This window comes from Ceratotherium simum, chromosome 7 (genome assembly GCF_057802395.1).
Source record: "Ceratotherium simum simum isolate JZ-2026a chromosome 7, ASM5780239v1, whole genome shotgun sequence".
NCBI lineage: Eukaryota > Metazoa > Chordata > Mammalia > Perissodactyla > Rhinocerotidae > Ceratotherium > Ceratotherium simum.
This window is the reverse complement of record NC_141906.1, coordinates 75,908,772-76,039,014: the sequence shown is the minus strand read 5'-3', so window position 1 is coordinate 76,039,014 and position 130,243 is coordinate 75,908,772. Positions and strand designations below refer to the sequence as shown.

The following is a 130,243-nucleotide window of genomic DNA, read 5'->3' as shown; positions in this document are numbered from 1 at the left end:
AATAGATGAGTTAGGAAAAGGGACAGGAGCAGTGTGGAATGCCTGGGTCTGGCTGCTTTGAGGAGCAGGCTGCCTCACTCCGAGGCTCTGGACCTTGGCAGAGCAGTGCCAGACGACACTCCCCACAGTGGACTGCCTGGCCTAGGCCCTGGGTGCCAAGGTCGGCTTTGGAGTATTACCTACTAGCCAGCTGGGCTTGGGCCCTGTAGTTGTCCTCCTTGACTCTGAATTTCAAATCTCTCCTCTCTCTTTGCCGGCCCCCATAGCTATTGAAGAGGAAGAACTGCAGGCCTGGAAAGGAGATGAGCTCTGGAAGGGCCGGGTTAGAGAGGGAGCTGGGGCACGTGGGTGCAGTGGGCTGGATCCAGCAGGGAGCATGGAGGTGGAGGGGCACAGAATAGAAGCCAAGGCGGGCAGAGGAGGAGATGGTTAGACAAAAGAGAAGATAAAAGATCGAGCAGTAGGAAGCATTTGGGGTCTAATGCAGACACTTCTTGGGACAGATGGAGGGAGATTTGGAGAGAGTTGGTCCTTGTAAGCAGAGAGAAAAGCCAAGCACGTGACAAGCTATTTGCCAATACTTGTGGCTTCCCCTCCTTGGAGTGGGCACTTTCTGAACATAACATCCCAGCTCAAGCCCACAGAGGGACTCCATGATAAGGCGGGGGTGGAAAGTAGGAGGCCTGTGCCTCTGGTAGAGCTGATCTGAGGGCTTCTTAGGTCAGGATTTTACCCATTTGAGTGGAGGGGGTGGGGGTACCAGGAAATTCAGTTTTCTGTGCAAATATTTCAGGTTTTGCTGTAATAGTATTTTTAGCAACTTGGTTGGCAGAGGAGGAGCCTGGGTACATTTTTAAAGGGGCCTCTGCCAGACTGGAGGCCTCCTCCCACCCTCACCCCACATGTCATAAAGGCAAGGGGCAGAAAGCATACAGCTCAAAGGGTGCATTCAAATGTAAAAATCGGGTTTGCTGGGCATTAGGTGACCATTAAGTCGTCTTCACCAATAGTCGTTATCCATCAGCAGCAGCATCATTATCATTAGCGGCATTATCAAGGAGAGTCAATATTTCTTGAACTTCTGCTGTGTGCAGGGTGCTGCTAGGGACACAATATAGAAGCTTAATATAATATACTCGGTAAGACAGGGGAGGGAATGAGCACTTCTGAATGAGTACTGTGTGCCATGTGTTGTGCTAGCCACGTTATATATGTGATTTCATTTAATTCTTACAACAATCCTGTGAGTTATGCATTATGTTCCTATTTTACGGATGAGGAAGTGAAGGCTTCTAGGGGTTGAAGAACTTACCCAAGGTTTCACCATCGTTAAATGGAAAAATCCAGATTAAAACTCAGAGCAGAATAATAACATTACCCTAAATCTCAATAGTGCTTTATAAACTGCTTCCACAGCCATGATTTAATTTGGTGCCCTTGAGAACTGAGTGAGAAAACATTAGTATTTTTAACCCCTTTTTCTGAGGAGGAAATGAGGCCTAGAGAAGTTAAATGTCTTGTGACTTGTCTGGTGTTAGATCTCTAGTGAATTGCAGAACTTAGGCTGAAATGCAAGAGTTCCAACTTTGAGTTCGGTGTGTTTTCACCTCTAAACAGTTCTGTATGACTCCCAGCACTCGCACTGGGTTAGAAAGAATGGGTTACAGTGAGTGGTTAACAAATCAGACATATTCTCTTCTCTCTTGGATCTTATCGTCTGGTGATAAAAATGCATGTGTATGTGTGTGCAAGTATATACATATGTATATAGCTATGCATATGTACGTATAGATATAGATGTATATATATGTCTATATATGTATGTTTGAGATATATTTATATCTCCTAAAGTAATAACTGATAGATGCCAAATGAATGATGCAGACAGTAAGTGTTATGGGACTTGAGATGTGGGAGAAATGATTGAGAATTTGGATGATCCAAGAAGGCTTCCTGGGTGAGGATGGTTTGGAGGAAGAATAGGACTCAGAGGAGTAAAGGGGGCTGGGAATGGGCAGAAGGACATCTCAGGCGGGAGCAAATGTTGTGAGCCATGCACTGCATCTAGTGTCACTGTTAGCTCATGCTGCCGCAGTCCAGAAAGGCTCTGAGGACAGCAATCTCAATCTCCTTCCCCTCACACAGGATTTTATGTCTAAAGCTCAGGGCCCTGACTTCATCTATGGTGACATATTGGAGCCCACCAGGACCTCTAGGTACACCTCAAATGTGTGTTCCTGCCTGCTCTGCAGCCCTGCTATTTCTTGGAGTTCTAACACACACCCACCCTTTGTTCCTACTGATGTGCCAGGTGTCTGCTTCCTCCACCTCCACGCCCTTTTTCTCTGGGTCTCAGTGTAGTTCAAAGACCCAGATGTGGTTTGCTGCTTGTTCCTATATTGCCCAAACATCTACTTGTTTTGTATAACTCCACTTCCCTCTCCTCAGTTTGCTTCTCCACATTTCCTTATGAAAAAAAAAGCTAGTGATGGCTAAGCAATGTGTGTACCTGCTGGGCCTACACACCCTGCCTGTAAACACCGGACCAACACCATTCGTTTTTATAACAAGGTAACAACCATGTTGATAACATTTTAATAGCAAACTCTAGCACAAACCTAATAACCACCTCAATTTTGGTCCTGTTTTAAATCATTTTTATAAAAAGACTTACATGAGGTATAATTCTTACCTTATTCCTTAGTCCATTTAAAGATCCTTTCTCCTTTTGTGGTTCAACTGGACAGTCAGATAAAAGAAATTCCTGGCTCTACCAGTAATGTGTGTCAAGTGAGATTCCGGCCATTCTCTGTGTCATTGTCTACCTCAGGGCAGGAGGGGGAAACTCTTATCCAGGAGATAGAGACCCTCTCAAAATCATCCCGAATGAGTGTCTCTTGGAGTGTGTGTGTGTGTTCATGCCAGCCTCACACTTCTCCCTGCTGACACTCTCTAATCTGAGAGTGTAGAGTGGTTTTGATCTGGGTCCACTGGCTATGGCTGTCATTCATTTGACACCTAGCAATTATTGCCTTGTATTAATACTTTTTTTTACCTTTTGTTTTATTTTAGAAAAATTTAAACACATGCAAAAGTAAATGAAATAGTATATAATGAACTCCACTGTACCTATCACCCATAGTCAATAATTCTCGGCTCATCACCAAATTTATTTACTCTATATTCTTTATGACTCCCCCATCATCATTTCATTCATAAATATTTAAGTATGTGTCCCTGAAATATAAGGACTCTTTAATACTTATTTTTAAAGCGTATGTTCATTAAAGCACCATGAGGAAAGAGATTCGAGCTGTTTTCTTCACCACTGTAGCCTTAGCACAATGTCTGGGACATAGTGGATCCTCAATAAATATGTTTGAATGATTGAATGAATAAGGGGGTGAATGAATAATATTGTCAAGAGGAAGCAAGGGGTAAAGAAAAGTGCATATTTCTGTGGTCAGATATGATTTAATTTGCAGTGGGCCATGATTCTGTTAGAGACCCAAGTATGTCTTCAGCAAGAACTTAAAATGAGGGCATTAAAGAAGGAGGCAACTCCTCATCTCTCTAAGATTCAGTTTTCCATTCTGAGGAACTGAGATATATAGACACAGGTTTCTGGGCACAGAACATTACAGGGCCTGAGAGCCTGGGGAGGAGCCAGGCCTGTAAACCAGTTTATCTAGTTTAATGTTTCTGTCTATTTCTGTTTTGTTATTTCCTTCCTTTAGCTTGGTTAAGCATTTCAGCTCTGTCTTAGCTATGCAAGGGGGCACTTATGGAAGAGTTATACACTCAGTCTTAGACCAGAGAGCCCAAGGTGGAACAGCCAACTTGGTGGCAGCAGTCATTAGTGAGGCATCTTAAGAGGAAGCTGGCTTTCAAGGGATCAGAGTTGGGCTTTGTGGTCTTGCTGCTCTGTTCCATTTGGAGATTTTCTTTGCATTGATAACTTTGGAGATTTTTATTTTTATTTAAAAAAATGGGGAGCCAGCCCTGATGGCCAAGTGGTTAAAATTCAGTGTGCTCAGCTTCGGCAGCCCATGTTTGGTTCCTGAGCATGGAACCACACCACTTGTCTGTCAGTAGCCATGCTGTGGCAGTGGCTCACATAGAAGAACTAGAAGGACTTACAACTAGAATATACAACTATGTACTGGGGCTTTGGGGAGGAAAAAAAAGGAAGATTGGCAACAGATGTTAGCTCAGGGCGACTCCCAGCAAAAAAAAAAGGTGGGAAGTTTCTTTCATTGGGTGGTCTGACATGGTTCTGACCCGATTCCAATTTCTGATGTGGTGGTCTGACCCAATTCCCTTGAGTAAGTTTATATGTTAATGACTTCTGCCTACCAGGCCAAACCAGTGGTCTGTTGGGTGGGTGAAGACCAACCTGCCACTGCCATTTACAAGGAATTAAGGGCCTACTGGCTGTCACTTTCTTTAAACCAATACAGATCATCCATCTGGCTGGAGACAGTGTTACCAACAGTCATCTTCTACTGAATTTTCATATGCGCTTGTGTGAGGACAGTAAGTGTTGGTGTGGAAAGGTCTCTTACCCTTAGACTTCAAAAGGAAGGAGACATTGACTGTATTATCCTAGAGGATTGTTGTCCAATATGACCGACATATAGGTGAACAGATATTAGAAATTAGCCATTGTAAGAGCCTATGTGGCAGGCCATCTGCAAGAGAAAGCTGTCTTAAGGGTACCACCAAACATGAAAGACATGTATGTCATACACCCCTAAGATTGGATCAAGACACAGGAATTTGGTCATTTGTTCAAATATCTTTCCCTATGTAAAAATGAGAGCAGTTCTTCCCAGATTAACACTGGCGCTAACCTTGGGAAGTGATGTTTATTTTGACTTTTTTTTCTTTTTGGTCAGCCTGAAGCACTGCAAAGTAAAGGATTATGAATACAAGCTTTTGTTATTCAGTAGTTTGGGTGGAACATTTTAAGTTGAATGAAGTAAGTACTGATAGTTATTTGGGTTGATATACTTCTGTTATTTTTGCTTTGCCTGCTGTGGGGTTGCATGTTGGAGTGGGGTGAGGCTGGGGAGTCCTGGAACATGAGCTGTTTTGGGATTAGGTTGTTGGTGGAAATGTTCCTGCTGCTTGGAGAGAAGGCATGCTAGGTAAAAGCACTCTGTCCTTTTGACCCTGAAGGCTTCAGGTATTTAAATAGTCTTTCTACAGGTGTTTGGTGTTCTCATACCCTAGAATACAGTCAAAGATCTGTACATTAGACACAATTCTATGTAGTAGATGTTCCTCAGAAGTGAAAGAGTATAAAGTTTGGTCCTTAAAGAAGAGAGAGCGTTTTCTGTTCCGGGAATGGCGGAGCTATGCTACATTATTATTTGCTAAACATATGTCAGATCATAACAAAGGAAAGTTCCACATCTGGGATACTCTGTGAGGAGGTATAGATCTTAATAAAACCATCATGGCAGACACTATTGATTGCCTAGCCAGTATCCATGCATTTCCCCTTCTTGCTTGTTACCAGAACTGCAATTTTGTGAAGGCAGTCATGGGTCTGGACCTGACAATGCCTGTTTCGGTCTAAGCCTGTTTCCACTTTCCCAGCTTTCATGACAGCTAGGGCTGGTCAGAAGACCCAGATGTGGCCAATGAGATATAAGCAAATTTCTGCTGAGAAATTTTCTGGGAAAGCTTTTGCTTTCCAGATAGGAGGGGGCAGATGTGGTTGGCACCACCTGGATCCCTTCTTTCTGCCTTGAATACAGACCTGAAGTCTAGAGCTGTATCAGCTATCTTTTGACCATGGAGCAACAAGTCAAATGCTAAAATCATGAGGAAAACAACTCCTATATATTTAACCCATTATCATTCAGGCTTTCTGTAAGACTCACACGAATGAATCCCTAAGATGCCAGAAAGTGCGAGAGATAGTCAAGTGCATCAAATCAATGTCCCTATCATTTCGACAAGATGGTGACTGCATGTGCAAGTTATTTCCAGGGATTCTTTGATGACAGACCCAGAAAATTCTGAGTTGGAACAGCTAGTAACTCAGACATGAGTTATATGATCTGGTGCAGCTTGACTCCCGAATTGGTTGTCCTAGATTGGCTCTGCTTAATTGAGGGAAACATTGTAGGATTCTAAGTGACCATTTATAGTTCCTGTAGTCACGCTCAAACCCTTTGTTCCTGGTCTCTCTTAGCATTTCTATCACATCAACCTTTCCCAGTTGTCCCATGTCTGGTGTGTGGGCTTGCTGTAATTAGAATTACTGGCGATTAAGGAAAATTCCTTTAAGGCAGAGACAAGAACCTAGAGATACTTGAGAACTGAATGGATTTGGGCATTTTATCTCTAGCCCTATGGCTGATTTATATTGGTTTTGAAAAAGCTATAGGTGGTAGACCCTTAATTTCTTATAAATGGCAGTGGCAGCGTGGTCCTCATCCACCCCACAGGCCACCGGTTTAGCTTGGTAGGAAAAAGTCATTAACATATAAACTTATTCAAGGGAATTAGGATCAACCATATCAGACCACCCAATGGAAAAACTTCCCACCCCTTTTAATAAAAATAAAACCCTCCAAAGTTAGGACTGGAAGGAGACAGATTCAAGGCAGAGCAGCTAATGATCCAGAATCTCTTGTTGTACAGCCTTTAGAGCTCTTGCAGGGTATGGCTCCCTTCCCTCACCATTCCTACAGGTGGTACATCTGGTCCTCACGCAGCTGCCTGTCTAGTTGTGCTGGTAGTCTGAAGGGTTAATTAGACATCCTTAGGACAAAGATTCTCTGCCTGTTCTTTGGCTAAAGTAGGCTTGTCTCCTTTAAAATGGGCATTGCTTTTAACCACTACATGGGAATGGCTTGTACCTATAAGCAGAAACCTCTGGGACACTGGAGGGCACTGATTATTATACATTATTATTATTGTAAACCAGTACATATATACAAGGACTTTTGAATTAACCTTAAATTAAAGTAGAGATTTTCTAAGTCTGGAAGGTCTCCAACCATTTTCCTGGGAGCACTCTCTGTGCCAAATATTTATTATGCATCTCTGTTGTGTGCCATCTGCTTTATACCAAGGGCATCGCATGCTGAATTGATCAGGACTCTCCTGGTTGTGAGGCATAGAAACCCAATTTACAGTAGCATAAATATCAATTCACTGCAGGAGCAGAGGTGGAGCTTCAGGAACAACCAGATCCAGGAATACAAAATTTTATCAAGACTCTCTTCTTCCCTTTTTGTCTCTTATCTCTACTTCCATCTGCATAATGCTGCCATCTCCATAATACTGGAACTATGGCTGCAGGCAACTCTGAAATTAAACCATTATAGCCTTGGAACCAAAGAGGAAATATCCTTCTTCAATCCCAACTTCATTAATAATAATGCAAAAATTCCCGGGAGAGGTCTCTGATAAACCAGACTGAGGCCGCAGGCCCATCCCTGCACCAATCCCTGTGTCTGGGAGGATGAAGGATTATAATTGACCCAGCCTGTGGCACAACCATGTGACCAGCTGGATTAAATGTTTGGCAGTGCACTCCAGAACCATTTGGTTAGAGTAGGGGAAGAGCAGTTCCACAAAAGAAAGGGGGTTGTTCCACACCAGGATGACTGAGTGATGTGTGTCCATCTCAGTACCTTATGTCACGTAATGCTCACAATAGTCCAATGAAGCAAATACTGTTATCCACGTTTTGCAGGCAAGGAACATGTGAGGAGACCAAGAAGTTAAGTAACTTGAACAAGGTCACAAGGCTGGTGGGCAGCAGAGCTGGGATTCCACTCAAATCTGTTTAACTCCAAAGCTACTCCATTATCTGGCCACCTCTCCTGCTTAGATGACTTTCTCCTCAATCTATGTATCATAGAGTCATGAAGCCATTAAGACAAAATTACTCTATGTTTGCACATTAGGTAACTACCTTCTAGCCTCTGCTCCCATCCAGGAAAGGCCATGTTGGTATTGAGGGCCCTTGTCAGGCTTTTGCTTCCGTCTGGAGTTACTAGCTTAAACAAAATCAAAGATTTATTGGGTCCAGCCACTTAACTGGATGGGCATGGCTAGACCCAGGGGCTTAAAGTGGTGTTGTCAGGTGTCTGTTTCCCTTTCCATCTTTCAGCAGTGCTTCCTCAGAGTCTCTCTGTGTTAGATTTACCCTCAGTTTGGTGAGAAGGCTGTGGACAGGCCCAAAACTACAAAAGAAAAAAGATCATCTCTCTCTCTATGTATCCATATACCAAATTTTGTGAAAGGGTTCTGCGCAGCCCTTCTTGAGTATGTGCCCATGTTACTGACAAACACTCCAGCAGCATGGATCGGGCCAGTTCTAGGACGGGATGCTGGAAGTCATAAACAGGTCCACATCAATACCTAACAAGGTGGAATCACGGAGAGTAAAGAGTTGTGGTCAGTCCCCTCCTTCTCTATATTTCCCTAGCACTTCGTGTGAACTTTGTTAGCAGTTACCACACTGGCTAGTTATAGTTTACATCTTGTCTTCCCCACTAGGCTGTGAACGCCTGTAGAACCAGGATTTGGTCTTTCCTTTTGACATCTCAGCATCTAGCATCCTGCCTGACATACAGTAGGAACTCAGTAAATATTTACCAAATGAATGAATATAATAGAGTGCTATGGTTTGCAATGCTATGGTGAAGAAAACAAGCAATTTCCAGAGGTCTGGCATGCACCACAATAATAAAGCTACCACTTAGATGCCATTGTATAATTACAAAGTAAATGATAACTACTTTGCCCCAAAATTTTATATATGCATCTCGTTCAAACCTAAACACAATGAAAATGTCTGTACCACTTCTTATAAGCCTTGCGCTTAGCTCGGTGTACAGGAGGGTGAGGGAGGTTACAGAAGTAGAGGGTGCGATCTGTAAGGAGAGTTTGGTCTTGTGGAGAGGGGAGATAACTAACACAATTAGAAAACCTCTCCAAGATAGTATGTCATAAATTCTTCCATTCAAATTGGTGCTCAGGTGCTCCCCGGTGAAGGTCCGGGGTCTGTTCAGGTTCTAAGGAGGAACTTGGAGATATATTAAGAACAGGGTTAGAAGAGTGACAAGGAGATGTGCTAAAAAACATGACACGTGTGGAAAGGTTAAAAGAACTGGAATGACTCAGGTTGGAGAAGAGAAGGCCGAGAGGAAACTGAATCATTTTCTTTTAGACAAAGAAGGGCTCTCTTGCTGGGGGATGGTGACCAGCTGTCCTCCTTTGCCTCTGCATGCAGAGCAAGGGGAAATGGGCTTAGACCGAAGGCAGGGCTAAGATTAGAGAGAAGGAAGAACTTGGCAGTGAGGGATGTTGTATAACCTACTTTTCAAGACACTTGGGGACTGAAGAGACTCCCACACTCCTGGTCCAGGCCCAGTGGACGTGTATTTGGGGATGGTCTGGTAGGCTGGCTGGGAACGGAGGAGGGGGTCCTGTGGGCCTTGTGTACGTAGCCTGATCTTTATCCGTGTCCTCAATTTCCCGTTGGAAGTTAAGTTCCCAAATTTTGGAGCTGGCAAGGCAGCACCTCCCCTACCCACCACGCATTGCACCAGTGTTCTGGGCTGGGTAATAATGCCTGTCATTTCCTCTCCCGGGGGAGTGGGGCTGCAACCGCCCTGACAGCCCCGAGGGATTGAAGGCAACTAAAAATAGTGCATTAAATATAATCTGTTGAGGGGCACATTTGCATTGCTTTTCTTTCCCCCTACCTGTCTCTGCATGCTGCCGGACAGGCCAGGCCTGGGTCTAGCTCTGGGCACTGGGAAGCAGGTTCTGGGCTCCAGCTGCTCTCATTTTGTTGCAGAAGGGTTCTCTAGACAAGAGATCTGAGGGAGCAAATCCATAAAGTACAATCAAGGGTCCTCAGGGGTGTCCCCTGCCACGCCTGCTCACTTCCCATTGGGTCCTCCTGGTCCTTCACGGCCTTAAAGTACAGGGAGAGAAGCTGGAAGTGGGGGAGGCAGTGTTGAAAAAGAGAGCCAGCTCGGGCTTTGTTCTCCCATCAGCCACTTCCGTCTGCTACACAATCTCTCTGAGGTTAAATATTAATTAAGAGCAGAATGACAGTGAAAGCTGAGCAGTGTCACTTTCTGTCCCAACACAAATGCTAATTTCCTTCCTGGTATAAAGTGACTTTGGAGTGGGATTGGCAGCCCAAAGAGAAGAGCTGGGGAGGGGGAAGGAGAGATGGGCGGCCCTGCTTCAGAACCATTAAGAGGAATGAGGCAAGCAAGGTATTGGTGCTGGAATTCCAGAGGGAAGAAGAGGGCTTGTCAGGTTACAGAGGATGTGGTCACAACAGAAGCCTAGGCTCTCCTCACTTTAACAATAGTCATCTAAGAAGTTGGGGTGGAGCTGGCTCTCCCATCTCTAAGGCAGGGTTCTTAACCTGGGCTCCATGCATTGGTTTCAGGGCTCATGAAACCCTGGAAACTGTTTGAAAAACTGTGCTTGTGCACATAAACAGCCTTTTGGAGAGTTGTGAACTTCCACCAGAGCCGGTGTGATGTTCCACAGTGTCATCCTCAGCATGTGGTACCCATCTTTGAAGTCACCTCATGGTTCAAGATGGCTGCTAGAGCCGTAGCTGAACATCTATCTTCTAGGCAGGAAGCAGGAGAAGGGTGGGGTGGGAGGGGGGGCCAAAAATCTCTACTCCAGTTTTCAGTCCCCCTATTAATGAGCTATCTCAGAAATCCACTTCCATCTTCCTGTCCACACCCACTTGCAAGAGTGGCTGAGAAATGCGGTCTTTCAGCTGATGACGTTGCAGCTCCGTATAAAAATCAGTGTTTCTGTTCATAAGAAAAAGGAGAGCAGGGTAGACAGCTAGGAATTTCTGCTGAAGTCTCTCTCACTAAAGTTCAAGAATCTTGGATTTGTTGGGGAGGGAGATGTTACCATCTCTCCAGGGTTTCCATGCCCACTGCCCAGACAAAGCTGACTGAAGAAAAAGGCCGAGCATCCAAGTCCTTGCTTTGTTTCAGAGTCCCATCAGCCACTCCTGAGTTCACACTTCAGAGGCTGGTCCTCCCAAATGAGGTTGCAGGTTTAGCCTCTGACAAGGGCGGTTATATGAAAGGAGGCTAAATAAATGCATGCTTGTTCCACTGAGGAATGTGGCCCTACAGGGGGCTTTGTGGTATATGTCTAGGAATGGTTTTGTTTTGTCTCTTATAATTATCTTCTTCCTGGCAGCACTTTGCTCCCCACAGCCTGGAGAAGGTGGCTGAGGAGAGGAAAGACATTTTTACTTGTTACGGAAAGATGCAAATGGGAACGGGTCTGGGGTGTGGGCGTCAGAGAGGTGCACTGGGCCAGTGTTAAGGACCTGGATGGTGTATTCGATTTAATCCATTTCTCTTAGGTCTTTGTGCCTTTGCACCGGCTGTACCATATGACTGCAGTGGCCATCCCATGGGGGACTTTTAATCCCTCTTGAGAAGTCAGCTCCGTGAAACTGTTCCTGATTTCTCTTGCTCACACTCCACCCTACCCCCCGCCCTGTCTCAGGAAACATCTTGTAATTCTGAACATACCTTTGTTACAACATCATCACACTGTTTCAGACTGTTTACTTGTCTTGTCTTCCTCCACTGGGCTTGGAGCTCCCTAATGATAGAGAATGTTTCATGATTACCTATGGTATACAACTCTGGGAGGGCTCAATACATGTTTGATGGAGATGAAAAAAAATTTTAAGTGTTAATGAGCATCTTCTGTGAGCAAAATATTCTAGAGGTAAGAAGGGGATTAAAAATTAAAAATTGCGTAGACACTGGCTTCTAGGAGTTCATAGTCTAGTGGGGGAGATGGAAAAATAGATTGCTTATCTGAAACAAAGGTAATGGTGAAAAGGTGCAGGCATTTTTAGAACAGGGGAGGGAGAGATTAATAGAACTGAGGGGGATCTGGGAAAATAACACTGATTTGTATGAGGCTTTGAAAGAAAAGTCAAGCCCCCATCTTTAGGGCAGTGACTGAGAGAGAAGGGGCAAGGAGAAAGGAGAAAACACGAGGTGTCTTTGCAGATCAGGTGTTTTGGCTGGGGTGGAGAATCCCTGTGGGAATCTAGAAATGTTTGTATTTGTTTGTTTGTTTTTAGTATGGGGAAACTGGTGCTCTAGGTGTGTTAGGTTGAGTACAAGGCCTCACCTTTTTCTGGAAGAAGACTGTGTTGTTTTGTTCCTGCATGGCTTGAAGGTGCTTGTGAGGGTGTCAGGAGTGGGAGATGGTGCTTCTCAGGGAAGAGGAGGCAAGAGGCCTGGGTGGGGCTGGGGTCTGGGATGGGTGCTACCTTGCTCTGAGTGTTTTGGAGGCTTTTGGGAAGGAGTCCCACACTAGGTCCTCCCCACACCCTTCCCTTTTCTGTCTTTCTTAAAATACCCTGTGTTCCTGCAGCAGTGCGGCTGCTAATCTAAAATAAAAACAGCAGGAAATGCAAATGGTCAGGTTCTCCTAGCAACAGGAGCCAACCCACGCAGGGCGTGTGGAGCAGAGCAAAACTGTCCTGAGGCTGAGATGCAGGTGGCTGGGGTGAGGAACAAGTCTCCTCTTACAGCTTTGACCCTCTAACTTCAGAGAGGGACTGTCTGGTGGGCAGCCACCTGCCGTACAGAAGAAACCCTCCATGAACGTGGCTGGGGCAAAGGATTGTGTGTTGGGGAGAAGGTGCATGGGTAGGGGAGACAGCAGCAGGCCTAGTTGAAGACATCTCCTGACAGCAGTGGTCATAATGGTGCCTTTCAGAACCTGACAGGCGTCTAACCGGGTGCGTGAATCGGAAGGGCCTGGATTTGTGTGCGTGTTTCATGTGTCCATTTGAACACATGGAGACTCGTCATTCCTAATGTTATGAAACAAACAGAAGTATAAGACGGCCTCCAAGGTAAGGGGATCAAAATCAGGAAAATGCAAAGACTCTTAGAGATGCCTGGTTTAATTCCCCTCTGTTACAAGTGAAGAAACTGAGGTACAGAGAGGTAAGTGACTTTCCCAGGACACAGATATAATTAGTGGCAGAGGTGGAATTAGACAATAGGCATCCAGGCCGAGACTCATTCCATTTTAAGTCGAAGCTGCTGTTGGCCCTCTTCCGCACACAACTAGACAATTAGAAGCCATGATAACCTTACTGGGCCCCTGGTGGGGGAGGGGGTGACACAATCATCTTAGGCACATCAAATAAGTCTAAAGTCATTTGAAAGACAAATAGGGGCTACAACCCCTGTAAAGTGCCATGGAAAAGTGAGCACCTGAAGATCAGAGGCTGGAGGTTAGAAACAAAAGGATGTCACTCAGAGTGCCACACAGCTCTTGGTTGTTGCTATGCATTCTGTGGGGGTCTCTCAGTGGGAGAGGGAAGGAAGAGCATCACCCTGCCAAGGTTACACAGGATGAAACTGGAAAAAGTAGGGGTGACTTGCTCAAGGGGACAGATCCAAGTGTGGTAGGACTTGGAACAGAACCCTGGAATCCTGGCTCCCAGAGAAGTCCAAGTGCCCTGAAAAGTGTGGTTTCCTATTACATAAGCAACTCTTTTATTACTCACACTCTGGCTTCCTCCTGCAAGTCTCCTACAGCATCTCCCCAAGAAAACAAGGTGGAAGAAAAGGGTTCTTAGTTCTAGCCAAGTCTTGACGACTAGAGTACCTGGTCAATTGTGAGGATTCCAGGGTAGGTAGCAGGGTGGATAAGAGCAACAAGCCATGTTGGGGGAAACAGATGGTGTACTCAGAGCTTGATTTCAGAACCACCAACTTAGAAATGATCTATATATCTGAATGCTTCACTTCCCCATGGCCCTGTGGCACCCCATGGCCAAAGCCTTGGAAAGGTGCCCTCAGTCCTCACCTTCCCAAGCTGCCCCACCTGTCTGGGCCAAAGCATGAACTGAAGCAGTCAGTGGATGAATAGAAGGAAGAACGTGGGCTTTGGTTTCAGCAGCCTGGGCTCAAATTCTAGCTTAGTCGTTAACTGTATGACCTTAAGTAACTTACTTAGCTTCTGAGAATTGGATTCTTTGTCTATAAAACGAGAGCAATTCAGTCTATCTCATAGAGTCTCATATCTCATAGATGTATGTAAAGTGCTAGCACAGCCAGACATACAGTAGGCACTCAACAGATATTGGTTTCTGCACTTCTTACTTGTGGTTGCAGCTGCTCAGGGACCAGGTGGGAGTTTCAACTGCCATTGCCAAGGCAGGGAATGCTATTTTCCAGGTAGCCCAAGAGGGAGCTCAGAATGTAATTCTCCCACACATGAAAATTATTTGGCCTTTATTATTGATTAAATAGGTTTTTATGGATTTATCTGGGAGCATAACCTCTATGTCTGCTTTTCACCATTGTGTCCCCAGCACCTGGTATAGTATGCAGTCAGTAAACAATTGTGAGTGAATGAACAAATGTGTTGTTTATGTGAGAAAAGGAATTTTAAATTAAAGATAACCAGCTTACAAAAGAATATTTGAAACATAAGGAGTTCATAAGTTTGGTCTGCTTACAGAATCTCTTTGAAGCCAGGTCCAGAGAAGACAGGTTGGGATCCAGGGTGGGTCCCTGATCTGCTGCTGGGCCTACCAAGCCATGACCTGAAGCCCAGCTCTGGACAGCTTCCTGGTTCAGACAAGACATCAAGCTACAGTAACTCATATAAATGGGTTTTGAGGGGGAGAGTCTTCCCAGGATATCTCTGAGGGGCTGTTGGGGCAGTAGAGTGGATAGTCAGCCTTGGCCTTGGCAACTCCAGCCTCTATCCCACTCTTCCAGATCATAAGGGGAATATTCAACTTAGGTATTCTTCCAGGAGTGCTATGTTCTTCCCTGTTAGTTGTAAATATCTGCCACGCCCCCCCATCTCAGTCTCTCTGTCTCAATCTCTCTCTGTCTCTGTCTCTCTCCTCTCTCTCTCTTTCTCTCTCATAAACACACACACACACACATATATGAAGTTGGATATTGATTCTACCATTTTAACTCCAAATTCTCTTTTTCAAATGTGGATAGTTCTGGCTTACTCATTGCTCTCTTATTGCTGAAGTTGTCATAAAGGTCAATTTCCCATCGCTGAGATAGTAGCTCCCTGTGTCTCTTGGGGGCTCAGCAGGGATGATGACCACCCCATCAGACCTCGGGGAAATCACAGAGGCTGTTATAGCTGTGGGCTGGGCATGTGAGGTCCCGAGGGGATTATAGCCCGCTCCTCCTGAGAAGAGTGCCCTTGCTTATCTGCAATCTTCTTGAGACCCAAACTCATTGAAGTGTCCAGATCCTGTTCTTTTTGCTTCCTACACCAAACACATTATAGATCAGAAGAGGAATCAGCATTCCAGAATCCCTAAGTGAGAGACAAAGTATTTGGTCTTAGCTCTTCCCTTTCTAAAATAAGGGTCTTCGCGCCCTGAAATCAGGCTGCCTGATATCACTATCCATGAAACTGGTGGTGAGTAAGAAAATCGTATTTCTCTTCATGGGTGGGAAATCAGGTCATTCTCTCCAAAGGTAAAGAATACTCCCCCGGGCTGTGGAGAGCAGGTTCTTGTTTCTACCCAGAAAAACTACAGAGGAACACTGTGGCTGTCTACTACTGAGTATCAGGGGGAAAAGCAGAGATATTTTTAACATATGGAATATCAGTGAACAGAATGCTAAGGAACTAGAAAACTTATTCCAATAAATACGAAGCATATGCTCCGCCTAAAGCAAACCAAGCTTTTGCTATATACAAATTTCATGAAGGAAAAAAATGTCGGAAACTGCAGAAATATCTGGCCGTAAGTGGGCTACAACCACTTGCTGCAGGAGACCTGGAAGGCCGTGCAGATGGCGTGGGAAAAGGGACTGGGTGGGCCAGGGGTGCGTGGGGTCCTTGGCTGTCTTGTCTTGCAGCTCTGGGGATTGTCCCAAGCCCTCTGGAGTCCTGGGAGCACAGGCTCCAGATGGACATTCCCACACACACAACCTCAGTTTGTAATGTCAGGGTGTGCGTCAGCAACAAGCAGAACATCGTCTCCAGCTTCACTACCCTGGATCCTCAAACATGAAAACGCCTGTCTCAATGGCAGAGATTCCTGCGAAAAATGGCACTTTGGGTTTTATGCGACAGGTTCTTCCTTTTGCAACCAGAAAAGGCAATTTGTATTCATCTCATTAGTGAGGTTCTAGTAATTGGGGATATTAATTTTATTGCTAAACCTGACAAATATTTTACTCTCTCCTGTAGTGGGTAATTGCATCCCCAACAGCCTCTCCTTTTGTGCTGCCAGATGGAAAGGATGTGTGTTTGCCATTTTCATTAATACAATTAGTACCGTAACATCGTGCCTGCCCCCTCCCTGGTGCATATTCCCTAGATGTGGAAGGGGAAGGAGAGACAAGGCGGGAGGCCTGCCTAGGGGGCCTAGGTCCCAGTGGGCTGTGGGAAGGGCTGGCCGGAGAGCTGCCCGGAGCAGAGAGCCAGTGAGCACAGTGGAGGGAGGTAAGGCGCTGCCAAGAGTTAAACCACGACAATAAAACCACCACCGCTAACAACTGTGTGGTTGAGGAGAAACAAATCATTATGCTGCCTAAAACTCCCCCTGCATCATCTCGGCCCCAGAACAGCTCTCCGCACAAAGGGCACCGCCGCACGAGTGGGCGCCTGCAGCCTGACGGCTGACACGCTGCAGCCACTCCCGCCCCCGGCTGTCCCCACGCCTCGGCTCTCTTATCCTCAAGTGCTGTGGCACCACTGCGAGGTGCTGGAAGCCTGTCAGGGAAGAGGGCTGGCTGCACTTTCAGCAGGAAGGTACTATTTGAAAGCCTGTTCCTTTCCCTCGGAGTAGGAGCAAAAGTAATGCTCAGGCTGCCTGGGCCTCCATGTTGCACTCTGAATCACTCCCTTCTCCATTCCGGTTCCGAAGGCTGCTAACTTGGCCAAGTATTTACTACGCTCTTGGCCCCGCCTCCTCAGCCATCACAGGACTCGGACTGGCAGACGGTTGCTCCCGATACAATTTCTCTCCTGGAGAGATGGGGGCGGGGACAGACGCAGTGTGGGGCAAGGACTTCAGCCTGCCTCTCCAGATTCCTTTCTGCTGGTCTCACAAATGAGACCCCTGATTCACTGGTGGTTCGCTGGCCTCCCCTGGCTACCGCCTTTTCCCCGCTGTCAGGGAGATGGGTGCATGGTGCCACTTATTTCCAACCTTGCCAAAACCAGAAGGAAGGCAAAACTCGACAGGACACCCTTTCCTACTCTTGTACTTCCTCTGGCCTCTGAGTGCTAATTTGGGGACCGTTAGGGAAGAGCCTCAGAGAGAAACCACCTCTAGGACAGCCATAGTCTGCTCCTAGGAAGGAGTCTGCCCGTCAAGGGACTGTGATTGTTATAGAATGGAAAACAGGGGCCAGCTCCGTGGCTTAGCGGTGAAGTTCCCCGCTTGGATCCGCTGCTGGCGGCCCTGGTTCGCTTCTGGGCGCGCACCGACGCACCTCTTGTCCCGCCATGCTGAGGCGGCGTCCCACATACAGCAACTAGAAGGATGTGCAACTATGACATACAACTATCTACTGGGGCTTTGGGGAGAAAAAGGGGAAAACAAAGGAGGAGGATTGGCAATAGATGTTAGGTCAGGGCGGGTCTTCCTCAGCAAAAAGAGGAGAATTGGCATGGATGTTAGCTCAGGGCTGATCTTCCTCACAAAAAAAAAAAAAAAAGAATGGAAAACAATTTTAAAAAATCACCCTTGGTTATATCAGATAAGAGTGGCTGTAGCCACTACACTGCAGATTTATCCAGGGATATTATGTTCTTTTTCCCCATTTTGGGTCACCTGATATCATCTTAGCCAGAGATGGCGCTGGTGGCAAAGACTTAACTTTAAAACACTTAGACTATTTCATTGGGGTCTGGAAGAACTTGGGTAGAAGCAAGCCCACGATCCCTAATCCTGGTTGTGTTGCCAGAGGACAGGACACTCTGACTTCATGTGACCTCTCTAATTTAAGAATGATACTTCTTCCTGAGACTGGGGTTTTTGAAACAAAGCTAAATGGAAATACATGAGCCTTTTAGCTGTTTTCCCCGACTAGATTCCTTTCCAACATATGATTCCAACCTCTTCTTCCCCCAAGAAGCTTTCCTTGATCATAGCTGTGCAAAATAATCCTCTTGGAGAATGCACTACCTGACCCATTCACTCACTATTGATCAGTGTGTTGTATACAATTAAAAGTGGCAGGATAGATTGCTCAGCACCCTGTTGCAAAGTCTTTGCTTGTTTAGACGTCACTCAAAACCAATAGCCTTGTTATGAGTAAGAGCAACATATTCATCTGTGGTATGGTTGCTTCTAAAATCCAAAGAGTCTTGCCAAACATTGTGCTTCTTTTTTGTGGGTAGATGCAACCAATTGTCTTTTACTTTAAAGAGTATATCTCAACATGAACTAGACCACTAGATCCTTGAGAACTTCATTGATGTGGCAAGCCCTTGAGCGTTTCTATCATGGTACCAATGTAATGGACCAGTATGACGTTCTATAGGATATCAAGACAATCAAGGTTTCTCCAGACTATGTTATGGCAAAAAGCAGGAGCATTAACAGTATACTGTTGTCCCTGGCACATGAAGTCAAACTGCTTCTGAGTATCTTTGGTGATAGGAATGGGGAGTGGAGTTACCACATCCAGAATCAGCTGCAAATGGCACCACTGATTAAGTGTGTGATAATCTACAGTCCGTCTCCAAGACCATTTGGCTTTTGCAAGAGCCAGGAAGGAACTTAAATGGGGATGTGGTTGGAATCACACCTCTGCCTCTTTCAACTCTTTAATGGTAGCACTGACTCTGTAATTCCTCCAGGATGGTTGGTTTGCTTTTGGGTTACTAATGTGGCAGGGGGGAGTGCGTTAGGGTAGGGCAGTTCTAGGGCCTTCTACTTGGCCCTCCCTTCTGGCCATAATAGACCTCACTCTGTGGGTCAGGGAACCAATACGAAGATTCATCCAGTTACTATGTATGTCTATTCAGTTAGTATGTATGTCTAAATATGCCTTCTGAGACTGGGAACCATGAAAGAGATCCACGGTCCCACTGGACTTAGAGGAAAACTCCATCTTTTGCCTGACTTTCATAAGCACACTCTGACTAGTGAACCACGGTGGCATTCAGGTTTTAGAATTAGGGTCAGTTCAATTCATTTCTTTTCTTTTCTTTGTGAGGAAGACCAGCCCTGAGCTAACATCCGATGCCAATCCTCCTCTTTTTTTTTGCGGAGGAAGACTGGCCCTGGGCTAACATCCGTGCCCATCTTCCTCTACTTTATATGGGATGCCGCCACAGCATGGCTTAACAAGCGGTGCATCGGTGCACGCCCAGGATCCGAACCCGGGCCACCGCAGCGGAGTGCACACACTTCGCTGCTTGCGCCACCGGGCCGGCCCCTCAATTCATTTCTTAATGCCTTGAAGAACAGAGCATCCTCTGGGACCTTGTGAGGGAATATGGCTAGGGGGTGGTTGAGCAGGTTGCATATAATGGATGCATTTTAGCATTCTCATGTTCTTTAGCATTTAGTCTTCTTCCTCTATCTATAGTATGCCAAGGAAGTTCTGGCATTTCGAGCTTACTGGCTGTAGCTTACTGTTGAGACTGGCCAACCTAGTTGACTGTTAATGCCACTTCTTAAGTGCTCAAACCATGACATTAAATCCTGATTCCCAATTGTGCACCCATTTCAAAAAATTTAGCTAATTGAGTCTTATGTTATGTTCTTCTTGGTCTAATAACCTTAGAATCCACTTAAATACATGCTTCCCAGACTCCTGTTGATACAAGTTAATGAATTCCTGCAGCTCTTTTGGCATATAGTCTATCTTCTCTAGGCCCAGGTCTTATACTTTACAATCTGAACTATGCTGTCATAGTTCCAAGACGTGGAAGCAATGAGGGTAGCGGAGGTGGGTCCTAAGGAAAATCGAATTTCCTTGGTGCAGTCACTGAAAGGTTTTTATTCAATGGAAGCAGGGCTGCAGGATATTCAGGGAAGTTTAGGAGGATTTGAGCATTTAAATTCTCAGTCTCATCCATGTCTGCACAAATGTCTCCATCCCATATCTTGGGGTCCCACTTCTTTCCCATCAGTACCCTCAGCTTATTCTAAGAGACTGAAACTGAAGGATTTGAGTGCTTAATTGAATTTGCAACTCTGCAACCATTAAAATCATTTTCTAGACTGTGTCCTCATCCATATCAGTCCAGAGACTACAGGGGAAGGAGTCCTTTGGTGCTACCATAGAGACTTTCGGATTTTCTACCTGGTTCCGTGTTGGGTATTCAAAGTTTTTAATATGTCCTTTTGCCTGTTTATTCTCTTTGGAGCCATCAGAAGGAACCAGCTGATTCTACAATCTTTATAATCTCCACTGTCACCATGGTGACCAAGTACCACAGTCACTTTATTGCTATTGCCCTCCACCTGAACTTAATTCCCTGCCACCACCAATGATAAGTTGAGTCACTGTGATGCCACTGAACATTGAGGATTACCAGTATCCCATTTTCTCCTGGTAAGGAGGTTAGTTGTGTGCTTCTTAAATATGAGAGCAATAGAATATCAGAATCTCATTTTGAGGGACTGTTTTCTTGGGCTCTTTCTGGTATCTATTCTTACATCAGTCTAGATCCTGGAGCAGCACATGGCACACTCAAATAATGTAATTGAGGTGGATTTAATAAAGGGACTATTTATAAAGGTGAAGGCAGGGCTGGTAGATTGAATAATTGAGTACAATTCTTCATTCCTGTCTTGATCCATACACTTTCGTGTCCTCATTATGGGTGGAGTGTACTTCCTTGCCTCACATCTTTCGGCTTGGTTATATGACTTTTTGGCCAATGGCATGTGGGTAGAAGTGAGAGCATGTCAGTTCCAAGCTTAGGCCTAAGAGGAATCATATGTTTTTGTTTGCTTTTATGAGCCTCTTATGAGCCACTGTGAGAGAAAATACCTACTGGTCCAAGGAGGATGAGAGACATGTGGAACAGAGTTGCTCCAACTACCCCATAGACCTACAATGAGAAGCATAGCTGCTCTAGCTACCAAAGCATGAAGTAAAGATGTCCAACTGAGCCCAGCCTAAATCAGCCAAGTTCTAGCTGACCTGCAGATCTATGAGAAAAAACGGTTGTTTTAAGACATTGGACTTTGGAGTGGTGGATATGCAGCATTAGCATAGCAATAGCTAGCTGATACACTAGAATAAATAAAAACCAATAAGAGATGGGGCAGAACCTCAGAGATGTTGTTGGTAGGCTTAAAGGATCAAGGAGAGGAAGAAGTTACCAGAATCTGGAGAGAGTAACTATACAAGAGGATTTTTGACAAGAGCTGTGGCCTTTGGTAGAGCAATGTAGACAAGCCATAGAAACTAAGGAGGGAGGCAAGGGGATTAATATCATCCCCTTGCTCTCCTTCCACCCTCTGACTTTCTGCTGGTGTCTCTTATTATCAAACCTAGAAAGCAAGGGAGCCCATTGATGCAGGCCATTTAAAAGATTTTCCTATTGCACAAAACAGGATGAAGGTCTGGAAGGGAACATGGAAAATATCCAACACACTTTGCACGTCTGAAAATGTCTTTGTTTTACTCTCATGCTTGTATGATAGTTTGGTAGAGTATAGAATTCTAGGTTTGAAATAATTTCCTTCACAAGTTTGAAGAAATTTCTACTGTAGTGTAGCTATTGAGAGGTTTGAAATTCTTCTGATCTCTTACCCTGTATGTGTGACCTATTGTTCCTCTCTCTCTCAAAATTAGTAGAATCTTCTTATTGTCCTCAAATATTCACAGATTTTCTCCATGTGCCTTGCAGTGGATTTACTTTCATCTGTTGTTCTAGACACTCATAGGGTCCTTTCAATCTGGAAACCTATGTCTTCAGTTCTGGAAATGTTTCCAGAATTATTTCATTGATAATTTACCCTGTTCTGTTTTCCTGCTCTCTTTCTCTCCCTAAATTTCGAATTTTCTCTCTCTTATTTTCCATCTTTTGTCTTTTTACCTTTCTTTCTGGGAGATTTCCTTAACTTTTTGCTTCAATCCTTCTATTGAGTTTTATTTTAATAGCATTTTAAAATTGAGATATGCCTCACATAACATACAATTCAGTGATTTTTGGTATATTCACTATGTTTTGCCATTATCACCACTATCAACTTCCAGAACATTTACAACATCCCGAAAAGAAACCCTGTACTTATTAGCAGTTACTCCCAATTCTCTCCTACTCTCATCCCCTGGAAATCACTAATCTATTTTCTGTCTCTATGGATTTACCTGTCTTGGACATTTCATATAAGTGAAATCATACAAAGTGTGGTCTATTGTGTCTGGCTTCTTTCACTTAACATAGTGTTTTTAAGGTTCATCCATATTCTAGCAACTAAATACTTCATTCCTTTTTATGGCAGAATAATATTCCACTGTATGGGTATACCACATCCCGGTTATTCATTAAGAAGTTGATGAACATTTGGGTTGTTTCTACTTCTTGACTACTATGAATAATGGTGCTATGAACATTCATGTACAAGTTTTTGCGTAAACAGGTGTTTTCAGTTCTCTTGGGTATATAGCTAAAAGTGGAATTGCTGGGTCATATGGCAATTCTATGTTTAACTTTTTGAGGAACTGCCAAACTCAATTGAGTTTTAAAGTTCTGCTACCAAGTTTGATATTTCTAAGAGCTATGTTTTTTTCCATTTTCTGAATCTTTCTCCTTTTAAGAAACTGAATATAACATCTCTTCTCTGAGGATATCAATGATACTTTTCTTTTAAGATTTCTTCCCCCTGCACAGTCTGTCTCAGAAACTTAATTTAATTTAATTTGAAAAATCTCTATTTTCTATGTTAGAGGCTTTGCCCAAATGTCTATGTCTCATAATCCCTGGCTAATCAAGAGTAATTCTATTCAAGAATGAGGAATGAGGAAACCGATTAGACCATGCTCTTTATCATGTGGGTGGTCTTGTTGTCTTGTTGACCTTGAGTTTCAAAGTGATTTGATGGGCTATTTGTTGAGAATCCCTAATGTCAGTTAGTTAGGCAAGGTTCTTCAGAGAAGGACCTTCCAATTTCTCATCTAGAAGGCTAGGATCTTTCTACTCATGCTCTGGGGGATGATTGGGAAAGAGGACTGGAAGTCTCTGGACTCATGTTTCGGGATGCACATGGTCACTTCATGCTGTCCTCACATGGGCCTGGCATCTCTCAGGCTAGAGGCTGTTCTATTCCCTCTGGACTGTAAGCCTCCAGAATTCTGCTAAGATAGGGGTGGTGGGCAGGTTCCCGGCGGCGTGGAGTGGGAACAGGAGTCTAAGGATCCAACTGCTTCTCAAACAGCTTTCTACCCAGTTTTCTTTTGTTTAGCCTTCCCACTTTTGCCCTAGTTCCAGTGCTAACTGATACTGCCTATTCCTGTGCCTCTTGTGAATTTTGTGGTGCAAATTGTGTTGATTCTCAGCCTTCCTCATTTTGGGCCTGGGATTTGGCTCTCTCAATTCTGCTGAATGTGTTTTCCAGCTTCCAAAATTTGTTGATGTTGTCTCATTTCCTGTTGCACTAACCATGTTTTAGTTTTAAAAATTCACGTGCTGTTGTTTTAATGGAGTTTCTGGAGGATAAAGAATTAGATGCATGTGTCCAGTTGTCTATCTTAATCCAGAAGTCTCCAATTCACCCTTCTAAGTAAAAGAAGTCTATTTTGATTCCCATCTGAATTAGTCACTGTCTAATTACGGGACAGAAACCATTATAGTTTTTTTAATAGGTAGAATTTAATATAAAGAATTATTGATCAGATATAAAGAACTGTTACATGGTGACTGAAAAAGACAAAAGAGAAAACCCAGCTATTGTGGAGATAGAAATTGCAGGCAGCAGCTACCACTCCTAGGCCAGGAGGAACAAAGAGAAGAAGCTGGAATTACTAAAACTTAGAAACTTAGTGAAAGGGCCTCACAGAGCTGAAACTCAGACCTCTGAGGAGGAACACTGCATGGCTGGGGCTGGCATCTCTGAGGGGCCATGATGAGGCTGGCTTTAAGTGTTGGAAAGCTGCATTCAATTGCTCCTGGCCTTAACTGCAGCTCTGGGGTGAGGAAGAAGCAGTGTTGAGTGACACTGACAAGCATAAGAAGCCCACAGGAAAAACAGAAAGGAGCATGTGCCATCCTCCTTGTCCAGCCTTGAAGTCCCTCCCTAATGGCCTTGTTGTCAGAGCCAAAAAGAGATACAGCCAGCAAAGCAAAAGAGTGATGTGCAGAGCCCAATCCCGGCATCATAAAGTTAACTAGAATGTGGGCTTGAAGCTGAGGGACAATAGCTTAATAACTGATATAGGCTACCCTTTCTGCTACTCGGATTCATATGCACCCTAGTAAGCATATTTGAATTTCTGTACAACAACAAAATCAGCTCTATGTTTCCACCTTCTTACAAAATTGTTCTCACTCTCTCCCCAAAACGAGGAGACACAAAGTCCAAATAGCAATCGTATCCATATGTGGGACATAGTCTTACTATCTCTGAGCTATATTAATTACTGATTAAATTCAGTTGTAGGCTGAATCTGAATATTCTGTTTCTAAACGCTATCTTTTGATCCTAATTTTGCTCCTTAGTTTCCCTCAATTGGTTCAGTATTTGGGTTGGGAAGAGAGGGGTATTATATGTTGACCTTCTTAAACACTAACAGGTATGCTTATCATCAGCAAGTTTATTAGCTTATGTGCCAATTTATATTCATTCCTAAGAGCAGTATAAATGAGTTCCAGTTGTTCAACATCTTCTACTTAGTATTGTCGGACTTTTAAATTTTGCCAATCTACGAATGAGAAATTGTATCTCACCATTGTTTAATTTACGTTTCCCTGATTGGGGAGGTTGAACATCTTTTTTCCATGTTTATTGGACTTGGGTTTCCTCCTCTGCTCATATTTTTTGCCCATTTTTCTAATTTTTTTCTTAATGATTTTCAAGAATTCATAATTTTTTTTTGTAAAACATATACATAGGAATAAAAGATGCTATAAAAATTATTCATGTTTCTACCACCCAGCTTCATTAAATTGTCTTGTTATCCTTCACTATCTTATTTGCTTCAGATAAAAAAAATAAATAAAACACATATATCCTTGAGATCCTTTTGGCCCTCTTCTCCAATCCTATTCTCTTCCATTCCTCCCTCAATAATCACTATCATGAATTTAGTGTTTGCCATTCCTATGCAAGGTTTTTATACTGAGTAGGTGTTATATTCTGGATACTAATCCTTTGCTAATTTTATGCATTTTGAGTTGCGAATATCTCCTCTCACTCTGTGCTGTGTTTTTCACTTTGCTTATGGTGTTTTTTGATATATGAAAGTTTTAAATTTTAACGTGATCCTGTTTATCAAATGTTTCTTTTATGGTTTGTGCTTTTTGTGTTATATTTTAAAAATCCTTTTTCTATCTTTTCTGTACTCTTTTTGTGAATGTATGTCTTATCTCCTTGATCAATGGCTATGTTCTCTTGAGGGAAGCATCATGTTTTATACGCTTCTTTCATCCTCTGCAACGTTAATTCTAGCAACTCCTAACTGTTAGGTCAAAAAGACCTAATTGGTGGACAGCAGCTCATTGTCTTTCTCTGCATATCTGGCTCTGGCTGCTGCTTCCTTCAGTCACTATCTTATTTCCTTTCCTCTCTTTCCCTTTTTCTTCTTATCTAAATTTCTCCTTTTCATTCTTTTACCCAGGACTCGTGAGTTTAGAAGAATATCAGTTACAACTGAATACTATCAAAAATAAAGGGGATTAATTGGCTCACACAAGTGGAGAGTCCTCAGACTTCAGCTGTGATTCAGTAGGTCATTGATGTGATCACTAAAGGAACAGATACCGTGTCTTTGTGTCTTTTTGCCCCTCTTCCTACTGGGTCAGCTTTACTCTAAAGCTTGTTCTTCTTTGCAGCTACATGATATTTTTATGCCTAATTCAGGGTTTCTCAACCTTGACACTAGTGACATTTGGCCTGGATAATTCTTTTTTCTTTTTTTTTGTAAGGAAGATCAGCCCGGAGCTAACATCTATGCCAATCTTCCTCTTTTTGCTGAGGAAGACCGGCCCTGAGCTAACATCTATTGCCAATACTCCTTTTTTTCCCCCCTTTTTCTCCCCAAAGCCCCAGTAGATAGTTGTATGTTATAGTTGCACATCCTGCTAGTTGCTGTTTGTGGGACGCCGCCTCAGCATGGCCGGACGCGCAGTGCGGTGGTACCTGCCTGGGATCCGAACCCGGGCCGCCAGTAGCAGAGCGCGCGCACCCAACCACCAAGCCACGGGGCCAGCCCCTGGCCTGGATAATTCTTTATTGGGGGGAAGGGTGTCCTGAGCATTGCAGGATGTTAAGAAGCATCCCTGGCCTCTATCCATTAGATACCAATAGCACTCCTTCACCCTGCCCTGAGTTGTGACAACCCAAAATGTCTGTAGACATTGCCAGATGTCTCCTAGGAAATGAACTCACCCTTGGCTGAGAGCTTCTATCCTAATTAGATGGGCCTAAGTCACATGTCTGGTCCTGAAACAATGATAGCCTGCTGAGGTATAGAAGGCTCATATATATATATGAGCCAATCTGGACTCATCTTTAGAGCTGGTTCAACTTTTGGTCTCTGTTGATGAACAATAGAAACCAAAAAGAAAAGCTAGGTACTAGTAGAAAGGGGGAAGGTGGAAGTGATACTGGATAGTCGAGATAGCCACTCCCAGAAAAATTTGATATGAGGCCCAAAGTGGCAGCAAAGTGACCATTGCCACTCTTCTCCCATTTTAATATCCAATCAATCAATCCTAAGCCCTCACCATTGGCTCTTCCATTCTAATGGAAAGAGAGAGAGAGAGAGAGAGGGAGAGGCAGAAGTATCTCTGGTGTCTTTCCTTAGAAGGGCACTAATCCCATCATAAAGACCCCCACCCTCAATACCTCATCTAAACCTAATTATCTCCGAAAGGCCCTACCTCCAAATACCATCACATTGGGGGTAAGTGCTTCATATGAATTTTGGAGGAGACACAGTTCCATATGTAATATTACTATTTGGAATTTTGATAATTATAATTCATTTAGAGAAGAAATAGAAATTTGTATTTTTCTGTTACAGATTAGCCCCTGATCAGCTGGTATGCCCATCACTGAATCTTTATACAGATGACATCAGAGGAAGCAAAGTTTTTTTTTATTTTACTGAGGTCATAATAGTTTATAACATTGTGTAATTTCAGTTGTACATTATTATTTGTCAGTCACCATATATATGTGCCCCTTTACCCCTTATGCCCACCCCTAACCCCCTTCCCATCTGGTAACCTCTAATCTGTTCTCTTTATCCATGTGCTTATCTTCCACATATGAGTGAAATCATATCGTATTTGTCCTTCTCTGTCTGGCTTATTTCACTTAACATAATACCTTCTAGGTCCATCCATGTTGTTGCAAATGGAATTATTTTTGTCTTTTTTTTATGGCTGAGTAGTATTCCATTGTATATATATACCACATCTTCTTTATCCATTCATCAGTTGTTGGGCACTTGGGTTGCTTCCACGTCTTGGCTATTGTGAATAATGCTGCAATGAACATAGGGGTGCATAAGTCTCTTTGAATTGTTGATTTCAAGTTCTTTGGATAAATACCCGGTAGTGGAATAGCTGGGTCATATGGTATTTCTATTTTTAACTTTTTGAGAAATCTCCATACTGTTTTCCTAGTGGTTGCACCAGTTTGCATTCCCACTAGCAGTGAATGAGAGTTCCCTTTTCTCCACAGCCTTTCCAACATTTGTTGTTTTTTGTCTTGGTAATTATAGCCATTCTAACAGGTGTAAGGTGATATCTCCTTGTAGTTTTGATTTGCATTTCCCTAACGATTAGTGATGTTGAAGATGTTCTCATGTGCCTGTTGCCCATCTGTATATCTTCCTTGAAAATGCCTATTCACATCCTCTGCCCATTTTTTGATTGGCTTGTTTGTTTTTTTGTTGTTGAGTTGTATGAGTCCTTTACATATCTTGGAGATTAACCCCTTGTCAGACAAATGATTTGCAAATATTTTCTCCCAGTTGGTGAGTTCTCTTTTTGTTTTGTTCCTGGTTTCCTTTGCCTTGCAGAAGCTCTTTAGTTTGATGTAGTGCCATTTGTTTATTTTTTTCTTTTGTTTCCCTTGCCCGAGTAGACATGGTATTCAAAAAGATCCTTCTAAGACCGATGTCAAAGAGCATACTGCCTATATTTTCTTCTAGGAGTTTTATGGTTTCACGTCTCACCTTCAAATCTTTAATCCATTTTGAGTTTATCTTTGTGTATGATGAAAGACAATGGTCTACTTTCAGCGAAGAGTTTTTAAATGTGCAGGTGTGTCACAGATTTTCAACTTACCCATCATAGGTCAGGTTCCCTGGCAATGGTTTTTGAGACAGGGTTTGAATAGAGGTGGTTTATTGGAGAGTGCATTCAGGAAAAACACCTGTAAGGATGGTAGGGAAGCAAGACTGGACAGAGGATGAAGTTGAACTGTGATGAAGCTGCAACAGAGGTCAGCCAATCCCAAGGCTGAGAGCTGCAATGGCCATGCAGACTTGTTTCAATTTGAGGCAAGGGGCATTACCACTGCCCCTTGACTAGTTATTACATGTAAGCTGCCTCCAGGGAGGGTACAACCTAGGATGAAGCAGCTCCCTAATGCTGAGGGCAATTAGAAAAGAAGCAGCTTTCAGGCCAGTGGGGGGTGGGGACAGATCTGGGCAGCATGCCACAGCTTTCACTACATTACCCAAGCAACCTAAAAGCAAGTGCCTCTAAACTCGTTATTGGAATAGCACTGCAGTGTTCATGTTTCCCTACCAATTGCTTGTTAAGTCTCCAAGCAAGCATATTTTCTATTGTTTCAAAGATTTCAAAAACAAATTTTCCTGATAGTTTCCAAAATCGGTTTAATGCCTGGTTTATCAAACAGTGCCCTACTTCTTAGCAATTTCAATGGAATAAGATGCCGTGGTTCTTGGTCAGAAGCCTCTGAGACAGGTGTCTTCAGGAATAGAATGATGGCAGACTTTCACCTCTTCTCCATTATATCTGATCCCTTTCGGATAGTGTTTGTACACTTTCTGTGGTGATCTCGTGCTCTTGGAATCTTGACAATCCTTTGTCATGGTGTTTGGTAATGAGTGTGGTGGCTCTTGAGATTTTAGTTACAACAACATCATCACCCAGCAGACTTTTATTTTTTGCTTTACACAACAGAGACTGCTTACTCCCAAGCACATTTCTTTCACAAAAATAACTTCACATTCTGAAGTATTGTATTTTGCATGTGCAGTCTCTTCTGAGAGCCTCGCAGGCATAATTGTCAATCCAGTAGCTATATTTGTAAAAATCGCTTCAGATTGGAAATGAGTTTATCAATTTTATAAATTGATACAAATGGCTCATCATTATATGTTCATTACAGACGTATGGGAGAGGGAAAATAGGACTAAAAATGAAGAGACAAAAATCCTAGTCCTATGTCTGTAATATGCTCTTTAGAAATATCCTCAAGCCAAGAGAGCTTCAGCTAGGAAATTAGTACCTGGCTCCTGTATAGCCTCCCCTTCCTCCCGTAAAACAAAAACATGGATACAATTTCGCAGGAGAAAACCCACCATTTGAAGAAAATATGGTACCCGCTGAAATGTTTCCAAATGTTAGAAAATTCAAGTTGTTTTGAGAGAAACTACTGGGCTAATTTTATTGAGAAATTAGGGAAGTCACAGTTTAGTTTGCATTAGAACAACAACAAAAGGGAATATCATATGTTTAGAGGCAGAATAGCAACAACAATTCAGGTTATTATCCTGGGCTCATGTCTCACTTACAGAGACACTGTCTGAGCTCCACATCATAGTGCAACAGAGAGCAGGTCCCTCCAGATTATGTTGGACTTACATTTATTAAAGAGGCTGATTGATGATCTTGACAGAAGACTCCAGAATTTTCTATAGGTACAGTGTTTATAAGAATGTTTTATGAAAAATTCATGTTCACAGACTCTCACACTTAGCCTCCCACAGAGCAAAATTTTGCATATATTTTAAAAACAGTTTAAGTTCTTTTCCTCTCACATGATTTTTCATCTTCTCCTAGACTCCATAGCTCTTTCTTTTGGGAGAGTCCCCTGTTTGCATTGCACAACTCCAAGGAACACCATTAACATTGCAGTTTATGTGGCAGGCTATTCAAACATTTCCATGTTTGTTAACCCCTCATTTGCTGTTTTAAGTTTTTCCTTTCATTCTTGCTACTTCCCTAGCCTTTGGTTTTGACAAATAATTTAATAAACAGTGCAGTGTAGTGAGAAGCCATGTGGTGATGAAAGTATTGTGGTGGGTATTTGTTGGTTTCCTGCCAAGCATCCACTATTTCTACCTCCTGACAACATTACTCTATTTTCTATAAGGCACTTCAAACTTCCATGAATTTCAGCCAGGTTTTTTGGGCAGAGCTGATCTACTCCAGGAGTGGGTTCTGATGGTGATAGGTATAAGTCAATTCGCATATTCTTTTCCCTTGGCTTCAATGACTCATTCAGGGATGGATGTATAACACAATCAAAGCTAATTTGATGGAGGAAGATATTTATTAGGGCTCCTCTCACTTCTGTATGTGCCACTAGAGATGATTCACTCTTTCCTGCTGCCTGTAATAAAGGCACTAGGCAGTGAACAAAATAGCAAATCTCTATCCTCATGGAACATACATTCTAGTAGAGGAAGAGGGCAGTAAACAAGATATATTAGATGGAGTTCAGAACCAAAGAGAAAAATAAAAAGATAAGGGAGAGGGGTTAGAGAGGTAGCAAGAGGTAAAATCTGCATAGAACTTTGTAGACCGTTATGAAGACTTTAGCTTTTACTCTGAGTGAAATGAGAAGCCATTGGGGGTTTTAAACGTGATATGACATGATATGGCCAAACTATAATAGGACACTTTGGCTGCTGTGTTGAAAGAGGAAAAGGGCAGAAGCAGGGAGACTATCTATGACAGTTATGAGGCTTTAGTGTATTTAAATATTGGTTCCAATTCTTCACTCCTCTTAATAGAATGAAATCTAGAGAGAGAGAGAGGGAGGCATATCTTGCAAGAAATTGTGGGTGAAGCTTTTGGCACACCCAGGAGTTGACTGGAGTCAAACACATAGAAAACTCACAAAGTTTTTGAGAAAAGTTTGTTGGCAAATCACTACCAACAACCAAAAGAGACTGAAGATGTACAAGATGTAAACAGACATTTGGGCTCTCAATTTTCTACAGGCAGGAATCAGGTTGAGACACCTACTTATCCACCAAAAAGGGCATATTTTCCAATGCCCTTTCCAAGTGGCTAAGGAAGATGATGGAAAAAGAATGATTTCCTAGAGTGTAGAACCAAGAGCTGTGGAAAATAGACTGGAGAATCATTCTTAGGGAGCAGAACCAGTGCCTAATCATGGAACATTATTGTCCCTCCCCAAATAGAGGAACCTGACAACCTTTGCTCAATGGGATTTCATAATTGTTATGGACCAGTGACTGCTACTTACTTCCATTAATCCCCTTTTTGAATGAGAGTCTTTATTTTCATGGTTATAGTATCCCTGTCCATCATTTGTTGTATGTTGGGTATGATATCAAGCAAGGGGCTTGCTCTGCTTGCTGCAATATGAGCCAACTAATCACAATGAGTTAGAGATTGAGAAATGAAGTTTAATTAGATTAGCTGGCAAATTGGAAGACAGGTGAGTAATGTCTCAAAAACCCATCTTCAAAGATTACAGAATCTTGAGGCAGTTATATAGGGAAAATGGGCAGTAAGGAGGGGGTCTAGCGATGTTAGTCTCCAGGCACGATGGGCTCTAGGTATCACATTGTTCCATTCTTCTGTCAGCTGTGATGAATACCTTGTAGGTGTGTTTCCCGCCTGTGGTCAGCCTGTTCCTGGAGAGAAACTCATAGGAAAAAGTTTTTAATTTCTCAAGCTACTGGGGAGTACATACATAAGCGGAGGCCATAAATCAGGAGAGCATGTGAATTCTTTGGAGTATGTGCAGGGCAGCGAGTAGTCACACAGAGGAGGGGCTGGGGCCATTTAGTATAACAAGACGGCCTCACTTATGCTCACTTACAGGTATATGATAAGAAGATACTTGCTCTTTTCATTCATAGGTCTCTACATCAAGAAGAGCCATATCTGGACCTGATGTAGATCCTGGATTTTAAGGATTTGATGGATCTTTTAGGGGTCTTGGGATAGAAGTGAGTGTATTTTACACATGAAAAAAAGATGTGAGTAATTATAACCAAGAAAGTAGACTGTGGTAGATTGAATTATTCGTTCTTCACAATTCTTCACTACCCTGTAGTAGTATTATGCATATATGAGGCCTTTGCGCTGGTTGCATGGTGAGCAGTGTATTTCCTTACCTCTTGCCTTTGGGCTTGGTCAAATGACTTTATTTGGTCAATGAGATGTCAGTGGAAGCGATATGAGCAAAAGCTTGAAATATTCTTCCATGCTGGCTTTTCCCACTTGTGCTTCTGTGACCACTATGAGAAGAGCATGCCTTGGGTAGCATTTTCAGCATGGGCTCTGAATAGGACACATGAAGCAGAGGCACTACAGTTGACCCTTGGGCTCACAGCCTGAAGCAGACTTTCCCCAGCCAACCTCCAAATTCTCAGCTTAGAGCAGATCTGAACCTAATCTCAAGCCTGGAGTCCAGCCTAGCTCAGCTAAAGTGCTACTGATCCACAGACCCGTGAGAAACAGAAATTGTTTTAAATCACTGACTTTGGGATGGATTGTGCAGCATTAATGTGGCATAGACTGACCAATACAGAGGTAATTGCAATAATTCATGAGAGAGATGATGGGAACTAGGACCAGGGTGGTAACAACAGAAGTGGTCAGATTCTCAGTATATTTTGTAAATAGAGCCCACAGGTTTTGCTGATAGATTGCAAATGGGGTGTGAAAGAAAGAGAGGAGTTGAGGATGAATTCTAGGTTTTTGGCTTAAGCAAACAGAAGAATAGAAGGGTCATTTTCTGGAATGGGAAAAACTGAGGAAATTGAAGATTTGAGGGGTAATATCAGGAGCTTGTATCAGGAGCAATAACATGTTATTGGACATGTTAAGATTGAGTTGCCTATAGACATCCAAATAGGGATATTAAGTAGGCAATTGAATATACAAGTTTGGAATCAGAGTGGAGAAAGGTCCGTTGTGTACATGTATACATCTGGCAGTAATCAGTATGTAGATGGCTTCTAAAGCCATGAGACTGGATGAGATCAACAAGTAAATGTGATCACTTGAAAAGAGGTGCAAGGACTGAGCCTGGGGGCACTTTAGCATTTAGTGGTTGGGGAGTTGAAGAGTTACCAGCAAAGAAGATTGAGAAGGAGCAGCCAGAGAGATGAAGAAAACCAGACAACTGCTAATAAAGTGTTATTTATATGTATTGTTATACCACATCCATTCCTCCATACCTTCTTTTCTTCCTCTTCCTCATTCACCAAAAATATCACCACCACTAGATTTGTGTGTTTGTGTGTATGTGGGTGTGTATGCTGATTATATGGAAAGCACAGGGTTAATCACTTTACATGTACAACAGAATTATTGAAAAAGTTAATTGTTTTTTTTTTTTCTTTCCTGCTATATACTCACTAGGGAAAAATCTCTTTTGCTCTTCTGATCTTCTTTCCAGAACAGGGAAGCTAAGTCTTTGCATTAATTCTGGGTCCCCTTGATAATCCCCCAAGCAGAATGGCTTTGTTTGAGGAGAGAAGGGACTGGAGGCTGGTGCTTTGGATGGAATAGGGGAACAAGCAGCTGGAATCCTGGAAGAGAGCTGATTATTTTTTTCTCTCTCTAAGCCTGTGAAAGGGGGGGTTGAGAATGGGAGGAAGGGGTCCAGTGGATATTAGAGACTTGTGTTTAGCTGGTATCAGCTCTCTAGTGGCAGTAAGACCTTGGAAGGGGGATGGCTGCCTGGAGGTGAGTGGAGATTATAGAATAAATGCCACGACCTTGAAATCATTGGCACAAGTCATCTGTATTTGAGTGGAGAAGATCACTTGGGTGAAATTCCATTGTAGAGCCTGATAAAGGCTCAGTGACAGGGAAGGGCAAGGGGCCACCTGAAATAAAACTGCTTTGCAGAAAGAGAATGTCTGAGCTTAAGACAAGGATCTAAGTGTTTGCAGGAGAGCACTTGTTATGCATAACATACGGCTGGTTTTAGAAGCTCCTCAAGACTGAGCCACCCAGACATGTTATTGAGCTTTGGGGAACAATGGCTGTGTGGGGAACTGAGAGGTGTAACCCTAGAACCAAAGCATGGGGCATCCCCTGTGCTGCAGACAGAAATCTGAATCATCCAGGATATTACTTCAGTCTGCTGGACTACGCTACATTATCGTAGCAGAAGGCAACAGCATTAATTAAATGATGTCTCTACTTTCTCTACATTTGGTTTTGGGAAGGGAACGGCATCTTTTGGTCTAAGACATGAACCCCCAGTTTCTTGGATAATCAAGGGTAGGGAGGCCTCAAAAAGGAGAGATTGAACTTTCTAAAAATAAGGGACTGAGGGCTTGAATTGTTCATTGAAAAAATAAAAGATATAAGGCCTCTGAGTTTGTGAAACAGGTATTATCATTTATACATTAAAGAAACTTGAGAAGTTTTAGCTGAAGAAGAGAATATTTATGATGTTATGATAGCTTTTGTTTTTTTTCAAATATAATGTATTAGTCTTATTCTGTGTGGCTCTGGAAAGCAAGACAATTAAAAAAAAACTGTTGGCTGCATGAGAACAGATATTTACGTAAGAACAGATATTTACTACTAAATCCCAGCACATGAATTGTGCTCAATACATTTTTCAATAAATGATTGAATGCATGCATGACAAATGAAAATCAATGGGTGAAACTGACAGGGAGGCAGATTTTTGACTCAGCTTATCCTTCTAATAATTTGAGTTATCTAAATTTGAGAATGCAAAATTTAATGGACTACCCTTGAAAGGCAGTGAAATTCTCTATCACTAGGCATGAAACAGGAGTTAAAGGACCATTTTCAGGGATGTGATAAGATTTATTCATTAGATAATTGTTAGACCACATAACCTCTGAGATCTCGGAAAACTCAAGATACTCCAGTGCTATAACTCTAAATCCAAGGGTCTCTATACATAGACTTGGGAGAAGTATAAATAAAATTCATGATCTCAGAGAAATCTTCAAGAGGCATGTGTTCAATGGCATGTTTATTAAACAAATGCTCACGACAGATTTTCACAACAGCAACAAATGTTATTTCACTCCCTCAAATCTCACTTACTAAGAAAAAAACGACAATGACAAGGTTGATGGATTTGAATTATTTTTTCATGTTTCTTGGGGGTAAAACCAGTCTCCTCAGTTGTTTTCCTCACTTTCATTTTCTTGATCATCATCGGGTTTCATTTTCTTCACCTCTTCTCTGGCTAAGTGTCCCCGGAAGGCTGCCTGGATTTTGAGAGCAGCATTCTCCTCTTTTTCCTTATCTTCTTCAGAAGATTCCTTCATGGAAAAGAGAAAAGTAAGAGACTTCTTGATGCCATAAAAGTAAGTGCATAAATTTAATCAATTTAGGGATGCAACAATCGAGATCTGTTGCTTCCTGAGGGAATTTTATATATTGTCATGTTGTATGTGTACCAAATGATGAATGCCAAAATAGCAGGCATTTTGTTTTGTCACTCTTTAATATGTCTCTGCAATAAAAGGTCATTGCCAACTTTTACCCCCCAAAAGAGCTCCTATTTAACAGTTTCCTATTTAACAGTAACGTTTTGGGGGGGAAAACATAGTAAAAATTTCAAGAATAGTAAATGTGCTGTTTCAAAATAATCATGATTACATAAAATGGATTAAAGTGTTAACTTCTTAATTTCTCAATGATTAGCTAATCAAAACCATACTCCTAAAGTAGAGTACCAAAGAGAAATCCATGCAGTATGATAATGTCAGTTTTAACACGGTTGGTTGAACTTTTGCATTCTTTTTTTTTTTTAACTTAGATATAATTTAGACAGTGAAATGCACAGATCTTCAGTGTATAATTCAATACATATATAGCTTTTAATATATCTTTTTAAATTATAAAAGTGATACATACACATTTAAAAACTTAAATATCACTGGTAGTGAAGTTTTCTCCCACTTCCCAAATCCTACTCCCAAGAGGTAACCATTATTATGGGTTGAGTATATATAGCCTTCCAAAATTTTTCCATATACAAAGTATTCATATGGGTATATATATGCCTTTTTATTTTAAAAATGAAATCACGGTAATCACAATGTTCTGCAACTACTTTTTCTGTGTAACAATATATCTTGGTTACCTTCTTCTATGTTATTATTCAGTATATAACTATGCCCATTATTATTATTTTTTTTTTATAACACCATTGCATTTCATTGTACTGATGTACTTTATTTACTGAGTCTCCTATTGATGGACCTTTGGGTTGTTCACCCCCGTCCCCTATAAACAGTGAGGCAAATCTAGCTCTTAAAACTTTTAAATGCAAACAGAATGGTATAAAATCCTCTGAGAAGAGAACAGTTTGGTGGTTACCAGGGGGAAGGGAGTTGGGGCGTGGACACAAGGGGTGAAGGGGCGCATTTATAAGGTGAGTGACAAATAACGTACAACTGGAATCTCACAATGTTATAAACTATTATGACATCAATAAAAAAAAATCCTCTGAGATGTTGCTCCAATATGGGCAAATGAATTACGCGGAAGTTGGAAATCAATGAGATCTCAACTCGAACTCATGAAAACCTATGTAAGGGCATCTATTAAAGATGTAAGAAAATGACACTCCCTTTCCCTGACCTCCCATTGCACCTTAGGCCAACGTTAGGCTGATTGAGTTGTATTGATATAATTCTGGAATAATTTGTAAAGGTTATAGGGATAAGTTATGCCCCACTGGGTAGGAATTAAGGTATTCCTTGAGGAGGATGTCCATTTTGGGTGTCAATTATTGGGTAACTAACTGGGACATTAAGACATGAAAAGGAACTCAGAAGTTTGGCCTTGAACGTTGTAGAGAGTGAGTTCTTTCTCACTAGGCTTGGTCCTCTTGAGTCTGGACTATGAAGAATATAAACAGTGATATGCTGGTAAATGTTTAAAAACTGGCTTTCCAGAAAAAAAAAAAGGCCTGATTTTTAGTATTTGCTATGGTCTTAATACTTTTATTCTGGCTCATTTCAAGCTACCAAAGTGCCATTACTGAATATGGGGTTGTGCAGAGATGTGCACAATCGTCTCGAGATCTGGCTCTAACACACCACTAAATATAGGTGTCTTTGAGGGTGGACTCTTCCCAAGTCTTTTTGCTTAGATGTAGACTGTCAGGCAGGAAGTCATTTTTGTAGAGGGAAATGCAGGGAAGGTGAGTAAGACACACATGTAAAGCCATTTTATTTGGTTGTATGTAATTCCCTGTGAACTTCCTTTTGTTATCCTTGAAACTTTGCCACTGTGTGGTGGTGACAGCATCAATTAGTGAAAAATTCCCAAAGTGGAAGGTGAATCTGAAGGATCAAGACTGGGGCTGTGAACTCTGTCTGTTCTTCCCCTTGGGGAGATTTTTCCATCCATTGACAATATTGGAAAATAAGATTTTATTTTTAATGGGAAGAATGAGTTTTCCTTTATTTATTTATTTATTTTTTTGTGAGGAAGATTGGCCCTGAGCTAACATCTCCAATCCTCCTCTTTTTTGCTGAGGAAGACTGGCCCTGGGCTAATATCCACGCCCACCTTCCTCCACTTTATATGGCACGCCACCACAGCATGGCCTGACAAGCCGTGTGTCGGTGTGCGCCCGGGGTTCCCAACCCGCGAACCCTGGGCGGCTGCAGTGCAGCGCGCGCACTTAACCGCTTGCGCCACTGGGCCGGCCCCTGAGTTTTCCTTTATAAGAGGCATTGCTAAAAATGATCCACCAGTTAGTTCATCACTGATGCTAGTTATCTAGAAAGCAAAATCATAATTTTAGCAATATGGATAACAGACTAGATTCACATTTGGAGGACAATTTTAAATTGAGTGATATCATTCTTTGTAGGAATCCAATAGTACATGGAAACTATAACTTACTAAGGCTGTGACTGGAGTCTCCTCTTTCACAGATGTCTGAGACTTTTCTTTGTCAGGCTCACATTTCTCAGGTGGTTCTTGCTCCTGGAGAGAGGGGAGAGGGCCAAATAGGCAATGTTTCCAAAATAGTAAAATCTTGGATCAAACTGCTTAAAGGTAACTAAATACTACTTTAAGTTATTGAGAAGTAGTGGGAATTAAATAATACTGATTTTTTAACAAGGAAAATAGATTGGAAAAAGAAGAAATAAATGAAAACTCTCAAGGAAATATGCATAAACAAATATTAAAGAGCAAAGAATTGATAAAAAATGATCTTTTGCTTTTGGAATGTGTGTGACATTGTTTGATATTAAAAACAAACCATTGTCCTATAGTAAAAGTTGATAAGGTGCTGTAAAGAATCCTGGAAAAAGTATAAAAAAGAGGTGCCAATAGCTTCTAAAATAGGAACAAAATAAATGCCATTGTATTCTATAGTATGATGTCAAGTTGATTTTTTAATGAAGTTTGTAGATTAAAAACTAAGTCCAACTTACTTCAAGTTTTGCTGTGGGGAACAATTTAAATAGAAAAAGGGAAACTAGCTCTGCCCATTTTGACATGGTTATTGAAATCTTCCTCCAAAACAGAGGCATTGCTAATTCACAACCTATGGAAAGAGCTTCTTTAATCCATAAAACAGAAATTTAAGGACATATAAGCTAATCAAATAAAGCCTTCAGAATTCAAAAGAAAAGAAAAAAATCCTGAAATTGCTATGTGACACAAGGATTTAAAAATATTCAACATTATTCTCTTGATTTCAATAAAACATGAACACAGAGAATGCAGTTAAATGGAAATAAACAGAACACCCTCATATCTGGCAGATATAAATGGATGGAACTTCACTTTTGAACTTATGGAATAAGTGACAGATATTTTCCCAGGAAATTCCCCAAATCTGTTGTGGAACACCAGCAAAACTTGAACATTGTTAATTCCTTTTAATTCTAATATCTGCTGGTGCTTTGTGGCTAATGTGTTATCTCAGTTGTTTAGAGTAGTGTTTCTCAGACTTTAATGTACCTAGGCATTACTTTGAGGATCTTGTTAAAATCCAACTTCTGATTTGTAGACCTAGGGTAGGGCCTGCGACTGAATTTCCACCAAGCTTCCAGTTGATGCCAATGATGCTAGATCCCACATAGCCTTTCCCAGTGTTCCTCATCTGGACCACAGAGCACAGAATGTTCTGAGTGACTATTTTCTCAACTCTCCCAAGGATGGTACATAACTAGAATCATTCTAGATACAAAGGAGAGACATTGATTTCTTACATGCAACGGGTGCGTTCAGCTTAGGGTTTAATTATTTTGAGGAACCTTGGTTGAGAAAGGCTAATTCTGAGAATGCTGCTAAAAAGAAGATAGGTTCAGTCTCTAAACAGATTAGTTTTACAGAGAAAACTCTATACAATTACCATCTTGAATTCTTTTTTTTTTTTAAAGATTTTTATTTATTTTATTTTTTTCCCCCCAAAGCCCCAGTAGATAGTTGTATGTCATAGCTGCACATCCTTGTAGTTGCTGTATGTGGGACGCGGCCTCAGCATGGCCGGAGAAGTGGTGCGTCGGTGCGCGCCCGGGATACGAACCCGGGCCACCAGCAGCGGAGCGCGCGCACTTAACCACTAAGCCACGGGCCGGCCCACCATCTTGAATTCTAATCAGTCTTTTGTGAGATGTCAATGATAATGAATAATTGGACGAATAGTATTTGATTTTATGAAATATCCTTCATTAATTCAACAAATATTATTGAGTATCTGCTATTGCTAAGCACTGTGATACTCAATAAAATTTGAAGAACAAATGAGAGTAATTATTCTATAACTTTCAAGTACATTCTTCCCGTTGATCGTCTTTAAATTTAAGCTAAGTATCTGTACATGATTCAGATACGTTATGATTCTGGAGAGATCCCAATAATCTGTGTTTTGGTGACAGGAAGAAGAAATAACCAAATCTAATAGCTTCACAGGACCATACCTGGAATACATGGTTGTTATAGAAGCGGTCATCTACTTTACTCCCCCATTCTGCTGGATCAAAGTTGGTTTCTAAATAATAAAAATATAATAATTGCAGAGTCATTTTGAATTCATTAAAGTAAATCTAAAATAGTAACACAAAACAAGTTTTCTTTTTCAAATCACAGGTTCTGTACCGCCAGTTGAAAATGTTATTGATGTTGTACGTAGCCTAGTGCTGCAGAGATAACTGATGTTCAACAAACAGATGATGACAAATTAAACACTAGATGAGCCCTTGAGGATATTTAGAAAGGCAGTAAAAAAATATAATTGCTGCCTTCATAGAATTTATAATAAAATGGGAGAGAGAGAAACAAATGCCAATACTTAAATATAAGTATAGAAACTTATAAACATGTATTAGTAAACACAGGAAAACGTACAAAAATAAATGCTAAATAGTAAGGAAGTTTGGAAAGCAGAAGGAAGGGAGAGGTTTTTTAAAAATGAGGCTTATTATACAGTCGTTGACATAGACAGGAAGAAGCATTTAAACAGAATTTTTCTTTAACTTTTCATTATGAAGAATTTCAAACTTAGAAAGTAGAGAGAATAATATAACAAATTTCCGTGTGCACATTACTCAGATTCAACAGTTATAAACTTATGATTTATCTTATTTTAGCTCTAGTTCCACTCACTTTCCTTCCTTTACTTCTGACTATTTTCAAGACAATCCCAGGCATCCTATTATTTTATCTATAAATATTTATTTCAGTATTCATCACTAAGATATAAAGCCACAATATCATTATCACACCTAAAAACACTAACAATAATTGCTTAGTATAATCAACTATCTAAATTTCCCCCACTGTCTAATATAGTATTTATTTATTTTTTTACTCTTGGTCTGTTTAAATCAGGACCTAAATAATGGGCATACACAGCCTTTTGTTATGTTTCTCTGCCTTTGAATTTCCTGTAGACTGCTACTTAGATCTATAGGTTTGATCTGATTCAGGTTTGATTTTTTTTTTGGCAAGAACACATTAAAGGTAGTGCAGTGTATTTCTGTCAGGAGATACATAATATCCGGTTGTCTCTCTTTTTATAATTTTTATGGGCCGATTGATGATGATTGTTTAGTTTCTTTAGGGGTTGCAAAATGGCAATGTTCTAATTTGATCATTACTTCTTCATTTCTGGAGTACTCAATAAAGAAAAACTTTCCCTCATCAACTATTTGGTTACCCTGAAATACAGTTCTTACAGAAAAGACATGTTAAAGGTTTGATCTTTCCCATTATTTACCAATTTTCAAAATAACCATTTGGTTCCTTAGCGTCCTCTCAAGTTCTTTTTGTGCTGAGGAAGATTTGCCCTTAGCTAACATCTGTTGCCAGTCTTTATTTTGTATGTGAGCCGCTGTCACAGCATGGCCACTGATACACGAGTGGTGTAGGTCTGCGCCTGGGAACCAAACCTGGGCCACTGAAGCGGAGTGCGCCGAACTTAACCACTAAGCCACTGGGGCTAGCCCTGTTTTTGTTTTTTTTTTAAATCATTTTGAACTCATGAGTATTTAACAAATTGGATGCATTTCAATTCATGGCATTTATTATTCTTACTGATGCTCTAATTGTCCAAAATTGTCCAGTAGGAGCTTTTTCGGGTGTTCAGATGCTCCTGAGTCCTTTGGAAACAACTCCAGTAATATTTAATAGTTTCCTTATTTTCTGGGATGGCAAGATGTTCAGGCTCCTCTTGCATATTTCCTGCCCAGGTCATGGAATTAGCGAGTTCTCCAAGAAGCTCTGGTTCCTGGGAAAAGGTGGTTAGAGGCCACAGTCTAGGGCTAGGTGTTCACTGGTACCGGGTTGGTCATTATTTTGAGGGCTTTTAAAAAATGTGTAGAGCTAGAAAATACTTTTCATTTTTTAAAGAGAAAATATATCATGAGGACACACTGATATTTTCCAATTTGAATTTAGGATTACAGGATTTTATTAACTTCTTTCATTTTTGTATTTGTATGTTATTTTTCTTACATTAAAAATCTTATTCCTAATGACAGTAGGATAGTTAGTTATTTGCTATGTCCTACAATATATAAAAAATAATTTCAAAATAACTATACGATACTATTATTAACAATGACTACTGAAAACAATTTAAGAATTTTTTTTACTTCATTTTGTTTTCAGGCTATGTCCACCAGTGATATACAGTCAAATTACTGTGTTATGAAGTCACTTCAAATAATCCCTTTCTGTGTAGTTATGCTACCCATTCAATACTAGAGGGTTCATTTGTTTCACTTTCCTTCTAAATTTTAGAAATCACTTAATTTTTAAATTTAATTCCATTTTATAACTATGTTAAGCATTTATGATTTTGAATTCAGGATATATTCAGAGAAGTCTAGCTTCTATCCCATTCCCTCCACTCTGTTCCTTCTCCCCCTAGAGGTAAATGTAAAATTTTTAAAGATTTATTCTTCCATTTAAAAAATATAAATGGACAGTTATGTATTCATATCAATACCCCTTTGTTAGATAATTGGTAGCATACTAAACACACTTTTTTCCACCTTAGTTTTTTCACTTAATATATCCTGAAGATCACTCCATAGCATCATATAGAGATCTTCCTCCTCATTCTTTCTTTACAGCTGCATATCATTCCATTATGTGGATGTACTCTAGTTTATTCAAAAAATCCCCTATGATGGATATTTGGGTTGTTGCCTCAAATAACGATGCAATGAAAAGTGAAGAAGTGGAACTTCTGGGTCAAAGGTTAAATACATATATAATTTTGGCAGATATTGCCAAGTTCCCTTTCTTGGGGTTGTATCATTTTGTGCCTCCTCCAGCAACCTTCATGAGTGCTTATTTCTTCTCTAGCCTTGCCTAAAATAAATTTGCAAATTTTTGGCTTTTTGCCAATCTGATGGGGGAGGATGGTGGTGGTGGGTGGTGGTATCTCAGTGTGGTTTTGATATGGTCTTCTGTTACTATGGGTTAGTTTGAGTATGCTTTCATATGTTAAGTGCCATTTGAATTTACTTTTGTGTGAATTGTTTGCTCATATCTCTTGCCCATTTTTTATATAGGGTTGTTGATTTTTTCTTCACTGTTGTTACAAGCTCTTTATTTATTAGGTTTATTAACCAGTTGTGATATAAATTGCAAATATTTTTTCTCAGTTTGTTATTTGTAGCTTTATTTTCCCTATGGTGATTTTTGCCATGTGAAAGTTTACTTTTATGTGGTCAATTTTATCAATCTTTTCCCTAATTGCTTGTGGACTTTTAAAACAATTATAGCAACTTAGCCAAAATTTTTTCCTCTTTTATGTTATAGAGAAACTCATCCATGTTTTCTTCTAGCATTTGTATAATTTCATTTAAAAAACATTTAAATCTCCAATCAATTGGGAACTTATCCTAGTGTATGATGTAAGGAACAGACCCAATTTTGTCTTTTTCCATCTTTACCCTAACATCATTTAATAAAAAGCCCACTTTTTCCCTACTGATTTGAGATGCCACCTTTATCATATACTAACACATTTCCTGTTACAAAAACCAAAATTAAGACTGGTAATTACCTATGAAGAATGCTGGCAAGGAAATTCTCATATTGTGTGAGAAACTGGGCTAGAGGACTTTTTTCTTCCCTTTTGGAGAGACTAAATTCTGATACTTGTATCAGTTAGATAATTCACCTTTGGTTTACATGAGTGGAAATGGGTGTGATGCTTAAAATTTTTTCAAATAGTTTTACCCATTTTTTATCAGTTAGAGAGCTAGTATTCTGAGACCATTAATCTGAATCACCAATTGCTTTAATTATCATGATCCAGTAACGACGATTCATATGTTTTTGTAATGGGATGTTTCTGAGGGCTAAAATTAAGTAAATGACTACAGATGTTTTACTGCATAAATTTGCAAAATTAATGTTATAATAACAAAATTAAATTAAGGTTCATTACAATTTACCTCTTACCCTAAAGGATTTCTCTTAATAGTTTTTTAGTGGCACTTAAGTTTCACATTGTACAACAAATATTCACACTGACTGAATCCGGAAAAGACCAGCAACATTCTGGAAATTGGCAGATTTTGAGCTTTGCCGGGGTAGGGCAAAGAAGGCAAGGGGGTGGAGCTGTGCAGTGTGTTTGGGAGTTGTTTCAATTCAAGCCTTACAGTAGGTTTCTTCCCTTTGTAAAATGATTTAAAATGGAATGTGGCTATTTTCAGTCACCTTTACCCCTCTGCTGGAATATTGTAATCAAAAGTAATGATGATAACAGCTTATACAAAATGGTTGTTCTAGTCAAGAATGGGTTTTTAGTAGATACTTATAGCTGTAATAATTCCAATTTTGACCATTGGGTCAGGTCTTGATAGCCATGAACCTTCAAGGTTGGAGATTTGGAAATTTTATTTATGAAAGTGAAGAAACTCTGCTTTGGCTCTCAACCAAAGAGTCACTGTTAGCATGAATCTTAGTCTCTGGGCAGGATGCGACCTTGGGAGTATAGAGAAAGAATATAAATTACCTTCCCAAGCTGGAAGTTCACTTTTCAAAGCAGTTTTTCTCTATGCCTTTATTGCAGAACAGTTTCATATCTCCCAGCGAATACCAATTTATTTAATCTAAGGAGTGTAGAATTATTTTTTACAACACTTATAATACTTTCAAGTAAGAAGAATCAAAATGTAAAGAAAACCACAAACTCTCCTCCTAGAAAGAACACACAGTCAACTGCCTGAGATACACAGAAGAGCCTGCTAGAAAATGAAGAGCTAGACTGGATGATCTCTTGAGGTCCCCTTCCACCCAGTGTGTCCATGAGGAATACAATGAGGAACATCTGGGTAATAAACTGGTAATTTTCAATAATGTGATTTAAGAGAACCTGTCAAAAAGTCACATGTTGTTTCAAATAGCAACAACTGTTATTTGAAGCTACCTGCCTCATAAAGGCTTTCTGTGGAATAGGAGTAGTCTTAAGCAAGTTTCACCATAACCAAACGCTTAGTCTCTTATTTTTTTTTTTAGAATGCCTATTTTTAAAAAGCTTACTCTCTCTTATCTCTAGAAGATTCTCAAAATATGCTGCTGCAAAAGCTGGTATATTGTCCGGTTGCTCCCTCAGAATCTCGCGTGTCAGCCCTTCAAGAAGATTTCCAAATCCTTGTGGAATTCGGTAGTTGGTGTTGGAGAATGGAATCGACATCTCCTTGGAAGGAACTGCCTATTGTGCCTAGAGATTCATTAAAGAGTACTGTCTTTAAGTTTGTCTGATTTTACTTAGATAATCACAACTATGACAACAATTATTTCTGAGACAAATTTTCTGAACTTCAATTCTTTGTTCCCCAACACAACCCAAGTCCATCCATTTCTTCCAAAGAGTTTTGAATTCTCCATTAGTTACAATATTACAAATATAGACCCATTTAATAGGCCAAATCATTTTCAAAACTTAGAAAAATCACAGATTTTTTCACTATAACACTAGTACTTTTTCTCTCTGTCCCTCTTCTTTCTGTCTTTAAAAGGTGAGGGTAATTTTTGTTATCCCACAGGAATTTAGAGAAAATAATTGTTAAAAATTCATCATAAATTGCCAAGAAGACCCTGTTTAGGGTCTAAAATTAAAAAAAAAATTGTTTTACTCCTGGTTCTAGAAATTAATTTGTTGAAGAAGTTTCACACTTAGTCTTTCCCTGAGCTTCCACTTCTGAAGCATGACCTATGATGCCTCAAAACACATCACACACTTTGGAAGGGGCAGCGGGGCTGCAGGCGGGAGGGCAGGGTCACGATTTTGCAATACCAGTCTCCAAAATTTTAGGATTCTTATATTTTCTGGTGTTGTCTTGACCAGGTCTTCTCTTCCTGTCTTGGAATACAAGGGCTGGATTAAGGATAGCTGCCAAGCAGCGGGTTGGGCTACTGCGTATGCAAACGACACTCAGGGACCTCGCCTGGTTGTACGTGAGGGTGTCAACGCCAAACACGGCTGGAAGCCGTGGTAGGGGTCGAGGTGGGGGGCTAGACGGGTTAATGAGGCCCAATCTGTGGAGGACTTCTTTTCTTTGTCGAAGGAACAGGAGATGAGGTATCGAATCATTCCAGGGTTGAGAAAAGGCCTGGTGAGACCCTGAACCAATCTAGGGGGCAGAGGGCGGTCAGAGGGGGAACACAGGCCTGGCGGGGGTGCGGCGCGTCGAGGATCTGGGATGTCAGACTCTCGGAGAATGGGCAGCCTCGCTGTCTGTCTGCCCTAGGGTTCCCGGAATGCGTCCGGGATTCCGAGAGAATACGAGAATACGAGAGAGAGAATACGAGAAGCGAAAGGAAAAGGCGAGGTCTCAGTTTTGGAGAGGAAGTGGGGTAAACCGCCTCACCTCTTGGTTCTCTGAGAGCTGGTGCCGATGGTTGCCGTTGTTTTTCTCGTTGCTGGGTAACCGTTTTTTTTTTTTTTAAATCTACTACGGCGGCCGAGAAGGGGAGAGGCACTGCCTCCCCCGGCGGCCGCGGGCAGCTTCGCGGACCGAACGGCCTGAGAGGGTGGAGTCAGGCCTCCCCGGCCCTGCCCCTGCCTAGAGTCCGAGTCCCGAGTCCCGACGCCCGACTCCCGTGCAGGAGTGGCGGATCCTCGCCAACATGCTCGCACCGGGATTTGTATTTGGGTTGGTGCTGCTATTAATCCTGCGGGCCGACACAAGTGCAGGTGAGGCGGCCTGGTTCGACCCCTGCCCGTCAGCCTGCGCGGGCTCCGAGCTCCGCGCTCCCCTCTCAAGGTGGGGGAAGGAACCCCGGCTCGGTGCCAGGTTCTCCGCTGCAGGCCTGGGCTGCAGGTGTCAGCTGGGCGGGAGATCCGGGCCATCTGCTTCCTCCACTCCCTTCCACCGTCGTTATGGTGCAGCGGGAGAGTTCGGTTTATCCGAGTGGGGAGGCCCAAATGTGCGCAGACCGAGACCCTCAGGGTCTCTGCAGGGGAACCCGACGGGTAGGGGGCGAAGCTAGCTAGATACTATTTGGAAACAGGTGGCTGAATCATCCGAAACATTTCAGTTCTGCCCCCTCAGGGTACCCTTGGGGAGGTTTGCTTCAGGCTGGGCTCCTTGGGGGAATTAAATTTTACTAGTTTAAGTGGTGATTAGGGCTAAGAAATGCAACTCCCTCACTAGTTCAGAATATTTAAGGCTCAGCTTTGATTTCTGGTGCAGCTTACAGCTTTGGTGTTGGGAAAATATGGGTAGCACTGGGGAGGAGGGTGACTCATTTTCACTGTTGTCCAGGTCAGATCCTGTCATTTGACCCGAGGCTGGACACTGAGAAACAACCATGGAGAAACCAGAAGACAGAATCTGTCTGCTAATGAAAAGTAAAGTGATAAGGCTGGACCCGTTTTTTCCCCTCAAACCACTCGAATAGTGGACCCCAAAGATCCCTGTTAAGAAATGAAAGTTGAGGTGGAGAATGGACAGAGTGCAGAAAAATGGCTGCTGCTCTACCTAAGAACCCAAAAAGTACCCAGATTCAGACAAACTGCAGCCCATAAGTGGTTTTTCAGGGTTTAACAGAAGTGTAAACTAGCAGCACTCTGCATGTCATTTCCTGACTCTCATCCCCACTCAGTGACCTTTGAGTCAAGCCTATGAGGTGGGGAGAAGGTAGAGAGGAGAGTAGGGCCATAATTTTATTAGTTTTTCTGTTAAAGGCTAACTTTAATATCAATATTTTATCTTTGACTTTGGGTCGTACCGTTACATCACCTTCATGAACATTAAGTATATTTTTCATTCATTAGTGCTCTAAATTTTCCTTCCTTCTTATTTGGTTGCATATCCTGACATCTTCCCTTCAAATGATCCGTTCTGTGCTCATGTTTATCACGTAATATTTGAAAAGTGCAAATATATATGTAGCAATGAAACAATCGAATGAACACCCATGGGCGCTCCACCCAACTTAACTAGACCATTACCAGTTTTATTGGATTTTCCTCCCTAATGCACCCACTAGTTCCTCACCAGAGGTAACCACTGTTCTAATTTTGTCAGTCTACTTTTTTTTTTTTTTTTAATTTTTTGTTTATTGCAGTAACATTGGTTTATAACATTGTAAAAATTTCAGGTGTACATCATTGTACTTCTATTTCTGCATAGATTACATCATGTTCACCACCAAAATACTAATTACAACCCATCACCACACATATGTACCGAATTATCCCTTTCACCCTCCTCGCTCCCCCCTTCCCCTCTGGTAACCACCAATCCAATCTCTGTCCCTATGTGCTTGTTTATTGTTGTTATTATCTACTACTTAATGAAGGAAATCATACGGTATTTGACCTTCTCCCTCTGACTTATTTCACTTTGCATTATACCCTCAATGTCCATCCACGTTGTCACAAATGGCTGGATTTCATCGTTTCTTATGGCTGAGTAGTATTCCATTGTGTATATATACCACATCTTCTTTATCCATTCATCCCTTGATGGGCACTTAGGTTGCTTCCAAGTCTTGGCTATTGTGAATAACGCTGCAATGAACACATGGGTGCATGTACCTTTGCAAATTGGTGTTTTCAAGTTCTTTGGATAAATACCCAACAGTGGAATAGCTGGATCATATGGTAGTTCTATCCTTGCTTTTTTGAGGACTCTCCATACTGTTTTCCATAGTGGCTGCACCAGTTTGCACTCCCACCAGCAGTGTATGAGAGTTCCCTTCTCTCCACATCCTCTCCAACACATGTTGTTTCCTGTCTTGTTAATTATAGCCATTCTGACGGGCGTCAGGTGATATCTCATTGTAGTTTTGATTTGCATTTCCCTGATAGTTAGTGATTTTGAACATCTTTTCATGTGTCTGTTGGCCATCTGTATATCTTCTTTGGAGAAATGTCTGTTCAGGTCTTTTGCCCATTTTTTAATTGGGTTGGTAGTTTTGTTGTTGTTGATTGTCAGTCTACTTTTAATGACGACTTTGAACGTCCCCAGAACACTAATTCCTGTTTGTCTACCCCAACACCCAAATGAAGGAAAAATTGAAGACCTAAAAAAAAATTTAAATGTTGAGTCTTGTGTTTGACAAAAACAATGACCGGTCCCGCCTCCTTTCTTGTTCTCCTGTTTTGTGCATTGCTCAATTCCTTGGTAGTGTTCCACTGTCTACTCTTATCAGCTTGGAACGTGAGCTTTTTAAGGACAGGGAATATGATTTTTCTTTGATTTACCACCAGTATCTAACTGCCACAGAGTGGAAATTGCAGTAAGTTTGGAATCAGGTGACATGGTTTCTAGTCCTGTCATAAACTACCTATGTAATTTGAGACCAGTCAAAGAAATTTAATGTCTGCAGTGTGTTTAACACTGTGCCCCACAAGTAAGTTCCCCAGTAGAATGTAAGCTCCCTGCTGGCAAGGATTTTTGTCTTTTTTTTCTTTCACTGTTATATCCTCAGTGCTTAAAATGGTGCCTGGCACATGGTAGGCAACAAATAAATATTTATCAACAAATAATACATATATCTACTAATAAATATTTGTTGAATTGATTAATTGATATGTAAGCTATTTTAAAAAATTACCTAATCTCCTTGGATCTCAGTCTGTTGATCAGTAAATAACATGATTATACCCCAGGGTGTGAAAGATCCTTTCCACCTCTAAAATTCTTTAACTCAGAATAGAGCCATGCAGAGGAGTTTCAGTAGATGTGTGTTGGTGAAAACAAACTGACTTGGAAAGGTATTTCCCCAAGCCTATGAAACAGTGGCTGCACACATCTCTTGGAGCCCCTTGCATGCACCAGCTCATATGCAAGCGGCAGCCAGTTTTTTTCACTCCATTCTGCCACCCTGACCTCCCTCTGCTTAGCTCTTAGGCCTTTGGTTTTCAGTTTTTATTCCATATGAAGCACCTACCCAAGACTAGGCCCTCCCACACATGTGCCTCTCCCCTTCCCTCCAGCAGGCTGCCAATGTGCTTATGCAATCCTGGGGTGTTGTAGTCTCTTCTTAGAGCGTTTTGCTCGTGGTAGCTGTGCATCTCCAGCCCTGTGGGCCTTCTGGATGATCCTTGATTGTCATGTAGGTTTTATGATGGAACTAACTCATAAGAGAGAGCTGAGGATGTTTAGGGACTGGGCTGTTATTTGAAGCGTAGTACAGATAGGCCACTGACTCTGTGTAGGAGATCCCATTAGCTATGCTGCCATGTTAACTATAGCCTAAGGGGCTGTCATCATTCGTAGCTTCCAGAGAGGAAAATGTCAACCTTGTTAGTTCTAATTCTCTTTCCTGCCTGTCATTTTTGTTTAAAACCCTTAAAAAATCTTAATTTTGTTAATTATTTTCTTCTAGGGATTTTTGTCTGTTTTGTTCAGACAAATTGGGACGTAACTTAAGAAGCTTTTTTTTTTCTTTGTTAAGTTTTGATGAGGAACTTACTGAGATAATTTGGATAGATGCTTGTTATTAATAAAATACTTCGATATAGGCTGGATGTTAAAAATAGGAATGATCTTGTTAAAGTAAGTTCTTATTCAGTCTTGTTAGTGACTCTTTAGAATAGAATCCATAGTTTCAAGTGGTCTTCCTCTTGTTCTTTTTGTATAATTTAGCTTGTGAAATGGGTAAAATTGCAATGAAAGACCTTTGTTCAGACATTTTGACCTTCTCTCTCTCACCGACCTCACTTTTTGCATCTTAGTTTATCTGAATTTACCTTAGAAGGAAGCAGATGTTGCAGATATTCATAAATGCTCATTTAGAATTTTTGGTGGGTTGTCAAAAACCCACAATAAAGGGGATTATTTGAGGGACATGGACACTGGTAGGAAGGAAAGGGGGAGATAGAGAGTGGGGAAAAGATTAGAGAAGGCTGTGTTGGAGAGAGGCAGGCTTCTTTATTCCCAGCTATGAGGAGTGGGTGTGGTAATGGAAAGTAGGGGAAGGAAGTGGTTTATTTTTCTCATAAATCACTTAATGGCTGTCACTTAATGGCTATATAACTATCTGTGGGGTGCAAAATAGGAATAGTTTGGTGACTTGGGGGAAAGAGTTAAACGTTAGGGCCAAGCCTGAAAGCAAAGGAAGGTTAAGAGCTCTGAAGGGGAGGAGGCTTGTGACACATTGGTTGTCCCAGGCTCTTTGAGTTTTCCTTATTTGTCATCTTGTACTATGATGCATATTGTTGGAAACTGTTCTTGTTATGCTGCTTACTTAATTAGGAGTAACAAGATCTAGTTTTGGAAGATTAAAAGGACTGGTTATTCAAATTCTCTTGTATAAAGACTCTCTGTTCCTTGCTATTTAGCCAGATTCAATCCGTGATGAATCTTTCCAATGATGCTCTTCTAAGTGTTTGCTAAATTTTTTAGGTGCTGATTTTCGCTTTGCGTCGTACGTCCATAATCACATGGTGCTGCAGAAGGAGCCTGCAGGGGCAGTGATTTGGGGCTATGGCATATCTGGAGCCACAGTGACAGTGACTCTGTGCCAAGATCAGGAAACCATCATGAAGAAAGAGACCAGTGTGAAAGGTAAGGCAGCCCATCCTCTGTTCGCTTGGTCTTCTTCTGCCACCTGCTGGATTATCTGAATATGAATGCTTATGCTCCAGCTCAGGTCATCCATCCATCCATCCATCAATCCATCCATCCATCCATCCTTCCATAAAAGTTATTTGAGTATTTACCAGGTGCTAGGCACTGACAACACCAAGAAAAATAAGACTAGGTCAAAGTCCCTGTCCTCAAGGAACTCACGGAATAATGGAAATAGACACCAAGTCGTATAGTGCAGTGTGATAAATGCTATGATGAAGCTGTATATGGAGTGTCATGGGATACAGAAGAGAAACGTCTAACTCCAATTGGATGGTAAGGGAAGGCTTCCACAGAAGGTGACATTTGAACTGAATCATATAAAAGGGAGGGGCAGTATGGCGGAGAGGTTAAGAACGTAAGCTCTGGAATTCACTGTCTGAATTCAGGTCCTGACTTTGTCACTTAATGGCTGTATAACCTTGGACATGTTATTTAACATCTTTGTGTCACAATTTCTTTATTTGTAAAGTGGAGATAATAATAGTTAGGATTATCATGAGAATTAAATGAATTAACACGTGTATAATACTTAGAACAGTACCTGGCACACAGTAAGTACTGAATAAGTATTAGCTGTCATTACTATTATTATTATTACTAATAGTCATTCAAATATTTATTGAATTCCTACTGTGTGCCAGATAATGTACCAGTACTAGTGATACAGTGATGAGCAAAACAAATATGGTCTCTCCCCTAATGAAGCTTATAGGTTAGGAGAGGAGACAGAATAATGATAAGCAATTACACTTAACTGTGATAAGTGTCACAATGAGGAAGTACAGGGTGCTATGGGAGGGATCATTAACTTAGTCTAAGGTTTATCTTGAAAGATGAGTAGGGCAAATCAGGTAGAGGGAAGAGCCTGGCAAAGGCATGGGGCCTGAGTGAGCACGGTCATTGGAGAAATGGCAAGCAGGTTGGTTTTTCTGGAACACTGGGGTATGTGACTGGTGGTGGATGACTGGAGATAAGGCTGGAAATGTTGAAGGCCTTTTTGTCATTTCTAAGGAGTGTATACTCTATTTTGGATCAATGGATTTTAAGCAGCAAAATAACACAATCAGATTTTTATTTTGGAAAGATTACTCTGGCAAAGATTACTGTGGAAGATGGATTGGAGATCAATAAGACTAGAGCTGGCGGGAGCTATTAGCAGGCTATTATGATATTCAGGCAATAGACAATGAAGGCTTGACCCAAGATAGTGGCTGTGAGGATGTTCAAGAAGGTGAGAATTAGCAGTCTTTATGAGCAGAGAGGTCCTACCAAGAAGTCTGTCTAGAAGAGATAAAGATGTATGAGAGTGTGCGGAGGAGCAAAGCTAGAACTTACTGGATGCAGGAGGGCATGCCCAGGGCTGGGTCAAGTGGAGACCTGATTATGTCTTGGTTAGAGTTAGCTACATAGCTGTGGATCTTGAGATGAGAGTCAGACAGGTGAGGAGGCTACTCTGGGGGGTGCTGGAGTATTGTGGAGTTGGTGGTTTGAGCAGTGACTTGAATATATATGTGACAGGGAAGCTCGTGGAAATTTTACTGGCCCCTGAAAACAAGGACTGCCTAATTAGTTTTGTCAATATACAGTGCTGATATCCAGAGTGATCCAGACCCTGCTGCAGGCTCTTCATAATTCATTTCCATTCAAAAACACTTTTAAATACTATGTACTAGGCATAGAAGCAAGGTAAGTACTTCTAGCTCTTGGATTTTAAGACTTTTTTAGGTAAGAATGTTACTGGGTGAAACTAAGAGACCCGAAAGGGAAGCTTAAGCTGATTGAAAAGTTGTTCTCTGTTGAATTTAAATGCTGTTGGTGACTTGTAGGATGTACTGACAATGAAGAAGTCAGGAGACTAGCAGTGCTTTCCTTTTGTGTCGTGTCCATCTTAGAAATGAGCAGCACAGAGTACAAGTAGTGGTGGTCTCAGTAATGACGATGATTTAGAAATCCAAAGAACTGTGTAGTTTAAGAATAAGAAATAGGATTTCCTTGGTGCTAATAATTAACGTTACCAATAAATATTTAGGGGACAGAGAATACATCGAACTATAGAGATAGGTACAGAAAGCACATACTAACTATATGGCATTTCAGTTTAAAAACATATTTTTATGCATTATTTTTAGTTTCTCCCCGCTTCATGGCTGTTTCAGGACCAGTATTGGGAGTAGCCAGAGATGAGGCAGGAGGGTAGATGGTGACAGGAAGGAATAAAAAGTGTTAATTAGGGGATGAGCCTCTCTTTTCCTTTACGGTGATGGTGAACTTGCTCACTTATCTTGAGTTCAATTCTATGAACATCAATTGAGGGCTATTTATGTATACAACACTGAGCTAGAAACTCTAGAAAATACAAAGCAGACTGCAAACAGTGCCCATTCTCCAGGACCTCACTGTCTCCTGCTGTCCTTTCTCATTTAGTGCTTTAGGTTCAAGTCATGCTTCAGTTGCTTCACTGCAAAGTGATGCGTCATTTGGAGTTAAAATATCCAGCAGCAACTCAAGGGAACCAAGTGATTCATGGACTGTTGATGGCAATTTCATGGGAAAAGGGGTTGTTTTTATCGGTGGTGGTGGGAGTAGATCTATTAAGTAGGCTTTCGACATTTGCTTGGTAGACAAGACAGGTATTTTAGTTTATATAGATCCACAAGCCTACTTCAATGGGCATCTTGCTCTGTCCTGTCCGTGAAGCAAAAGGGATAAAGTGTTATTTGGAATGAAGGAGGTAGACATGTAGGAAATTTTATAGGGCAGAAAAGAAAATGTTCCTCAAAAAAGACACCACAGGGTATATTGAAGGTTTGACTTCTGTTTAAATTTTGATGAGGACTCTGGGATTTTCAGCAAGACTACCTCAATTTGCCACTCCGTCTATCTCTGTTAGTATTTAACTTATTACCTAGAATCCCCTAGGTGCCCACAACAAAGTGGAATTTAACAACATGAAGGTTTTTGTCCAGCAGACTGACACTTAAGCATTGGGAAAATTAAAACCTGAGGGATGATTGGGAATATGGTCAGGTACTAAGCCTGTTCAAACTATGTTGTCAATGATTCATTATGATTTTTTCAGATGCAAGGAATAAAATTGGGGAGAATAGGGTATATCTTCTCATATGGGGGAAGCATAGGTAGGTGATAAAATGAGGATGTGTCTGCCTGAATTTATTATCATGATTGAGGTAAATAGATATATTTTTCTCTAATTTAGAAAAATATGAAAAGCCTCAACCACTTAGAAAAATAAAAAGCTCCTGGTTGCAGTGTTAGCATGCTTCACTTAATGCCCATTATTGTGTCAGAGTTTATTTTTCTTTTATCAAGTGGGAGAGGAAAAAAGCTAGAAACTGAAAGAATTTGAGGACTAGCGCAGAAGGAAGTTCTCGAAGGTCTTTGAGGAAGTTGAGAGGTTTCATTACGAGAGCAGTTCTTGGGAATAAGGCTTAGGTCTTGATGCTTAGTTCTCTTCAGATGCTTTAGGCCCTAGAGAGAGCTTGGCGTCTGGCTGTAGTAGGATGGTTTTGCCATGGTTTGCCCAAATGTCTCCCCCTTCCCTTATTGTCTTTCTATTGCTGGGCAGCAAAACCTTTTGAAGCTCTGGCGAAAGTAGTTCTCTTCACCAGCCTTATTGCCTGGATTGAGACTAAGTGTAAATATCTAATTAACAGCAGTGACTACGAATAGATTGTACAGTAGTAGAAGGCTAGAAAATAGTCCTGTCCTAGGTTTTCTGGGGGTTGACCTCGTCACCATAAATGGGTAATGTTGTTGGCAGGAGGACAGAGTTCCAGTAAGATGTGTCAGTGCAAGAAGCCTGGAAAGACCTTGGCAAGACTGTAGTGAGGACAGATTGGAGCGTCTGCCTGCTCAGAAGTGAGCCATATGGAGCACATCACACCTGTGCGACACAATCTGTACTAGCTGCCCACTGTTTCCAAAACAGTGGTTTTTCTGCTTTAGTTGAATTATGCATTTAATATGTTGATGTCTGGCTATTAGTGGTATAAAAACAGCGGTGAGCGTTTGGTCCTAGGCTTAATTGACCTCTTATGGATGGGAGTAGCAAGCTTAGTCAGTTGTGCTTTTGAGAGGAGCAAACATGCATCCTTTCACTGGTGCCTTGAGAGTTTTGGACATTTCCCCCAAGACTCTGGGCAATCCTTTATGGTTTGAGCTTTTACTAATCTCCCATCATACATCCAGACGTCTCATGCTTCTCCTTAGCTCTTGCTGAGTAGAAAGAACTTAGCACAGTATCTACTACATATTAGGCACTTGGACAGTATTTTTGTAATTATTCTTTACAGGTTGGTATAATAACTTTAGGGTGATCCATTTCCAGTTTTAACTGCTCTTATCCTTTGAATTTACATTGATCTGATGGGCACAAATTATAAATCAGTTCGTATTCTTCAGCATTATACCAAGAATATTTATTTTAAAGTGATTGTTTGTATAGTCTCTTTTCTCTTGTTTCTTCAACTTTGTTCATGTTGTTTGGTTCTCCTAGGCTTAATTTTGCCATTTTGAAGATATCTTCCTTAAGTTTCCAAGTATGATGTTGGCAGTGGTGGTGGGGTGAGTGGGTGAGAGGTAGGAAGGTGGTAGGGGGGTGGTTCCTAAGGAATATGCTATGAATTTCTGAAATAGGGTCTTGGATAGCTTTTCATCTCCCTAGTTGAGTTCGAAAACCTTAAGTCTGGTAAATAACTCTGTGAAAATAATTAAATGGGCAAGCCTAAATATCTTCTTCACTGAGATTAATTTATATACCTCTCATTACTTTATGTGTTGGTTTCTCCCTTTGCCTATTTAACTGTTGATAGGAGAATGCGGAACCACTAGTAGTATTAATCTCGGTAGCACTATGGGGAGGAGGTAGGGCGGTTGAGGACAAGGATGATACCATCAGCGAGGCGAAGTTTCAGATCATGAATGATTTTCTCTAACCTGTGCTCACATTTGATCAGATAATTACAAGTTAGTTTGGGGCACTGTGTAAATCTGTTAGATTATGATTATGTTAATATTGACAGTTCGATAGTATAATAAGAATTTCTATTTTATGTTTTTTATTAAACTCCCTTGAATTTTAATCTCTGTATATTTTTGTCTGTCCTCATTTAGGGTTATAACTGGGTAACTTATTTTTCCTGTAAATGCTTCAGTTAAAAGTAAGGAGGGATTGGTACAGATTAAGGATAGAAATGCTGCTGCCTTTGTTATTTCTATTCACTTGTCTGAAATTTGGCCAATCTTCATAGCTTTGAATTCAGTTCATCACAGAGGCTGGGAATAGCCACAGATGAGTATGATGCATGACAGGATTGGGCTTTAATTTCATTTCAATTAATTGATTGATTAATTCCATGGAGCCTTATTATTTCAGCACACTCTAATAGCTGGATGGTGATACTGGATCCTATGAAGCCTGGTGGATCTTATGAAGTGATGGCACAACAGACTCTTGGGAGAATGAACTTCACCCTGAGAGTTCATGATGTCTTATTTGGAGATGTCTGGCTTTGCAGTGGGCAAAGTAACATGCAGATGACGGTTTCACAGGTAATTTGCAGAGTCTTAGCCAAAATAAATAATGTTGCTGATGATAAAGAGGAAAAAGAAGAAGGAGGAGGAAGGGAGTAAGGAGGAGAAGGTGGTAGAAATCTTCTTTTTTACCATGAGCCAAGATCTGTTCTAAGTACTTTGCATGTATTAATTTGATTTAACAACTTTATGAGGTAAGTACTGTTATTCACATCTCACAGTTGAGGAAACTGACCCATGAGGTTAGATTACCCGGCTGAGGTCACACAGTTAGTAGTGGAGCCAGGATATGAACTGGTGACGTGACTCCGGAGCCTGCTTTCCTGATCATGGCTAGTGTACGCTAAGTGTGCTGGGCACTGTTTTCTCACCTGCCTGGGCTAAGGGCAGAAGTGAGAGAGTATCTGAGGGTAGTGGTGATTTCATATCAAATTGGGGCTAAAGTACATTACTCTTCTTTTGGATTGGTCTTAGAAGATGAGCTTCTGGAGAGAGCCTAGGAAATCAAAACAATTAGATTTTGTTTTAATGCTGAGCAGCTAATATACTATATGTCTTTTGTTGTCATGGAGATTAAAAAATTGAGACTGAGTGTTGGTCATACAACTAGCATGACGTGGAGCAAATCACTTGGTATTTCTGAGACTTTGTTTTTAAAACATGCTTTAACAATTGTGATTAAAATGAATATAACAAAATACTTATCATTTTAACCATTGGTAAGTGTGCAATTCAGTGGCATTAAATATATTTACAATGCTCTGTGTACCCATCACCACTAACTGAACTCAAAAGTTTTTCATCATTCCCAACGTAAACTCTGTACCCATTAAAAAATAACTCCCCCTTTTCCCCTTCTTCCAGCCTCTGGTAACCTCTGTTCTGCTTTCTCTTTATGAATTTTCCTGTTCTAGATTCCTCATATAAGTGGAATCATGTAATATTGTCCTTCTGTGTATGGCTTATCTCACTAAGCATAATGTTTTCAAGGTCCGTCCATGTTGTAGCATATGTCAAAATTTTATTCCTTTTTATGGCTGAATTGTGTTCCATTGCATGTACCACATTTTGTTTATTCATTCATCTGTTGATGGACACCTGGGTTGTTCCTAACTTTTGGCTATTGTGAATAATGCTGCTATGAACATTGGTGTACAGATATCTGTTCCAGTCCCTGCTTTCAATTCTTTTGGATATTTCCCTATGAGTGGACTTTCTGGGTCATCTGTTAGTTCTATGTTTAACTTTTGAGGAATCACCAAACCATTTTCCACAGTGGCTGTACCAATTTACATTTCTACCAGCAATGTACAAAGGTTCCAATTTCTCTACATTCTCACTAACATGTTAATTTTTTTTTCTTTTATTAAAGCCATCCTAATAGGTGTGAAGTGGTATCTCATCATGGTCTTGATTTGCATTTCCCTAATGACTAATGATGTTGAGTATTATTTCATATGCTTATTGGCCATTTGTATATCTTCTTTGGAGAAATGTCTATTCAAGTCCTTTACCCATTTTTGAATTGAGTTGTTTGTTGTTGAATTGTAGGAATTCTTTATCTATTCTAGATATTAATTGCTTGTCAGATATATGATTTGCAAAGATTTTCTCCTATTCTGTAGGTTGTTTTTTTCACTTTCATTACAGTATTCTTTGGTACACAAGAGTTCTTAAGTTTGATGAAGTATAGTTTATCTGTTTTTTCTTTTGTTATCTATGCTTTTGGTGTCATACTCATGAAATCATTGCCAAAATCAGTGTCATGAAGATTTTCCCCAAGGTTGTCTTCTAAGAATTTTATAGTTTTAACTCTTAAGTTTAGCCTTTGATGCTTTTTGAGTCAATTTTTATATGCAGTGTGAGGTGTGGGTCTAAGCTTCATTCTATTCCAAGGGGATATCCAGTTTATCCAGCACCATTTGTTGAAAAGACTGTCTTTTCCCCATTGAATGATCTTGGTATTCTTGTCAAAAATCAATCGACCATATATATGAGGACTTATTTCTGGGCTTTCTATTCTATTCCATTGGTCTATATGTCTCTCCTTATGCCAGTACCATACTGTTTTAATTACTGTAGCTTTGTGGTAAATTTCAAAGTTGGGAGGTGTGAGTCCTCCAGCTTTATTCTTCTTTTTCAAGATTGTGTTGACTATTCAGGATCCCTTGCACTTCCATATGAATGTGAGGAAATGCTTTTCCATTTCTGCAAAAAAAAGCTGTTGGAGTTTTGATAGGTATTGCATTGGATCTGTAGATTGCTTTGGGTAGTATTGACATTTTCACAATGTTAAGTCTTCCTATTCGTGAACATGGAGTGTCTTTCCATTAATTTAGATCTTTAATTTTTTCCAGCAATGTTTTATAGTTTTCAATGTACAAGTCTTTTATCTCCTTGGCTAGATTTATTCCTAAGTATTTAATTCTTTTAGGTGCTATTGTAAATGGAATTTCTTTCTTAATTTCATCTTGGGATTGTTCATTGCTGATGTATAGAAACATGATTTTTCATATTGATCTTGTACCCTAACTTTCCTGAATGTGTTTATTAGCTCTAGTAGCATTCTTGTGGATTCTTTGGGATTTTCTATGTATAGGAGCATATCATCTGCAGTCAGAGATAGTTTTACCTCTTTCTTTCCGATTTGGATGCCTTTTCTTATTTTTTCTTGTCTAATAGTTCTGGCTAGAACTTTCAGTACAGTGTTGAATAGCAGTAGTGAAAGTAGACATCCTTGTCTTGTTCCTGGTTTAGGGGGAAAGCTTTCAGTCTTTCACCACTGAGTATGATGTTACCTGTGCCTTTTTCATAAATGCCTTTTATCATGAATTTTCCCTCTATTCCTAGTTGTTTGAGAGTTTTTATCATGGAAACATGTTGAATTTTGTTAAATGTCTGAGGCTTAGTTTTTAAGACTATACTATACCAATGATTATATTTGACCTAACAAATTTATAGGGCCATTATGAAGATTAAATTATTTTTTTTGTCTCTGAAGGCTCTTATAAATTGAAAACTGCTGTCTAAATATAAGATGTCATAATTTTTTCAACTTTTTATCATAAAAAGTTTCAAACACACACAAAAGGTAAGAGACTTATAAACACCTATATACTCATCACCTAGATTGACAGTTGTTAACATTTTGCCATATTTGGCTTATCTTTTTTTGTGTGTGTGAACCATTTCAAGGTAAGCTGCAGACATCTTGATACTTCAATTAGGTGTCTTATATCAAATTGATATATATATTAATATATATCAATTTGATATGTGTATTATATATATTTCTTTTTTCTTTTCACGGAAAGAAGAAATAATAATAGGCCAGTGATGACTTTTTTTTGTGCAACTTTTTCATAGCCTGGGATTTCTTTTGTTAGTGTCAATTTTTTTTCTATTTCAGTCATGACTTTTGAAGGTTAATTATTCTTAAATTTTGAGACCTAGCATTTTTTCTCCTTTATCGTAACTATTTAGAGGCTTCACTGGGCTCTATTTACCCTGCTAAAGTGTCAGGAGGAAGACCACTTTGTAGGCTCCCAAGTAGGGATGGAGCGCATATAGTACATGGAGAATCAAGACAGAACAAGGGAATGCTGACTTGCTGGCATGTTGGTCTGTGATGAAACTCCCCTTGCAGTGTTGCTGTCTCCATTGCTGTTAGAGAATGGGGCCCCTCTGACAGACTATGAGTGAGGTCTCTTCAGTAACGCTGGATGAAAAGGACATTGAAACGGTTATGCAGGGAGGCCATCCTCTTGGTGGTTTGATTGGTATTCTAGCAAGGCAGCAGTGGTAGAACAAAAGCCTTGGTGCTATGTGTCTTTAGCATTCATTTCTTGTTGGGATCAACTCTACTTTCTAATTAAACACAAAAACAGTCTAGAATGAAGAGAGTGGATTTCTGGATAGAGCATGATAGGAGTTAGTGCTCTGGGCCTCAGAATTGTTGTCACTTCATTTGTCTAGTGGAAGCTATCTGACTTAAAAGTAAAGATAAGAGTGACCATTATTGTTTCATTTAAATTAAGATCAAGGCAAGACAGTGTAATAGCAAGTTTATAGGCATATTTGAACTATATAGGCTTAACATACTGCTGAAATATTATTAAATATTTTTTACTCAGTATCAGAGCTCCAGAGAAACTAATATGAGTTAAGTTCTTTGGCACATTTGAAATTGGGATTGATTTTCTTTGCTTATCTGTATTTTCTGATTTTTCCATAATGAGCATGAAATAACTATAATTTTTAAAAGAAAATTATAAAAACAAGAAATTGATATTGACTTAACCTCTTAAATATCTATCAAAGGCTCAGTTTACAATAAAGAGGCACATTATATAAATAAGAATGTTAGGAATAAATTCTTGAATTTGAGTTATTGATTGGCACTAATATGTTCTGTATACTTTGATTTGCTTCCTTTAATAGGTTGAGAACTTGGAAAGATTATTGTCTTCCCCAGCTCTTTCTCTAAAACTCGGTTTCTTCTCAAGTTATTTTTATTTTCCTGCCTTTGTGCTATCTACCTCTTCATCTTTGAGAAATATTTAAATTTGAGATTTAAAAGTTCTCTACAATTAGACCATGGTCTCAATTTCTTTCTTTTTTTTTTTAAATTTATAAAAGTGAGCCCTTTCACATACTTTATGATTTCTTATTTTACTTCTATAGCTTCTGCCACTTATAGTTTCTTCTTTTTTTTGTCTTTTTCTTTTTTTAACCAATTAGTAAATAATGCTACTAAAAAGATCCTCTGGACATATCCACTTCATTTCATCATTAGTTTTCTAATTCAAAGTCTGAATTCTTGTGTTTATGTCTTCCTAACCATTATTTTATTTCCTCTTGCTTCCTGCCCTACTTAAATATACAGAAGTCTTTTTTTTTTTTGAGGAAGATTAGCCCTGAGCTAACATCTGTTGCCAATCCTCCTCTTTTTTTTTTTGCTGAGGAAGATTGGCCCTGGGCTAACATCCGTGCCTGTCTTCCTCTACTTTATATGGGACGCTGCCACAGCATGGCTTGATAAGCAATGTGTAGTTCTGTGCCCAGGATCCAAACCTGCAAACCCTGGGCTGCCGATGGGGAGCATGCACACTTAACTGCTATGCCACTGTGCCAGCCCTTTTTTTTTTTTTTTTTGCTTGAGGAAGATTCACCCTGAGCTAACACCTGTGCCAGTCTTCCTCTGTTTTGCATGTGGGTCACCGCCAGAGCATGGTTGACAAGTGGTGTAGGTCTGCACCCAGAACTGAACCTGGGCCAACGAAGCGGAGAGTGCCAAACTTAACCACTAGGCCATGGGGCTGGCCCCTACAGAAGCCTTTTGAATTTAAATGTTTATTAAACTGAAGTTTTCTGGGCTTTTTTTTTTTAGCATAAGCGAATGAAAGCAAAATTGAAGTTTTATTTCTTGATAGAAGCATGGTTTTGTATAGAAGTGGAATTGCTGTTAAGTCATTAAGGAAAACAGTACTTTCCTTAATGCTTTAATTGCAGTTCCATGTTTGCACAGAAAGGCATGGACCAGATCTATTTGTATCCATACAGTCAGGTTCTCAATAGCAGTCTATGCCAGGGGATTCCATCCCATTTTCTGTCAAGCTAAATCAGATTTTGATTGTTAAGAGTAAACACATTCTTTCTGCCTAGAATTTGCTCTTAAGTGTCTTCTACTCTTAAGCATTTTACTTCTTAAGCTAAGGCGACAAACTCTGAGATATAGGGAAACAGAAAAAAGAGTCCATCTGAAACATCCAAGTGTTAATTTTTTATTTTTTTGTTTTAAATCATGCACTTGGTTTGCAAGACAGCATTTTAGATGCTGACAGTACCAAAAGCCAAGGTTTCTAGTCTGTTAACACGCTGTTGAACTTTATATTTTGTGATCAAAAGGATGCTCTACATGACTCCCAATACACACACGCGCACGCGCACACACACGGTGTTGTCTCTTTTTTTCTCCCTACCCCCATGTGACTTTTCTGAGGAGGTAAGATTTCCACTATAACCTAACACTCTTCACATTTAAATGAAGGAAATGGCAGATTGTGTGCCCATCTTGTTGTCAGGGTAAAGTGGAATTTTAAAATCGAGTGTTATTTATAACACAGAGTGAGATGTTTATAAATGGAGAAAAGTCTAAATGTTCATCTGTCGCTTCCTAAGTCAAGGTAGGTCTTTTTTTTTTTTTCCTGAGGAAGACTCCCCGAGCTAAAATCCGCTGCCAATCTTCCTCTTTTTGTTTGTGAGCCGCCACCACAGCTTGGCCACTGAGAGATGAGTGGTGTAGATCCATGCCTGGGAACCGGACCCAGGCCGCTGAAGCGGAGTGTCCCAAACTTAACCAGTAGGCCCCCTGGGCTGGCCCCTCGGATGGGTCTTAAGACTTGGATATTTCTAGTTAGGCTCAGAAGAAGATGGCCAACGTTAGACAGCACACCCATTTTTCACTATTTCAGCAATCCCCGCATTCCTACTTTACATGTAGAGAAATTAAAATCCAGAAGAGAAGGGCTGGTATCACATTACAATAAAAGAATTACAGGAGTTATGATGGCTGGCTTGTTTATAGTTATTACCCTCAACTTTAGAACTGCTGCATTATGCTGTAGTAGAAGGTAAAATGACTTCCAGGATCCAAATTCTTTTAAGTAAAGTTTCCCTGGGTCCTTTAGTGTGTGCGCGTGCTGTGCATGTGCGCACACACACACGCACATACTGTCACACACACACGCCTTGCTCCCCCATGCAGAGCCCATGCCAAGATTCTCTGAGGAAATGGATTCTTGACGTCTCTTCATTAATTCAAGAATGTGGTATAAAGGTTACAAAATGAACACCGGTGAGCAGCTGCTTTGATGGTGAACGGCCAGTCCCTGGAGAGGCAGTGGCGCTCTCTCTCAGCCGCCACAGCATTAATGACTTCAAATACTTTGGTATTCATTTACATCCTCATTTAAATACTTGGTAGAAAAATAATTACACTGAGGTGTTTGATGAGATGAAATTTGATCTCAGCAGATGGAGTAAGGCTTCCCCTTTCATCAGCAGGGAAACCAAGTGTCATTTAAATGAAAATCTTCCTGAAATCTCTTTATTCCTGAGTTTGCTGTCAATATCCCTGAGGAAATGCTTCCATCAAAAAGGCTTGGTGAGATTGGGAAAGGATACCAATTTCAGAATTAATTGTCATCAGGTATAGCCAGAATTCCTTCCCCACCCCCATTTTTGTTAACACTTTCTATAGCTTTCAAGTTTTGGCTTGAAATAATACACAAATGTGAGCTTGAACATGGAAGTTTTCCAGCCAACATTTTGGATCCAGTTCTGTGTGCTGGTAACAATACAGGAGAACGCCAGCCACTCCGACTCTGTTGGCCTTGAATAGTCTACGGTGTTAGCAGCGGGTCTGAAAGACAAGTAGCATGTTCACTCATACTGCCTCCCAAGCTGGCATCTCGTTGCGACGAGGCACTTGAGTTCCCAGTCAGCACGGAAGCTGGTGTGGGTGGAAAGAATGAAGGCAGTTTTATCCACTGTTTCCATGGAAGCAACATGCGATCTTAGCGCTTAGTACAGAACTGAATTTCAAGGGAGGCGACTTTTTACGGGTACTTGCTGCTGAAAAATAATTTCCCTGCCAGAATATACTGTGAGTGCATTAGCCTGTTCTTACTCTTGAATGTTTATTTTACGTTAAACTTGCCGGGCAAGATCCTGAATAAACAGGTCTGGATTTCCTATGGAATTTTCCCGAGGCCATTTGTAATCTCTGTCCTGATAGTGGGAAGACCAGTAACCCTGACAGGCTAGAGCTGCTGCTACCCAGGGAGCGTTTCAGGCTGTGGCTCCCATTGTGACCAAAAGAGCCATTTCATTTGCATCTGGCTGTCTTACTGGCCACAGCAGTCTCAGTGGCAAGTCAAAAGGTGATTCAAGGGGCTGCGTATTTCAATGAAATGCTCTGTGGGGGCACTCTGGCTGCTCCATCATTTCACTTACACTGTGGGCTGGAGGGCCAGCTGTATTCTCTGTGGTGGGTGGGAGGGAAAGCAAACCAGCTGCACACTGTGGCTAGCGGCCAGTGGAAAGTATCCCAGCCTCCTGTGCATCTCGCTGTGGCGGTCCTGTCTCAGCTGGAGCTCTTTTCCCTGAGACCAATGATAACTGGGCTTCCTGATGCGCCCATTAGCCCTTTGTTTTGGGAAAACCAGACTAGTCCAGGGGGATAGAGAGAAGACAGGAAAAAAAAAAGCACATATAAGAAAGCAAAACAACATATTTATGATACATTCTTTTTAAAATAAAGGAAAAACATAACTAAAAAATTCAGAATTAAAGGAAATAGCACTTATGTGTAGCTCAGAGAGGAATGATGTTTAATAGGACTAACAAAGAAACTACTCAGCGTAGCACACGTGTTCTTGTCCAGGAAAACCCTCAGCCGTTCCTGTCATGCTCTTGGCAGCTCATAAGGTTTCATAAAGTGATTTGGGAAAAAGGGATGTGTCTTTGGATGGCCCCTTTTCTTTGTCTGGGTTCCTGGGACTGTCCTCAGCAGTTACCCTGAACACCACCTTTCAAATTGCCATGCCTCTATGCTTTCCTTTGGTGATTTGCCAGGACTGAGATGAGAATATAAGCATTTTTGAGACTGATTTCAGTGTGTTTCAGTAGTTCAACAATCATTTCTCAGGTGGGTTTCCTTTGAATACACTTCTCTTATGTGGTATAGGTTACACAAACCTACCTCCCCATGGCCTTTTTGGCTCCATTTTTGAAAGAAGTTAATGCCATGGCTTTATGTTATCAGATACTATTTCTGAATGCTTGATCTTGTTTAGCCGAAACTACTCCATAGCTCCTCTCTTCTAATATAGACAGGCTCTTTGAGATCTCAGATTTCATTGTATTCCTACCTTCTTTGGGGACATGATTCATCACCGTCTCTGTTGCTCAAGGTGGGTCAAGGTGACTCAGACCAACCCATCATCGGTTTTGGTCATTCATTTGGTCTTGGTATATTGAAGGCTCAGAAAGAGCTCAGAGGGTTGGTAGTGTTTACTGAGAGGCAGTAGGATAGTTGACACCCACTAGGTTGGTGTAAGAAATGACATTTCCTATTTCTTTTCTAGATATTTAATGCTACAAGCGAGCTGTCTAACACTGCTGCCTATCAGTCTGTCCGCATCCTCTCTGTGTCTCTCGTTCAGGCACAGCAGGAGCTGGAGGACCTTGCTGAGGTTGACTTGCAATGGTCTAAGCCTACCGCAGGTAAGTGATTGCTGGAACGTGTGCCATCTCTTATATAATGGGTTAGTGCCCTATGGAATCTGTAATCCTGAATTTGGTTCTGATCTATTTATTATTATTCAACCATCCTTTCATTCATTTCTTATTGACTCTCCACCCCATTCCTGTTGGTGGCCATTTCATATGTTTCTTCCCAAGCAAGACTCTACCGGTGAATCTTCCCCCTTGCTGTGAGCAGATGACTCTTCCTTCACCTTCACTGAACACACTGAGGCCATTCAGCGTGAGCTCTGCCAGCATCACTCTTCGGCACTTCAGTGCTCTGTTCTTCTCTTCTCTTTCTTTTTTTGTTTCTGTGTCTGAACACAACTGACTGGTGTTTCAGGGTCCCCTCTGATTTGGTCTTGTACCTCCTCCACGGCCTTCTTCTATCCCGCAGGCTCTGTTCTTTTATCCCATTGTCCATTCAGCAAGAAACCTTTATTTCATGCCCACTCTGTGCCAGGCTCTGTGCTAGGCCCCAAGGATATAGCACTGAGCAAGACAGACTCAGTCCCCACTCTCAGAGCTTATCTTTTCTTTTATTCTAACAAAACAAAGCAAAACTAAACATAACAAACACCCTCCTCATCTCTCCCCTTTGCTTGGTTAAACTTTTCTAGAACATCTTTGGTTTTCATCCTTTTCATTGTCTTTCCACGTGTTCACGCTGACCCTTTGTGATCTGGCTTCTGCTTCCACCTCAACAACTTGTTCCCTTGGAGGGTACTACTGTTTTTCTAGTTATAGACTCTGGGCACTTCTGTAGCATTCGACACTGCTGACTGCCACTTTGAGGAACTGCACGTTCCTCTTAGCTTGCGTGGTGCTTCCTTTCCCTGGTTCTCCTCCTCTGTCTTCTCCTTCCCTGTTTCTTTGCTTTCAATCCCTTCCTCCAAACGTGGTCCCTTGTGCTCTTTCTAGTCCTTTTTCTCTTTTGTCTATATGTGCTTTACCTTGGTAACCTCAATTGCTCCTGTATTTTCAAGTATTAATTCATTCAGCAAATATTTGAGTGCCTACTATGTGCTACGCACCATTCTAAGTGCTGGGAGTATAGCAGTGAATACAGCAGGCAAGCACACCTAATCTTATGGAGCTTACATCCTAGTGCGGGGGGTACAGAAATAAATAATAAAATTAGTAAATGATATACAATGTATCTGATACTATTCAGTATCATACTATCTGAACTCTCCCTGTAATAACTCAGGAATTGAATAGATTTGGGTAAATTTTTGGGTGACTCTTTTGGTCTATGAGCTCTTACTATATGGTATCCAAAACTCAAGAATCAGTTAGATTTGGATAATGTATTATACCTTGCTGTCAGCTCCCTTTTACTCTCAGAACTCAGAGATTGAATAAAGTTTTGAATATTAAGGGATAGGCTAGATGGTGATGCATGCTGATGAGACAAGAATAAATCAATAAAACACATCAGGGAAGGGGGGCAATACAGACCACTGGGGCTGGGGTGGGGTAGTGGTTTCCAATGGAGAGTAGCTGTGGTAGTCCCAACTGAGAAAGGCGACATTCAGTGATAACCTGAAAGAGATGAGGCAATGCTGATATCTGGGCAAGAGCATCTCACATTTCAGATCTTGATTTTAAGGACCCATGTAATTGGATTGGCTCCATCTGGATAATCCAGGACAATTTCCCTGTCTCAAGGTCCTTAACCCCAATCACATCTACAAAGTCCTTTTAGCCACATAAGGTCATAGTCACAGGTGCCAGGCATTAGAGTGTGGACATCTTTGGGAGGCTCTTCTGCCTACCACACATTCTCACTCTCAGGCATTTTCAAGTGGCTTTCCATTTTCTTTACTCCAAGATGTGACTCTAACCTCCCGTCCAGTCTTATCTTCCACTATTCTCCTTTTATAATCTATGCTCCTGTCAAATACTTTCAAAATTTTTCCTATTCTCTGCACCTTTTTACATATTGTTTCATCTGCCTAGAATGCCAGCTCTGCTTATTAAATAGTAAACTGTCTATCCGTCAACGCTTCCCCACCTCTCTCGCCTTCCCTCTTATTTACCTTTCCCCATACCTACCTGTCACTGAATCCACTTTGATACCGGCTACCCACAGCCACCCAACACCAGTCAGTAGACATTTACTGACTCTCTGTTAGGTACTAGACACTGGGGACACCGAAGTGAATAAGGTGGAGTCCCTGCCTTCAAGTAGTTAATAGTTTAGTGGGGAAAGGGAAACACTATGCGCAGAGTGTTATGGAAGCACAGGGGAGGAGGTCAGGCTTCATTAGGCTTTTTATGATCTGCCTTTCATTTGATATTCTTTCTTTTGCTGTTAAAACCCCTTAACACTTGTTTGTGCCTCTTTAGGCACTTAACCATATTTTTTTCATATATTTTGTTCAGCTGAGTATTTGTCTTATTCTGTAGAATATAAGAGCTATGAAGAGAGGTTCCATGTCTCTCCATATCTCTTTAATTACTGTATTTCAACCATCTAGAAGTGCCTGGCACCTAGTAAGTGCTCAATCAATTGTAATTGATTTGAAATTGGTTTGAATTCCCACTGTTACACTATCAGCTTTTTGAGTGCCAGGACCATATTGAGTTTGAATCTTTCATGGTGCCAAGCCAGTGACTTATACATAGTAGTTCTTTAATAAATACTGGGTTGAATTGATCCCGTCAGTTGTATGCTTGTGCATGTTCCCTTCTTTATCAGCTTTCTTCTGACAAATTGCGCATTCTGGTCTGTGTTAGTTATCGGGCTGTGTGGACTCATGAGGTAGACTGTGCTGAAAACTTAAACACTAGTTTTGGTTTCTGTTGCTTTCCTTTTTGGCCAAACTTCCCGTGACTTACTTGTCCGTATTTTCATTACCATTGCTATAAAATTGGTTATAAAACTACCCAGAAACAAATACACATTTCTTCTTGACATGCCCCCTGCTTGCTTATTCCCTTCCACAGAGCTAAGTGGGGATGAATGGCGAGGTGAGAGGAGAGGTGTAGATGATGGTAGTATAGAGGCCCAATGGCCTTTCTGCACCTCACCTTTGAGGAGGAGTATTAATATTCCTAGATTCTCAGGAAGCTGTAAGAGATGGCGAAGCTTGGGGTCAGAGGGGAAGCCTTCTTGCTTGGCCAGAGAGCTTTGGCTTCTCAATCTTTTGCCTCTCAATCTTGTCCTACTCTTTGAAAGTCTTAGAAAATAATGCAAGGAATGACTCATACCCATTCTTCTCACCTAGACTCATCTAGTAGCTACAGTTTGTATCCATCTAATTTTTCCCTGACTCTTTCTTTAACTATTTCTCTGAACAGAAAACTTAGGCCACGGAAATTTCCAGTACATGTCAGCAGTGTGCTGGCTCTTTGGGCGTTACCTGTATGACACTCTGCAGTATCCCATTGGGCTGATCGCCTCCTCGTGGGGTGGGACACCCATTGAAGCCTGGTCATCTGGAAGGTCACTGAAAGCCTGTGGGGTCCCTAGGTAAGGGTAAGAAAGCATTCTCAGTCTGGGAGAAAGCCTCCCAGGAAGTTATGAAAGAGAGAAGGATCATGGTCTCCTCTGGGGACTCAAGTATGTGTTGAATGTCCAAATATGTATTGAATGTATGTAACTTATTTCATGCACAGAAATCACCATTGCAATAATCTGAGAATATGTCAAGAAGCAATTATGATTCTTTTCCCCAATAGTAGTAATAGCTAATACTTAACTGAAAGCTTTCTATATGCCAGATATTGCTGTAAGAACTTTATATTTATTAATTCACTTAATCCTCACAATAACCTCTTTAAGTGTAGAAACTATGAACATACTATGGATAAAGACACTGATTCTGAGAGAGGTTTAGTAACTTGCTCATGGACACGACTAGTAAATGGCAAAGTCTGGCTTCAATGTCTGTGCTCTAAAGTACTGTGTTATATAAGAATAAACAGTCTAATAGAAAGAAAAAATATACATGTAATTAAAGAAATATATTAGTATACTGATTATGAAAGCACACTTAGGAAAAGCTGGACCAGGAAGAATATTTGGGATGGGGAGAAAGGGCTAGTTACTAAAATGCTGATACTAATATTAACATAGAGAGTAATGATATGTGAACTGCTTTCACAGACGTTGTCTCATCAATTCTAGGAAGGCCTCTGGGAAGAGGATGGACTTGGGCTCTTGAATAGTATGGTAAAGGCTTGTCTGGGGGGGAGTGAAGACATTCGACTTGAGAACAGAAAGAATGGCCTGTGGCAGAGTAGGAGGGATCTAAAGCCGGGCCTCCCATATCTCTGGGGACATGAAAGGGACAATACCAAGGGTGTGGGGAAGTGGGAATTCTCATACATGGCTGCTACGAGTATAAATACATATGTAAGTATTCTACAAAGAAATTTAGGAACACGTTCAAAGCCTTACAAAAATGTGTTTTTGGACCCAGCAATTTCATTTCTGGGAATTTATCTTAAGGAAATAATTAAGCCTGTATGAAATGATTTAGCTGAAAGGAAGATAATCATGGCATTGCTTATAAAAGCAAAAAGCTTAAAACAATCTAAGTGTCCATCCATTGAGCACTAGTTAAATACATTTATTGCCTGTATTAGAGACTCATAATAAAACACTCTTCCTCTCTGGTTTTGATGACCTTATCTGCGAACTGGGATGGCCCACTTTTTTTTTTTTTTTTAAGATTTTATTTATTTATTTTATTTTCCCCCCAAAGCCCCAGTAGATAGTTGTATGTCATAGCTGCACATCCTTCTAGGTGCTGTATGCGGGACGTGGCCTCAGCATGGCCGGAGAAGTGGTGTGTCGGTGCGCACCGGGGATCTGAACCCCGGGCCGCCAGCAGCGGAGCGCACGCACCTAACCGCTAAGCTACCGGGCTGGCCCTGGGATGGCCCACTTTGAACTCCTAGAAAGCTGACTGATACACTTATCCTGGAAAGAACCTGGAAGTGAAATTTGGAGACTGTTCACATGTTTTCATGTGAAGCGGAGAGGTTCAATTTAATTCTCTGTTGCTTTCATCAGAAATTTGACCCAAATGCAAGCTGGATACACTCCCAGCTTAGGGATCATCATGTGATCAATCACTAGTTCTCTCCTGACGCTTGTGCATCTTATGGATTTCAGGTTCATTCCATCTGATTTTGTAACTGGTCCCAGTGAGTACTCTGTTCTCTGGAATGCCATGATCCATCCGCTACATAATATGACTCTGAAAGGGGTGATATGGTATCAAGGTGAGTGTTCAATTGGCTATTTCTCCATTGTATGAGTTAGCTTTTCCTGTATAACAAACCACCCCAGAACTTAGTGACTTACAACAATAATAAGTTTATTTAGCTCTCTGTTCTGTGGGTTAGCAGGGTAGTTTTTCTGTCTGGGCTGCTTTGGCTAATTTCTGCTGGGATCTGTTGTGTGTCTTTGGCCACCTGGCAGGTTGTCTGGTGGCTGGATGACCTAGGATAGCCTCTCCCTCATGTCTGTTGACTGGGGGCTGTCTATCTGCTGGGGCACCATGGTTCTCATGTGGCCTCTCATCCTTTAGCAAGCTAGCTCAGACTTATCTATCATTTACATAGCAGTTTCAGGGTTCCAGGTGTGTCAAGGGAGAGTAAACCCCCAAAGCTGAAGTGCTTTTCAAGCCTCTGCTTGCATCATGTTTGCTGATGCCCCACTGGCCAGAGCAAATCACAAGTCCAGTCCAGAGAGCCTGCAGGAAGGCCCACTTCCTAAGGGCATGGATAGAGTTTGGGGTGTAATGTGTGGCTGTTTTTGCATCTACCCCAAACTCCTCTCACAATTTGGACTGTTTTTAGGGGAGGCCAATATAAATCTTAACAGGGACCTGTACAATTGCACATTCCCTGCGCTCATTGAAGACTGGCGCGAAACCTTCCACCGCGGCTCCCAGGGACAGACAGAGCGTTTCTTCCCGTTTGGATTTGTCCAGGTATGTGTTGAGAGGAAGAGGGGTATGGGCACTGGTGTGGGGATGTGCTGTCTAGATCTCTTTCCTGGAATCCATATTCCTTTTTATGCTCTTATAGCCTGGTGGTCAAGAGCTGAATGTAAGACAATTCATCTCAGTTCACTGGTGGGACCATTAAAACTTCAGAGAAAGATAATAGGTAACTAATATTTCTTCTGTTGAAAAAGCACTGCATGTTCATTAAAGAAATATTAAAAAGATAAGCAAAAAAGAAGCTAAAAACATTTATAATTCCACAATCTAGAAATAAGCAGACCTCTTCTGCTCATGTATTTTTGAAATAGAATCCATGCCACGATACTGTATCTTATCTTGCTTTTTCTCATAATGTCATATTTTGAACATGTTTCATGACAATAAATATTAATCTTCAGCACAATTTATAATGATTGCGGAGTATTCAGAAATGTGGCAGTACTGTACTTTATTTAACTAGTCCTCAATAGATGGCCACTTAGGTTGCTTTAAACATTTTGCTTTTTTAAGCAGTGGCATGTTTCTTTTTTTTGTAGCTAAATCATTACATACATGCTTAGTTATTTCTATAAGATAAATTCCCAGAAATGAAATTCCTGGGTTAAATTGAAACTTTTAAAACTTAAACTTTTTAAGGCATTGAACATGTCCCAAAATTTCTCTGTAGAAGTTTATAGATTTGTATAAAATGATACTCTTAGCACCTGTGTGTGAGAATGTCCCCACACCCTCCCAACTTGCTGTTACCCTGCGGCTCCTTAGAATGAACCTCGCTCTTGCACTCGCAGCCTTTCCCACGTGCTCTTTGCCTGGAACGATCTTTCTGATCTTTCTTTCTCGTACTTTCCCAGCTAACTTTTAATCCTCCTTCAGGTCTCAGCTCGGATATCAGTTAGGAAGCCTTTTGTGACTATCCAAAGTCTGGGTTAGATACCCCCTCTCCCCGGTTGGGTGATTCTTAGCACCCTTTACTTCTGCTTTTTACTTGCATGGAGGTTGCACACATGACTGTATTTTCCTGGATCACATTTATATTCCTAGTACCTAATTGGTTGGCACTTATTAAACATGGCCTAACACGTGAATGAAAAAACAGATCAAGAGAAACCATACTTTTAATTAGTGGTAAATAGTCATATTCTGCTCTATCCTTGCCTAAAAAGAATAAACATTTTTAACCAAATTCGTAATTGCCTTGCCTCACCTGTTCATATGACTCCTCCAAGACCTAGACTTTTTAGCAGGGTGGTAGTTCTGACTTTTCTGGAACAGAGGAAATTAAACAAGTAAGGTGTTATAAAAACAAGGCCCAACTCAACATAATAACTGAATGGGCTTTAATATCTGAATTGGACATACGTACTTCCAGACAGCTGCCTCTGCATGTCCCACAGATACCTTCTTCTCACCATCCTCCCATCTCCTTTCCTTGTCCTAGTTCACTATACGTTTTTTTGGATAGACTTTTATAGACCTCTTTCCATTTATAAGTACTTTACAATCGTTTTCTTCCTTCTTTCTTACATTTGTTTTGACTTTGAAAAAAGATTTTTTTGCTCATTATTTTCAAAATAGCAACTCTTGGCATCAGTCTGTACTACTGTTGGTGGAAACTACATTTGGACTTTTGAGGTAATTTTTTGGCTCTTAGCCTGTGTACATGGTGATTTGAATGTGACTTCAGCCAATTCAAACCAAAAGTGTGTGTTGAATGCTTATCGTATGCCATAAACTGTGTGAAGTGCTGGCAATACAGCACGAGTCAGAGACCTGGTCCTTGCGCTTGTGCCTTACAGTTTAGTAGAAATTCCTTAGCCTCTGGGCTCTCACTTTACCATCATCAACAAAAGTATGCTGGTTACTTGTGGAAAACTGAGAGTATAAATGTACACCTTCAAAGGGAAATATCAGCTATGACAATATAATGGTTCAGAGCATGGATCCAGAGCTAGTCTGCCTGGATTCAAATCCCAGCTCTGACACTTCTTTAGCTATGTGATTTTGAACAAGATATCAAACCTCTTTGTTATTTTCAGTATTAAATGAGTTAATCCATGTAAAGTCTGGCACATGCCAGATAATAGTGTTTATTATTATTGAGAGAAGTCAGAAAATCTGGAGGGACAGTTTGTCTGTAAGGAAAGGTGAATTGGCTTTATAGAAGTGCTGAGTTTGTAACGATGGTTGCAATAACCAGAGCACAGTTAGAGATGGGGGGGGTGGCGCGGTTAGTCAGTTTAAGGCATTGAACATCACTGAGCTCAGCTGAGAGACAAGAGCTAGAGACATGCATCTGAGAGTTATTAGTAGAGAGGTTACCTGCAGCAGGAGAGGGAAAGAAGAGCAGATGGCTAGGGACTGGAGTCCTAGGAGTATGTTTTTTAAAAAGGGGTTTGGAGGACCAGTGGAACAGACTGCAAACTACAGTGTAGTTGTAAAATCCTCTGAATGTGGCCGCTTTTATATTCTTTGCCTATTACGTGCCTTCATTAGCAATAGTATTTCTACGAAACACTGTGGGAGACTGAACAGCGCCCTGCTAATATCTCAGATTAGGAAAATCACAGGAATTTCTTTTGATTGTGGAGTATGGTGGTGCCCCCATGTGGCCAGTATGTAGTCGTGCCATCAATGCAATAGAGAGGAGAAGCGCTGCAGGCATTTTCAGCAAACTGCCATTTTGAGAAAACTTCCTTGGCTTAAGTGGCTATTATTAGCATTGCTTCCTGTTGTGCTTGAAGCTGGAATTCACCCTAGACTCTTGCTGGTAACTTTGTTGCTATGATCCTTATCATGGCACTGGCTGGTGAGCATGGTTCCACCTCCATTCTTCTGGTAGTGTGGGAAGAAGATCACTGGATCTTTCTAGTCCTGTTTTCTAGTTTTCATGAGATTCCATTGTGAAGTTTCAGCACCTTTTATCATTTCATATGTTAAAATAAATTTGCATAAGAGATTTTAATAAGAGAATTGGAAATGTCCCCTTAGTTCCATATCACATCCTTCATTCCACATTCTTTCTGCTACTATTGCGACCTTTCCAGTGTTTTCCTGATGATTTTCTAGTCTTTCTGGAACAACTCAAGAAGCAGAAAACTTCTTCTATCCAAAGCTTCATTTGGCCACATTTGCAGGGAGGATCTCAGGTATTTCCTGGGCTATGAGAGTAATAAGACTAGAAGGAACAGACTACTCAGAGTGCAGCTCCTCTCATGGGGACAGAAATTTTGAAATGGAGTTCAAAGACAATGTGGTTGCTTGCCCAGGCTGTTTCCCAGTTTGCAATTTGACTTACTTTAAGATCGTAGTTTGTAAAAGAGAGATAATAGGTTGATGCCTCTCATTGGCTGGCACTAGGGCTAAGAATAGGTGCTAAGTCAGAGAACAGGGTGATATAAACGTCAGAGAAGTAAGTAAGGAAGAAATAGTGGGACCACATGCACTGTAGTAATATTAAATGTTTTTAGTATTACTACGTCGTATCAGAAGGCTCCAGTGTTTCCTGCGTATGACTGAGATCAACAAGGCGGTACATGGTCTGCCCTGCCTCCATTACCCCTGTGACCTCATCTCCTAATTTTCTTTGCCTTGCTTACTCCACTTCAGCTGCACTGACTGCCTTGCTTTCTTTAAGCACAATAGGCATACTCCCTCCCTAGGGCCTGCCATTTTCTTTTCCTTCTTCCTGGAAAGTTCTTTCCCTAGTATATTAGTTTTCTATTGCTACATAACAAGTTACTGCATATTTATTGGCTTGAAACAATACCACACACATTTTTTATCTCACAGTTTCCATGGGTGAGGAGTTGGGGCATGCATGCCTTAGTTGAGTCCTCTGCTCAGGGCTGCAGTGAAGGTGGCTTGGGGTTTTCTCCAAGGTCACGTGGCTGTTGGCAGAATTTATTTCCTTGAAGCTGTAGAACTCGTGGCAACTGACTTCTTGAAGGCCAGCAGGTGAGAGGTCTCTGTCTTCTAGACCCTCTTTAAAAGGGCTTACCTGACTGGGTCGGGCTCACCATCATACTCTTCCTTTTGGTTACCTGGAAGTCAACTGATAAAGGACCTTACTAGCATCTGCAAAATCCCAAGCAGATAATTCAGATGTTATAGAATCTGAATATTGGATATTACCCTTTCTCTTGTGTTCCATATCCAGTGGGTTGCCTGGTTGTGTCGGTTTGTTTTTAGATTATCTTATTTCTAACTGTCTCGTTCCCACTACAAAACTTCCAGGTTAGACCTTTCTTTTTTGTGTCTAGAATATTATAGTAGCTTTGTAATTAATCAGTCTCTCTGCTTTCAGTCTTGTTTCTTCACAGAACCATTTACATGATCACTAGATTGATCTTTTGAAATAGTCCTTTTATCATGTCAGTAATTTCAGTGGCTCTCTAATTTTTAAATTGAGGTGAAATTCACGTAATATAAAATTAGCCATTTTAAGGTATCAATTCAGTGGCATTTAGTACATTCACAATGGTTCCCTATTGTTTATAGAATAAAGTATAAACTCTATCCAAACACTTGCCTCACTATCTTTCCACTGCATAAATCCTCCAGTCCAGCTATATTGCTCTCTCAAAGCTCCCTTTCTCCTTCCTACCTTTGCATCTTATAAGGTTCTAACATGTGAAATATGAGCATCCTATTTGTAGTGACTTCTCATATTTTCTGTGCCCATCCAAATTTTTTTACATATTCTAAGGCCATGTTGTCTTATAATAATAAACTTTGTCTCTTCTAAATGTAGAGCACTTGCTGTCTGTGCCACCAGTAGAGCATGTAATCCATACTATTTTATACTGTGTTTATTAACATTTCATATGTGCAGGTCTGTCCCCTCAACAAACTGAAGTACTTATACCAGTTAGCTACTGCTGTATAACAAACCACCTCAAAACTCCATGACTTAAAATAATATTTATTGTTATAGCTCACATGCCTGGGTAGCTGGGGTTGAGTGACCTTGGCTGAGCTCCACTGGGCTCTTCCAAATCTCTGTGGGTCAGCTGGGGGGCTCTGCTCCAGTCTAGGCTTGGCTGGAGTAGATTAGATGAGACAGCTCTGTTCCACAGCTTTCCTTCTTCTCCGGAGAGTAGTGGGCTAGCCTAGGCATGTCATTCGCATGGTGATAGCAGAAATGCAAAAGAGCAAGTGGAACCACACGAGGTCTCTTGAGGCCTAGGCTAGGAATTGACATACCATGACTTCTGTTTCAGTCTGTTGACCAAATCAAACCACATGGCTGAGCTCAGAATCAAGTGGTAGGGAAATATACTCTTTTTCTCAATGGGAGAAACCACAAAGCCATATGGCAGGAGGGTGTGGATATAGGAAGGTGTGAAGAATTGGGGTCTTTGATGCAAGTTACCACGTGCTCAAGGGCAGATTTCTCTCTGCTTCCTTATAGTACCTAGCCCTGTGTTGTACACAGATGTATCAGCTAACTATGGCTTTGTATAAAACTTAGTGGCTTAAAACAGCTGCCATTTTATTTGCTTATGATTCCATGGGTTGGCCAGGCAGGGCTTAACTGGGATGGCTCATCTCTGCTCTATGCGATATCAGCGGAGCTTGCTCTTGTGGCTGCAGTTTGAAATTGGATGTTGGCACCTCTCTCTCCTCATGATATTCTAATTTCTAAGGCCCCTCTCTCCACATAATTTCTTCAGCAAGGTAGCTGGGCTTTTTTTACATGGCCATCTCAGTGTTCCAAGAGAATGAAATCAGAAGGCAAGAGCTCTCAAGGCAAAGACTCAGAAGCTGCACAGCATCACTTCTGCTGCATTCTGTTGGTCAGAGAAAATCACAGGCTTAGCCTAGATTCAATGGGAGAAGAAATAGACTCCACCTCTTGATGAGAGGCGTGGCAAGGTTACATTGTGTCATGTGGGATGAGAGGGATTCAGTCACACCAGTAAGAAGCTCAGTAAATACTTGTTGAATGAACATTTGAACAAATGAGTGAAGCAGAAGCGGGGTCTGCTTGTGAAAAAGACTCCAGTGTAGGATTCTGATGCAATAAAATTCTGATGTAACAATCTCTCTACTTTCCAGTTATCTTCATATTTGTCTGCAACCTCAGATGATAAATTTCCCCAGATCCGTTGGCATCAAACAGCAGACTTTGGCTATGTTCCCAACCTAAGGATGCCCAACACTTTCATGGCTGTAGCTATGGATCTCGGTGATAGGAACTCACCTTTTGGCAGGTATGGTTGCTTCTTGGACTTTGCTTGAACATTATATGTCCTTTATAGGCTTCATTCTGATGTTCACTTGTGAGGGAGCAGAGAGTAGGTGGTCTAAGGATTGGCCCTTAGAAGCATTATCTATCAGTCATTTATGCTGGGATGTGCTGCAGTAACAAAAAAAACCCTCAACATTTCAGTGCCTTGATGTAACAAAAATTTATTTCTTGTTCACACTACATGTCCAAAGAAGGTCAACAGAGAGGCTCTGCTCATCATAGCCATTCACAGATCCAGAGTGACAGAGGCTTCACAGTCTGTGCTTCTGCAGTCACCTTCAAGTCTCACACTGGCAATTAAATGCTTCCACCTAGAAGCAACGTGAGACACTTCTGTTTACATTGCATTACCCAAAGCAAAGCATATGGCTATGCCTACCTTCCTCTACCGTGGACTCAGAGGAGGAGTAATGGAATATTTGTGAACTGCCCTGATGACTACCACATATTAGCTATAGGATATAAGGGGATTTCAAATGTGAAATGGATCCTAATACATAGTGTCTGGATTATAGTAGGATCTTGAATACATAAATATTTCTTTATTTTTGAATGAATGAATATTTATTGAATGAACGAATAAAAGCTGGAGGGGACCAAATAATGAACAGCTGATTCAAATGGAACACAGGACTTTTAGAGGTTGGAATAGTCTTATGAGTTACCTCTCCTAGGTAGTTTGAATGCCTTCCCTCCCTCCCTCCCTCCCTCCCTCTGTTCCCTCCATCCAGGTCATCTGTTATCTCAAGATTTCCAACCCATAGAAGGCCCAGAGTTCCATCTATGGTTACCATTCACCATTTCTCTTAAACTAACTAGCTACCGATCACTGGCTATTAGGTTCAGTCAACTTTGTTCTCTCCTTCTTAAAGCGTATTTTATATAATATTTCATTTTTTTAAAAAAGTGTGGTTATTATTGAACTCAAACCCAAAGTTCTGTCCTTGTTCTTTGTCCTGTAGCATCCACGCTCGAGATAAACAGACTGTGGCCTATAGGCTGCATTTGGGGGCCCGTGCTGTGGCTTATGGTGAGAAGAAGCTGATCTTTCAAGGACCACTGCCTGAGAAGATAGAACTCTTGGCTGACAAGGGGCTGCTCAACCTCACATATTCCCAGCAAATCCATGTGCAGAGGCAGGACGACAAGACATTTGAGGTGAGAAGAAGAGCAGAATCAATATGGGTTCATCCTGTGTTGTGAGTCAGGATTTCCTCCACACTGAAGCCCATCTCTTTAATTATAGCTTTACTGTGGGGCAGGTGTTGGTTGGTGGGGTCTGAGTTTATCTCAGAGGGGTAAAAGAAGCAGCTATTAATTCATTTGCTTAGAGGCAATTTTGATAGACAGGACAATCAAGGAAGGGAAAATGAGTCCATATTAAAATGATACTCCTTTCATATTTTCCCTCCCAGAAAATATGAAATCTTTGCTCTGGGAAGGGCCTGCAGCTTTATTTGTAGGTTACCTATTGAGAGGATCCTTGCTGCAGAACACTTCCCTCATCCTTGGGTGTCTCTTTTGTTGTGCTATCTTGAATTCTGATATCCTTTTGAGTTTAATTGTTTCTTTTGAGAGGCTTAAGCTTGGTGATTTGTTGCTTAGTGTGAATTAATGTAATGAAACTACTTTCTTTTAATACCTAGCAAGGATCATTCTACTGTGGAACTGGGCTATTGATTAAAGAGGTTATAGCAGTCTCTATAGTTGGGGGTGGGGGTGGAGGCGTTCCTAGATGGAACATTTAAATGAGTGTCTTTGGGAATCATGAGGCTGTTAGTGGAGGGGGTGGGGGGAAGGATGTGTGAAAAGAGGGCATTGGAGGAGCTGAAAGATTATGAAAGAGAAATTTAATTGCACAGGAGTTCATCTAGGGCTGCTCCTCCTCTGGAATCCTGACTACTGTATCTGCTTGCCTCAGGTGCTTGGTCAGCGCTTACCCCACCTAGCTTCTTTAGAGGCTGGTGGTAGGTGAATTCCAGCTCCCAAGAAGTCTCTGCATTCTGCGTTCTCTTCTTCAGTCAGTTGCTGGCAGTCTGCCCATCATATGGACCCCGAATCATAGTTGGGGTCAGGACAGAATTTAACCTTTGGGTACTGGATAATTTATGTTCCCTTCCCTGAATTGCTTTCTGACTTGAGAAAGGCTTATTACCAAAAGTTCCTTTGTGCCCCTCCTTTCCTCAGCTCCCTTGGGAGCGCCAAAGAGTAGTAGCAGCCCCGGATTGCTTCCTCACGCGATCTCTGCCCGCGCTGCCGCTTGGCGGGAGTGGTCGCAGCGCGAATGTTCAGGGAGGCCTTCTCTACATGCTTTATGTGGTTATGCTTCCTTGTCTTCCTCAGTAACTTAATGTTTTATTGATTGATTTAAGTTATTTATTTTATCTCATGAACCTTTATTATCAACCTGTGGCTGTGCTGACCTGTACTCAGGTTTGTTCTGATTGTTGTAGGAAATGGTCCTTGGCTAAGAATGGCTCCTTTCCCCTCTTCTAGTCTGCCTGAAAGAGCAGTTCCCAGTCTCTTGGAATATCCTACTAACTCACCTAACCGTTCCTGTTTTATGCTCTCTTAATAGATCTCATGTTGCGAGAACCGTCAATGCAAGTGGCTTCCAGCTCTTATGAACACTTTCTCCACCCAGACCCTGGCCCTGAATATCAGTTCTTGTCATGACACTCTGGTTGCTGTTCGCTATGCCTGGGCCACATGGCCTTGTGAATATAAACAGTGTCCTCTATACCACCCCACCAGTACCCTGCCAGCTCCTCCCTTCATTGCTGTCATTACAAATCAGATTCCTGGAAATCATAGCAAGGTTGCAAAATGATTTAGCTGCAGTATGATCATATCTTAGACATAGTGTGGATTCTTTAGATTTGGGCATTTAGGAGTTTAAATGATGACAACTATTGCTTTTAAAGGAAATTAATACAAAGGTCTCATTGGACAGCTCCCAGCTAGCACATGGCTGTTTCTGTATTCTGAGATGATCCAGGGCTGATAGGTAAATGGGATGATTACTTTTTGTCCCCTGGTTGGTCTAGGTGTCTGTATCGGACTAATTCCAAACCACAAACAAATTGAACCTCAGTGTCATTCACTTTCTTCATTATTGGGAGTGCAGTGTCTAACACTTTTGTCTCTTACATCCAGAATTGTGGAAACTCAGGACTGGAAGAGATTTCAAGGCTATGTAAGCCAGGTGGTGTTTATGTGTTCTTTACAAAATCTGACAAGTGGTTATTATCTGTATAAGGTTTCCATTCTAAACTTCCCAACAGTTTTTCCTTATCTGGAACTGAAATCTTTCTTCCACTACCCAACTGTCTTTCAGATAACTGAAGATAGCCCTATTTGTGTTCTCTCTAAGCCCAAAACAATTCTGTTCCGTCAGTCCAAATGATGAAAATGTGAATGTTGAAAACAAACCAACCAGAACCCTGTGCAGGCATCTGGGGAGGTGCTGAGGGACTGCCTTAAGAAATGAAGAGAAAGAGTGAGGCGGTGGTAGCCCAGGAAGGCCCTCAGGCTACCCAGAGCAGGAGTGGGGGAATCACAGGCTTAGGAACACATGACAGTGGAGGTCACTGAGAGGCGAACAGTTCATTAGAGTTAAATATGAATCTCAGGCTCTTTAAAGTTAAGAGGTTTAAATATAAAAAGGATAATCCAGATGGAAGAAAAAAGTGAGGCTGAAAGTAAAGCTACATGATAAGCATTTAGAAAAGTAATCCAGATGGGGCAAATGTGAAAGAGGGCTTGTGTGTTTACTCTTAAGAATCATAATGCTGTTGATTGGTTGATTAAAAACAGCTGATGGCACTTGATAATTGTGGTTATCAGAAGTTGGAAATAAAGGTATAATCATTAGTGGCATGTACACATTTATATCCAGTCAAAATTGGGTTAGGAATGAGCTTGTAAATTGTCTTTTGAAGCGTGAGAAGGGAGTAAGACTGTTACCTATGAGTAGCTTTCATTCCCTTAATGTGAAAAATGAGAACTAAAGCAGTAAGCATCTTTCTCGCCACACCTGTCCTCCAAATCGTCCTGGTGTAGCTCCAAACAGCAGGAATAGCTTTGTCAGTGTCAGCATTTTATTTAGTAAAAAACCAAAACAACTATGCAGTCTGCAAGGAACTTGGGCTCCTCTGAGGCCTTCCTAGTACCATTAACTCCTAACACCCATACTTTGACCTGTTATGCATCTGGCCTAATGGGAACCATGAACCTAGTAACAGACTCCTAAGAAAAAGTAAATTTACCCATCTACCCCTTCCCATCCCCAATACACACACACTAGGGGCTGGTCTAATTTGGAGGCAGCTAGCGATAGCCAAGAAGCTCGGGTTCCTTTCACCCCAGTAACCTGGTGCACACAGTGTAAAAAATTAGGCTTAGGTAGTGGATATATTAATGGAGGCACGTGAATCTTAATTTATTTTTAATGGTTGAATAATTTAAAACATTCTGTGGTAATGCAGTTTATTTCCCAAATGAAAATAACTTCTTATGGTTTGAAAAATGAAATTTATAATCACTGTAGAACATTTGGATGCTAACAAAAAAGTATAAGCAAGTAAAAACCACCCCCAAATTCATAATTTGGAGAGAAACACAATATTTTGGTGAACAGTCACTTGATTTGTTTGGGTTATATTTTACACACTACGTGGTATATTTTGTAATCTGTGTTTTTGACTTATTCTAGCACAATAATTTTCCTGTGTCAATTGACTATAGATTTAGTGTTTCAGTTTGTGGGACCCATACTTACTTTAACCAATTTCCCCTTAGTAGACATACAGGTTTTTTCCAATTTTTCACTATAAAACTAATACCGTGATAACTATTACCTGCTGCAAACATCATACCACACTTATTTCCTTAGGGTCCTTAATGTGGAATAACATGTTTAAGGAAAAATATGTTTAAAATTTTGATTATCTACAGCTTAACCCTCCCAAAGGGTTCAACAGTTTACATTCCCACCAAGGTATAGTTCCATTTTTTCCCTCATTCTCATGGACACTGGATGTCAAATTTAAAAGACCTTTTACAATCCAGTAGATGAAAAGATATTTTAAGTATATGAGGGCACTGTTTTTCAAGTTTTTAAAAATGATGATCCATAGTAAAAACATTTTTATTATTCCATGTATCCCCATACATGTGTATGCATGTGTGATATTTATATAAATACATATACACACTATAGTTGAAACCAAAGTTTCAGCCTTTCAACATGCGATGCATTCCAGTATGTGCTAATTCTCTATTTAATTTAATTTAAATTAATTAATTTATTTTTTGTGAGGAAGATCAGCCCTGAGCTAACATCCATGCTAATCCTCTTCTTTTTTGCTGAGGAAGACCGGCTCTGAGCTAACATCTATTGCCAATCCTCCTCCTTTTTCTCCCCCAAAGCCCCAGTAGATAGTTGTGTCATAGTTGCATATCCTTCTAGTTGCTCTATGTGGGACGTGGCCTCAGCATGGCTGGAGAAGCGGTGCGTTGGTGTGCGCCCGGGATCCAAACCCGGGCTGCCAGTAGCGGAGCGTGTGCACTTAACCGCTAAGCCATGGCGCCGGCCCTCTATTTAATTTTAAAAGATGTAGGTCTTGACTCCCTAAGTGTAAGAACAACTAATGGGTTGAGATCTGTAGTTTGAAAAACACTGTTCTGGAAAGTTACAAAGTGAATACTCTTATTAAACAGCACACTAACTTATTTAAAGGCTCTCTTTTAATAAGTGTTTTACTCAGGCTGTAACAGAACGGAAAGATATTTGCTTTATGATAAAAGCAGCATATATCATTTCTCTATAAGTGCAAATATGTTCAGGCAACTTATAAGAAAAAAGAGAAAAGAAAGAGAGAGGGGAAAAAAAAAAAAAGAGGAAAAAAGACCAAAGAAAAACATTAAAACATTAACAGCTTTGAGTAATCCCCTTTCCACCCGATTTGCTTTTATCCAAATTTTAATAGATTATTTTTTTGCAATGTAAAGTTATACCAAATATAAAAAGACTGTAATTAAGAATCAAAAAATTAATGCTCTTTAGTTTTTGATACTTTGTAGTGGCTGGTGTAGTGTGCTCTAAATGCTATTGTCTGATCCCCTCTGTCTGCTGTTCAGATTTATTTCTATAAAATGCTAATCATATTTGTGTTCTCCCCAATTAGCAGTTATGAAGTGTAGCACAATAACAATCCAGTTCTCACCACTCCTTCCCCTTTCTTCTTCTGGGGTCCGTTTGTTCCTGCCCATTCCAGCCAGCCCTGGTACCTGGTACTATGCCCTCACTGCCCATCCAACCAGGTGCTGTGGAGTGGTCAGGTTAGGTGATGCAGTAAACCTCCACCTTAATGCCATAAGCAGGGTCCAAACAATTTAGTTGCATTGAATGTGGAGTTATTACACAGTTAATGAAATGATGGGGTGACTCTGTTTTGGAGGATGGGAACCAATCCCCAATCATATCTAAATTTGTGTTATCATGTGGTTACAATGTATTTAGCTAAAAGAACATTCTCCAATAAGGAACCACAAAGAGGATATAGAAAGGGTGAAACAGGGCTTTTCGATCTCCTTGAAGGATGTGTGAAGCGTGAAGAAAAAGATGAACAGCGTGCTGTGGACTGGACTCGCAAGCTTAGGGATAAGCAGGATGTGATTCTGATGACACTCACATGAAAACCAGCAGCAGCCTGGGTTGCGGGGGCTGGGACTTAATATTCCGTGAACTAGAATCAGAATCAAGGGTAGAAGGTTGTCAGACTCTTACCACATGCATCCTTCACGAGGCAGCAGCCATCGTTCACTCTGGTTTATAAAGGACTTAAGTTTACCTCAGGCAGAGCTAAGCACAAAAGATTATATTTTGATTACAACAAGATGAAAATAAGCAGAATTGTCAAGAGAAATTTATTACTAAAAATAAAGCAGCTGAAGTTTTTCTCAGGGAAAACTGTCACCACAGGAACTCCACGGCAAAAGGTGTTAATTTAACATCTTCACTCCTGAACTGCTGCCTTCGTCCATATATTCTAAGTTTTAGTTTAAGTTAAAAAATTCATCATGATGAAAATGATGTGGTATCTGATCCCTTCTTGTTCAGTCTGAAGACTGAGTTGGGCTACACTGCGATGGAGACTTCAAGTGCTGTAGGTGAGTATCTACCAAAGATTCGTGTGTCAGGAACATGGGCTGGTAAGAAGACACAAAGGCTGTAGGCTGAAGCTCTGGGAGGTCCAGGGATCCTGGGGAAAAGAATTCCTTAAGTTGCAGTGCTGCCTGGGAGTCTCAGGAGACTGACCAGACACATATGTTCTTTCAACTCCTTAACACCCTTGCATCTGTCAGCCAATTCTGCCCTTGTTTGGTAAGACAGAACAGATACTTACTATTACAATGAAGAAAACTGGTGGAAACAGATTAAGTGACTTGCCCAGGGTTATATAGTATATTAGGTAAAGAGTGAGAATTTTAATTCTGTTTTCTTATTTACAGCCCAGAGCTCTCCCTATATGACCCCAGTGCTGGATCCCCTGATCACTCCACCCATCTGTGGGAGGGAAGCCATGGAACATAGGCACGACCAAGGCCATGACCTGACCCCCTTTACCTCATTTGAAATTTTAGTCCTACACGGTCAGCTCTCCCCTGGAGTTCTGCTTAGGTCTTACTTAGGTAGAAAATGAGAAACCCTAGTTTCTCGGTGCGCCCTGCCTTTCTATGACCACAGATGCTCCCTGTGACCTCTGTGACGACTGCTGGAGAGCTACGTAGGGTGACAGATCCTCCCGACTCAGGACTCTCCATGATTGGAACAATGAAAGCTTATATCACTTACTGCTCAGATATTTGGGGTACTCAGCTATGACTGAAGAGGGGAGGGTTAGCCTAAAATGGTCAATTTTCAAACCAGAAAGGTAAAATTAAAAGATACCTTGTAGAATGGGATCATTATCTTCATCAAAGGTCTGTCTCTGAAAAGCTTCAAAGCTTATAGTTGCATCATTCTCCGGCAGTCCTTGGGGTAGCTGCCCATCTCCAGGTTTGCACACATCAAATTTCACCCATTGGTAACTGCAGATCAAAGGGAATCATCACTGAGAGCTATCTGTTGGTCATAATAACCCATTCTTACCTCCAAAGGGATTAGGTATTTTTTCTGTAGATCTCTCCCATAACTCTAAAAAACATATTAACTAACCAAAAAAACTAAAAGAAGATAGACAGGCTTTTTTTAGTAACACATTATTCTGTAGGACTTCCCAACTCTTTTGCTGTCACGGTACACACGGAAAATGATGATAATTATGGTAACATGGGGTGCTGGCTCCTGTTCCCCTGTCCAGAGGGTTAAGAGGATCATGCCTTGCACACAGAAGCAGCTTAATAATTATGTGAATGAGCAAAACGATTTAGGTCCCTGGCCTGCCAATCACAGAGCTTCTCTCAAGGGATCTGACCACACTTACTTGACGCATTTTCGAGCTCCTGGACAACTCTGGATCAGGTTGTGGATGGTTGGATGAGAAAACCCAAAGAAGTCAGCTCCAGATGGAAGCAGGTTGGGCATTAGTTTCCCCCTAAATAGGAGAGGGAGGATTTTAGTTTAAGAGCCTAGAGAGAGATGAGAATGGATTTAGGAACGGAATGTGGGTATGAACACACAGAATAAGCTTTCTTATTCTGGAGATACTCTGGAGAATCTAGTTGCTAAGACATCCGAAGGATGCAGGATAGTGTTCTACAAGATAAAGGATCTCCACTCATTAAAAGCAAGAGAAAAGGTCTCACTGTACAAAAAGTGATCTTTTTAGACTGTCTTCAAGCTGTTGGTCAACTTACATGGTAGCACTTATGGTCTTGAGCAGTTCTGCATGACAGGCATCTGCAGAAGAGCTGACGATGGCATTCTGGAGGTCATCTTCAGGAACAATTTCAAACTGAGAAAGATAAAGGAGCAATTAGATCAATCTTCAAGGAAGAAGTAGTAGAGAGAAAGTCATACTACTCCTGTAACTATTTCTTCACTCTGGAACTTGAAGCTCATGTATACCATACTAGGAGGAGGGCACAATTTCCTAGAGTACTGTTAAAAATTCAAACAAATCCAAGAAAACAGGGAAAGTCCTTTGTTTCAATTCTATACTCTTTGGTTGACTGCTCGCTAGAGATGAACACTTAATTTGTTACCTTCCCAGACCCTTTCCTAACACTTACTTATATCTATAAGTACAAATACAAATGGTGTTTTAAAAACAAATGAGATCATTCTCCATGTAATCTTAGATTTACTTTATAATATCCAGGCCATTTTGACTGCAAACCCCCATTTCACTTTATTTTTTGAATTGCAAAATATCTTGACTATTTATAGAAAGAAACTTTTTTTGTGTGTTTTTTGTGAGGAAGATCAGCCCTGAGCTAACATCCATGCTAATCCTCCTCTTTTTGCTGAGGAAGACTGGCCCTGGGCTAACATCTGTGCCTATCTTCCTCCACTTTATATGGGATGCTGCCACAGCATGGCCTGAGAAGCGGTGCCTCGGTATGCGCCCGGGATCCGAATCCAGGCTGCCAGCAGCAAACCGCCGGCACTTAACTGCTACGCCACGGGGCTGGCTCCTATAAAAAGAAACTTTTAAATCAAAATTATAGTAATACTGAGGAATTTTGCCAAGAAAGTACTTTTGTAACAAGCACCATTTAGTCAACTTAATTCCTTGACCAGTTTTCTATAAAGTTTAATTAATTTTTGCAAAGAAAATATTTCTGTAACAAGTTCTATTCAGCCAATTAAATTTCTTGACTAGTTTTCTATAAAGCTCAGTTAAACAGTTTCCAGTTTTTTACTTTAATCAAATTATTCCAAACAGGATTATTTTCTGTATATATATATTTTACAATAATGTGTATTACTGATCATTTTTTCAGAATCCAAAACTGAGTACAGTTTCTACCATTGTTAGTTTTCTTCTGAGGTTATTATTTCACCTGAATCAGTTTTACTGTGTCAAATTGTAGAGATCTTTCAATTTTGTCAATAATAAATTATCTTGTGAGTAGTTTTAGTCAGTGGTGGTTTTGTTACTTCAATCAATGACATATGTTGCAAGTTTAAGATACTGATGGTTTATATTTATTTGTCAGCTAATTCATGAAAAAACTGTGAGCAATTATCTTCAAATGTTTCAGGATTGCTCTACTATTTGGTATTGGTCATGCCAATTCCAATCTTTTATGTTGTGTGCACAGTAACCTATTTGAGCAAAGAACAATTAAAAGACCAAAATGTCATATTTTGGTCTTAGAGATCTTTCCCTGTTAGTATGTGTAAATCTATTTCATTCTTTTAACTGCTGTGTAATATTACAGAAAGTGGATATATCTTAATTTTTCACCATTCTCCTATTGATGGGTATTTAGGCTATTTCTAATTTCTTGCTATTGCAAACCATGCTGCAATGCACACCGTTATATGTAATTCTTTTGTTCACATTTGCACATTTCTCTAGGAAATACCAGAATACCTAGAAGTATTGTGTCAACAGATACACATATTAAAATTGTTGATATTGCCAAGTTGTCTTCCAAAAAGACTACAAATTTTCATTTTACTAATGCATACTTGTTTTCCTACACCCTGGCCAACATTCGATATTATCAATCTCTCTGATGTTTGCCTATGAGCAAAATAAGATGTTTTATTTGCATTTCCCTAAATACTAGTGAGGTCTATTCTTATCAACCATCTGCACTGTTTCTGTGAAATGCCTGTTTTATCTGATTGCTTTTTATCTTGGACCACAGGAGCACTTTATTTGGCTATTAACCTACTCATACATTTTCTTCCTATTTGTTGCTTGAGATTTAACTTTGATTATATCATTTATAAAGTTTAGATTTTTAATAGTCAAATCTGTTCCATTTTTCTTTATGGCTTCTATGTTTCATGTCTTGCTAAAGAAAACCTTTTTACCTCACTCTAAGATTATAAAAATATTCTTCTATATTTTCTTTTAATATATATATAGTAGAAAACATTCTATAAAGCTAACGTAATTAAAAGTCATATTGGCATTTATAGACAAATAGATGAAATAGAATCATCTGGAAACATACTCAAGTATTATATGTATTTAGTATATACTAAAGGTGTCACTTGATGTTAGTTGGAAAAAAATTAAAGCTCACAATGTACCTAAAAATAATGTCCAGATGGGTTAATGAACTAAAAAAAAAAGGAAATTAAACACCCAACAGACTCTTCTTTTTCAAAAATATTTTAATAATTTGTCTTTCGGAGGAAATTAAGAATCAGCTTGTCAATGTCCATTAACATTCTATCAGGATGTTTGATTAGTTTTTTGATTAGATTTGCATTGAATTGATAGATTTGTTATAAATATGGTATATTGCTATCATATTGAGTCTTTCTGTGAGAGCACGTTCTAAAGAGAACTGCTGCACGGCCAAGGTCATCTGAACTCAGATGCGTCCCACAGTGCTCCAGCCAAGACAGGAGTGATGCAGTATTATCCACAGGCGTCGGGCAGGCTCTCAGCCTCTGCTCAAAGGTTCCTTACCTTGCTTCTATCTCCTTTCACTCAATTTTCTAACGATCTGTAACATCATCAGACAGTGAAGCCTGGAACTCTGAAAATGGTCTATTTTTCCCCAAAGATCAGAGGTGATGGTTAAGAAAAATGAACTGCCTTGAATCATAGCACTAAGAAGGATGAACAAACATATTTAATAAGACTAGGATTCAGGTCTCCCAGGTCCTTAAGAGTATGTGCATCCAGAAACTGAAAATGGCAGAATCAAACTAATCTTCCCTGTGTATGGGCCTGCACTTTACAAATAAACAGGTTTGATCAGCCTCACATAGTCACCATATTGACAGTAGGAGAATCAGACGGATATAGATTCACATCCCAGCTCAATCACTTATTAGCAGAGGTGTGACTTAGGGCCAAACACTTTTCCTGCATCTTGGGGTTACCCAAATGGCGATTAAACAGTATCTACCTTGTAAAGTGTCAGAACAGGTCATTAAGTGCCTGTCACAGAGAAGGTTTTCAAAAAAAGGGGAAAACAGTAGTTATGATCAGAGTGGGTACCTGAGGCTGCATACCACCATCCTTGATCTGACAGGTATATAGACACTTCTGGTCTGGGCACTTCATGCTGGCAAAGATTCGAGTACTGCAGTAGCCCACAGGGTAGATGGCATTCTCATCATGGAAGCCAGGTCGGTCGGTGATGATCTATAAAAAAGATTCCCCCAACCTGCGATTGAGGTCATGGATAATTTAGAAGTCCAGTGTACTATGGGAGCCTTTAGAACCACTCTGTCGCTGCAAAGAGTGACTCAAATCACACACAGAAAGAGTGTAGGCTGTGCAGCAGACACAACTGACCTGGTTTCCTAGGGATTGGAGATTTTTCTGGGGTTGGTCTGGATCAGCAAGGGGCTGCTGCTAATGGGAAGAGGGAGGGAAGGCTTAACCCCATTCCCGTATTTCTGATTCTCCTCTCTCTATATTGCTGGTCTCACTCACCTCCCCCAGGCTATATACTGTTAGACCCCCCAGTCCGATGGGGAACACAGGCCGTCCTGAGGGATCCAGGGCAATGGGCTGAACCAGCTTGCGAGCACCTCCCTCCATTTTCTTTTTCTTGGATGTTTTCTTCAGAACTGAAACGCAAATCTGGGGTCACCCACTTTAGGCCCCTCCCAATGCTGAGGGGAAGGGAAAACTTTACACGTGAATGCTATGGACAATTAGCCAATGTGGTTCTACATACTCACCAAATGGGCACATGGGACTTTTCCCCAGAGCCCTGAGTATCTTTCTAACCCACCCACCTGGCAGTAACCAATTTTAATATTAGTGCTTAGCACCTAAAAGCCTTACACTTTTTAAGGACTCTTACTTCATTTATAAAATCAGAAATTTTCCATCCGTGTGCTCAGAAGGCCACTTAGCCCATTTCCCTGCCTCTAGGAAAGACTGAACTGAAGGCAACCCAGAGAGTGGGGGGTGTGGGAGAAGAGGGAGGCCTTACCCTGCTCCCGTTGCATTTAACCAGTCTAACTGGAATTCCTCCACCCAAAGTGGCTTTAATACACTTGCTTTTCAAGGGCTATTAGGGCTGCTTAAGGATCAGATGAGAGTTTAAGTATATTTGTGGCCATGTGTGTCACCAGTTAGTACCAGGTCTCTGTCATTAGTATTGGAGCCATTAGGGCAACTGATATCCTCTCCCCAAGGTACCTTCCAGTTTGTTGTTCTCTTTGCCTTTTTCTTTTTTCTCCTTCTTGGATTTCTTCCCAAATGGTTCCTCAGCCGCAGTGCTGGGCCCGGAAATGGGCCCAGCTCCCTGTATAGATCCCACAGAGCTGGACACACCATAAGCCAAGGGCAAACTGGAGCTGTGGGAAGGAGCTGCAGCCTGTACTTCCCCTTCAGTTAGAGCCTGAAGCTGGAGGAGCTTCTTTAGCAAGTACCTGAGGTCGGGAAGGAAAGGGAGCAGAGGCATAAACTTGTTTTATCTCACTTCAATATTTTACTCTAGTATTAGGAAAAGCCAGAACTAGAAAAGATTATTACACTCATAAAAATAAGGTTCTTATTGGAGCCTGGGAATAATGAAGCTTCAGAGGATAATACCTCAAGAAGCCAAGGAAAAAGGATTGGAGCTTATCTCTCTTGTATCTGGAGGGTTCCTCTACCTTGATGTTGGAAGGTGTTAGGCTTCTGTATACCCCACTGTGATTTGCACAGAGTAGTACGTACTCAATAAATATTTGTAGAATGACAAGTAGTTGCTTTTATCCCTTGGCTTTTATAATTGGTGAGTTATAATAAGATGACCTACTAGATGTGACAAGAGGGTTTTGTCAGAAAGATGAATAGAGCTGTCTCATCACCATGGTTCAACATTACTTGGGTAAAGAGGAACCAATACCACAGGTTGTGGGTTTCTCTGTACTTGATGAGTGGCCAATGGGCCGTGCAATGAACAAAAATCCCACTAGAGAAAAATGCCCAGAGCAATAAAACCTTATCATTCACCACAAATGTGATTCTGAACACAAAATGAAGCCAGCTCACCGTCTTTCTTCTTTTGCTTTAAGAAATTTTTCCTCAAGACGAGCAATTTCATCACAAATAGCAGCATTTTCCTTTAAGAAAAATTTTGAATATAATCATATAAAATGAATAAAAGATCTAAGTATTATGCTGGGAAGAGGAGCTATATTCCAAACCAAAGAAGTCTGTGTTGGTGGGTAAGAAGGATAAGCTAGTCTACCTTGCAGACAAACTATAAGAAACCTACAGGTAACAGTAGAGTCAAGTTCTATGGGCAGGGTAATTACATAATTTATATAAATGGAGGCACCTTTGAGTGAAAAGAGGAAGCTATCAATGATTATGCCAGAACAATATGGCAAACTATGGCTGTCCAAACCAAACCAAGATGTACGGTGACCTTAATTAGAGTAGCGTTTGTCAGAGAAAAGGGCAAACTGCTCACATTTATGGATGCTTAAATTTAATCCTTATAAATATGAGGAATGTGATTCCCCTGTGTCTTGACTCTTGGGTGCTTAGAAAACCAACCTAACCCAAGGAATCCCAAGCAATATGAAGCTTAAAGAGAAAAACTGGATGGAACAAAATTAACTCCAGTATGTAAAATTCTTAAACTTTATATAATCTACTTATGTCTATTCAACTATCATCTTTCTTTACTGATGACTCAATCCATTTCCCAAGCATCAGTCCTGAAGGGAATGCTCCAATCTGGATGTTCCACAGGTGGGACCTCAACCTCTGAATGTTCAAAACAATATCACTGTTCTTCACAAAACCTTTTTCATGTACTTGATGGAACCAACATCCTTCTAATAACATAGGCTCCAAGCTTTACGTACCTTTGACAAGTAGTGGATAAAAGAAAGGTAAGAGTCAACTAGATATCAAGTCCTCTTAATTCTACTGTTCTTATTTCTCTCCAGTGCACATACCAAGTGCTAAGTAAATGCTTTTGGCATGAATGTTCTAATTTCCAAACCTTTCCTTATGTTTCCAAAAAAGCTGAGAGATGTTCAAGCTTTTGGTAGAAAGAGGTAAAGTGGTGATTTGGATGTGGGAGGACATTTGAGGACTTCACTCCGTATTTCCAAGCACTGAGGCAAGCCTGAACAAGCCAGAATACTGTAACACAAAGTTGTGGCTGGCAACAGTTCATTCATTCAATAAACCCAGGGTCTCTACAATAAAGGAATGGCAGAAACACTTGGGAGACTCAAAAGAGGTTAGAAGGGGGGATTACTGATAGCTTCATGTGCCTATTTACGGAAGGGGTCAGTTATGGGTACGTGGGTTGCTTGGGAAATAGGCTGTGGAGTGCAAGTAATGAAGGAACTAGAATCAGAATGTCTGAGTTGGAGTCTGGGCTCTGACAGAGTGCCCTTGAGCAAATCATCTGTCTGGGTTTCAGGGCTGTCATTTTAAAAATAGTGCCTCATTCTCAGGGTTCTCTTGAGAATCAAACGCATTTCTAAGAGTTTTGTGGTAAAAATGATAAAGACTAAAACTTAGTGACACATGTTCTAGGTACCAAGCACTTTACTTGCCTCATTTAATCTTCATTAACTCTGCAAGGTAGTTAGTTCTCATTTCCAGATGAGGAAGCAGAGCATTAGAGAATTAGGTAATTTGTCCAAACACACAATGCTAGCAAGAAGTAGTGTATACTGCAAAAGCTAACACTATATTAATGCTGCCACTCTGGGAAGGGGAAGAGTTTGGGGAAAGATTCCGCGAGTTAGGAGAGTCTCGGCGGAGAATGGCTGAGCGACGGTCAGACTCACAAACACTGTGGCTTTGGCCGCTTTGCGCAGCCGCAGGTACTTCAGCCGGTACTTCTCGTTCTGGCTCTTCTTCAGGAGCTTTTTCATCCTGGCCTTGCTGGACGGCAGCGCGGCCCGCGGCGAGGAGGCGAGGCCGCCCAGCAGGCTCATGGTCCGGCCCCGCTAAGGGGGCTCCAGGGGGCGGCCGGCATCGGCTCCTAGGACGAGGAGCGGCCGGGAGCGCCCGCTTCGTTTGGTCTGGGCTGGCGGAAGCGGACCTCTAGGAGTCGACCTGTCCAGAACGTCCTCAGGGCGGCTGGCTGGGCCAGAAATTCTGCAACGGAACCCGGCTCCCGGCGCCTCCCAGCACTTCCGCGTCGGCCTCGGAAGTAAGACCTGCCCGGAAGTAACGTAAGGGCGCCGGCCGCGTGTAACTTCCGGGGCTGTGAGAGCATCCGTGCCCCAGCTGGAGGGAGGAGAGGGAGGCGGGCGAGTGCAGGTTGGGGAGAGGAGGGAGGGCCCGCGGCCGGAAACGACTCCGTGACCCACCTCCGTCGGTTTAGCTGAGGGTTAGAATTGTTGAGCTAAGGCACGAACAAACAAAAGTCTTCCCAACGCGAATGTCATCCACGCTCCCCGCAGCCCACTGCGTTTCAGCACCACTTTTCACACTTGGTACAGACTGGCCTTCCCGAGTGTGGGACGCACTTGAACGCGAGTGCTGGTAGTGCTGCTTTCCTTGCTTGCTTCCTTTCTACAGCTCGCATAAGTGTTTCCTGAGTGCCTGTTATGCTGTGATTTTACTAGGAGCTGGGCCTACAGTGGTGAACAGAAAAAAGACCTGTGCGCTCTCAGATTAGAATCTGGTAGGGGAGATGGAAAATTTAACAAGCAGTTTTAATAACATGCTAGCACTAAGTAGGCACTCAGTGTTTGCCTAATGAAACCGAAAGTATGCTTCTGTACGTATACTTATATAGCTCTGACTTGATAACCAAGGTCTATCTGAAATCATCAGATAAGGAGGATACACGATTCTTTAGAGGCAGAATTGGTAAATGCGCTGGTCTGGAAGTCGGAAGGCTTGTATTCATTCTTTTTGCAGCCATGCCACCAACTAGTTGAGTGAGCCTCTCTGGGTCACGGGTTTTTCCTCTCAAAACCGAATATACTCTTTAGAATAATAGAGGTGAATGAGAGTTCTAAACTGAAAGGTACTCTACTCATGTACAGTTAGTGTTATATATTCAAAATGTACACTTCTAGAATTGAATATGAAATTAAGGAAACTGTACGTAGTTAATAAGTTCATTGAATTACTGGAGAAAAATCTAGTGCTAATATAGATAACTTACAATCAGGGTTCAAAAAAGGAGGTTTAGAATTGATGACCCAGGTACTTCATTTCTGAAAATTGTAAAAGTAGTGACAGAGTCTTGACAAAATGGTTTTCACACAGGGAGAAGCCTTATGAAAGTCCCTCTATGTCCATCCATGTTGAAAGCTGCCCTTTTTGGACCTGGCTGGGTTTTAATAGAGCAGTTACTCATGGTGTCAGTGTGCTTTCACAAACATGCTCAAGGCAGCCGTATAGATTCATTTTTGGAAACTGCCAGGAAAATTTTCAGCCTACAAACTATCCATACTCATGCCTTTCATACTATAGATTGACACTTTACCTTGGAAACTGAAAATAGGTAGTTCTAAGATGAAGAGATTTTCTTTTTTTAAAAAAACATCCTTATTTGCTGTCTGATTTATTTCCTATCCAGCTGTATTTTGTCCTTGCAGGCTTTGTGATCTGACTCTATTTTCATTATTCCTCTTCATATACATGTATCATAACTAGTGGGAGGGAAAATGCTATTATTTGCCTTAGTTTTCAAGCTGCTCTGGCTGGTGGATTTCAGTGGAAGTTGCATTTAAAATGTTTATTGTTTCTTCTTCATAGAAATACTTCCTTACAATTTATAAAACATTTCATGCAAGTTTTAAAAATTTGGAAAATATAGTACAAAGATTTTAAAAATCCATAATGCAGCCACATGGAGTGAACCACTTTTAACATGTTAGTATGTGTGTTTAATATTTTCATGCATTTTCATATAGGTTAGATCATACTGAATATAATGTTTCCTTTTTGTTCATGTACCATCATTATAGTCATTTTGTAGTGTTACTGTGACTTCTTTATGAACATAATTTTAAATGTCTGCTTAATGTTCCAATTATGGCATAATAATTTTATGTAACTGTTTCCATGTTGTTTGACTTTTGATCATCAATTGCTGTGAAGTGCATTTTTGTGCACAAAGGTTTTTCAATACAGGCTTATTTAGCGATTGGGTCTGTGTGCTCCAAGCAATGTAAAGTTACCGAACAACTCATTCAGTCACTTATGTATTCAGAAGAGTATTTATTTAGTGCCTGTTATGACACAACCTTGAGGAAACTTATTTAAGAGGGAAAGACAGACAAATAAATGGAGAATATTAATACAGTGTAATAAAATTTTATCTCAGAAGTAGGTAGTGGATGACATGGCAGCACCCTAACTGGGAAGAGGAGAGGAGATGGAAGGCTTCTTGAAGGAAATATGCCTGAGCAGATTCTGAAGGAGAGCTAGTGGTCAGCCCAGTGAAGAACAGAGGAGAGCGTCTTGGGTAGTGGGGACAGCATGTTCAAAGGCTCAGCATCATGAGAAGCATAGGAAAGAAGCATAGCATACTGAAAGTAGTTGATCAGAGTGAAAGATGTATATGGAGAGAGGCAAGGGGAGAGACTGAAGTAGTAGGCAGCATTTGGATATTGAAGGGTCTTGTGTCCCAAATGAAGAGTTAGACTTTTACCCAATGACAATAGGAAGCCATTGATGAATGTCTATATATCAGCCCCTTTGCTTGTTTTATGTAAACTTAGCTGAATTTGTTAGAAGCAACATAACTTTTCTACTTAGCTATATGAAGAAGGGTCTACATGGCCTATGCAAAAATTCTCTGAAGAAATGGGTAATATGCAGCTCTAAAAAGAAATATCAAATGAGAGACAGTGTGGTATTGTGAGCTGAGTATGGCCTTTGGAGTCAGATCAAGATTCCATTAAATCCAGGCATTAGAATGGGAGTTAGAAGCTAAGGTGAGGTGGTGAGTCAGAGAATAGAGAGAAGGGGCTCAACAGCACTTTCCTATTTATCCTGTTTATTTCTAAGGGGTCGCTATTCAGTGATTGGCTGTAACTGGAGATATAGCATCTCCTGGGGTATGAAAAGCATACTAGTGCCCATTAAGAGTTATGAAGGAGTCCGCAGCCTGTAATCTCAGCCCTTGGTGAAGTGAGTCTCTGGTTTAGATGATGAGAAAGTGTATTTGCACACCTCAAGTCTCCACCCATAGCTGATGCACGGCCCTGGCCTTGTTCTACACTCTCCTTAAGCCCCAAGAGCAGATTACAAATTCCTGCCATCAGTATTTCCTGGCCCACTTTGTAGGCGACAGAGAGCCTGGGCAAGGTTGAGGACTTCCACAAAACAAGCTGGGCAAATTCCTTGGATTTCAGGCCACACCAGAGGGTTTCCAGGGATTTTATATCTATATTCTCTTACCAGATTACCATACTTGCTCTTCGGGATAAACTGAGTGTGTATCCTATGAGGCCAATGGAGTAAATATAGTGAGAAGAACCTGCCTCCATGAATAGCCTTTAGAACCTTCTTTTCTTGTAGAATGTCTAGACTTTAATTTTAGTTTTAGTTTTTTTTTTTTTTTTCCTGTCCTCGTATTGTGCTCTACACCTAATTTTTTGGTTTTCTGACTCTTCAGTTCCAGTGATCAGATTTGTTTCCATGTGTTGATTATATCTTCTCACGTTTAGGATAACGTGATACAGAATGCATGATTCAGCTGAATCCAAGTTTAGCAATTCTAAAGTGGGTATTTTTGCATATTGGTGTGTGAGGCTTGTGAGGAAGGAGAGAGATTTTTACTTTCCATAAAATTTTTTGCTTCATGGTTTCTTAACTATGGGTTTTCATTACACACCTGGTGGGTGAGATGTTTAGGTTTAGAGGATTCTAAGCCAGCCAATAGAGTCATGAAATCAACCACTGTGTCAATGTTGTGCTTCTCGGTGGTTATGTCCTTCAACACACATAAGACACTCAACCAGCTAAAAGAGATGAGCTCAGAGATGTTGGCTCGGAGGAAAAGAAGGATCACGTTGAGATCATTGATGGGGCATCCCAACATCTTTCTGCTGAGGAGATCAAAAGCTGGGAGCATCTCATAGATGGATAGGAGTCGTTTGTCCCACTGACATAGCCGTGTGAGGTTGTATATTATCACTGGAACCAATAGGGTGTATACTGCCACACTGGAGAGACTAACAATCCGGAAAACAGACAGGGAGGTCAGCCTGCACGTGATCATATCGGGGATGTGAGTCTCATCACTTAGCAGCCCTGTCTTGATGGAACAGCTGAATTCCTCTTGGAAGAAGATATCCAGATGGAAGTAGCCAAGGTACAGGTAGGTGGCTGAGGTGAAGAGGAGCAAGAGGGAGTTCCTCAGGAGGTAAGTAGCCACTAGTGAATGTGAGTGCTGCTTACATGCCAGGTACCGCTCTAGCAAGGGGAATTCAAAGTATCGTTCTTTCCGAGCCCTGGGCAGGGGAAGAAAGAGGCAAGGTTAGGAGGGACCATTTAGAACCATATTCTGAGAGAGCCCATGTGGGGAAGTAACAGAAGCTGTCTATCTGACATGGCGTTCCCCGCTCACATGAAAATCTGCATTCTCAGCATAACCACTCCTCTCCCCAAAATGAGGTGTATGAGTATATCTTAGTTCTCCAAGCAATGAGTGCCATGTGGTTAAACCCAGTGAATGGTCAGTGAATAATGAATGGTCATATGGATTTCTGCCCAGCAGGGCAGACTACTCCTCTAAGTAGGATCCTTAGGAAGCAATAAGGCTTCTTAAATTAGCACTGGACTGGGAGTCTAAATAACCACATTCGGATCCTTGGTCTGTATACTCTGTGTATGATTTTTAGGCCAATTCATCCATTTTATAAAAATAAATGTGCTAATAAGTGTGTGTTGAGAGCTGTAGTGTTCAGGTACATGTAAGCCAGTCTCTGCTCTGAAGAAGCTTACAGACTAGTTTGTGGGGAAGGGGCAGATAAGATATGCAAACATGGGATGAAAATAGCCCTTGATTTGTTGCTAAAATGGTGGAGACAAACCATGGTAGTTGTAAAAGTTAGGAGAGAGAGGTCACGGTGTGGGCTGGAGTGTTCAGAAACCTTTGTGGAGAATAATGTCTCCGAGTTGGCCTTCAAAATGTAGATAGTGTTCAGAAAGACAGGAAAGGAACTCTTCTTAGAGGATAGAGTAGGTGCACAAACAGGAGACACTATGTTTTCAAATCTTAGCCCAACTGTCCTCTTGGTGGGGCCTACCCTGGCCACTCTTTAAAACTGTCCCCTTCCCCGGCCTGGTGGCGCAAGCGGGTAAGTGCGCGTGCTCCGCTGTGGCGGCCTGGGGTTCGCCAGTTTGGATCCCGGGCGCGCACCGACGCACCGCTTGTTAAGCCATGCTGTGGTGGCATCCCATATAAAGTGGAGGAAGATGGGCACAGCTGTTAGCCCAAGGCCAGTCTGCCTCAGCAAAAAAGAGGAGGATTGGCATTGGATGTTAGCTCAGGGGTTGTCCTGCTCACAAAAAATAAAAAATAAAGAAAAATAAAAATAAAACCGTCCCCTTCCTCAACCTTCCAGCTTTCCTGAGACCCCTTACCCTGCTTTTGTTTTTTTCCCTTCATACCACTTATCTTCCACCGTATGACTTACTGAGGTGTTATGCTTTATTCCTTGTCTATTTTCTCTCAATAGGATGTAAGCCCCACATGGGTAGGTGTAGTTTTTCTTCCTCCCCACCCCCACCCTGACCCTGGCACGCATTCACACATATCCGAAGCACCCAGAACAGTGCCTGGTACTCAGTAAATGATGGATGAATGCTTAAAGGAATGAATGACTTGTTCAGGAGAAAAGGAGGAGACTGCTTAGGTAGACTGGAAGGTTTCTGTCACTTGGTAGTTGGAGAGAAGTTTGAAAATGTAGTTGGTGACAGTGTGTGGAGGGCGTTGGAAAAATATTTGGGAGAATTTGGATATTTTTCTGTAGGCTTGGGGGGGTAGCTATTCAAGGTTTCTGAGCAGGGGAATGGTATATGAAAGTGGCATTTTAGAGAGATTAATCCCTTTGTGACTCAGTGTGTTCGTAGGTAAACTAGAGGTAGAGTCCTTTCTCTTCTCCAGTACAGAAATGATAGAAAGTTAATGAGATGATGTGTTAAGCACTTTGAATTCTTGAGAAGTATGGTATAGAAGATAGTTTACTTTGCAAGGATGTCATTTTAATGCTGAGTCCTTCATAAAGGAGTGGAAGACAACTCACTTCTCCAGCTCATCCCAGAAAACATGGGGGTCCGAGCACTTCTGCTGGATCTTCACCATGTGCTGCACCAGGCGGATGGAGCGATTATAGGATTTGTCCAGTTCACTGATGATGAACAGCAGATCTGAGCTGAGGACCGGCACAGCTGCGTACTGCCACAGCAGAACTGGGAGGTACATGACCACAGCTAGGACCAGCATGGAGTAAGGGAGGGCCTGCAGGAGGAGAGTGAGCTGAGGAGGGAGGCCCAGGGTGCTGGGACCTTGTGGAGACAGCTCTGAGTGAGGGGCTCTCATTCCCTGGTTCCTGCCTCAGAGAGGGAAGGCAGTGTGGGGAATGAGTACCACAGGCCCAGGACCTAAGGCTCTCTGCTAACCTGGCTGAATATAGTGAGGCCCAGGAGAGAAGGGATGGTGGATATCTATGCTCTCCAGCTCCACTCTTCAGATATGGGGTCTGTTTAGGTGTGTAGGGCCCCAGGGAAAGGGGAGGCAGACGGACAGGGAGGAGTGTGCTCCCCATTCTCTGTTCTCCATGATGTTAGCCTGGGTAGCTAACTAGAGATCATGGCATCTTAGGGGAGAGCATCTTCATTCTCAGTCTTCCACCTTTCTTTCTTTGACTGCTCTAGGTTCTCATCACGAGACATTTAGAGTTCATTAGCTTTTAAACTCCAGCCAGGGGCCCCAACATTGCTGGCTTTTACTTAGCTGCTCCAGAGAGGAGGTCAAATCCTATTTCCTTCCCTGACTCCTCTCATGTGCGGTGGTCTTTTCTCATTTCCAGTTTCTTGGTAATACCAAACCACACCATCAGCCACTATCTTGGAAGTCTTTGGGGCTATTTCTGGTAAGTATGTATATAAACTGACATTGAGTATGCATAAGCCTTGTGTCCTGACTACACTATTTGCTACCTGAGGTAGGGGACTTCTCCTAGGTTTTCTCATCATACTTACCACAGCTAACAGGGTTGGGCCCACTATTTTGCCCATAGTAAAAACTCTGCTTGTAAAGGCTTTTTTAAGCTACATTTGTACTAGGTGCTTAACATGCATTATTTCATTTGATCTTTACAAAGTTGCTATCAGGTAGGTACTATTGGTATCTATTTTACAGACAAAGAAACTGAAGCGTGAAAAGGTTAAATAGCCTGTACAGGGTTACATGTCTAGTGGGTAAGTGAGCAGATTTGGAACTAGGCTGTCTGATTTTAGAGCTTATTCCCTTAACAACTACTTGACTACAGCTTGTCCTGAACCAGAGATGCTTTTTATTTTAGAGGAGAGTTTGAAAAAAAAGAGGGAGGATGCATATTTGGTTGCATCTAGATAGAGGAGAAAGGTATGTGTGTGTTTCCCAAATAAACAAGAGAGACAAGTTAGGAAAGGTATATTAGGCCACCAAAGAAAATTAGAACCTTTTCAGTCCTGTCTAAGAAATGACATTTCTTGAAAATAGGCTCTTCACCCCTAGAGATTCTGTTTCAGTAGGTTTGAAGTGGAGCCAGAGAATCTGGGTGTAAAGAGCTCTCAGGCGATCCTGATGATTAGACAGTTTAACTCTTTTCTGACATCTGAATCCCCTCTGCGATATCTTGAACTTGTTGCCATCTAGATCCTGTTTAAACACTTCCAGTGATAGAGACCTCAGGAACTCTTTCCATTAAGACTGTTGTTTTGTCTGGGTCCTAGAACTGTGGCAATTCTGAAGCCTTGTAAATTGTCACAACTAGAAAATGTCATGAGTGACTTCTGATTAAACATTGTGAATTGGATGTACATATTACTTCTGCTCCCTCGTGAACCTCCACTAGAATGACAGTAAAGGGATCAAAAAGACATAATCTTATAAAGACAAAGAAAACAGGAGAGGAGACAAGAGCAACAAAATGTTGAAAACTGGAAAGCAATTGTATGGTATAGAAGACACCAGCCTGTGGGGTGGATGGAGAATTGAGGCAGGCACAAGCACGCTATTTTGTACCACAAAACCAGAAAGACTCAGGAATCGGAGATACCAGGTATGTCTGAAAGTGGGCGTGCAAGTGGGGCTGAAAGTGAGAATGTTGAAAAATAGACCTGCAGGTCCTTTCTGTAACATGATGCACTCAAGCAACTACCCTTTCCCTCCCCTGGCAGAAGGCTTCTGCTTTACTCTTTGGAAATATTAAACCAGAGAGATTCTGTACTTGTGTCCATTGAGAGCAGGGGAACCATCCTGAGAACGGGAGGATAAGTTGAATGAATACTGAATACTGAGACCCACAGTTGACTTCCAAGAGGGTGGACAGCTGAGATTGATAATAACTGCCCCCTGTCCCCTCTGCACGAATTAAAGATCAAATCACTCTTCTTGGGAAAACTGACCGGCCCAAAAGGAAGGATTACAGATAGTGATTTTTGAGGTTTTCCCAATGAAATGGTCCAAAGGGATCACGTTAAACTCAAGGCTGCCAGTCAACAAGCCTCACCTAAACGCACAAAGCTTCCAATTAGATAAAAGTGGGCAACCAGAGATCACCAGACATATGAAGACTGCCTGAAACATGAAAGTCAATGACCAAAATAAAAAAGTAGGGAGAAGCGGTGAAGAGGCAAGAGAGAACATAATGATGCAGTTCCGTCCCACTCCACTCAGCCATGAAGCCAGCCTGATAGAGTCCCAGGCCACCTTACCTTGTGAGGCCAGAGGGATTTCGTTTTGACCCAGTCAAACTCATCCTGTTTGTGGTGAACCAGTGAGTCCCAACAAGAACTGTCCACGTAGGCAGCTTGATGGACACTGAAGTTACTGGGAGAGAAGCAGCTGATGGGAGACCCTGGAACAGGAATACAGCTTTGAGAGCTCTGAGTTGGAGCAGAGGAATGGAATCCACAGTGCAATCAGCTAAGTTTTCTAGGGGCTGCCCCTACCACTCTGCTAATTTCTATATCTGGGAGGTGCTTTCTTCTTCCCATGTCCCAGTTTCTGGGTTTGGTACTGCTGTGTCACTGTAGGACTGTTTGGCCCAGGCCTGCCAAAGTGGTGACTCGTCTTTATGACTACCAGTCATTCTTTTCTCTCAGAGCAACCTCTGGACTCCCAGACAGGCAGGCAGCCAGGGCCCCCTGCACTCCTGCAGTTTGACACCAGAGGGCTTACGGTTTGATGGTGACATCTCCTTCCTGAGAGAGCTGACATCTTTTAGGTTCCAAAAGAGGATTAATTTCCTGGACTTCTGAGCCCAAATCAAGAGAAAGGGTGTGCATGTAGTGCTGGAAGGAAAGTGGGCTTGGAGGGAGAGTCTCTGCTTTTTGCATCACTCTCTAAAAAGGGGCAGAAATGGGAACCAATACTTCTCCCCATCTTGTGGGTGAATGAAGATGCAGTGGGAGGTTGACACACCTCCTTGGGAAACACAGTAAGCTAATCACACAGCCAGAAAAGAAAGCCGGAAATCCCAGTTCTCGGAGAGTCCACATTTTCTTTAGTAGAGGCAGCAGATTTGCTGAGTTAATATAGCATCTAGAACTAGATACATGTGTTTTTGCGTGTGTGGTTGGAGTTCCTGGAGAGGAAGGAACATCATATTCAGCACCTGTGATGTGCCAGGCTCTGTCAGGCACTTAATATATGTTCTCAAATCAGTAACCCTGGAGGTGGGGAATAGGAAGAAGGCTCTGAGAAGGTAAGAGACTTGTCTGGAGCATGGCTGAGTAAGACCTTTAGAGGTTCTAGGTCCTGAAAAGACTATTAGGCCCCAATCTCTCTCATCCATTTGAAAATCAAAATAAAAGTTTAATTATTGCCATGACATAAAATATGTGAATACCAGAATTAAAACTAAATATTTTTTATTGCAAAATTTTGGAAATAACTTTCAAAATCTTTTGGTGCCTCTGCTTTGCTGGTGTAGGGGAGGAAGACAATTTCACTACTCTCTAGGTCCTTCTGGCTGGCCTACGAATTAAATTGACATGAGACAGAATAACAGGAGAAAATCAAACAAAGCTTTATAACATGTATACATGGGAGAAACTCAGGAAAACTGAGCAACTCGCTGGAATGGCCAAAGCCGCCACCTTAAATACCATTTTCAGCTGATGACAAAGGAGGATGTTGGGGGTGGCAGGAGTCAGTTATGGAGATTACCAGAAAAAAGCACGGTAAACAAGAGTAAGGTTATTATGCAGATTTAAGTCCTTGCCTTCCACATTGATAAGAGTTTCTAGAGATAAGGTCATCCCCTTCTTCCTGGTACAGAGAGGGAGACATCTTTACAAATGGAGATTTCCCTTACAACTGTAAATGTCTCTTACAAAGGGTAACTTCTAGTTTGTTTTCAGAGCTTTTCCCATGTCTGAAATTTTTTAAAAGAATAACCAGCCAAAAATAATCCTCATACCAAAGAGACACATCTTGAGCTGGCAAATTCTGCTCCCCTACACTGGTGCTCTAAACTCATGCATAGTCTGCCTTTTGGGTAACGCCCAGCCCAGTCATGAAACCTAGACACTGAGAGCTGTCACACTTCAGACCCCAGGCAAAGAGTCAAACAAAGTGGAATCTCTTTTATACACTGGGTCTTGGAAGCCACTTACCGGAGGAGAACTCCTGGGCAAATGTCAGGGACATCAGCAGCAAAGGGAAGCCCACGGCTACAAACTTGACCATCCGGTCCAGGGGAAGTTCCAGGCGCAGTCTTTTGAGGCGAGGGCCCCTGTGGTCCGGCAGCAGGGCATCTGAGAGCATGTACTCTGCAGCTGTGTGTGCAAGCGACATGATGCTGCTGAGATTTGGGGAGCAGAGGCAGCAGGAGGGGTCCCAGGATAGTAGAGTGAGGAGATGGCAGCTTCAGGCAGCTGGCTTTGAGGAGACAGTGCCTGCAGCCCCAGCCTCGCAGATATCTGTGCTAGGAGCAGGCGCTGGTTCTCTAAATAACTGGCCGGGCCCTGAGCCAGGAACCTCTTAATTAGAGGGAGGCGTAACTTAGTGGGTCCTCACTGGAGGAGGGTCGGGCTTTGGCTGGGGCTGGTGCCAGGCTGCTGTCTCTGGATTGTCCCTGAGCAGCTGGAGTCCTGTGGCTTTATGCTGCCCTCTCATTATTAAAGTATTTTTAGTGGGGTGGTGGAGAGAAGGAGGGCTGTGTAGCCAGGCCCCCCATGTAATTGGTGTGGAATTTGGGTGGAGATTGCTTAACTGTGTTGAAGGCCCTCGTTTTGTGGTTTGGGGTGGGAATGGAGCCCCCAGGACTCAGCTAGGACTGCTACTCCTGTATAGTATTCTTTGTCCTGCTGATGACTTTGCTTAGGGTCCATGCTTTTTCCCAGAATCGGCTCTGAATTTGGTATTAAATTTCCTTCCTACCTCTGGTCTTTTTCCAGATATTTCAACCACATATATTTATAATTTCCATAGAATTTACCTTTTTTTTTTTTAGCCCCATCAGTTCTCTAGAAAGCTGAGGGGTGGGTGGCAGTGTTGAGTAGTGGAAAGAACATAACCTTTGAAATTTGGAGGGAAAAGTCTTCCACTGGAGACCTAGCAATACTCATTTTTTTACTGCATGATTTCAGGCAAGTCACTTTTGGCTCAGTGTGCTCATCTATCAAATGGTATTAGGTTGTAATCTTACAAGATTGTGAGGATTGATTAAGAGTATTGTATGTGAATGTGCTTTGTAAACTGTCAAGTGTAGGGCAAATGTCAACTCCTACTTCAATTTGGTGGGGTTGGGTGAGTGGAAAAGCTAACACTGGGGAATAGGGCAGTCTTGTCTCTAGCACAGCCCTGAGACTTGGCAAGAGAGGCCCTGGCCTGGGCCTTTGCACTGGTGCCGTTTGGCTGCATCCTTCTCACAAGGCAAGGAGTCCATGGGGCCAAGGGGATGTGCCCATTCAGAGCCCATGCACCCCCTCCAGACCACTCTTCTGGCACCTGGGATGCTGCCATTCCCTGCCCAGATGGCCCCAGGATGCTTCAAGGACCTGTGTGGGCCATTTCCTCAGGTGCATCCTCTCAAGGGTAGGTCATGCTGCTGGTGTGCACCCCCAGGCCTAAGGAATGGCTCATTGTGGGGGTTTGGATGGAATTGAGAAGTCCTGGGGTGCCCACACATGCAGTTGTGAGGCTTCTTGCAATGTGAGACCTAGCTGGGTTGGGAAGAAGGGGCCGGTGAAGTCTGAGGATTCTAAATTTGAACCTGGCATTCCTGATCATTATGAAGGGTGTGTGTGTGTGTGTGTGTGTCTGTGTCTGTGTCTGTATATGTAGAGGTAGGCAGATAGAACATATTTTATTTAACAGTTTGTTAGCTTGATTTATAACTTTTAATTTTTTAGATATATAGTGTGTGGACCTCTATTTGCACTGCTTTTCTTTGGCCCACCAATGTTTGGACTGGGCCTGCCTCTCTCCCTGTCCCCAGGCTAGAGGCAAACTCTGATTCAGAGCTACCCTATGTGTGCTAGCTAGAGTGATCCAGGCCTGGGAGCAGGAGAAGGGATCCTTTACTTCTACTCCCTGTTAGCCTCTCCACACTCCCATTTCTGATTCTTTCCATTGTGTGTGTGTGTGTGTTTTTTTTTTCCGAGGAAGATCAGCCCTGAGCTAACATCCATGCTAATCCTCCTCTTTTTGCTGAGGAAGACTGGCTCTGAGCTAACATCTATTGCCAGTCCTCCTCCTTTTTTTGTTTTTCCCCCCAAAGCCCCAGTAGATAGCTGTACGTCATAGTTGCACATCCTTCTAGTTGCTGTATGTGGGATGCGGCCTCAGCATGGCCGGAGAAGCGGTGCGTCGGTGCGCGCCCGGGATCCGAACCCGGGCTGCCAGCAGCAGAGCGCGCGCACTTAACCGCTAAGCCATGGGGCTGGCCCCCATTGTGTGTGTTTTTGCTTATTATTGGTTTGTATGTGTATATTTTCTTTTGCCTTTTAAAAATAGTTTACATTTTTATTGTAGTATAATATACATACATTAATATGCAATAAGTGTGCCGTTCAGTAAACTTTTATATGATCAAGAAACAGATCCTTACTAACACCCCAGAAGCCACCTTTGTCCTCCTTTCTAATAAGTGTCATTTCTCAAAGAGTGATCATTATTCTAACTTCTAGTAGCTTCGATTAGTTTTGCCTTCTTTATAGAAATGAAATCATATGTAAATAGTCTTTTGTGTCTGGCTTCTTTTGCTCTACATTATGCTTATGAAAATCATTCATTTTATTGCCTGTTTTTGTACTTTCTATAAATGGAATCATATGTGTGTATTTTTTATGTCTGCATTCTCTGCTCAACATATTTTTGAGACACATCATGTTGTTTTATGTATCAGAAATCCATTCCTTTTTATTGTACAGAAATACAAAAATTTGTTTATCCATTGATGGACATTTAGGACCATCAATGGTTCAATTGATGGACATTTGGGTTTCCAGTTTCTGGCTATTACAAAATAATGCTGTGAACATTATAATATATCTTAAGGTGAATCTATACATTTCTGTTGGGTATATACCAATGAGTGGAATTGCTGGGTATAATGCTTTGCATGTGTTCATCTTTATTAGTTTTCCAAGTGGTTGTATCAGTTTTCATCAACAGTTTATGAGAATCCTAGTTGCTCCACATCTTTACCATTATGTTTTTGCAATTAAAAAAAATTTAGCCATTTGGCAGTACAGTATTTGACATTGATCTTAGCAGCATCTTTTCAAATAACATGTCTGACTGGGCAAGGGAAACAAACAAAAAAATTAACAAATGGGACTACATCAGACTAAAAAGCTTCTGTAAAGCAAAGGAAACCATGAACAAAACGAGAAGACAACCCACCAACTGGGAGAAAATATTTGCAAATCACTTATCCGACAAGGGGTTGATCTCCAAAATATATGAAGAACTCATACAACTCAATGACAAAAAAACAAACAACCCAATCAAAAAATGGGCAGAGGATATGAATAGGCATTTTTCCAAGGAAGATATACAGATGGCCAACAGACACATGAATAATTAGTGATGTTCAACATCACTAATTATTAGGGAAATGCAAATCAAAACAGCAATAAGATATCACCTTGCACCGATCAGAATGGCTATAATTACAAAGACAAAAAAACAACAAATGTTGGAGAGGATTTGGGAGAAAAAGGAACTCTCATGCACTGCTGGTGGGAATGCAAACTGGTGCAGCCTCTATGGAAAACAGTATGAAGATTCCTCAAAAAATTAAAAATAGAAATACCATATGATCCATCTATCCCACTACTGGGCATTTATCCAAAGAACTTGAAATCAATGACCCAAAGATATTTATGCATCCTTATGTTCATTGCAGAATTATTCACAATAGCCAAGATGGGGAAGCAACCCAGGTGTCCATCAACCGATGATTGGATAAAGAATATGTGGTGTGTGTGTATATATATATATATATATATGGAATACTACTCAGCCATAAAAAAAGACAAAATCATCCTATTTGCAACGACATGGATGGACCTGGAGGGTATGATGTTAAGTGAAATAAGCCAGACAGAGAAAGACAAATACTGCATGATTTCACTCATATGTGGAATATAACAAATACCTGGATAAAGAGAACAGATTGGTGGTTACCAGAGGGAATGGGGTAGGGGGTGGGTGAAAGGGGTAAAGGGATACATATGTACGGTGATGGACGATAATTAGACTACTTGGGGTGACCACGATGAAGGCTACTCAGAAATTGATAAACAGTAATGTACACCTGAAATTACACAGTGTTCTAAATCATTATGATCTCAATAAAGTTACCAGAAAAAAATATTTAGCCATTTTGGAAGGTGTGTGGTAGCATTGGATTGGGGTTATAACCTGCATTTCTCTGACGATGAATGCAGTTGGCCATTTTGATCATTTGGATCTCTTCTTTTGTGAAGTATGTCCAAGTCTTCTTTCACTCACTTTTCTTTTGGGTTGTCTATCTTTTGATTATTGATTTGTAGGAGTTCTTTTTATATTCGGGGTATGAGACCATTACCAGATATATGTTTTATTTATATCTTCTCCCACTCTATTGGTTGACTTTTTATTCTCTTAATGGTGTCTTTTAATGACTAGGAATTCTTACCTTTACCATAGTCAATGTATCAATTTTCTTCTTTTATGGATAGTGCTTTATGTATCCTAATTAATAAACTTGGGTTATTCCAAGGTCCTGAAAAATTTTTCCTAGCTATTCTTTAAAATATTCTTGTTTTACTTTTCTCATGTAGATTTGCAGTCCATCTGGAATTTGTTGTTTAATACACTGTATGAGATAGGGAGTTAAGATAACGTTATTTTCCATGTGAATATCCAACCAACTCAGCACAATTTATTAAAAAGACCATCCATTTCTCATTGTAATGCTGTTTGCTGTTGTCATAAATCAGATGACAAGTTGTCTATTTTTGTACCAATACTACACTATTTTTACTATTATAGCTTTATAATAGGTCTTTGCACCTGTAGTGTAAATCTCCTTGTTCTATTATTTTTCAGGATTGTTCTGGCTGTTCTTGACCTTTTGCATTTCTATATTAATTTTACAATCAGCTTATCAATTTCAAGAAAAAAAACCCTGCCAGATTTTTTTATTGGGACTGTTAAATCTGTAGCTTAATTTGAGGAAAATTGATGTCTTTACAGTGTTAAGTTTTCAAATCCATGAACACAGAACACAATAAATATCCCTCCATTTATTTAGGTCTTCTTTAATGTCTGTTCATAGTGGTTTTTAGTTTCCAGTGTGGCTGTCTTACATATCTTTTGTTAAGATTTATTCTTAGGTGTTTGATGTTTCTCAAAACTGTTGTTAATGGTATCTTTTAAAAAATTTGATTTCTTATTGTTGGTAATATATGTGAAGACAACTCATTTTTGTACATTGATCTTTTATCCAGCAATCTTGTTAAATTCATTTATTGATTCTAATAGTTTGTAGATTCTTTTGGATTTTCTATCTATGCAACTATGTAATCTATGAAAAATGACAGTTTCACTTTCTAATCTTTGTGCCTTTTATTTCTTAAAAAAATTATTTTTCTTGCCTAATTACACTGGTTAGGACTTCCAGTGCAATATTGAATATAAGTAGTAATGGTGAGTATCCTTGTCTTGTTCCTTTTTTCTCTCTCTTTTTTAAAAATTTTTGGTGAACATTCTTTTTCACATTAAGGATGTTCTCTTATATTCCTTATTTGCTAAGTGTGATTATTATGAATGGATTTTTAAAATATATATATATCTTTTTCTTTTTTCTCCCCAAAGCCCCAGTACATAGCTGTGTATCATAGTTGTAGCTCTTCTCTGTGGGAGGCCGCCTCAGCATGGCTTGATGAGCAGTGAGTAGGTCTGCGCCCAGGAACTGAACCGGCGAACGCCAGGCTGCCAAAGTGGAACATGCAAAATTAACTGCTATGCCACCAGGCTCGCCCCCGAATGGATGTTTAAATTTTAAAAATACTTTTTCTGCATATTTTGATGTGTCCATATGATTTTTTCCCATTACATTTGTTGTGATGACATGTGTCGATTGGATTTTGAATGTTATACTATTCTTGCATTCCTGGAATAACTTTGTTTGATTCTGATATATTATCTTTTGATTTTTTTGGTGGTTTCAGTTTGCTAAAATTTTGTTAAGATTTTGCATTTATATTTATGAAAGAGAGCAAGCTTGATCTAATTTACCTTTCTTGTAAGGACTTTGGCAGGTTATGCTGGCCTCACTAAAAGAATTAGGGGGGCCAGCCCCGTGGCTTAGTGGTTAAGTGCGTGCGCTCCACTACTGGCAGCCCAGGTTCGTATCCCGGGCGTGCACTGATGCACTGCTTCTCCAGACATGATGAGGCCACGTCCCACATACAGCAACTAGAAGGATGTGCAACTATGACATACAACTATCTACTGAGGCTTTGGGGAAAAAAAAGGAGGAGGATTGGCATTAGATGTTAGCTCAGAGCCAGTCTTCCTCAGCAAAAAGAGGAGGATTAGCATGGATGTTAGCTCAGGGCTGATCTTCCTCACAAAAAAAAAAAAAAAAGGAAATATTTCTGTTTTATCTGTTCTCTGGAAAAGTTTGTGCAAGAGTGGTATCAGTTCTTCAGTAAATATTTGGAGGAATTCACACGTGAAGCCATGTAGGCTTGGGGTTTTCTTTGTAAGGAGGTTTTAGTTAATGGCTTCAATTTCCTTAATAAATATTTGACTATTCAGATTTTCTAGTTTCTCGTGTGTTATTTTAAATTTTATTTATTTATTTATTTTTCTCCCCCAAAGCCCCAGTAGATAGTTGTATGTCATAGCTGCACATCCTTCTAGTTGCTGTATGTGGGACACGGCCTCAGCATGGCTGGAGAAGCGGTGTGTCGGTGCGCGCCTGGGATCCGAACCCCAGGCCGCCAGCAGTGGAGCGTGCACACTTAAGCGCTAAGCCACGGGGCCAGCCCTCGTGTGTTATTTTAAATGTGCTAGTTTTTTTTATTATTCATAAAAATTTCTCTAAAACTTAGGACTTAAAACAACACAAATTTATTATCACTGAGATTCTGTAGATCCGAAATTTAAGAGCAGCTTTGCTAGGTTGTTCTGGCTCAGAGTCTCTTGTGAGGTTATAGTCAAGATGTTGACTGGGGCTGCAGACATCCAAAGGCTTGACTGGGATCCACTTCCAAGCTCACTGAGTGGTTATTGGCTGAGAGTCTCACTTCCTTGTTGGGTGTTGGCAGGAGGCCTCAGTTCCTCACCATGTGGGCCTCTCCATAGGGCGACATGGCAGCTGGTTTTCCCAGAGCAGGTGATCTGAGAGAGAGCAAACAGGAAGCCATAGTGCCTTTCATGACCTAATCTCTGAAGTTGCAACTGCTACTTCTATTTTTATTCTATTCAATAGAAGGAAGTCACAAAATCTAACCCATATTCAAGGGAAAGGGAATTAGGCTCCATATTTTGAAGAGAGTGTCAAAGAATTTGTGGATATTTTGAACTACTATATCAGATAAGTTAAATTTTTGAGAAAATTGTCCATTTTTCATCCAGTGTCAAATTTATTTGCATACTGTTATTCATAAAGTCCTCTTATTATATTCTATCAATATCTTATTATAAAAAATTTAAATATACAGCAATGTTGAAAGAATTTTACAGTGAACATCTGTAATAGTTAATTCTATCATTAGTATTTTGCTTGACTTACTTTGTTATACTTCTATCTATCCATCCTTCTATCTACCCATCAATCCATGTTATTTCTTTTGGATACATTTCAAAGTAAATTGTAGACATTGATATACTTCTCCCTAAATACTTCAGCATGCAGGTCACTAATGATACTTCGATATTTGTTTATAGTTTGTTTCTTTTAAAGTAAAATTTATATACAGTGAAATGCACAAAGCTTAAGTGTGCATGCACAGATTTTGACAAATGCATATACCTGTGAAATCCACACCTCATCAAGATTAGAACATTATTATCACTCCAGGAAATTCCATTTTATTCTTTTTTAGAGATCTCAGTTTTCTGGTGAAAATCTTCATACTTGCATCTAATTCATCCATCTTCTATTTTCTTGATCATATCAGTCAGAGTTATTTTAAAATCCTATTGCTCACTCCAGGATTGGGGTAATCTGTGGATCTGCTTCTACTGTCTACTTTTTGCATATGGTCTTACCTATTTGTAATTTTACTTTGTATGCCAAGCATTGTGGATAAAAGAACCATAAGAACCAGAGATACTCTAGATGATACTATTGTAGGGGAGGAAGAAATACTCCTCTACCTGCTAGGTCCTTCTAGCTGGTCTAAGAATTAAGTTGACATGAGACAGAATAACAGGAGAAAATGAAACAAATTTAATAACGTGATTACATGGGAGAAGCCCAGGAAAACTGAGTAACTCGCCAAAATGGCTGAAGCCACCGTATTAAACACCATCTTCAGCTAAAGACAAAGGAGGATGTTGGGGATAGTGATTTGGGACTTCAAAGGGGAGGCAGACAATTCACATGGAGATGGAAAAGCAAATGTTTGGTAGACAAATGTTTGCCATGCCATGCAAAGACAATGTGACACAGGGAGGACTTTGATCAAGTGGGCCTTGCTAGGTTCCTCCCTGTCTATCACCTAGTTCACATTATACTATAGTTATCTTATGGTATTAGCTCCTTCCTGGAACAGGCCTTCTATCTTAAATTCTTTTAGGCAGTTAGGGAGAAGGTCAAAGTTTCTTTCTGAGTCTTTTTTTCTTAAAAATAATTAAGCCAAAAAGACATGTTTTAGAGTCGCAAATTCTGATCCCTCACACTATCTTTTGCCAAAGATGGTTCCCTTTTCTTCTTTTTAGCATATATGGTGAGGAGTGGACCACTGAATCCAATCATGCTCTAAGCTCAGTTAGGTCTGTCCTGGAGTTTTAATAAGATTCAGTCTACATTTAGTTTTTCCCATTCCTAGAGCCTGATCTTTCCAGGTTTTTGATTGAGTCTGTTGGGTCTTTGTCTCTTAAGCTCTGAAAGATTATGAGAGGTTCTATTATCCTCTTTAGAGGATTTCAGCTCAGCTTTTTAGCCTCCCGCTGCTTGTAGCTTCACAATCTGGCACATGCTTTGAAGGAGAGACTGGCTCAGTGAGTTAGCATCAGTGAGTTTAATGCCAGCTCTCTCCCTCTGCAGTGTCTTTGTTTCCTAATCACCACAGAGTGCAGGAGATCTCACTTTGCATTTTAGAAGCCTTGGTCTGTCCACACAACTCTAGTACCCAGTAAATGTCCTGGGGGAAGACTGGTCATGTGTTTGAAGTTGCTCAGATTTACAATTGTCACTCCACCCTTGTAAAAACCACTAAAAGCTTTGACAGTTTGTTTTTCCCCAGCAGAGGCCCTCTGCTTGGACCGAGACCAATGGAGTGTTGGCACCCAGAAGCAGAAAATTCCTCTGGGGTAAAAATTCCTGGAGATTGTCATCTTACCCCAAAATGGTTCTGTTCCCTCTGGAATTTTAATTCATCTTGTCCTCATTTCTACCGTAGCTTCCTGATATGCACAAAACATAATTTTTGTAAGTAATATCGCTTTTTCTATTTGTCATTGTAGGAGCACTTGCCTGTCAAGACATACTGCACTTTACCTGAAAATCTGTGCGTTATAATTTTAATGTACGTGATTTTGTGTTTTATATCTCATTGTTTCTTACTTTTCATTTTTTACTCAACTCTGTACCTCTAAAGTCAATTCATGTTGCTATGTTCACAGCTAATCTGTTGTTTCTACTGCTGCAAAATATTTCATTTTACCTACTCACTTGCCGTTGATGAATGCTCATTTTGCTTATACTCCTTATACCACAAAAAATGTGTGTTTCCCCTTATGGTCCTACAAGATAATTCAATTTGGATATATATCCAGGACTAGAATTTCTAGGTTTTGGGTCAGCATATACTTGTCTTAAGTAGTATCATATTGCTTTCTAGAATGGCTGTGGTACATAAAATTTCCTATATTCCCACATCTTCACCAACAGTTAGCACCATCCAACTTGAAAATTTGGTCAGTCTGTTGTATGTAAAGCAGGTGTTCTCAAAGTGTGGTCCAGGAATCCCTGAGAGTCCCTGAGGCCCCAAAACTATTTTTGTACTAATATTAAGACACTATTTGGCCTATTAACTCTCCTTCTTGCCTGAGAGTATGGTGGAGTTTTCTAGTGGCTACATGATATGTGATATTTCAATGGACTGAATGCAGAGGCAGATATGAGATTCCATCTGTCTTTTATTAAGCCAGCTATTAAAGAGATTTGCAAAACTATAAAGCAGTGTTACTCTTCTCACTAAAGTTTTGTTTTATTTTTGGAAAATTTAGTTATTGTTCACAAAAATATGGTAAAATGTAATGGGTTTATTATTTTTATTTTAAAATAAATGAATAAATAAATATTTAAAGATTTTCAGTTTTAATTTCTAACATGGTAAATATAAATTGATATAACTCGCAAATATAAAAGCTCTTTGAGGTCCTCTTGATATTTTTCTAAGAGTGCAAAGGGGTCCTGAGAGTAAAATGTTTGAGAGCTGTTGGTATAAAGTGATATCTTGTTATTTTAATTTGCATTTCTCTTGATAATTCATGAGTTGAATATCTCTTCATATGTACGTTAATTATTTTTGTGTAACAAATTAATTCAAAGCTTAACAGCTGAAAACAACAAACATTATTACCTCCCAGTTCCTGGAGGTCAGGAGTTTGGTAGCAGTTTAGCTGGGTTGCTCTGGGTTGGAATCTTTCACAAGGTTAAAGTCAACAGATTGGCTGGGGGTGTGGTCATCTGAAGGCTTGATTGGGGTTGGAGGATTTACATTCCAGATCGTCACTCATATGGCTGTTGGCAGAAGGCCTCAGTGGGGCAGGAGGTCTCATTCCTCACCACATGACCCTCTCCATAGGGCTAATTGAGTGTTTTCACTACATGGCAGCTGGCTTCTCTTAGAGTAAGTTGTAGCGGAGGAAGACATATCCTGTAACCACTTTGGGTCCTTCTGGCTGGCCTACAAATTAAATTGACATGAGACAGAATAACAGGAGAAAATCAAACAAAGCTTTATAACATGTATACATGGGAGAGACCCAGGAAAAACTGTGTAACTCAGTCATCTGGCCAAGGTTGTCATCTTAAATAGCATCTTCAGTTAAAGAGAAAGGGGGCTGTTGGGGGTAGTGGTTTGGGACTTCAAAGGGCAGGAAGGAAATTCACATGGAAATGGAAAAGCAAATGTTTGGTAAACAGAACTTTGATAAGGATGGGCTTAGCAAGGACCCTCACAGTCTACCGATACCCAGAGTTATCTATGGTGATGGCCCGTCCTGGGGACAGGCCTTTTATCTTAAATTCTTTTAGGCAGTTGGAGAAAAGGCCAAAGTTTCTTTCAGAGTCTTTTGTTCTTAAAAATAATCAAGCCAAGGCAAAGAGACACATTTTGGGGTGGCCAATTCTGATCCCCCCCAAAGTAATCTGAGAGAGAACAGAGAAGAAGCGTGAATGCATCAGATCTGTAGAAAAATCCCAGAGCTTCTGCTAAAGGCTTTGGACTTGCCCTCTGTGAAGCTGACGTGGAGGATTCTGGAGAGAAAAGGCATTAGGAAACAAGGACTGTTAATCTAGTGACTACAATGTTGAATCAAGCCAAAAAGAAAATTGTCATATCAATGTCATACATGCTAATGGATGAGAGAAGTAATGACTGATGAATAACTCATGAAAGGACAATTTTAGTACAACACACAATGTCTATTGTTGAACCAGTACCACTACAAATACTACAACTTCCAGCCGGGAGCTGACTTGTTGAGATATGGTGACATGGAAGTCATTGGTCAGCATGTAACCCTCAGCCATGACAAATATAAGCAAGAAGTAGAGCTGTGACATGCCGTTCTCAAAAGAAGTGATGTTCTTCTTTGACACAAAGCTCATCAGTATCTTAGAGGTAATAATAGAGCAGTTGCAGAGACCAACAAATGATGAATTTCTGCTGAAGTCATATATGGGAGTGTGAAGCCTCGAATTAAGAAAAACCAGAGCAATCAAGACCCACTCCCCACTATGGTGCTCCCTGGAAGAGGGGGAGCTGGAGCCCTGGCTGCCTTGTTGATTCCCTGAAAATGAAATCTGTCACTGTACAGTGATTTTCTGCAGCGATTCTCTTCCAGATGGGAGGCCTGTGGTAAGGCCGGGTATGAGCATCTCTCCCTACTGAACTGTTTCCTGTGTTTACTCATCTCACTACTGCTAATGTTCTTTAGGATTCAGACCAGCTGGGCAGTGTTTCAGAGACCAGCACGGTTAGAGGAAATGGGCAAAGCCTGGAGTTTTTGCCGTCTACAACTTTTTCATATATTTAGAGATAAAAACTTTTGTGTTTCACTTCTTGGGTTTGGACATGTATTTTGCTTCAGAAATTTAATCTCCCTTTTCATATAGGCAATTCCAAAATATTCACCAGAACATGATAATGTAAAACTGACTTTATCCCAAATCCAGGGAGTGCAGCATGGTGTGGTTATACTACTTACTGAATGACAAGTTATGTCCCTATCTATAAAATGAGAAGTAAAAATATCAACTCCTGAGGTGTTTCATAGGCACAAAATGAGACAATGCATATGCAAATATTTTTTGCAAATGCTCAGTTGCTATGGAAATGTGAGTTGTTATCAGACCAGACATCTGGAAATTGACCTCAGTTTTTCTCTAGACCTGAAGCTCTAGGATCCAACAGAGCAGGTGTCTTCCCACTTTGGGGAGGTTAGTTACTAGCTAAATCAGAGGGCAGTAGTTGGGGTGAGAGCATCATGTGGTGGATCTTGAGAAACCATTCCAAAAAGGAGTGCAATCTGCACCCTGACAGGCCATGAGTATCAGTACTAATGGAGCGTGACTAATTGAATTTCAATGTGCACAGATGTAAAAGTTAGAAGACCACGAAGAAACTCTTGTTTTAGGTGCCTGCACGTGGCCTGTCTGTGGTATGAGCGTGATGTAGCCAAAAAAGAAGGAAAATAATAACAAGGAATTGTACACACCCACAAAAAACATGCATGTTATCACAGTTATGTATTTATGAAAAATTGTATATATGTTTGTGGGTATACGTATTGAAAAGAAAAGAAAAGATGAAAATAAATGGGATATAGCACTTTGTGCATTTATGTCAATAACCAGGTTTGCTTTGCATATGAAATTGCATCCAACAAATTGGTAGTTGAGCTGAAACCCTATGATTTCTTTCTTTTTTTTTTTTTTAACAGTTTTATTTATTTATTTATTTGTGAGGGAGATCAGCCCTGAGCTAACATCCGTGCTAATCCTCCTCTTTTTGCTGAGGAAGACCGGCTCTGAGCCAACATCTATTGCCAATCCTTCTCCTTTTTTTTTCCCCCCAAAGCCCCAGTAGATAGTTGTATGTCATCGCTGCACATCCTTCTAGTTGCTGTATGTGGGACACGGCCTCAGCATGGCCGAAGAAGTGGTGCGTCGGTGCGCGCCTGGGATCCGAACCCAGGCTGCCAGTAGCGGAGTGCGTGCACTTAACCGCTAAGCCACGGGGCCGGCCCTGAAGCCCTATGATTTCTGAAAGCCAGCATCTCTGACTCTAGACTGGAGGCATTGTTCTACTAAAGAAAGATTAGATTCTGTCAACTGAGAGTTTTTTTTTTTTTAAGGATTTTATTTATTTTTTATTTTTCCTCCCAAAGCCCCAGTAGATAGCCGCATGTCACAGCTGCACATCCTTCCAGTTGCTGCACGTGGGACGCGGCTCCAGCATGGCCCGAGAAGTGGTGCGACGGTGCGCCCCGGGATTCGAACCGGCCCGCCAGCAGCGGAGTGCACACACCCATCCACTAAGCCACGGGGTGGCCCACAACTGAGAGTTTTGTAGCTTGAAAAATTGGGGAATCAGAATAATTTTGTATTTTAAAATATTGGGCAAATTAGGCTTGGAATGTAGTTTATCCTGAGTAAAATAAAAGAACTAAGAAAAAAAGATGAGATCTATTTCTCCTTCTGTTCTCAGAGAAGCTCAGGAAAATTCAGGTTAGGTCAGGGTTAGAAGTAGGTGGAACTAGAAATAGAATATAACATTTTCACTGACCAAAATAAAAATGATTTGAGTAGGGAACCAGATCCCCCTCCTCTGTATACCCTTTATATTAGGGTCTCAAGAAGTCTGTCAGTCCTTAACTTCCTCTTCTCATGTCACATTCTACCCCTGAAAATGGAGTATGAGGAAATATTGAGAAGAGGCACATAGAAAGTGACGGGGACAGTATTCACTCTGGAGAAAATAAAATCGAGCAATTAATAAACATAATCATAGCATAGTAAACATTGAGGATTGAGAAATGAAAATTGTGATGTACCTATGTTGGGAGGGTGGGAGAGAAGAATTGGGGGTCCGAGGAATGTAAGAGAACTAAATTCAAATCAAATCTAATTGGCAGCAAATAACTCATCATAACTATTATGAGTTAGATACTATTCTAGGCCCTGAATCAATGAATAATGTCTGCATTAAATGAAGCAACAAAGAGCATTGTAAGCATATTATTTAGAAACTCTGCTTCAAATCTTTACTGTGTGACCCTGAGCGAGTTATTTGACCATTTGAAGCCTGAGCTCCCTTACCTACAAATTGGGAATTTTTACAGCAGCTACTTCATAGGATTGTGAGGTTTAAATTATTACATTCTCTGGTAAATAGTAAGTTTTCAATAGATATTAACTCTTGTGTTTTTATTATTATTTACATGTTCACATCATGGTATTTAACCAAGGCACTATTATCTCCACAGTGGCAAAGTACTCACATTTCAGACATGCTTTCCAGAACATGGATCTTCATTGTTGGGAATCTAAACTGACAGACATCTGTGTCTGAGATGTATTTCCTAAAATAAAAATAATTTAAATTCTACCTACTTTAGTTGCCTAACTTATATAATCAATGCTGTTTGCATAATTCAGTAGAGTTTGTGCATTCCTTTCACAAGTTTAAATCATTTAATCCTCATAAAAATCTTGGGGGCAGATGGTATTTATTAGCAGGAATTATAATGTTTTTTATTGGTGAGGAAACTCAAGTGCAGCTAGATTGAGAGATTTGTCCAAGGTCACAGAACTAAGAGAGTGACTTGGAACTTGAACCTGAAGAGCCTGTGCTTTTTTCCCTGGCCTCCAGGTCAGTGGTCCAGAGCAGCATTATCAGAACCACCTAGGAATTTGAAATATGAATGCTTGGGCCCCACCCAGATCTGTCAAAATTCTGGAGATGGGGCCCAGCAATCTGAGTCTTCACAACTTTTCTAGGTGATTCTGATGTACGTTAACATTTAAGAACCACTGTTCCAGTTTGTAACCTTTTAAATCTGTACACCTGTGCCTCTCAGGCATTGGGGCGCACATGCTTTACTCTTGATGTCTTCTTATCAGCACAGCACAGGGTAAAAAAGAGGAATGCTGCCTGATTTTTTTCATCTTCTAGGAAACTGAAGCTCAAGAAGTCTCTCAAGTTATCCAAGGTCGTGTAGCTAGTAAGAGGCAGAACTGGGCCTAGAACCCAGGCCCTCTGACCACCAGCCCATCCTGTCTTCTACTGTAACATGCTGTTTTGCTATAATTTACTTTTATGTAGGACTGTATTTTTTAAAGTAAAATCGATGTATTGAATTTCTGGAGATAAACAGGAGAGAGATTTATTACTGTATTTCATAAGCATTTTAAAAAATTACAAAAGCAATATATGTGCATGAATAAAATGAGAAAACATAGGTAAGTGAGAAAAAATGAGAAATTAAAAACACCATATTTCCTCTATCCATTGATTACCCTTCTTAACCTCTTAATATGTATCCTTCCAGATATTTTTGTATGGATACATACACCTTTTATTTTTTCCTGGGACGAGACCATATTATATATACTATTTAAAACTTGCTTTTTTTTTTTTTTCTTAAATTGGGATTCTGAGCTTGCAAGTGTGACTCCAAAGGCCTTGCTCTTTTTTTGTGAGGAAGATCAGCCCTGAGCTAACATCCATGCTAATCCTCCTCTTTTTTCGCTGAGGAAGACCGGCTCTGAGCTAACATCTATTGCCAGTCCTCCTCCTTGTTTTCCCCAAAGCCCCAGTAGATAGTTGTATGTCATAGTTGCACATCCTTCTAATGGCTGCCTCCGGCCTCAGCATGGCCGGAGGAGTGGTGCATCAGTGCGCGCCCAGATCCGAACCCGGGCCGCCAGTAGCGGAGCGCGCGCACTTAACTGCTAAGCCATGGGGCAGGCCCCTAAAATTCGCTTTTTTATATCGCATTTTAAAATGCATGGTTTCATTTGATCTCACCACCCCATGCCCTCCCCTCCCAAATACTTGCCCTAACCATGTCCCTTTATGGTTGCAGTAGGAAAGGCAGGGAAATCCACAGTGCATCATAAGCTTTATGCCAATTACGGTGCCAGATATGGTACCATTTGTTCATAAAAACTCTTTGAGTTGTGTTTATTATCCTCGTTTTAAGATAAGGGATTTGAAGTTCAGAGAGAGGTTAAACAAATTTACCACTGTCATCCAGCTTGGAAGTGGCAGAGCCAGGATTTGTACTGAGATCAGACTGATTCCAAAGTTTATTCTCTGTATACTTAGTGGGACCATATCATTTATCATTCAACTGGGATATATCAGATTTGAAAGGGGATGTTTCTAGAGTGATGTCAGCCAAAATGGCAGAGTAGGGAACTCCCAAAGTCCTTCCATCCACAAAAGCAGTAAACAAACTGGCAAAAACTTTCAAAATCAACTTTCTTGGAATTCTGGATACTAACCAAAAGCTCGCTGCAACCAGGAGAACACAATCAAGAAAAAATGCTGAATCTCTATAAGAGAGCTTTTTGGTATTTTAACTTATCCTGGTTGCATCTCCAGTTCCCAGCTCAGTGTCGGCCTTGAAGACAACAGCCTGCATTCCTGGTATAAGTACCAGTCCTAGAGGGAGCATAACAGACCTTATTCTCCAAGAATTGTGGTGGTTTGTTTTGATCTGTCTGGTGGCTCTCTGCAAGACCAGCTCAAAGGGCTTGCGTTTATTTGGCCTAACCTGGAACTCTCCCAGGGCTGAGGTGGCTACAGGGGGAGGAGGCTGTTTGTGGAAAATGTTTAAAGGCAAATATATTAGTCACTGCTACTTGGGGCAAGGGATAAGAGTTGGGGCAAACAGCAGATTAACCAAAAAGCTCGGGAGGAAAGACTAAGAATGAGATGCTTTGAGAAATACGGTCTTTGAAAAGCTCCCACATATTTCTGGGAACCTAGAAGGCCACACACATTCCCAGGCTGGAAAGACCTGAGAAGACCCTAAGCTCTCACCTCTGGCTGACCTTTAGGCAGCATTATTTATAATAGCCCCAAAGTAGAAACGACCCAAATGTCCATCAACTGATGCATGGATAAATAAAATGTAGTATATCCACACAATGGAATATTATTCAGCCATGAAAAGGAATGATGTTCAGATACCTGTGACAACTTGGACACACCTTGAAAACATTATGTTGATTGGAAGAAGCCAGACACAAAAGGCCACATGTTGTATGATTCCATTTATATGAAATGACCAGAATATGCAAATCAATAGAGACAGAAAGTGGGTTAGTGGTTGCCAGGGGTTGGGGGTAGAAGGGAATAGGAAGTGGCTACTTATGAGTATGACCTTCTTTTTGAGACAAGGGGATGTTCTGGAATGAGTGCTGATGGTTGCACAGCACTGTTAAGGTACTAAAAACCACAGTGTGTACATCTTAAAATGCTTAAAATGGCAAATTTTATGTTTTGTGATTTTTATCTCAATAAAAATTAAAAAATAATAAAATAAAGAAAATTTAAAAGAGCATAAGGAGTGCTCTAATAGCTTTGAAATGCATTTGAATGAAGCCTCCATGGCAACAGTCTCTGAAGTGACATCAACTCAGGGCAATTTTCCCTGGTGTTGCATCATCCAGACAAGAACTCTCAAAGATTCGTAGAGAAAAGTCAACTTTTAATGAATCCCTGAGGTCTAATTTGCTCTTAAGTCCCAAAGAAAGTCTGCCTTATGGGGCTTATTTGAAGTTGGTGATGATGAATTGTTTTTCTCTATTTGTAAATTTTGAGCAGTGGGATTGAGGGCAGGAATTGGGATTTATTAATGATATGGAAGGAGGTAGCAAATTTCTAATTGGTTTATCTATAAATAAGGCACCATTACTGCTGAGCCTTTGTTGAATATTGGAGAAAAGATAAAGATAAGCAATTATTGATAAGTGTGTACATATACTTATAAACATAAACAGGCCTCGAAGAAAGTGGGTTTTGGCCTTTGTGTTATGATTTCATAACTTCTCTAAGGGGACTCTAGCACTTAACTCTGACCAAAAATATATCTAACCCACCCACTCACTGAGGCTTGAATTTCCCCAAATTGAGATTTATTGCTTTGGCTAAAAAGTCTGTTCTCATTAAAAATATCCCTAATAAGGAATGTGGAGTACAGGTGGTCACATACCAGTTTTATTAGCCCCTGAAGGAATGAGTTTATCACATCCCTTCCTGAAGCCAATTACACAATGAATGGCATTTAGAGCAGCCAGAGCTGAGTGTTTGGAGAACAGAATCAGATGTACATAGGTACCTTCATTATATGACTTATGATTCCTTAAAATTCTCAGAAAAGTCTTTCGCTCCTCTAACTCTCACTGTGTCTAAAATTCTCTCCCTTAGAGCCAATGCTTTGAGTTAAGGTATGGTTACTGAAGTACATAGTAAAAATGTATTGCCTGGGAGGGATGATTCATTGAGCTGTGTTTACCCAGTAGGACATAAGAGTAGATGATATTATCAAGCCCAACTCTGGCCATGCCTTTTTCAAGTATTTGTACAAATATCTTCATAATGAGGCCTAAACTCACCACCCTACTTAAAATTGTAGCCTATACCTCTCCCTTTCTATCATCTTTCCTTGCTTTATTTTTAAAGATGTTAAAAATTGAGAAAAATAACCTTTATACTTATCCACACATTTACAATTTTAGGTGCTCTCCAAGAGTACATTTATATTATATCTCCAAGGTTATTTCTTACAATTTCAGGGGTTCCCCAAGTTTCCATCTGCCTAGAGAACTTCCTTTAACATTTCTTGTAGTGCAGTCAGCTGACAACAGATTCTCTAAGCTTTTGTTTGTATGAAGAAGCTGTTGTTTCATCTTGAATTTTGAAAGCTATTTCCGTTGCATATAGAATTCTAAATTGACAATTTTTTTTCTGCACTTTAAAGATGTCATTCCATTATCTTATTACTTGCAACATTTCTGATGAGAAGTCTGTGGTAATTTTTATCTTTGTTCCTTTGTATGTAATGTACTTTTTCCCTCTGGCTACTTTTAAAATGTTCTCTTTATGATTGATATTCAGCAATTTAGTTATTATGTACCTTCATGTGGTTTTATTTGTGTTTATTCTTCTTATAGATTCATTGAGCTTCTTGGATCTGTGAGTGTACAGTTGTGTGCTGCATAATGATGTTCTAGTCAATGACAGACTACATATATGATGGCCCTTTTATAAGATTAGTACCATACAGCCTAGGTGTGTAGTAGGCTATAACATCTAGGTTTATTTAAGTACTGAAACGGAGGGAAACATTTTCCTCTGCCCTCCTAGGTTCTTCTGGCTGGTCTAAGAATTAAGACCAGATTAACAGGGGAAAAATAAACAAAAGTTTAATAGCAGGTATACATGGGAGAAACCCAGGAAAGCCAAGTAACTCACCAGAAGGGCTGAAGCTCTCACCTTAAATACCATCCTCAGCTAGAGACAAAAGAACATGTTGGGGGTGGGGAGAGTCAGGGACTTCAAAGGGAAGAAAAGCAATTCACAGGTGCGTGAAAAGGAGCAAACGAAAAACAAGTGTTTGGCCACACAGAAACTGAAGAACGCAGAGAGGAGCCCCAAAACAGGCTTTTCTAGGTCCCTCCCTGTCTACCACCTAGTTCATGTTATGCTAAGGTGATAGCTCGCTTCCTGAGACAGAGTTTTTAATCTGAATTCTTTTAGGCATTTAAGGTGGAGGCAACAAGAAAAACTTTCTGAGTCTTTTGCTTCTTAAAAATAATCAGCCTAAAATAATTCTCATGTTAAAGAGATGCATTTTGCAGTAGAAAATTTTGTACCCCTTTAGTATGCTGTATGATGTTCGTACAACTACAGAATTGCCTAATGATGTATTTCTCAGAATGTATTCCCATCATTAAGAGACACATGACTGTATAGTTTTCATCAAATTTGGAAAAAATTTAGCCATTATTTCTTTAAATATTTTTCCCTTTCCCCCTTTCTCCTGCTGGGATTCAAATTATACCTGCTTGATATTGTTCCATAGGGTACTGAGGCTTTATTCATTTTTTACGTCAGTTTTTTTCTCTCTGTGTTTCATTTTAGATAGTTTCTGTTGCTATGTCTTCAAATGCATTGATATTTTCTTCTGCAGTGTTTAATCTATAGTATTAATATAATCAAATGGTTTTTTCTCTTTAGGTATTATGTATTTTAAGATATCTAGATGTTCCATTTGGATTTTTTTTATATCTTCCATTTCTTTTAATATCATGTTCATTTTTTCTTTAAATTGTTGAGCATATTGAGTGTATTTATAATAGCATTGTAAAGTTCTTATCTGTCAGTTCCATCGTCTCTGTCATTTATGGGCTTTTTCTGTTGCCTTATTTTCCTCCTGGTTACAGGTCACATTTTTCTGCTTCTTCCATATCTAGTAATTTTTGATTGGATGTGGATATTATAGATTTTATGTTACTGAGTGCTAGATTTTATTGTATTCCTTTAAAGAGTATTGGGCTTTCTTCTGGCAGATTTTTAAGTGTCTTGAGGATTAGTTTGATCCTTTTGAAGTTAGTTTTTCAGCTTTTATAGGGTATGTCTAGAATAGCCTGGGATATGCCCCATGTATTTATTGAAATGTCTTCACTCTGGCTAGTGGGATTTTTTATTTTTTTTTTTTTTTTAAAAGTTTCCCAACCCCTACTCTTTTTTATTTTTTTTTTTTTTTTTTTTTATTTATTTTATTTTTTTCCCCCCAAAGCCCCAGTGGATAGTTGTATGTCGTAGCTGCACATCCTTCTAGTTGCTGTATGTGGGACTCGGCCTCAGGATGAACGGAGAAGCGGTGCCTCGATGCGCACCCGGGATCCGAACCCGGGCCACCAGCATCGCAGCGCGCGCACTTAACCACCAAGCCACAGGGCCGGCCCCTGGCTAGTGGGATTTGAATGATGCCAGGCTGTGTGAACTCTAGGAATCGTTCTGCTTATTGCTCTCTGGTAATTGGTTTTGTCAAAGAAACTTTTTTTTAAAACCTGGCCTCATGGAATTTAACTGTACTCAGATTTGTTATTGAGCCAAAGTCTGAAGTAGACCTCTGTGCAGATTTGTGAGTTCTTCTTTGCTAAGCTCGCTCTGCTCCAGTATTCTGCTCCACAGGTTCTAGCTGCTTTGGGCTCTGTGAACTCCAGCATCTGCCTCCTCAGTTCAGCGAGACGACCATGCCCTGTTGCTTCCCTTTCCCCGCATCCTTGTTTGGAAATTGCCTCTGGGAAGAAAGTCAGGGTGATCACATTTGTTTTCGTTTTTTCCTGATATTCGATTCTTCTGCTACCTTTTGTCAATGTCTGAAAACAGGTGTTTCATATATTCTATTTTTTTAGTTGTTTAAGGCATAGGGAAAGTCTGAACCCTGTTATTTCCTCATGATTGGAAGAGGAAGTCTCAACCCCACTTTTTCTTGAAGTATCTTTTTTGTAGTTTTAATGTGCATTTATTATATGAGAAAAGTTTAGCATCTTTTCATATGTTTAAAAACTATTAATATTTCTGTATTCTCTGAAATCTCTATTCATATATTTTGCCCACTTTTCTCTTAGTTTGTAGGTCTTTTTATTCTCAAATTTTAGAAGCTCTTTATAGTAAAGACACTTAGCTTTTTGTCTGAAGTATAAATATATACATTTGGATACATTTGAAATTTATATTATTTATGGTGTGAGAAATGGATCTAATTTTATTGTTTTTCATATGGTTATCTAGTTGTACCATCACCATTTAAAAAATGGAAACCCATATTTTCCCTACTGATCTGAGATGCTACCTTCATCAAATATTAAATTTCTGCTTGTTCTTGGTTTTATATGTGAGTTTTACATTCTATTCCAGTGGTCTACAATTCTATTCATGTGCTAACACCACCTTGATTTAACTATAGAAGCTTTGTAATGTTTTCATATCTGTTAGGGTTAGTTGCTACACATTGTGTGACTTTTTTTAGGATTTTCCAAGTTATTCTTGCTTGTTCATTCTTTCATATAAACTTTATAATCAGTTTTTATTCCTTTAGAAAAAAATTGATACTTTTTTATTGAGACCATGTTACATGTATAAACAAACTTAGAGAGAATTGATGTATTTTGGTTGAGTCTTCCAATCCAAGAAGATGGAAAGTCTTCCCATTTGTTAGAGCTCTTTGTATCCTTTTGGTGTGTTTATACCTTTAGTTATGTAGGTTTTCTACAATTCTTCTTAGATTTTAGCCTAGGAATTTTATTTTACTTTTCTATTGTAATGAGATCTGTTGTTATATGTTCTAACAGGTCACTGTTTGTATATGAAGTATATTCATTTCTGATTTTATTCCTGCAATTTTACTAGTATTATTTTTAGTATATTTTCATTCATTCTCTTGAAGTTTCCAGATATATAATAATATCATCTGCATATACAGATAGTTTTACCTCTCCTTTTGTGATTCTTCTGCCTCTAAGTCTTTTCTCTTGTCTAATTGCATTTTTTCCCTTCTATACAATATTAAGTAATAGAAGAGACAGTAGACTTGGTTCAGGTTTTAATGGGAATGCATCTGTATTAGTTTGCTAGGGCTGCCATAACAAAATACTATAGACTAGATGGCTTAAATAACAGAAATTTATTTTGTCACAGTTTTGGAGGCTAGAAATTCAAGATCAACGTATTGGCCAGTTTGGTTTCTCCTGAGGCCTCTCTACATGGCTTACAGGTGGCTGCCTTCTCCCTTGTCCTACATGGTTTTCCCTCTGTGTGCATGTATTCCTGGTGTCTCTGTGTGTCTAAGTTTCCTCTTATAAGAACTTCAGTCAGATTGGATTATGGCCCACCCTAACAGCTTCATTGTAACTTAATTATGTCTTTAAAGGCCCTGTCTCCAAATACAGTCACATTCTAAAGTACTGGGGGTAAGGACTTCAACACCTGAATTTCAGGGAGACACAATTCAGCCCATTTACAGCAACAAATATTTTTATATTAAGAATGATTTCATGTCATATTAATAATTGTCTATTAATTTCTATTTCACTTAATATTTAAAAGTAATGAATGGGTATTGAATTTGGTCAAATACCTTTTCATGTCCTCTTGGTCCCACCCCCTCCCATCCCCTCAGGTATTTCAAATTCTTAAATTTCCGTTTTCTTTGTTGTACCTTCAGTATTCTCTTCTCTACTAACTTCTTTTTTCAGTGTACAAACATAAGCATACCTTTATTACCTAAAAATATTCCAATGCCCTTTCTCTTTCTTCTTTTACTGTAAAAAAGTTTAAAAGAGTGACGTATACTTCTGCCTTCTCTTCCTGTCTACATTCAAGGGCTGGTGTTCATTGTTAAATATTTTACTATTCCTTGCCCATCTTTCTCCTCATACCCAGCGCAACTCCTGTGTAGATAGATGTACTTGTAAATCAAAATCTGAGTTTTCTGTGGTTTAGAATTTGCTGATTATCAAGTCTTTCTTGGGCTACAGGGAGCTCCTGAGCACATTTTTTGATTCTTGTCCTTGAATTTTAGGCATGTTGTCACCAGGTGGCAGTAGCTGAAGGAGTCAAACTATCTGAACTGAAATTGAAGATGTTTAGTATTCTGTTGAGTGTTAAATACCATCTTCTACTTCTTTTTAATGGAAATATATAAACATAAAATGTATGTATATAAATATACATATTTGTGTTTTATATATACATTTATAATTTATTTAATGGGGAATATATAGATACACATACGTGTACACAGTGTACATACATATTTATATGTAATATATATGAATATTTATTTAAAAAAGTAAAATAAAAGCAAGCACTAGAGTTTGGCATGTGGAGAATTTTAAAACCCTGCCCAATTTCCAGGTCCATAAATTGTGTTACTGAATTTTGGTCATCTTTGTAGAGAGCCCA

General features: G+C 40.7%; 4 protein-coding genes across 7 annotated transcripts; 1 reads left to right on the top strand and 3 right to left on the bottom strand.

Moving 5' to 3' along the window:
• Positions 1 to 35,396: 35,396 nt before the first annotated feature.
• Positions 35,397 to 46,784, bottom strand: SPA17 (sperm autoantigenic protein 17). The gene is made up of 5 exons (XM_087434057.1): positions 46,758 to 46,784; positions 45,427 to 45,607; positions 40,344 to 40,414; positions 38,311 to 38,394; positions 35,397 to 35,708 (listed from the first exon to the last, which is right to left on the bottom strand). The coding sequence occupies exons 2-5, from the start codon at positions 45,578 to 45,580 to the stop codon at positions 35,565 to 35,567; spliced, it is 453 nt and encodes a 150-aa protein (XP_087290183.1). The 5' UTR covers positions 45,581 to 45,607; positions 46,758 to 46,784; the 3' UTR covers positions 35,397 to 35,564.
• A 134-nt stretch (positions 46,785 to 46,918) lies between these two features.
• On the top strand, positions 46,919 to 82,925 carry SIAE (sialic acid acetylesterase). Of its 2 annotated transcripts, XM_087433860.1 has the most exons (11): positions 46,933 to 47,083; positions 47,655 to 47,740; positions 51,747 to 51,908; positions 57,370 to 57,545; positions 66,677 to 66,815; positions 70,143 to 70,314; positions 71,965 to 72,074; positions 72,654 to 72,787; positions 78,860 to 79,014; positions 80,015 to 80,210; positions 81,631 to 82,925. In XM_087433860.1, exons 2-11 carry the CDS (start codon positions 47,701 to 47,703, stop codon positions 81,880 to 81,882), a joined length of 1,536 nt encoding a protein of 511 aa, XP_087289986.1. In that variant the 5' UTR covers positions 46,933 to 47,083; positions 47,655 to 47,700; the 3' UTR covers positions 81,883 to 82,925. The 2 variants fall into 2 exon arrangements, with proteins under 2 accessions (XP_014649206.2, XP_087289986.1); XM_014793720.2 differs by lacking the exon at positions 47,655 to 47,740 and having other exon boundaries at positions 46,919 to 47,083.
• A 1,966-nt stretch (positions 82,926 to 84,891) lies between these two features.
• TBRG1 (transforming growth factor beta regulator 1) lies at positions 84,892 to 95,329 on the bottom strand. 3 transcript variants are annotated; one of them, XM_087433862.1, is made up of 10 exons: positions 94,957 to 95,327; positions 93,191 to 93,261; positions 92,351 to 92,583; positions 91,634 to 91,770; positions 91,493 to 91,552; positions 91,193 to 91,339; positions 87,915 to 88,012; positions 87,542 to 87,652; positions 87,007 to 87,146; positions 85,967 to 86,317 (listed from the first exon to the last, which is right to left on the bottom strand). In XM_087433862.1, the coding sequence occupies exons 1-10, from the start codon at positions 95,104 to 95,106 to the stop codon at positions 86,172 to 86,174; spliced, it is 1,293 nt and encodes a 430-aa protein (XP_087289988.1). In that variant the 5' UTR covers positions 95,107 to 95,327; the 3' UTR covers positions 85,967 to 86,171. The 3 variants fall into 3 exon arrangements, with proteins under 3 accessions (XP_087289987.1, XP_087289988.1, XP_004438472.1); XM_087433861.1 differs by lacking the exons at positions 85,967 to 86,317; positions 91,493 to 91,552 and adding an exon at positions 84,892 to 85,801 and having other exon boundaries at positions 94,957 to 95,329; XM_004438415.3 differs by lacking the exon at positions 91,493 to 91,552 and having other exon boundaries at positions 94,957 to 95,326.
• Positions 95,330 to 96,840: 1,511 nt separating this feature from the next.
• PANX3 (pannexin 3) lies at positions 96,841 to 106,279 on the bottom strand. The gene is made up of 4 exons (XM_004438414.3): positions 105,971 to 106,279; positions 104,066 to 104,208; positions 101,389 to 101,603; positions 96,841 to 99,591 (listed from the first exon to the last, which is right to left on the bottom strand). Exons 1-4 carry the CDS (start codon positions 106,149 to 106,151, stop codon positions 98,952 to 98,954), a joined length of 1,179 nt encoding a protein of 392 aa, XP_004438471.1. The 5' UTR covers positions 106,152 to 106,279; the 3' UTR covers positions 96,841 to 98,951.
• Positions 106,280 to 130,243: the final 23,964 nt, after the last annotated feature.

Excerpts from the sequence above, each read along its gene's own strand:
- PANX3 (XM_004438414.3), bottom strand. The coding sequence starts at position 106,151 with ATGTCGCTTGCACACACAGCTGCAGAGTACATGCTCTCAGATGCCCTG. Across the intron at positions 104,209-105,970 it reads TGCCCAGGAGTTCTCCTCCG|GGTCTCCCATCAGCTGCTTC; the intron begins GTAAGTGGCTTC and ends TTCCTGTTCCAG. Across the intron at positions 99,592-101,388 it reads TTCTGGGATGAGCTGGAGAA|GGCTCGGAAAGAACGATACT; the intron begins GTGAGTTGTCTT and ends TCCCCTGCCCAG.
- TBRG1 (XM_087433861.1), bottom strand. The coding sequence starts at position 95,106 with ATGAGCCTGCTGGGCGGCCTCGCCTCCTCGCCGCGGGCCGCGCTGCCG. Across the intron at positions 92,584-93,190 it reads AAAGCAAAAGAAGAAAGACG|GTACTTGCTAAAGAAGCTCC; the intron begins GTGAGCTGGCTT and ends TCCCGACCTCAG. Across the intron at positions 85,802-87,006 it reads TAATGATCCCATTCTACAAG|TTCACGGAATATTAAGTCCC; the intron begins GTATCTTTTAAT and ends TTCTGATTCTAG.
- SPA17 (XM_087434057.1), bottom strand. The coding sequence starts at position 45,580 with ATGTCGATTCCATTCTCCAACACCAACTACCGAATTCCACAAGGATTT. Across the intron at positions 40,415-45,426 it reads TCTTCTAGAGATAAGAGAGA|AAACCAACTTTGATCCAGCA; the intron begins GTAAGCTTTTTA and ends TTTATTATTTAG. Across the intron at positions 38,395-40,343 it reads ATAACAACCATGTATTCCAG|GAGCAAGAACCACCTGAGAA; the intron begins GTATGGTCCTGT and ends CCCTCTCTCCAG.
- SIAE (XM_014793720.2), top strand. The coding sequence starts at position 47,017 with ATGCTCGCACCGGGATTTGTATTTGGGTTGGTGCTGCTATTAATCCTG. Across the intron at positions 72,788-78,859 it reads TCCCGTTTGGATTTGTCCAG|TTATCTTCATATTTGTCTGC; the intron begins GTATGTGTTGAG and ends TCTACTTTCCAG. Across the intron at positions 79,015-80,014 it reads AGGAACTCACCTTTTGGCAG|CATCCACGCTCGAGATAAAC; the intron begins GTATGGTTGCTT and ends TTTGTCCTGTAG.